The sequence below is a fragment of the Vipera ursinii genome, assembly GCF_947247035.1.
Source record: "Vipera ursinii genome assembly, chromosome: 2".
Taxonomy (NCBI): Eukaryota; Metazoa; Chordata; class Lepidosauria; order Squamata; family Viperidae; genus Vipera; species Vipera ursinii.
Window position 1 is genome coordinate 271,047,852 of NC_139513.1, and position 106,859 is coordinate 271,154,710.

Genomic DNA, 106,859 nt, shown 5'->3' on the forward strand with positions numbered 1-106,859 from the left:
CGCCTCTGGCGTCTAGTCATGCCGGCCACATGACCATGGAGACGTCCTCGGACAAGCGCTGGTTCTTCAGCTTTGAAACGGAGATGAGCGCCAGCCCCTAGAGTTGGAAACGACTAGCACGCATGTGCGGGGGAACCTTTACCTTAACTTTCAGAGATCACATGCCAGTAATAGATCGGTCAAGCCATATACTTCCATCACCCAAATGTTGTTCTGGATGTACAGTATCTCTCCAGAGGTGCCCATGGGGCATGGTAGAAGAAGACAAGATGGTAACCATGACAGTGTGGTTGAAGCTCTATCTATTTACGTGTATCATCTTTTTTGACCATTCCTACTTATTTTGCCTTTTTTCTTTGGCTTCCACCTCCTTTCCTCTGACCTGTTCAAGACATTCATTTACACCAACATATCTGAAATAGTTGTGAAAAGAGTGAGGACAGAACCATCAGGAAATAAGGCCTATGGATACTAGTGGGATTTTTAAATCCATAATCTTTGTTGCAGTAATTTGTGTGCTACAATAGGGGTAACAGACTTAGTTAGTGGAACTAATTTGTTTGCTTTGTCTTGAATTTTTAGATTCAGCAGAGATCTAACAAAAAGATTCTCAACTCAGAGTTACACTTAGAATTAAAGAACGTGCATTTGATCCTGTTCTGAATTTATGATTCCTTCCCCCACCCACCCCCAGGTACTAGAATTGAGTAAAAATCCTTTCACACTATAGTGTTTTCCTGGACTTTCCAAGGAGAATTATTCCAAGGAGTATTCATTACTCCAAGTAGTAGTCTTCATTTCAGCAGTCCAAGGGGTGCTTATGAAAGAACATGCAGGTGTTGTTTCACAGAAGGGCTTACCTGTCTAAATTTTACTTTGAGCAACATTAATCTTGCATAGTTTAGTTTTGTGTGCCAGTTGTGCCTTTTCCTGGATCAAGGGGACACTGCTCACTGTCACTCATGCCCTAATCATCTCCCAAGCAGATTACTGTAATGCTCTCTATATGGAGCTGCCCTTGAATAGTATCCAGAAGCTTCACTTGGGGCCAAATGCAGCGGTACTGTTATGTTATGTGCTCCCCTAGAATGACACACGTTACACCTTTGCTCCACAAATTGCATTACTTGCTAGTTTGCTTCTGCATCCAATTCAAGGTGCTGGTTTTAATCTTCAAAGCATTTCATGGTATGGGAGACTGGCTCTCTCCTATTGTCTACCCCATCAGATTTGGCAGAGAAGACGTGTTCTGGGTCCCATCTGTTAGGGAACTAACAGTCCTTCGGGAAAAGGGCGGTATATAAATCGAATAAAATAAATAAATAAATAAATAAATAAATAAATAAATAAATAAATAAATAAATAAATAAACTAGGTGGGTTCCAGAAGGACTTCTTCACTGTAGCGCCTGCCTTATGGAATCTTTTCCTTCCCAGATATGAGGTTAGTTCCATTCCTGATAATGTTCCTGAAATTTCTCAAGACTTGGCTAGGTCATTAGGTATGGGGATCACAGGGGACCAGTGAGGCTTTGAGGTGGCTCCTTTACTGTGGCTAATATTTATCTTCTCTTGTGCTCTTTAGTTCTTCTTCACTTTCTGCCATTAGAGTAGTATCATCTGCATATCTTAGGTTGTTGATATTTCTCCCGGCAATCTTAAATCCAACTTTTGATTCATCTAGCCCTGCCTTTCTCATGATGTGCTCTGCATATAAGTTAAATAGGCAGGGCAACAGTATACAGCCTTGCCGGACTCCTTTCCCAATTTTGAACCAATCAGTGGTTCCGTGTCCAGTTCTCACTGTTGCTTCTTGACCCACCTTGGTGTACATGTTTATAAATTACTTAACATGTGTTTTATATGTTTTGATACAAGTTTTTCACGGAGTAGGTGTATTCTCTTTACTAATAGTTTAAGATTTGTATTTTAGTTTCAGAAGAGCTCTTTGTTGCAGAAAAGTTGCAAAGCTAAAAAAAATGTTGTTCAAGATAAAGAAACTTTTCTTAGTACTGAGGATAAAAATCCCCTTGAGTTGAACTGTCCTCCTGGATAATATATGGCAATATTCACACAAGTTTTCTTTTTGGCATAAGTACAGAAGAGGTGTGCCATTGTCTTCATCAAAAACTTTTTTTTTTAAATTTCACCATCTAGCTATAGCCTCCTCTGAGCTCTGTTGACTAGACTAGATGCTGCCTAGTTTTGGAGCTAGAAAAAGTCAGGGAGATGCTGCCACAAGTTTTGACTTTTCGAGCCTCTCTTACCATGAAGGAAGGAAACCAAACGCAGCTGCTGGGCTAACTAGCCGACTTTCACATATGTTCCCTCCCCGTTCACTCTTTCTTTGGCTTAAGCCAATGTTTCTCAACCTTGGCCACTTTAACCAGTGTGGACTTCAACTCCCAGAATTCCCCAGCCATGATGGATTTTTCTACACACTGATTTAAGGTGTGTAGAAAAGTCAGAGGAACCAGGAGAATCAGGAGCAATGTAGTTTCTCCGAAGGCTGCTGTAATTGAGCAATTTTAGGACGAAACTCCGCCCTTTTTGCAATTCCGAATTGGGTCTGGTCTTATCTTTCTTTCCGTGTAGTGGGCTGTCATATCAGCTGTTTAAGGTCTTGTGATTCCTCTGCAGAGAGAAATATGAACGGAGTTACTTTTTTCTTTTGCGTTTTAGTGAATGCGTCATTTAATTAGTCCCTATCCCTAGGCATGCCTGGCTCAGCTTTCTCATCAATTTGGTGTGACTGTTGGAGGCGATGGGGACGGTAGCTGAAGGCACCCCGCGGAAACTACATCCACCTTCCGATGCTAGCGCCCTCTAGACGCGCTGGAACTACAATTCCCAGGCTTCCTTGCAAACATGCGGCCTGCGTCCGCGAAGGATTCTAGGAATTAATAGTCGCGTGGACTGCGTTGACTCGCAGGTCTAGGCCAAAGTAGCGTTAACGAATCGCTTTATGCTCGTGAATCAATCGATCCATTTTACGGGAACCGATTCTGCCGGATTATTTTACGGTGCAATTACGAGAGGGGAAAAAATTCAGAAGTCCTGAGTTCAATACAATTCCACGTACCGCGAAGATGCATTTTAAAGGTGTTAAGTTTTGCAAACTCGCAAAAAAAAAAAGGTACTCGACTTATTTTCAAATCAGAACCGACTCTTGTTTCTAAAGTGTGCACACCCACTCTGGAGAGCCAACCCACGAAAGGTGGAGCTGTTGGGGGTGGTGCAAAGCGATCGGGTTAGAAAGCGAGTGGCGGCCGTGAGTGCTGTGCTTTCCGAAGCTATAACTGCTCCTGGGCCCGTTGCAATCGCAAAATAAACGCTAGCGGAGAAAGGCGATCTTTTTAGGGGCCTGCCCCGGTCGGCACATCGATGAGCTGCGAGGTATGCCAACTTCGCTGTCGGCCCGGCCCGGTGGTCGTAGCCGGAGTGCGCGACTCTTTTTTCCTGCCAGGTACCCTGCAGGGCTAAGCACCGAGAAAGGCGCCGACCAGCAGAAGCTTCCGGAGCCCCAGTTTGGCCCCTGTGGGGAACGAGAGAGACATAACTGGGTCCCTATTGAGGGTCGGGCCCTCTGTGCGCGATTCCTTGCTCAAACACGATCATGTGTGCAACGTGTGTCCCGGCTTTTCCCTGAAATGACTTTGGATCGAGCCTATGAAGCTAAGCAAACTCTTATTTCGCAACTACCCCAGCTCCCATAACCCCGGCCACTTGAGGATGATGGGCGCTTGCAGTTCAATATGCAGTGATCTCCAAACGATCGTGTATCTTGTACTGTTTTAATTTGCCCTGTAAACCGCCCTGAGTCCCTCGGGAAAAGGGCGGTATATAAATCGAAATAAATACCTTATTAGTAAAAATGCTGAGCATGCATTTTTATGCATGATTTCTTATAAATTATATACCTGTACCACTGTACTAATATGTACCTTTTTACACATATGCGTATAGAGAGTATAGTCTGTGGATTGAGTAGCTTCTCGAATTAGGTAAATAACAGGCATTGGGTAAATAACAGGCATGCTAATATTTCATGTACACCCCGTTTGGAGGCCACTGACCATTGCCTGCCTGCATTTTGAAATGTTGAAGTACCCATGGATTTATTTCATAAGCGTTTGTAATTCTGAACAGTTTTCTTTTGACTCATTTTTCTAGTTTTTAATGCTGATAATTACACTCCTTAGTGTCTCTGATTCTAATAGAACTGTGAAGTTTTTAAAAGTAATTTTATCTCTACTGGGGTTCAATGAATTTGGTGGTGCTAGAAGTCCAATAAATTTTGTTAGTTTTTCTTTTAAGGTTAATATTACATTTTCTGAAGTTGCCTACCTGTCATTTGATAATTCTGTGGAACCTGGAGCCTTTGATGAATAAACCGACTTGAGCCTTTAAAACTTGTTTGACAACCCTCTTGTGTATCCATCCAGGATGAACTGCATTTTTTTTCTGGAGTAATTTTAGTTCTTGCCAGGGTTGTAATATTTCTACAGCAAAGAGGAGACTTCAGGTGTACTTCAGCTTCTTTGCCTTTGGTTAGTTGGGCTGATGCAGGAGGTTTTGAAAGTTTCCATTACTTTAACTTGCATGCTGTTCCAAATCTAAAGCTTTAATGTGTTGATTGAATTTTAGTTACAGTGGAATGCCAATTAAAACCTCACGGGCTTAAATCAGAGGTTCTTAAAATGGGGCTAAATTTTACATGTTTTTACTTGCTTGAAAACAGGTCACTGTGCTGTATTTTGCCAGAAGTTCTGACTTAGCAGGGCTGCGTACAGAGACCATTTCTGTGCCCCAACAGATAACCTCACTGCAGCTGTGGAGAGAAATTGTCAAGAAACATTCCAGGTATGGTGACTTGTACCAGTAAACAATGCTTTTCTCTTACTCTGTAGGGCTGTGCATTTGTGCTCCAGATTATACACTTAATTGCAACCATAATGTCATGACACCCCAGTGTCATCTTCTATGGCAGACATGTCAAACTCGTGTCATCATGTGATGTCATGCAACGTATTGGGACAGTTTTGCCATTGCCAGCAATGGGGTGGGCACGGCTTCCATGTGACACGTCCTGCCCACGGGCTGGCAGTTTGACACCCCTGTTCTGTGGGTGACCAAAAAGCAGAGCAAACTGAAATCTTGCCATCAAGTAAAAAAGAAAGAACAAAAATGACATGTTTAACCAACCACATCAAAAAAATACACAGACACACCCCACATGCAGCTCCAGCCAACCAAGTGCAAGATCTGAAAGAATAGTCAGCCATCGGGATCAGAACCTCATTCCTGATGGTTGAGGTGGATGCCGTAACACAAAAGTCACACTTCTGGCTCACAGACCTCAAGGATGACACTGTCTTTGTCAGCTTAGACTGACCAGGCAAACCCGATGGGAGATAGACCAGCGTTTCCCAACCTTAGGAACTTGAAGATGCGTGGACTTCAACTCCCAGAATTCCCCAGCCAGCTATGCTATGCTGGCTGGGGAATTCTGGGAGTTGAAGTCCACGCATCTTCAAGTTCCTAAGGTTGGGAAACACTGAGATAGACAGACCCTCAAATAGCAGGTCCTGTGTCCTGTAGAGTTTCATAGATAATAACAGAGCCTCGAATGCAGAAGAGGCAATGGCAGACAATGCGGCCTCACTGAGCAAAGCTGTAGTATGAGCTACAAAGTTGCAGTATGTTATTCCTTGCACCACTGCATTCTGGACCAATTGAAGCTTAAGAGGTCTTCCAGGGCACCCCTATCTAGAGTGCATTTCAGAAATAGAGCTGTGAGGTGACGAGGGCATGAGTAACAACTAACTGTCTCAAGTTCCTCCTGATCCAGGAAATGGCACAGTTGGTACACTGGATAAAGTTAAGGCACAAAACCCCGAGTGGCCAGTGACATACCCCTCCCTCATAACTTTCTACATACGTAGAATTGGTTCAAATAATAAAAAAAGAAATTTAAAAAAGTAATTTGGAATATTGCCAATCACCAAGCGGTACTTTTGTCTGGACTCTAAATGGGCTCCGTAAGTTTTCTGACAAAAGTGAGGGAAAGAAAGTCCTGTCTCTGAATTAGAAAACTGGTCAAGGAGAGGAGAGGAAGGTGAGCTGGGATTGTCTGGAACACTGCAAAAGAGGGAGCTAGAAGAGAGAGCAAGTAATAGTTTTTTACGAATGAACCTGGATATACGTATCCCAGGATAATGTTGCAGGATCCAATCTGGATGGGTCACCAGCACCGGAGGCTTTGTCTTCTAAGCTATCGGACCCATGCTGCAGCCCATCCTCAGGGAACGTCCCTCTAGCAGAGTGTGTGCCTTGGACTGTTCTGAGTGTGGTGTTTATATGGTGCTTCTGTTGTATGTGGCTTTTTAGATGTTGATTGAGGTGTTGATGGCTGGCTATTAAGTCGTTGGCTGTTGTTTGCTTGTGCCGCCCTCGTTTCCTAAGCACTTGATAAGCTGGTGGTAAATCAGCACTCCTGTTGACTGATGAGGGCCCATTTCTCAGACTTCAGTCACTTCCCTGGCACCGTATAAACACCACACACTGAACAGCCCAAAGCAAACACTCTGCTAGAGAGATGTTCCCCTGAGGATGGGCTTCAGCACGAGTCTGAAAGCTGTGAAGACAAAGTCTCTGGTCCCAATGACCGACTCAGATTGGACCCTGCAAGAGTATTTTAAATCAGAGCTTTGTGCCTGTTTTTACTTAACCTGGTAGCCATTTGGGGGATGGATGTGCATTTTGTGAGAATCCTCACAATATATTGGGCAGAATCCAATCCAAAGAGGTCAGGGATCTATTGCAGAAGCAGATGAATGATCAGTTTTTACCATTACATATTTCCTTCAGTCTTGCTGATATCGAAGATCAAGTTATCCTTGCCATTTGTCAGGAGTACGTACCCCTTGGGGATCAGCAGTTCATCCTTCACACAGGGGACGAAGTTGCCATCATCCCACCTCTTAGTGGAGGTTAGCTCTAAGAAGATACAGGTAGGTGTTGGTGTTTTGCTAAAATATAGAATCTTGAAATATGGTGATGAGGACAATGACAATGGAGAAAGAGAAGTACCAAGCTGATATTTCTCTAGAGTGCTGTGAGATTGGCCTCTAAAACATGCTTCAAAGCAAGGAGAATCTTCTAGCATTCTTTTCAAGCAGCCATATCTTTTCCTTCATGGTCTGATATACCTTTTGGACATCAGTTCTGAGGTGCTGCATAGATGAACCAGTAATGAAAAGTATATATTAATGGAGAGTAGCTTAAATCAGCATTTCTCAGTCCCCCCAACTGATCATGGCTATGGCTCCCAGAATTTCCAGACATCATCATTGGCTGGATGGTCTAGAGAGGATGAAAGGGAAAGCACAACCAAAGGGCTCCAGAATGGACAATGGACAGAAATATTTAAAAAATAATTTGCTATTCATGAAAGCAATCTATAGCTTTTCAGGTTTCTACATGTGTGAATATGGTGGACCCAGGAGACCTAGGCCCTTTTTAAAGGGGAATGTAACTTCTTCTGAAATATATCTCCTAAAAATTAAAATCCAGCTCTGGAATCAGACGAAACTGCCCATCTTGTCTGACTTTAGCCATCAAGCTCACTCATTAAACTAATGAGCTTCATTTTTACTTATGGTCCCTTCTCAGTTCAAAATTATCTTGAAATTCTGGGGGAGATGAAATATATAATTGAGTATCAACATTGCTCCAAATTGGCAAGTGATACTTCCCTGCAGTTTTGTATGCATGATAAATACCATCAGTGATGAACCAGAATTTTACTGAGATCTCCAAGAGCTCAAGCAGAAATCTCCCAATATTACTTCTACTTCTGAAGACGCACTTATTCGAACAAGCCGGCCTGGCCTGATGGGGGATGGGTTGGGATTTTACTGTTGTTTTTAATATATGTATTTACTGTTTTAGCTTGGGCATTGTATTTAATTCTTTTTTAACTTTTGTATTTTTGTATTTTTATATGTTTGCCCTGTTCACCACCCTGAGTCCTTCAGGAGAAGGGCGGTATATAAATAAGATTATTATTATTATTATTATTATTATTATTATTATTATTATTATTATTATTGTTGTTGTTGTTGTTGTTGTTGTTGTTGTTGTTGTTGTTGTTGTTGTTGTTGTTACTGGAGCATCGAAAAATAGGAAGGGAAATAAGCAGGTCCTCCAGTTTCCTGCTCCCCCTGCAGTTACATCACAAAGCTGCTGAGAGATCCAAAGCCATCAATAGAGTCGTGCTGTCTCTGCATTCTTCTCAGCACAAAACATCCATCAGGACAAACAAGGCAATGATGGATCCTGGTCTGAGGGGTTCTTGATGTTCTCTGAGCTTGGTTTTTTTTCTTGCAGATCATTCATTACCCAAACTAGGTAACATCATCAGTGCTCGTGACTGCAAGAAAACAACCAAGTTCAGAGACCACCAAGGACCACCTCATTTCAATCCTGCGCTGCGAATATTCTCCTTTGTTGGGATCCTGGTCTGAAGCCAAACCGGAAAGGATCCATAGAATTCATTTGTTAAGAGGCTATGATATTCCTTTGAAGAAAGAATAGGAATTAATTAATTTAATTAAGTTAAATAATTAAAGTACTGGCTAAGACACCAGACTAGAAACCAGGAGACTGAGTTCTAGTCCCGCCTTAGGCATGAAATTAGTATTATTGATGTTTGCTGTCGATGAATTATTCATAAAAATAATAAAGGTGGGATGAAAATGGAGGAATTAATAAATAAGGGAATTAAACCTAGTAATCTGGCTCGTGACCTGCGCTGTAATTTAATCTCCACAGCCAGGCAAGGATCAACTTGCAAATTAATCATTGTTTCACCGTTTACTTCTAGAGAAATAATGAGTGAAATTGAGGATGAACCGAAGGATGTGATTCAGCTGAAGTGTGAAAAGCTCTCCTTAGACGAAGTAGCAGCACTGGTCATTTCTCCCTGTTGCGGAGCTGCGTCTTTCTTTGTAGGTAGGTCTGACGCATAAAACTCTTAATCAGGGCTGAACGCACAGATTTATTTTTTTAAAAAAACATCACTAGTATTTGGAGACTGAATATTAGATGAACAGTTACTGTATAGGAGCCAATGGAACAAGGCCAACGTAGAGCAAGCTTAGAACAAGGAAAAAGCATCCAAGCATCCAAAAAAAATTGTTCTAAAACTTCAGGATTGGAATCATTTGCAGAGAAATAAAATGGAACCTCTATTTTTGCATGCTCTGAGGATTGTCCCTGTTAGGAAAGCCTGTAGCCTTTAGGGCATCCATATACACAAAACAAGTCTTGATGCTGCACATGGATTATGTGCTTTTGACGGCTTCACCTTCTGGCTCTGAACCCATGCAGATGGCTGGTTTGAAAGATTTCAGATGACACATAGAGCATCTTATTTGTCTCCTTGAAAAGAATGGAGGTTTCAACCTGCACAGTTGTATTAGTACAGTTTGCATGCCTGAACTAACTTCAATGTCCTGAGTTGTTTTTTTAAGGGGGGAGGATTGCTACATTTACAGCAGCGTGCTGCATCCCTAAAATAAAGATATGGAAGACTTGTTTGAGAAGGGCTCGTACTAATTTCAGTTTTCTGATAAGTCCTTGAGAATTCACACAACACACGAAAACATTGAAGTGGACCACATGTAGCCTCATATTGCCCCATCCAGCCTTTTTAATAAATATATATTTATTATTATATAACTCATTCATTAATAAATATTGGAAAGTAAGCTGAAACCTTTTTGTATATATAAGGCAAGTGTGCCATTGCTGAGCTTGGCCCCTATTAATAACTGGCCTTATTGCAGGATGCGTGCACCATTAGGGAATCGGGCTAAACCATCATGTGGTTGAGAGATGCATGAACTCATTGTAGGTCTGTAGCCCATGGCTAAGTGTTATGCAGAAACCAGCTTATTCAAAGCATGGGCAAAACCATGCTTAGCATAAAGAGAAATTGTTAAATTCCCATTGATAAAGCTTTTAAACTTAGCTTTCTGTCAAGCTAAATTCTCACCCCCTCAGAATGTTGCTTAAGTGTTGTTCTTTTGTTTCAGGCACTACAAGGAATAACTTTGAAGGGAGAAAAGTCATACAATTAGAATATGAAGCCTACACAGGTATGGCAGAAGGTGAAGCAAAGAAAATATGCAAAGATATTAGATTAAAATGGCCTTCTGTGAAGCATATAGCAATACATCATCGACTTGGGTAAATACAGTCAAAGAATGTGTTCTCCCTCTTTTATTTAATTAAGATTTTGTGCTTATGAATTTGATAGAGACAGGTTTACAGGCAAGCATCTGAGCCTGCTTTCTGGATGAGGCCATATAGAGAAAAGTTGCCTCATAGCAAGTTAAATTTTGTCTTACTCCAGCTCTCAGAGAGACATTATGTCCACATTTCATGCTTGATTCTTTGTACAAATTAAGGGTTAAATCTGAGGGTTTAGTCTAGTCTCTGGACTCTGATCCTTGTTGCTCTGAACATTGCCAATGATGCAGCTTGTCGTCAGATTTAGACTTTCTTACGTTGTGGTTCAAGGGAGAAAAAAATCGACATGAAAAATACTCTGACTGGAACGAATGTACAATGTATAGAATAGATGAATTGTAAGCTAAAATTGAGAACTGTTTTATGCTCACTTTTTAAATGGCATCTCTTCTGTCCTTTCAAGTCATCACTTGATAAAAAAAAAACGGTTTGTTACTCAGATGATGCAAACATTTTTTAGTAGTGATGGCTAAGAGATATATTTTTTCTCCCTATTTACATGCAGTGTTAAATATTTATGTACGCGTCACCTCTTTGGGTCATGTGCCGTTCACTTCCCTGACTTACAGTTTAGTTTTTCTGACCCGCCTGTTTTCTAAATGCTACGCTCAGCTTCACAGAACTAACTGTTGCCCTCAATCCAGGAAAGATTGACTTCGTTTTGATGTTAATGATGCTCAGATCTGCTTTCAAAGGGTATGTTTTTGATGGGTGAAGAATAGATTGAACACAATTACAGCACTTCAGCAACCCCCTCTCACTTATCTCCTACCATTTGGAAAAAATCTTTTGAAAAAACCTGGTGAAGCACAGAACAGATTTTACTTGGCGTTATCAAGTCTACTGTGGAATGTCTCTAGATACATTAAATAAGCCACAGTATATTATAATACACTATAAAAATAGAGAACCCTTTCCCCACTTATTGGGGTGGGGGATATTGCTCAGTAAAATCCTATCTATCCCTTTCAAGCATCCACGTCTTTTCCTGCATGGTCTATTATATCTTCAGGACATCTGGTATGACGGGCTGCATAGATGAACCACTAACATTATACAGGCAGTCCTTTACTTACAACAGTTTGCTTAGTGATGGTTTGAAGTTACAACGGCACTGGAAAAAAGTGACATGAACATTTTTTACATTTACAACTGTTGCAGCATCTCTGTGTTCACATGATCAAAATTCACATGCTTGGCAACATATTTATGACAGTTGTAGTGTCCCTGTGATCCCCTTTTGCGGCCTTCTGACAAGCAAAGTCAGTGGGGAAGCCAAATTCGTTTACCAACCATGTGACTGAATAACTGCAGTGATTCACTTAACAACTATGGCCAAAAGATTCATGTTAGTTGCAGTGTCGTGTCCGACCCATCGCAACCCCATGGACAATGTTCCTCCAGGCCTTCCTGTCCTGTACCATCTTTTGGAGTCCATTTAAGCTCACACCTACTGCTTCAGTGACTCCATCCAGCCACCTCATTCTCTGTCGTCCCCTTCTTCTCTTGCCCTCAATCTTTCCCAGCATTAGGCTCTTCTCCAGTGAGTCCTTCCTTCTCATTAGGTGGCCAAAGTATTTGAGTTTCAACTTCAGGATCTGGCCTTCTAAGATGTCGATGTTCAGTCTTATCATCTCTTGTTTGACCACGTCCAGCTTTCCTTGATTCATGGATCTTACATTCCAGGTTCCTATGGAGAAAAAATCTTTACAGCATCGGACTTTCCTTTCACCACCAGACACATCCACAGTTGAGCGTCCTTTCAGCTTTGGCCCAGTCGCTTCATTCTTTCTGGCGCTACTAGTACTAGCCCTCTGCTCTTCCCCAGTAGCATATTGGACGCCTTCCGACTTGAGGGGCTCATCTTCCAGAGTCATATCTTTTTGCCTTTTGGTACTGTCCATGGGGTTTTCATGGTAAAGATACTGGAGTGGGTTGCCATTTCCTTCTCCAGTGGATCACGTTTTGTCGGAACTCTCTGCTATGACCTGTCTGTCTTGGGTGGCCCTGCACGGCATAGCTCATAGCTTCATTGAATTACGCAAGCCCCTTCGCCACGACAAGGCAGTAATCCATGAAGGGGAGAAAGGTCATTAAATGGGGCAAAATTCACTTTACAACTGTCTCCCTTAGCAACATAAATTTTGCACTCAATTGTGGTTGTAGGTCGAGGACTATCTAATAATATTTATTGAAAATATATTAATGGCGAATAACTTAAAACAGCATTCCTCAACCACCAACTGATCATGGCTGTGACAGCCAGAATTCCCAGACAGCATGTCATAAGGTAATATCTATACTGATCTGAGAACTTAAGGGAGAGTTGACTGTCTACAGTTAGACCTTGCTTACTGACTCCCTCATTTAGTAACTGTTTAAAATTATAATGGTATTGAAAAAGTAACTTTCCAACCAGTCCCCACATATGCAACTGTTGCAGTTTGCTGCAGTTACTTGATTCCTATTTGTGTACTTTGCAAGTAATGTGTGACAAGTAAAGTCAGTGGAAAAGGTAGTAGTAAAATTCCAAGTCACAGTCATTTGATGTTTTGCTTAATGACCACACTGATTTCTTTAATAACTGCAACAGAAGTGAGGTTGTAAGTCCAGTGCAATCGTGATATTTTACTTAGCAACTGTAGCACTTGGCAACAAAGTTGTTGGTTTCAACTGTGGTTGCTAAGCTAGGACAACCGGTAACAATCAATCTGATAACTATTTTGGAAAGTATTTAGATTTCAGCCTGACTGGCAGACACTAGTTGAAACACAGTCATGACATGTATTTCATGTAGAAAGCTTATGTGAACATTTAGTTATCGTATTTTGAGGCTGTACAAAAGAAAAGCACGTTTTTGTTTGCTTTCCAGATGTTTTGAACTACGATTGGGAATTGCTTGCAGTGTTTAGAACATATGAAAGTCATAGTCTAAAATCTGAGGGACATTGGGTTCCCTGTTTTTCATAATCAAGACTATTTAAGTATTGCATTTATTTTTGCTCAGATGCAAAGACGGAGTAAAGATAATAATGGAGCTTTAGAAGAGCTGACTGCTACATGTCTCTTTTTAAATTTTAATTATACATCAATTGATTACATGTCTAATATTATTTGTGCAATTTAATTCCTGTAATACCCATATATATTTTTGCCATTTTAATTCCTTGTCAGTGTGTTACTATTCTCGTTGTTGTTGTTGTTAGCTGCGAAGTCGTGTCCGACCCATCGCAACCCCATGGACAATGTTCCTCCAGGCCTTCCTGTCCTCTACCATCTTCTGGAGTCCATTTAAGCTCACGCCTACTGCTTCAGTGACTCCATCCAGCCACGTCATTCTCTGTTGTCTCCTTCTCTTGTCCTCAATCTTTCCCAGCATTAGGCTCTTCTCCAGTGAGTCCTTCCTTCTCATTAGGTGGCCAAAGTATTTGAGTTTTAGCTTCAGGATCTGGCCTTCTAAAGAGCAGTCAGGGTTGATCTCCTCTAGGACTGATGGGTTTGATCACCTTGCAGTCCAAGGGACTCGCAGGAGTCTTCTCCAGCACCATAGTTCAAAGGCCTCAATTCTTTGGCGCTCAGCCTTTCTTATGGTCCAACTTTCACTGCCATACATTGCAACTGGGAAGACCATAGCCTTGACTATACACACTTTTGTTGACAGGGTGATGTCTCTGCTTTTTAGTCATGGCTTTCCTCCCCAGGAGCAAGCGTCTTTTAATTTCTTGGCTACAGTCCCCATCTGCAGTGATCTTGGTGCCCAGGAAAATAATACTATTCTTACTTTTCATTTTCTCAAGTTTGTATGTTATAGTGGATGGAATAATGACTGACAGGAGCTTCAGAGTATCCCTAAAACGTTATTTGGGGTACTGGATTATTTCTGCCTTGAAGCTCTTAGAAAAAGGAGCTCTGCTTTTCTGTCCCTGATCTAAATGATTGCATCAGGCTGTTGTTGCAAGTGATGTCTTCTCTAGATTTCCTTAATTTGTTTTCCTGTTGAATCTTTCCTTGGAACACATAATCATGAGACATGCAGCATCTCTAATTTGCTGTTCCTAGAACATGGCCCCTCTTGTTTATCTGTGTCTGTGTAGTAGTTGACAACAAGACTTTTATTTTGTCCTTGAAGGACTACGCTAATGTGGCTAAAAGCCATAGCTAATGTTACTTTTCACGTTCTCTTTAGTTTGGTTCCCATTAGTGAAGCCAGTGTGATTGTGGCCATCTCTTCCCCTCACCGAGCAGAGTCTCTCAATGCCTTGCAATATTGCATCAATACTTTAAAAGCTACTGTCCCCATATGGAAAAAGGTATGTGCGTTTCAGGATTTTTGTTTTGAAAAAAAAGTATAATGCTGAACATCACATTGTCCACAGGACAATTTCCCAGAACCTATTTATTTGTTATCGAATTTGTTTGCCACCCATCTCGCCTATGCCATGGTATGGCTTCCCCGGCAGAGTTGAGGACAGATAGCCACTATGGTGGATGATTCTTTTTCCCCTGCTGTTTTCTGAGATTGGAAAATTCCAGTTTCCTAAGTGAAGATGCAAAATGGACCAGCTCTCTCTCTTCAGTCCTTTGGGGAACTTACCTCTATCCCAGGGGTCTTCAAACTCGGCCCTTTTATGACTCATGGACTTCAACTCCCAGAATTCCTCAGCCAGTGTACCTGGCTGAGGAATGCTGGGAGTTGAAGTCCATGAGTCATAAAAGGGCCGAGTTTGAAGACCCCTGCTCTAACCAGTATCTGGTCTAAATCAGTGTTTCTTAACCATTATCAACTGTGGATTTTATCTTCTAGAATTCCACAGCCAGCTTGGTGGCTGAGAAGTTCTAGAAATTGAAGTCCACACATCTTATGAGGTTGAGAATCATTGGTCTAAGTAAGCTTCATTGCTTTAAGAGGACAGCAGGTGCAAAATTGACAGCAAAAGCCACTATTTTGAATTTTATTCCCCTACAATGTATATACTTCCTACTGATCATTTGGAGATAACTCCCTGGATTGATGTTTAGCAGTCTATATGTTTAGCAGTCTATAGATGGTTATATTGCATAGATTTGATCCAGAGAGTTGATACACTTAAAAACAAACAAACAACATACTGCTTGGGCCCCAGGAAAGAAAGTCTTCACAGGAAACAAATGCCAACTTTTTCATATTTCATCAGACTGATCCTCAAGTTATTTTTACAACGGGGGCAAAATGCAAAGAGAACATATGTGCATCTAGCATGTTGAAATGTCAGGGTCCTTTTGGAAAATATCTAGGGTGATTCTGCTTATTCCTGAATTGTATCTGAGACTTTTTTTCATATTTTAATTCAGCCCTGACAGTAAGCTAGGGGGAAAAATGTAGCTGCTGGATTCAGTGTAGCAGATACGTTAGCTTCATTACAACAATTCTTATCCATTATGTTCTTTGCTTACAGGAGGTGTATGAAGAGGACTCTTCCTGGAAAGAAAATAAAGAGTGCTTTTGGATCAAGGGAGAAAAATAAAATATTGATGTGCCAAAAAAAGAAGGCAGAAGAAAAGCTGCTTCAGGGTGTTACAATGAACTGGGAAATGCAGTTTAGTTTTTGGTTGATCATTTCTAGAGATGCAGGAAGTATTTGCAACAGGGCCAACTGTTTAAAATATACAATGTTTAGATCTCCTATGTGTTAATAAGCCTTAATCTTTAAAGCCAGAACATTTCAAGAATAATTGTATTCCAAAATTGAACTTGTAGAAATTATGATTCTCCAATTTTGAAATGGAATGAGAATAATGAAATCACCCATCCCATTTATTTAGGAAAATTACTGCTTTCACAGATTACTTTGTATCCTAAAATATTGTCTGTTCTTTCAGATCAAATGATCTTTTGATGTTTTGACTATCTCTAAATTCTGTGGAAGAGCTTAAGCATTGTGAGAACCACATAACACAAAATAATGTAACTCTTACTTTTGCTCCCTGTCATAAATTTAGGTGATATGCCCAGTCATTATAAAATTGAGGCAATGGCCACAGAGTTCTCACTAATTCTATTAAAAATATGGAACAAAATTATGGGAAACAGTTCAAAGTTTACAATCATTTGGTTTAGAACCATTCATTTAGCAACTATTACATGGCACTGAAGAAATTGACTTGCGAAGAGTCATCACACAATTGTCACATGATTGTCTTGTGACCAAACTCCAGGTGCTTGGCAACTACCATGTATTTATGATGGTTGCAGTATCCTGGGGTCATATGATCACCATTTGTGACATTCCTGGCCAGCTACCGACAAAGTCAGTGGGGAAATCTGGATTCAGTTAATGACTGATTGGGTTCATTTAACTGCAGTGATTTGCTTAACGACCATGGTAAAAAAAATCATAAAATTGGGCACAACAACTGTAGGCATGTTTTCTGAGTTCATCTTGAAATACACGCTCTGCATGTCTCTGTTTTGGATGGCAAAAGCTATTGTTTCAGACACACATATATGAGTGAATGTGAACCAATTAAGAACACAGCTGCTCAAGATTCGTGTATCTCCTTTCATACTACAAACAACTTTAACAACTACACTGCATAGCAGTGGAAATTTAGATCCCTGTTGTGATTATGTCAAGGACTTGTACATCCATGTGCTCTCATGAACCAAAGCTAGGCAAGAGAACTGGCATTGTGTATTCTACATTAACTTAAGCTTTGTTGCTGTTTTGGTGTCTTTGAGTTAATGTTGACTCCTGGTGACTGCCTGAATAGGTCTATGCAGTTTTCTTGGCAGGATTTCAGAAGTGATTTACCATTGTCACCTTCCTAGGGGTAAGAGAGAGTGACTGGCCCAAGGTCACCCTGCTAGCTATGTGTAGTCTCCCAGTTCCTAACTTATTGCCTTAAAGATAGATCAATCTGGCTTTCTTAGCAGGAAACTTTGCACTAGAAGGATATAAAAGACCAGCAACAGCAAACCTATGAAGGTGTATTTTTGCAAATGCTGCTTGTTTCCATACAAACAAATATAATTCAAATTTTTGAACCAAACAATTTGAGGGGAAAAGTGTAATAGATGCCCTGAAGTTCCCTGACCTTTCTGCATCTGCTAAAATGCATGCCCAACAAAACAAAGAGAAATAAAGTACATACAACATACTTGTATTAGATAGGTTTCCAGACTATAATTCAGCATTAAAAGTCTACAGTGGGATGGTTTCAAAATTTATTCAACAGGATTCATCTTTCTTTAGAACACCTGCTCCAGTATACTCATTTGTTTTGGTACAAAGCGCAAAATACACGTAAAGGCTTTGTACAATACCCCTGTGGACTGAATTATTTTTTAACAAAAATAAAAAAATACAGAAAAGTACAAAATTGTAGCATACATTCTACAATATTATAAAAGAGCACAAACTATGATTTATTGAACCAATGTGCCTGAACTTTAAATTAACCACAGCAGTTAAGTTCACATAAGCTGGCTACATTTTTGCCAGCCTTGTTCTATGAAACATGATTCTAGGAGTGCAAATGTGTAACATTTTTGTGCCGGATATGAATACTCATATTACAGAAAGCAATATTTTCTATATCGTATCTAACAGCAGTGAAAAGGCTTGACTCAAGTAGAATGGTAATTAAAATTCATCATGAACATCTGTATTAATGCTGTTGGGATATGTACAGACATGCTGAACCGGTCTTAAACTTAGTTATCTTAGGCTGGAGGGGAACTCAAGTGATTTTCTTCCCCATGCAAACAAACTGAAATTTAAAAAGAGCTGCCTGGTCTTTCAGCCAGTGTTAAACAAAAGTAACCATAATAATTTATTAGATATTTTCAACAGAGGTAATATATTACAGGTAAGAGTACGTACCTTCCAGTGTTTACAGACTTGAGACATTCAGAAGTTATGCCTTACCACAGTCAATAAGAGTTTATTGCTGTGTAAGTGTATAAGTGATAGGAGCATACTGTATATGCTTCTGATATTAGTCAAGAGTGCAGAAACTGGCAGAAATGGCTGCAGCTAGGCAGAATTACATGATTCCCCATCAAAACATCTCAGTTCCAAAATTAAATGTTCCCCTTAAAAAATAATGTAATGGGTTCTGAAGGATGGGTTTGAAGATTTATTTTTTATTTTTTTATTTTAATTCCATTTATATCCCGCCCTTTTCCGAAGACTCAGGGCGGCTTACAAGCTTAGCAGTAGCCTTCATTCTATGTATATGCCTGCTTATTAGGGCTTTCATACACCCCCCCCAAGCGGCATTATTACAAAGTCAGCTTAATTGCCCCCAACAATCTGGGTCCTCATTTTACCTACCTCGGAAGGATGGAAGGCTGAGTCAACCTTGAGCCTGGTGGGATGCGAACCTGCACTAATTGCAGGCAGCTGGTGTTACTTAAGGAGGCATTAGCCCACTGCTCCACCTACTACATGTAATGATACTACATGTAATGATAGTCAAGAACAAACTTAATGGATAAATAATATTGTAAATGAGTGAAAGAATTTGCATGACACCAAAGATATGCAGGAGGAAATTAAGCATACAATTTGCTCCTTTTCTCAGAATATTATTAATTAATATTAATATTAATTTAAAAAATCCAGCTATTCCTTGTGCTTCAAATCCCACTAAAGCAGTGCTCTTTGGAATCTTTATTATAAAACCACATTTAAAAAAAAAACACACCTTAGAAAACTGCATGTTTCTACCAGATTTGCCAGCTTAAAAAGTGCAGTGAAAAGAACAGTTGGTGCAAAGGGTTAAATACTGAATTATTTAAAATGTTTTTTTTAAAAAATGATTTTTAAAAAAAATCTGAAAAGATCTAGCAAACTACTAGTAGCTCTTGCTTAGCAACTTTCTCAAGTAGCTACAGCTTGCAGTTATACAACTTTGTTGGAAAAGTAACTTCGCACCAAACATCACATCTGTGACTGCAACATCTCTCTAAATCACATGTTTGGTGTTACAGTCAATCAGTATGCACAGTCCTGTGTAAAGTCATAAGCACAGTCATGGTCATGTGATTTTTAACTCGGTAACCACTCTGCTTAACAACCAAGCTGCCAGTCTCAAATATAGTTGCTACGGGAAGAGGTCAACTAGTGTTAGTTGTGGAATAGTTCAGGGGTCTTCAAACTTGGTCCTTTTATGACTTGTGGACTTCAACTCCCAGAATTCCTCAGCCAGGCTGAGGAATTCTGGGAGCTGAAGTCCACAAGTCATAAAAGGACCAAGTTTGAACTCCTGGAATAATTAATCCATGACTCCTGAATTGAAACATGAATTACTGAAAGACAGAATGTTTAGAAATTAATACCTTAATCCTTTACAATACTGTTTTACACCCAGAACTGTAAATAAGGCCAGCCATTCTGCTCTCAACTTTGATGTTGGTAAATGTTCATAAATGCTGTGATGGAGAAATAAATTCTGATTTTTTGGCTGGTATACATGTGAGAATTCTGGAAGCTGGTGACTAGATTATAACATTTACTGCTTCAGAAACCTGACTGCTCCTTAAAACCCTGAAAAGAAACTGAGTTTCTTTTTATTGTTTATTTACGTATTTCTAGAGCTATTTGAAAGCACCACCTGGAAAAAGAGCTAAAAAGCACAAGAGGTTTACATGTTGTATAAAACTGAATTAAAAATTTCAAAGTGGCATTTGATTAGTCACGTATAGCACTTAAAATCAAATCAGTATTCAATAATTAACAATGATAACCAATATAATCAAACCAATCAGAATGACTGATTCATGAATGTTGCTACATGATTTCTGAAGGTCTATTCTTAATGCAATGATCAGACAAGGCAATATTTTTACAATATTCAGTATTGAAACGGGTGATTAGACTGGGTTTCTATTTTTACTGTTTTTCCCATAGTTCTGGTAGGCTGTTGGAATATTTTATAGATTGTACATTTCTGTCTATATCCAACCAAAGATAATTATGGAAAACTTCACTTGGAATATATCTTTCTGGTGTTAAGACCATTTACCATTATCAGTTTCCATTCTTCATGTATGCTTTGTATCCAGGTGAGAAAATCTGCAGTTTAAACTTGCAGTTTACCGTAGAGTCATAATAATGAAGGGATATTCCATTTTATTAAAAAGAATAACCTCCATAAAAAGGAAAATCGGAGCTGCTTTCTTGTTTTTCTGATTAAAAGAATTTTGGCCAGACTGAGTGAAAGGTGATCTTGACAGAGATCTACAGGAATTGTTACCTAGGCAAAAGAAACTGAAGCATTTTTTTAGTGTTCCAAACAGCCAGATGACATTGCAAGTGCTTCAGATGCCTCCTTAATTCACAGAACTATAAGGAGAGCGAGGTACAACCCAATTAGGCTTGTAAGATGCTCTTATAAATACTCTTACAATCTCAGTAAAAGTAGTTTTAGCCTTCTTACAGAGTTGATTTCCTGGACTGCTCTAAGTACTGGAGCTGATACCAATCTTCATCATAACCAGACTTGTCTGTAATAGTACGTCCAGATGAATGTACAGTTTACTGTTACATCTTGGGTATGGAACCAGTACTAAGCCAAGTCATGCTCTTATTGTAAGACATGTTTCCATGTCCATACAATATTGCTCTAACACATTTAGTAATCTTTGCAATCATATCTAGAGCTTTTCTAGACAATGCCTAAATTAAATTAATAAGTGCTATCCTTTCTTTGGTGCTACAATGACCTACAAATAATTGTGTACTGTTGAGCAATTCTGTGCTAAGCTACAATGGTCATGTTCACATGTCACATTTAGTCACAAGAAAGTAAACAGACCAATTTATGGTTTAATGTAATATCTGAATCCAGATATTAATTGTGAGGAGCTAACACTGCTCAGTGTGTGTAAAGTTTCGAGTAACTCAAGGACAGATTTTGACTGCAGAATGAAAATAACAGGTCCTGCTACTGGTAAATAAAGATAAACTATTCCACATGTACATCAAGGATACAAAACAGTATTCCTGACAAATTTCAGCATTATTTCTGGCCCTGCCAATTCAGAGGATCCATCATTAACAGTACAAAATATACAAAACCAAAATCTTTATACAACTGTAAACAAAAGCCCAAACCGACCAGCAGTTATATGTATAATATTTTCACTTATAAAAAATGTAAAACCTTTTCATAAGGCACTCGTAGAAATTAAACAGTGTGATTGCACGCACTGCTTGTGGCTCAAGATTCGTACACTCAGGAATATTTCTGCTATGTTTACTCTCTGTCCTTAGTAAGTCCCGTAATCTCATCCATGTCTTCCAAATCTGTTCCCATTTTCTTGTATTTTCTCTTGAAGAAACCAAGCTGCAAGAAAGTTTTGAGAAAATTTACATTTGTTATTATTTAATGCTAGAATGTAGCATCAAGGATACAATCCACACTGTTGCTATTGTTCTTCAACTTTGATTTTTAATAATGGATTGTCTCTGCTCAATTCTAAGTTCGAGAAACTACAGTTAATCTTAACTGCAGATGGCCAACCTCTGAGGGTTGCTAAATTAAGATGTGTTAAAAGTCTAGGCTATGGCAATGTTTCTTAACTTTGGCAGTTTTAAGATCTGTGTATTTCAATTCCCAGAAATCCCCTGCCAGTGTTGTGTGCGGAATTCTGGGATTTGAAGTCCATACATCTTCAGTTGTGAAGGTCGAGAAGCAACATTCTAGGGCAGGGATGTCAAACTCCGCAACGTCATGTGACGTCTTGCGACTTTTTCCCCATTGCCAGCAGTAGGTGCAGTTTTAGCATGAGGCATCCGGCCCACGGGCCGGCAGTTTGACACCCCTGTTCTAGGGTCTCACAGTGTACAAGCAGGTAAACCCACCCCCTTGTTTGCTGATCTTATTTTCTTTTCCTAAATGAGTATGAAGACTGAGCACAATTCTAGGACTGAATATAATTACAACTGCATTAATTGAAAAGTAGCAGGTGCTTCACAGGATTGACTATATCAAATAAGCAGTATATATGCACATAATCCTAAATTCAGATAAAATGTAAAACTTAAATATATCTGAAATGAGCATTAAACATTATAGCACAGTATGTGCATTTAGGTAAAGGTAAAGGTTCCCCCGCACATGCGTGCTAGTCGTTTCCAACTCTAGGGGCCGGTGCTCATCTCCGTTTTAAAGCCGAAGAGCCAGCGCTTGTCTGAGGACATCTCCGTGGTCATGTGGCCGGCATGACTAGACGCCAAAGGCGCACGGAACGCTGTTACCTTCCCACCGTAGTGGTCCCTATTTTTCTACTTGCATTTTTTATGTACTTTCGAACTGCTAGGTTGGCAGAAGCTGGGACGAGTAACAGGCGCTTACTCTATTACGCGGCACTCGGGATTCGACCCGCCAAACTGCCGACCTTCAGACCTTCAGATGTGCATTTAATAGATGAAAAATCAGCAGACCTTCAAAACATTTTTTTAGTGAGAGGAGTTCTAAATTCAAATCGACTCACTTCTGAGCATGAGCTACAAAATGATGTGCCTTGTGGCAATGATTTTACATACCATGGAAGAATGTGACTTCATTAATTGGGTATATGTCAGAATTGCTTAAGAGATTTGTATCTCGAATTCAAACATTCTCTGACATTTTTAATTCTCACCACTTAAAGGTAGTTTTGAAAACTCAAAATACTTATTTCAGTAGGACACTTTACTCAAAGCTTTTACATGGTTGTTAGTAAAGTTGGACAAGGTAATATTACTCAGTGTGGGAGGCCACATGGATGGGATGGGATGGGATGGAAAGCGTGTGTGTGTGTGTCTTTGTATCACACTCACTGTAGAACTTCCCTTTATCAGATTTTTTTCCTTAAAGGCAGCATTTGGAAGGGGAGTTCATTCATTTTCTTCTTTTCTTAAACTTATTGTTATACTTACATTCAAAAGTGCCATCAATTTGTGCTACCAACATTGAAAATTGTAATATGTGAGAATGCTATGGACAGCTCTGGGGGACTCAGATTGCTCGATCTTTAAGTAATTCTTTCAATTATACAGGAAGAAATATTTCATTTAATTAACTTTTACACTTCTAAGCTTTTACTTACTTTCCATAAAACAGCAATAAGAATTATTAGCAAGAGAAGACCTATAAGGACACTTGCTATCACAATTCCAATGGGTACTTCTTCTTTCTCATCAGGTTTGATTATTGTAATTGGAATCTAAAAAGAAATAAATGTAGTTATTTCGAAGATGAAAGTGGTCCTTTTCATAAAAAATGATAACGTCCATTTTGCACATACTCTTTAAATATTAGCTAACAGCGCAATGTTAATTATTGTGGTCATATTAAACTGCAGAGGAATGAACAAATCCACTAATTTCTTATTTCAATATTCAGATACATTTTCATTCTAGAGTTAGGAATTCCAGAATTGTATTACATTTTGCACATGCAAAATTCCGTTTAAAGGATATGTTAAAGGCTCATTCTGTTTCTTTTTTTAAGAAATGAAATAGCATATTTTCAAGATCATTACCTAAAACGAACATGAAACATCTTATTTGGTGGAATTAATATTACAACATTCTTGTAAGTAGCTCTGAGCAATTGAGAGGAATACCACATTTACTTCTAAATACATTTTTTTTTAAAATGAAATGAAAGGTCTGTCTTTCTCTTGCACAGCCAGGAGAAACTTCTGCAGCACCTGTGTGAGTGTGGAAAAAGACACAGCTCCTGTAACTATTTGAACACATGCCTTTGTCTGTGTCTCTATATTCTGAAGCATCTCTCAAACAATTTCCTCATTCTAATTTTTAAACATTTCTTTGAAATTTCTTGGAAAATGTTGCAAAAATACGCCAATAGATTTTGATAATTTAGATTCCACTTTTAACAAACATACTCACTCAAATCCTCCAAATGTCAAGTGGAATTTAGGCAAAGGCAGATTATGTAAACATTCCTAGGGTGTGCATTGCTTAGAGTTAAATTTGTGAATCAATATATGTCTGTCCTTATTTGTAGAAACACAGAGAAAAGAAATTGAACAGAATTCTGCAGCACTCCCTCTATTTCAGTTCAATTTTTCAGATAGTTATTCTTCCCAAAAGACAAAATATCTGAACTAAGCATGGCATGGGGAACATAGAATTTGTCCTCTTTCATTTCCTTCCTTCTCCAAAAGCTGATTTTTTTTCCATAAATGAAGCTGATTATAACTACAAGTTTAAAAATGATATGTTGGCTCAGAAATGCTCTCTAGAGTAGGTATGTATTCCTATGACTTGCTTATGTAGTACTGTGTCATGGGATCAGCCCAGGTGCCACAGTCTTCTGAGCAGAGCCAACTGCAGCTTTTTATTTTGTTTTTATTATACAGGCTTTTTATTTTGTTTTTATTATACAGGCTTTTTATTTTGAAAAGACTGATATAGAAAGTCAAAAAAGTTTGGAAGAAATAATATAATCAAAGCTGGGCCCCAAGCACAACCAGAATACAACAAGAGTGGGACTTCTCTATAAAAACACATGTCTGTTATCTGTCAGACCTGCCAGCAAGCTGCCAACTGCAAAAGGCGAAGCTAAGCACATTGATTTGTGCTTCTTAGATTGTAAGCCACCCTGAGTCTTCGGAGAAGGGCGGGATATAAATGGGATTTAAAAAAAAAAGCTTTTATAACTCCCCAGCTCATCAAAACATTTCCAGAAGAACACAGAACACAGGAATAAGGAAAACTACAAAAAAAATAAAAGGCCACAACTGTTATGTATGCAGGCACCTGCATAGCAACAGCCACAAGGGGGCGTTGGCCTGGACAGTTTCGGCGGGAAACCTAGGGCCAACCCCATTGGCTGTTAGCTTACCTGGCCAGGTATATAAGGAGGCCAGGTAGCCCTCATTCCCCAGTTCACTTCCCCCTTCCAATAAAGAGCTGAACTCACACACCGGCTGGCGTCTCTCCCTTGCATCGGACCCACTACACAATAACAACCTTCGACAGGAGAGCAAATGGTAGAGAACAAGAAACAACTCTCCACATGGGAAGAAAGGACTAGAATAATTTAACAGAAATTAATTTCATCTGAAAATAGGGATCAATGACAAAGCAAGTTCATGAGCTGCAGGAACAAGAATTGCAAGTAGGTCACCAGGAGCCTGGGTATAAATATAGCCATTCTTGTTAGAAATTGGGTTGTAAACCAAGCTATTTAGGCCATTAATTACATTTTTTCCCCTTAAGCATTGCTGCTACTGCTGCTGCACAAGAACACAAAGCTGAAAATTGATCACTAAATGATGCAGCAGCAAATGACAGCAGAAGAATTCCAGCTAGCCAACTTCTAGATTTCCCTGCTTTAAATTACTGTCCCCAGAGAAACTGAGTACAAATCCCACTGGTGATGGGAACAGTTTCATTAATTGGTGGAATTTTTAATCCTGTTTTATTAGGCGACCTCTTAAAAAGAATCGTCCCCCAAAACAAGTAAGAAAACTGTAGATAGTTTAAGGGAAAGAACAAGCCTTAAAGAAAAGTCCAAAAGAAGGTCTCACTCTGAAGCAGACCATTAAAGTAACTACAATGCCGAGTCCAAAGTAAAATCAATTAGATACTTCCCATGAGTATTTTGTGAATATCTACCATCAGGAAATCTGAATTATTGTACCAATTAATCTAGCTATTTCTCACTGGATACATTCCAGTGTTATGTGAAAGAGGACTTCCTGCCCATTATCTGCAACAATCAATAATAATCATAATAGAAAAATATGAAGGAAATACACTGTAGCACAAATCTAGCATATTGGATATTTTATACGATCTGCTACATGTAACATCACTAATCTCCACAGGAGGGCGCCGGTTTATATATTTTATGGAAAGATATAGGCTCAGATTCCAAATAAGATACAGGAGTAAATTTAATTAAATAAAGTGAATTTTTGTTTGTCAGCAAAGGTATTCAGAACAGTAAAACAGGTTTGTTTTTAAAACAAGATTATATGCAGTTATTTTCTTCTGATCTTCTATACAATTACTTTTAATGCTAAACAGGAAGTTGAAAATGACTTTCCCCCCCTTTTTTCTACAATCTCCTATATATCTTTGGCCAGATCTGCTCCAAAAGCAAGGGTGCTTTTTTCCTGACCTAGAGGGTGTGAGGTGTAGTAATCTCTTATTTTAGAATTTTTCTGTTATTATGCAATATTATTAATGCTCTCTACATGGGGCTGCCCTTGAGGACCACTCGGAGGCTTCAGCTGGTGCAGAATGCAGCCGCGCGAGTTGTGATGGGGGTTTCCCGATACTCCCATGTAACACCTCTACTCCGCGAGCTGCATTGGCTCCCGGTTGCCCTCCGGGTGAGATTCAAGGTGCTGGTGATGACCTATAAAGCCCTAAATGGCTTGGGTCCGGGTTATCTGAGGGAACACCTGCTGCCGGCATCAAGCTCCCTTCGTCCAGTGCACTCCCACAGGGAGGGTCTTCTCAGGGTACCGCCGGTAAGAGACTGCTGGCGGACAACACCCAGGGATAGGGCCTTCTCAGTGGGTGTGCCTGCCCTTTGGAACCAGCTGCCAGTGGAGCTTAGGACTGCCCCCGACCTCCGTTCGTTCCGCTGGGACCTGAAGACCTGGCTCTTCAAGCTCTCTGGCCCAGGCTGAGAATTTTAATTTTAATTTTAACTGGGGTTTTATTTGTTCACGGACGGATATAATTTTTTTAAATCTGTTTTTAACTTTTGTATTTTTTGTTTTAACCACCCTGTAAACCGCCCTGAGTCCTTCGGGAAAGGGCGGTATATAAATATAATAAAACAAATAAATATAATAAATAAGTAAATTATTCTTCCAGGTGCTTTAATGTAATATCCATCCAATATTAATGCTCAACTGGGTATTTTTAATTTATTTTCTGCTTATTGTTGGTTATGCTTCTATATCACTGCCTATTGTTTTTACTTTAATTTAAATGTCACATTTTGATTTCATTACAAGTGACCATAGGACTTTTAGGTAAACTTGACTTAAAAGAGACGGTAAATAGTTTATATAAGCTAGCCAAAATGAAAAGTTTCTAGCTTTTTGTTGAATCTTATGAGAGAATGATGGACAAATCAGATAGCAAATTAGATAAATGTTTTTACTGTTATAAATGAACTCACCAGGTGTCCTTTTCTTTAATATCAAACAGCAAGCAGAAAAAAGTTTAGGTGATGCCTCCCTTCAGTTCATGTGATTTCATGGGCACAGCCACACACAGTACTTGCTTAGTGACCGTTTTTCAGTGAACATTTGAAGTTTCAACTGTGCTGAACAAAGACTTAGACAGTCCTTAAAATTGGGGCTGTTGCAGCTTTTCTGTGGTCATCTGACCACAATTCAGGCACTTGGCAACCAGCATGCAATTACAGTGGTTGCAGCATCTTGCTAGCAAGTCATTTGTGATCTTCACCACTAGCTTCCATCAAGCAAAGTCAGTGGGGAAATTGGCGCAGGAATGACATCATACTTCATGACCATTCTGATTTGCTTAATGACTGCAACTGGAACTGATACTGGAAGTTCGCACTATCTCGTAATTTTTCATTTAGCGCCAGAGTTTATGTTTATGTTTGTTTATGTTTATTGGCCTCGGCGGTTCACAAGGAATTTAAAATAACAATACACATTACAAAAGATTAAGAACAATTAAAATAATTAAATTTAGTCCTTGAATAAAAATAAAAGCCATATTAAACTCCAATTAAAACCCAATTATGTAAAGTTACAATTAAAATTCTCAGTCCTGGCCGGAAAGCTCAAAGAGCCAGGTCTTCAGGTCCCGGCAGAATGAACGAAGATCAAGGGCAGTCTTAAGCTCTATGGGCAGCTGGTTCCAAAGGGCAGGCGCACCCACAGAGAAGGCCCTCCCCCTGGGTGTTACCCGCCGGCAATCTATTGCCGGTGGTACCCTGAGAAGGCCCTCCCTGTGGGAGCGCACAGGACGAAGCGAGCTTGATGCCGGCAGCAGGTGTTCCCTCAAATATCCCGGACCCAAGCCATTTAGGGCTTTATAGGTCATCACCAGCACCTTGAATCTCACCCGGAGGGCAACCGGAAGCCAATGCAGCTCGCGGAGCAGAGGTGCTACATGGAAGTATTGGGAAACCCCCATCACAACTCGCGCGGCTGCATTCTGCACCAGCTGAAGCCTCCGGGTGGTCCTCAAGGGCAGCCCCATGTAGAGAGCGTTGCAGTAGTCCAACCGGGAGGTCATGAGCGCATGAGTGACTGTGCGTAGGGCATCTTGGTCCAGATAGGGCCGCAACTGGCGCACCAGGCGAACCTGGGCAAAGCCGCCCTTGGTCACGGCTCCTATATGATCTTCAAAACTGAGCTGCGAATCCAGGAGGACACCCAAGTTGCGAGCCCTATCGATGGGGGGTAACACCTCACCCCCCATCCTTAAAGGTGGAATAGACTGGTTAACCCGAGATGCCGGTACGCACAGCCACTCAGTCTTGGCAGGATTGAGACGAAGCCTGTTTCTCCCTATCCAGACCCGGACCGCCTCCAGGCAACGCGACATCACGGTGAGGGCATCACTGGGTTGGTTCGGGGTGGAGAAAAAAAGTTGGGTATCATCAGCGTACTGATGATACCCCACCCCGAAACCACGAATGATCTCGCCCAGTGGCTTCATATAGATGTTGAACAGGAGGGGAGAGAGAACCGACCCCTGAGGAACTCCACAAACGAGAGACCTCGGGGCGGATCTCTGCCCTCCCGTCAACACCGACTGCGAGCGGCCCAGGAGATAGGAGGAGAACCACTGCAAAACAGTGCCTCCCACTCCCAACACCCTGAGACGTCGCAGTAGGATACCATGGTCGATGGTATCAAAAGCCGCTGAGAGATCTAATAGGAATAGGACAGAGGAACAACCCCTGTCCCGAGCCCGCCAGAGATCATTCACCAGCGCGACCAATGCCGTCTCCATGCTGTACCAGGGCCTGAAACCCGATTGGTATGGGTCAAGGTAATCAGTTTCCTCCAGGAACAGAGGAAGCTGATGCGCCACCACACTCTCAACAACCTTCGCCAAAAAGCGAAGGTTGGAGACCGGATGATAATTATTTAAAATCGCTGGGTCTAGGGCAGGCTTCTTGAGAAGGGGCCTCACCACTGCCTCCTTCAAAGCGGCGGAGAAAACACCCTCACTCAAAGAGGCAGATATTACTGCCTGGAACCAGCTTCGTGTCTCCTCCCGAGCTGCATAAATCAGCCAGGAGGGACACGGGTCCAATAAACAGGTGGTGGAGCTCAGCCTCCCCATAATCCTGTCCACATCATCAGGGGAAACAGGATCGAACTCAGCCCAGATAACATGCTCAAGACTGTCTGATTCCTCCACGTCAGACTCTGCCCAGTCAGAGTCCAAACCGGCCCGGATTTGAGCGATTTTGTCCGTCAGATGATGACTAAACTCCTCGGCCCGACCCTGCAAGGGCTCCTCCCTCACCTCCTGATTAAGAAGGGAGCAAGTCACCCTAAACAGGGCAGCCGGGCGATTATCTGCGGACGCGATGAGGGCAGCGAAGTAGTTAGCCCTCGCTGTCCTCATCGCTGCAAGATAAGACCTTACAAAGGTCCTTAACTGCAATCGGTCAAATTCAGAACGGCTGGATTTCCAACCGCTCTCTAGACCCCGTCTCCGATGCTTCATCTCCCGGAGCTCCGCAGAGAATCATGGAGCCCAGCAGGATCTGTGCTGGGTCAGGGGTCGCAAGGGTACAACACAGTCGAGTGCCTCGGCAGCCGCCCTTTGCCAGGCATCCACCAAGGCATCAACTGGGCTGTGAGCAAGGGCGATGGGTATAGACCCAAGTGCCATCTGGAACCGTTCTGGGTCCATTAGGCACCTGGGGTGGAACCACCTGGTCGGTTCCGCAGCCCAGCGGCGGGAGGTGGCATAACGGAAGACCAGCCGCAGGAGGTGATGATCGGACCATGACAGGGGAACAATAGTTGGTGAACCCCCTCCCAAATCATCCAGCCACTGTCCAGACAGGAACACCAGGTCAAGAGTGTGACCCCCCCATATGAGTCGGGCCCTGAATTACTTGGGTCAGGTCCATGGCCGTCATGGAAGCCATGAACTCAGGAGGTGAGAGAGGAGCCCTTGCAGGGGCGGGCCGAGGAGTTTAGTCATCATCTGACGGACAAAATCGCTCAGATCCGAGCCGGTTTGGACTCTAACTGGGCAGAGTCTGACATGGAGGAATCGGATGGTCTTGAGCATGTTATCTGGACTGAGTTCGATCCTGTTTCCCCTGATGATGTGGACAGGATTATGGGGAGGCTGAGTTCCACCACCTGTTTATTGGACCCGTGCCCTTCTTGACTAATTTATGCGGCTCGAGAGGAGACACGAAGCTGGTTCCAGGCAGTAATATCTGTCTCTTTGAGTGAGGGTGTCTTCCCCGCCGCTTTGAAGGAGGTGGTGGTGAGGCCCCTTCTCAAGAAGCCTGCCCTGGACCCAGCGATTTTAAACAACTATCGTCCTGTCTCCAACCTTCGCTTCCTGGCGAAGGTTGTTGAGAGCGTGGTGGCGCATCAGCTTCCTCTGTTCCTGGAGAAAACTGATTATCTGGACCAGTACCAATCGGGTTTCAGGCCCTGGTACAGCATGGAAATGCATTGGTCGTGCTGGTGAATGATCTCTGGCGGGCTCAGGACAGGGGTTGTTCCTCTGTCCTAGTCCTATTAGATCTCTTAGTGGCTTTTGATACCATCGACCGTGGTATCCTATTGCGGCGTCTCAGGGGGTTGGGAGTGGGAGGCACTGTATTGCAGTGGTTCTCCTCTATTCTCCTGGGCCGCTCGCAATCAGTGTTGATGGGAGGGCAGAGTTCTGCCCCGAGGCCTCTTGTTTGTGGAGTTCCTCAGGGGTCAGTTCTCTCTCCCTCCTGTTCAACATCTACATGAAGCCGCTGGGTGAGATCATTCATGGTTTCGGGGTGGGGTATCATCAGTACGCTGCAGTACGCTGATGATACCCAACTTTTTTTCTCCACCCCGAACCAACCCAGTGATGCCCTCACCGTGATGTCCCGTTGCCTGGAGGCGGTCCGGGTCTGGATGGGGAGAAACAGGCTTTGTCTCAATCCTGCCAAGACTGAGTGGCTGTGCATACCGGCATCTCGGACTAACCAGTCCATTCCACCTTTAATGATGGGGGGGTGAGGTGTTACCCCCTGTCGATAGGGTTCGCAACTTGGGCGTCCTCCTGGAGTCACGGCTGTTTTGAAGACCATATAGGAGCCGTGACCAGGGGGGCCTTTGGCCAGGTTCGCCTGGTGCGCCAGTTGCGGCCCTACCTGGACCGAGATGCCCTATGCACAGTCACTTATGCGCTCGTGACCTCCCGATTGGACTACTGCAACGCTCTCTAGATGGGGCTTCCCTTGAGGACTACTCGGAGGCTTCAGCTGGTGCAGAATGCAGCTGCGCGGGTTGTGATGGGGGTTTCCCGATACTCCCATGTAACACCTCTACTCTGCGAGCTGCATTGGCTTCCGGTTGCCCTCCGGGTGAGATTCAATGTGCTGGTGATGACCTATAAAGTCCTAAATGGCTTGGCTCCGGGATATTTGAGGGAACACCTGCTTCTGGCATCAAGCTCCCTTCGTCCTGTGCGCTCCCACAGGGAGGGTCTCTTCAGGGTACCGCCGGTAAAAGATTGCCGGCGGACAATACCCAGGGGGAGGGCCTTCTCTGTGGGTGCGCCGGCCCTTTGGAACCAGCTGCCTGCAGAGCTTAGGACTGCCCCCTGACCTTCGTTCATTCCGCCGGGACCTGAAGACCTGGCTCTTCGAGCTTTCTGGCCTAGACTGAGAGTATTAACTGGGGTTTTAATTGTATTTTTAATTGTAACTGGGTTATATTTCAACGTTAGTGTAATTATTTTAATTGTTTTTAATTTTTGTAAGTTGTTGCATTGTTTTAAAAAACATTGTGAACCGCTCTGAGTCCTACGGGAGAAGGGCGATATATAAGTTTAATAAATAAATAAATAAATAAACTCCTGAGCTAACTCAGAGTTCCCAGTCCCTATTACAGTTGTTAACTGAGGACAGCTTGTTAAATAGTATGTCAATGCTTGCTTTCAGGATGTCTTTAGGTGCCCGGTTTAGTAATAGCTTTAGCTTCCTATTACTCTTATCCAAGTATTAACCAGGACTAATAACCCTGTTTAGCTTGATCTTGTTCGTCACTCACTAAATATTACATGGCCAGATACTTTACCAAACAGAGGTTCTCCTGCAATGAACAGGGCAAGGAGACATCTACAGGAAGAAATAATCCTAAATATGTTTCCAGAAATATATATTAGATTAGAATTGAATTCAGTTTCTTGCTATAGCTCTGTCTTTTTAATTGCTAGATTATTGAAAAGAGATGACTTTCTTCCTTTCCTAAATTTCATAACCCCAATTTGATTAGTCTAGGGGCAGTTATAGGAGTGTAATCAACATTTATCAGAAATATGCAACAATTTCAGCATATAAAACCTTTTAAACCTTTTGTCAGCCAGATTTGTCCTCATTAAAATTGCTTAAATCTTGAGTACCTTTAAAACTCTCAAAATAACTTTGAACTTCTGGAGAGGAAATTTTCAGAGAAGGCGCTAAGTTTCTAAAATTATATTTTAGAATTATATTTGTGGTGGTGGAGGGAAAAGCACTTAAACATTTACTTTATTTTTCTTTATATAATTTTTATTTTCTAATTTTTTTTATTTAAGTACTTTTTAAGTACTTCCTTTTTTAGTCTTTTAGTTCATACAGGGTTTTGTCTTTTTAATTGTAACTTTTAATAAAATTACTATAAAAAGAAAGAAAACGTCTGAACAATTTCGAAACCATGGATGCAAAGTATAGGGCTAAAAGGACAGATTCATACAAACACAGAAAAGCATTTCAGTGAAACCCTCCCTGTACCAGCAGGAAGTAGTTTCACCTAAGGAGAGCCTGGGATTAAGATGTCTAGATGATTCTTTGCTGCAGTCTTTTAGCATTAAAGCTTCAAAAAGAAATTTAACAGAGTAACTCTAGAAACATAAAGTCACACTCACAGATAAAGTGCTTTCTCCTGTTATGAACAACTCAGAATCTTGGGCGTCAATTTCGGCACTTGCAGATAATTCTATTTTCTGGAAGGCTGACTGCAACAGAAAAATACATCTTTATATACAGTACTTTAAGGTAAAAGTAAAGGTTCCCCCGAACATGCGTGCTAGTCGTTTCCGACTCTAGGGGCCGGTGTTCATCTCTGTTTCAAAGCCAAAGAGCCAGCGCTTGTCCGAGGATGTCTCCGTGGTCATGTGGCTGGCATGACTAGATGCCAAAGGCGCACGGAACTCTGTTACCTTCCCACCGTAGTGGTCCCTATTTTTTTACTTGCATTTTTACATGCTTTCGAACTGCTAGGTTGGCAGAAGCTGGGATGAGTAACAGGCGCTCAACTCTGTTACGCGGCACTCGGGATTTGACCCGCCAAACTGCTGACCTTCTGATCGACAAACTCAGCGTCCTAACCCACTGAGCCACCGCGTCCCTTTTTATACAGTACTTTACATCTTACATTTTTAAAAAATTACATTTCATCAAATATATAAATTATTTAAGGTAGGGGTGTCCAACCTTGTCAACTTTAAGACTTGTGGACCTCAACTCCCAGAATTCCCGAGGCTCGGAAAATTTAAGTCCACAAGTCTTAATATTGTCAAGGTTGGACACCCCTGATTTAAGGTTTCAAGTCCATTTAAAACTGTTTGTCATTTTTAGAGCACCTTCTTGCTCACAACTATCTTCTGTCGTTTTAATGGAAGATTGTTGGCTTTACATTTTGTGTTATTTTCTTAAATATCCAAAGGCTGGTAACAGAATAAAATCCATATATTACTTACAGTTGCAAATGTCCCATTCCAGATTCTAGTAGAAATATTAACATAATTTTCAGGTTTCAGGGATATATCGTTTAGCATGCACGTGATTGTATCACATCTGACATTCTTGCAGTTCTTTTAGACAAGAAAACATGAGCATTTGTTGATTAGTTCTTTACTATTTTAAAATATAATATAAAAAATCATGTACTTCACATTTCTCTTCACCCAACCTCAGATTTTATTTAGGGCCTTCTTTTTCTTATTTCATTTCATTTCATTTATTGGATTTTTATACCGCCCTTCTCCCGGAGGACTCAGGGCGGTAAACAGGGCATATAAATAGGATTACAAAAGTTAAAAAAAGATTAAATAAATTGCCCAGTTAAAACAATCAATGTAAAAACGCATAAAAACCCTGACATTCCCCCATCAGGCCAGGCCAGCTTGTTCAAACAGATGGGTCTTTAACCCGCGACGGAAGGAGCGGAGATCCGGTGCCATCCGGAGCTCCACCGGCAGTTGGTTCCATAAAGCCGGGGCGCCCACAGAGAAGGCCCTCCCCCTGGGGGCCACCAGCCAACATTCTCTGACCGGAGGCACCCTGAGGAGGCCCTCTCTGTGGGAACGCACAGGGCGGAGGGGAGTCGACGCCGGCAGCAGGTGGTCTCCGAGGTATTCCGGACCCATGCCATGTAAGGACTTGAAAACCATCACTATGTGTATAGCTGTGTTTAGACTGCTGCCATCAGATTTTTCCCATTTTTTGGCTTAAATCCCAAAATCTTGAAATTCAGGTAATCCACCTTCCTGTTGAGGTGCACATGAGACAATTTTAGCAAGCCCCATTAGAGCCTTCTCGCAGAGAAAAAGTGTTAGCTGGGAGCCATAACAAAAGAGGAACCTCTACTTTGTTGGTTATGATTTCCCATCGCTACTCTAGAGCAGTTCATAAGAACTTATTCCTTGATATTGCAGCTATGCATTTAACTCACCAATTCTTTCAAATCTTTGAAGTTTTCTTTCTGAAATGATGCAGCATAGCCTTGTGATCCAATTTTATGTGGATTGATGAGTCCATGACAGTTGATGTCACTGCCCTATAAAGAGAATGTAATAATATAAAATGCACATGAAATATTCAGTTTAATATTCAGTTTAATGTCCCCTGCTATTGTTCAGTGGAATAGCCTTAGTATATGTAATAAATATAGAAACAGCTAGACAAACACTGGGGATATATTAAATTTTGGTATTCTGTAGAAAGATGAGAAGAACAAGCAATCCAGAGAAGATTTCTACAATTTCAAGAAACAGGACTAGGGTTTATTATAGCCAAAATTTCCTATAGATTCTGCTTTTGTTCCTTTTAAATGAAGGTCTATTCTGCATTACTGTTCCTTTGTTCCCCTTTTTAAATGTTATTGGCTCTACAAGTATACTTTTGCATTTGATTTCAGATTACAGTATGTGCACAACTGCAAAATCAATGTAATTTTATATATAAAGTCAACATGGTCTAGTTAAGCATCAAACTAAGAATCTGAGATCTGAAGATAAAAGATTAGTAAATTTATTCCATTTATTTGAAAAAGAATTGAACTGCCCACCATAGTGTACAAGAGCTACTTTTGTCACAAATGCTGGTATACATGGCCCAGGATAATGTTGCAGAATCCAATCTGGGTCAGTCACTAGTAGAAGAGTTTTAGTCTTCTAAGTTGTTGGATGAGAAGAAGTCCATTCAAAAGCTCATAAGACTAAACCTATGTTCCCAGTGACCGACTGAGATAGTAATATTGATTCATCTCTAGATGTTCACAAAAGCTGGAGAGGAGTAACAATCCATTGAAGGAACTCTTACACAGTGCAGTCTTATGCATTTTATGCCATACTGAGTATATACAAAATTGCACCATTAATCAGGTATATAGATCAGCTCTTGACAGGTTTAAATTTGTCTCACCATTATCAGTGCAGTTTCTGTATAAGTTAGCTTTGTATTATCTTTGTTATTGTCTTATACTTAAAACAGAACATTGTTTCACCTGACTGGTGTGCACTGCAGTCACATACATCAAAGGGTTATTTTCTTTAGTTTGATTAGGAATATGAATTTTTAACGTTGCCATATTGATTGGAGTGCTTCCTCTTGTGACCTGAAAAGCAAGAGGGATTAATACAGGGTTTAATTTTAATAGTAAATGGCCTATGTTATAAGAATAATTTTCTCTTAATTAATGTTAGAAAGGAAGACAGGCTGGAACTTTTACAACAATGAAATGGACGTATACTTTGAAATTTTCAGATTGTGGGCCACTCTATTAGCTGTGGTAGCTAATTTCATGTGATTTTTATCTCCAAATCAAAAGAGGTAGGTTTTATCACTATGCTAAACCAAAAGCAAGACGTATTTTAGTTTACCATGATTTATGAACAGATTACTGTCTATATATTTAAAAGATACTTGAAAATGTTTACAGACCTTAACTGTAAAATTAAATACAGGTCCAATTTCATCAAAATTATTCACCATGGTGTAAACGTTATGATTTGAATATACTTCATAGTAGTCCATACTGGTAAACCTGGGGAGAAATAAATCAATAGCTATTTCTATTATTGTGAATGTCTGGACATTTGTAAAGAAGGTTTGGAATGACCTGTGTCTCTGTGAGAATGTCAACAACTGACAGACACTGTCTGTTCCAGCAGCTTATCTGAAATTCTTCTCCCACTTCTCTACATCCCTTTTTTCCTGGATCCTTTGAACGCTAGAAATACACCTCTGTCTTTACATATGCAGGTATTTTTTTGCTTTGGAGGATGAGCCACAAGGTTATGGCCCCAAAATTCATCCTGGGTTAGAATCTATTTTTTCCCCTTGATCCTAGGGCACTGCCTGGACAAGTCCTTCCAGTTTTCTTGGCAAGAAGTGGTTGGCTATTGCCTCCTTCTTGGGGTTGAAAGAGACTGGCTTTTTGCCTAAGATGGGACTAGAACTCTTGATCTGGTTTCTATCTTGATGCCTTAACCACTATACCAAAATATCTAGGACAATATATCTCAACCTTGGCAATTTTAAGCTGTGTGGACTTCAACTCCCAGCATTCCCCAGCCAGCACAGAATATAATACATCACAGAATAGCTAGGGTATATTACGCCAATAGAATTAGCAGAAGGCCAATTTGGAATTACCTCATTAAGTGAAATTCTGCATCATAACGAAGTGGAAGTGTTAGGTTCACCTGATTGTTTGTATAATCTTCTTCATTACTTGCACTGTTCAATAAAGGATGAAATATATTTGAAAATATTTACAAAGTTATAATCTCCAAATGTATAAATTCTATCAGGAGGCTCAAAGGAAATTTGACTAAGAACAGTTCAGAGATGGAAGGAAGTCACAAATTGAACATCAGAGTGGGTGCAATGTATGTCCATCTGGATGGTTTTTATACTATTCACCCTAAATTTTTCCAGTCTAAGGAACTGACAATAAGCAGCTTTGTTTTTCTCCAGCTCTAGTGGATATGCTCTACAGTGTATCTTCAGACAGCAAGTTATGATAAAGCAAGTTCTTTTTAGAATAAGCAAAATCTCCATACTGAAATGTACATGAGCTCTTAAAGGTGGCCAGACAACTAAAGTTTTTTTGAAAACTTCAAGATTATGTTTATGTTTATTGGACATTATACCGCCCTTCTCGCGTAGGACTCAGGGCGGTTCACAAGGTATTTAAAATAACAATACAAATTACAAAAGTTAAGAACAATTAAAATAATTAAATTTTGTCCTTGAATAAAATAAAACCCCTGTTAAACTCCAATTAAAACCCAATTAAAATAAAATTACAATTAAAATTCTCAGTCCTGGCCAGAAAGCTCAAAGAGCCAGGTCTTCAGGTCCCAGCGGAATGAACGAAGGTCAGGGGCAGTCCTTAGTTCTATGGGCAGCTGGTTCCAAATGGCAGGCACATCCACAGAGAAGGCCCTCCCCCTGGGTGTTACCCGCTGGCAATCTTTTGCTGGCGGCACCCTGAGAAGGCCCTCCCTGTGGGAGCGCACAAGACGAAGGGAACTTGATGCCAGCAGCAGGTGTTCCCTCAAATATCCCGGACCCAAGCCATTTAGGGCTTTATAGGTCATCACCAGCACCTTAAATCTCACCCGGAGGGCAACCGGAAGCCAATGCAGCTCGCGGAGCAGAGGTGTTACATGGGAGTATCGGGAAACCCCCACAACTCGTGCATTCTGCACCAGCTGAAGCCTCCGAGTGGTCCTCAAGGGCAGTCCCATGTAGAGAGCGTTGAGTGACTGTGCGTAGGGCATCTCGGTCCAGATAGGCGCACCAGGCGAACCTGGGCAAAGGCCCCCCTGGTCACGGCTCCTATATGGTCTTCAAAACTGAGCCGCGAATCCAGGAGGACACCCAAGTTGCGAGCCCTATCAACGGGGGGTAACACCTCTGGACTGGTTAACCCGAGATGCCGGTATGCACAGCCACTCAGTCTTGGCAGGATTGAGACGAAGCCTGTTTCTCCCCATCCAGACCCGGACCGCCTCCAGGCAACAGGATATCATGGCGAGGGCATCGCTGGGTTGGTTCATGGTGGAGAAAAAAAGTTGGGTATCATCACCATACTGATGATACCCCACCCCAAAACCACGAATGATCTCACCCAGCGGCTTCATATAGATGTTGAACAGGAGGGGAGAGAGAACTGACCCCTGAGGAACTCCACAAACGAGAGGCCTTATTATGAAGTTACAATTATTTGTTTAATGACTTCTTTGTTTGTGAAAAGAAATATCTTGAAAAAGACAGCATTTCAAACTAAGGAAGGATGGGTTTGGCTGCAAATATTGATTTGAAATGTAACAGGAAATTTACAGTGTACCTCAAGGCTTGAAAATTTAATACTGCCACTTTCTGAAGGTTTTTCAAACTGAAGTCAAAATTAATATCAAAGGATACCTATGAAGAAAACAAAGATGGAAAATAACACTAAAATTGGGAAAGTCATTATCACTAGTAAGCAAATTTGCTTTAAAGAATAAGATCAGATATTCCATAAAGGGGCTCTACTGTATATACTTCCAATTTTATTTTAAACAAATATTTGATAAGCATAAAAAAGGCAAAGACAAAGGTGTTCCCATCCAGTAATGTCCAACTCTAGGCTGGATAACCTAATCTTTGTTTCCTAGCTGAGGAAGCCAGTATTGTCTGAAGACGCATCTATGGTCATATGGCCAGTATTACACTGTAATAATAATAATAATAATAATAATAATAATAATAATAATAATAATAATAATAATAATAATAAGAAGAAGAAGAAGAAGAAGAAGAAGAAGAAGAAGTAGTTGGAAGGGACCTTGGAGGTCATCTAGTCCAACCCCCTGCTCAGGCAGGACACCCTATACCATTTCAGGCAAATGGCTGTCCAGTCTCCTCTTAAAAACTTCCAGTGTTGGAGCATTCACCACTTCTGGAGGCAGGTTGTTCACTGTCAGGAAGTTTCTCCTTAGTTCTAGGTTGCTTCTCTCCTTGACTATTTTCCATCCATTGCTTCTTGTCCTGCCCTCAGGTGCTTTGGAAAATAGCTTGACTCCCTCTTCTTTGTGGCAGCCCGAGATATTGGATCACTGCTATCATGTCACCCCTCACCCTTCTCTTCGTTAAACTGCACATACCCAATTCCAGCAATCGTTCCCTATATGTTTTAGCCTCCAGTCCCCCAATCATCTTTGTTGCCCTTCTCTGTACCCTTTCTAGAGTCTCAACATCTTTTTTACATCATGGTGACCAAAACTGGATTCAGTATTCCAGGTGTGGCCTTACCAAGGCATTGTAAAGTGGTATTAGTACTTCATGTGATCTTGATTTTCTCCCTCTGTTATTGCAGTCTAGCACTGTGTTGGCTTTTCTGGCAGCTGCAGCACACTGCTGGCTCATATTGAAGTGATTGTCAACTAGGACTCTGAGATCCCTCTCACAGTTACTACTATTGAGCAAGGTACCACCTATACTATAGCTGTGCATTTGATTTTTCCTGCCTAAATGTAGAACCTTACTTTTTTCACCATTGAATTTCATTTTGTTAGATAGCGCCCAGTGTTCAAGTCTGTCCAGATCCTCCTGTATTTTAAGCCTATCTTCTGGAGTATTGTCTATTCCTGCCAGCTTGGTGTCATCTGCAAATTTGATGAGTTCCCCATGTATCCCCTCATCCAAATCGTTGATGAAGATGTTGAAGAGCACTGGGCCCAGAACAGAACCCTGGGGCACCCCACTAAAAACTTCCTTCCATGTAGATGCAGTTCCATTGAGGACCACACACTGAGTATGGCCTGTCAGCCAGCTACGAATCCATATGGTGGTGATGCTATCTAATCCACATTTTTCTATCTTATCAAGTAGTAGGTTGTGATCTACTTTATCAAATGCCTTACTGAAGTCCAAGTAAATTATATCTACAGCATTCCTCTGTTCCACTAATTTTTTCACTTGGACAAAGAATGTAATAAGATTTGTCTGGCATGATCTGTTTTTGACAAACCCATGTTGGCTTTTAGTGATAACTTTGTTCACATCAAGGTGTTCGCTGATTTGTTGTTTCATTATCTTTTTATCTTCCCACTGAAGCAGTACCTATTTATCTACTCACATTTCCATGCTTTCAAACTATTAGGTTGGCATGACCTGGGGCAAGAGTGGGAGCTCAACCCATCATGTGGTACTTGGGCCTTGAACCGCCAACTTATTGGTCAACAAGCTCAGCCTCTTAACTGCTAGTGACATGAATATAGCATGTTTGGAACTAATTAAAGCAACTGCATGTATTTCCAGGATTATACAGCTGCTCTGGATACTCCAAAGCACTAACTCAGAATTCAACTGCAAATACAATACATCTCTATTCTACATTAACATTATGCCTAGATTAACCTCTGATTGCTAAGGATTCATCCTTATGTTCTGCTTACAGCAGCACAAAAATACCCTTGATAACCATTTTTAAGAGATATAGCCATGCATTGTTGCCTCTGTCTCATCCTTAACCCACTGAAAAGGCAGCCTAAAATCATCTTCCTGCTAAAGTGGTGCTTTCCTTGCCTTCAGACAAATCTAACTATATGAACAATGAATGATAAAGCTGGTGATGTTGTGGTCAAGATTAAGTATCTTTCCCTTCACAGTCCTATTGTGGGGCACTGCCCACTATGACCAGTTTTACCTGAGCTTTGAGAGAAGGGACACCCGCCTAGGCTAGGCCTTTCTGTTGTTGATGCTTTTAACATGGGAATATCAATCTTCTGAAAGACCATGTCTTTGCAAATGAATGATTGTCTTCCAGGAGACCAATGTACCTAATGTACATCTCCAAATGTTACTCCGAATACCAATTAAAGCTATAACATGGTATAACATGGGTTACAATTTAACCTACAATTGCATATTCACCACTTTTCCTTCCCTGCCTGATGAAAAGTTCTTGAGAATTCAATTTTTTTAGCTTACATATTTTGCATTGCTGAACATAATGCTTTTGCTTTTTCATTTTGCTTTTGCATATTTAAAATATTTCAATCTGATGTTGAATCTGTAGCATTTCTTATTTAGATACCTCTTGCCCGCCTTTAAAAACAGGATAGCTGATTTGGCAGACAACAAGATGATGGACAACTGCCATCTGACATAAAACTTCGGTTTCATCCACCTAACAATAAAAAGCAGATATTTTATTAGAATTAAATTCATGATTATTGTGTAATGAAGCTTCCACATGAAGCTTTGAGGGATAATGATGCAGATAATAGATGAGATTAAGAAATTGGTCTTCTGCCAATAGGAGATTTTTTTTGTTTTGTTTCTGGAAGAACTGAGAAACCACAGAGGTTTCTCATTAGAGGAACAGGGCAAGAGAGTAGAGTTAATTCTCAAATGTGCAACTGCGTCATATAATAAGCAGCATTTTATTAGCATTCAACAACGATGTTCCAAATATGAACTAGGAAGTTAAGATTTTCATATGTTGAGCATGCCAGACTCCCAAAAACTACATGAGTCAGTTTATTTTCCTATTTCCATGTACGGAAAGCAGATTTAGTTTTGACTTTATCTCGCTTCTGAATTACAACTCTCAATTGTATGAATAGCTAATTCAATAGTGCTTATTTTAGAATAAACATGCCAAGATTTAAATCTGATAGGATTGCTTTTTTCTTCTATAGACATACTAAGCAGTCTTCCTACACTTTTAGAAAGTGTAGAATAAGAATAATGACCTGGATTGGGGCATTCAAACTTTGTTGCCAAGGCAAATAGGGGTAAAAATATTTTAAGTTCAGAATAACATTCAGGAATAGCTCAAATGAAGACTTTTCTAATTCACTGAATTATAAGAAACAAGAGGAAATATAATTTTGAAATTCTTGGTGGTCCCTGAGATTAGTCATTTCCTTGCAGATGTTTCCATTCTCAATTAGGTAGCATCATGTATCTAATGTGAAGTGTGGAATTTGTTCCCTCTTTATACACAGTAGGCCAGTTTTGGAGAGAGTGTTCTTTTCTCTTTGGTAATTCTTTGATTGGGGCATTGTTTTCTGCTTGATTGTTTGTCTGGGGTTAATTCCTGTTTATCTCGGTACTGGTTGCTGGAGAGGCTGTGTTCTGTTTTTTTTTATTTCCTTCTTAGCCTTTTTAAAGTTCCTCTTTGAATGCAAATGTAGTTTATCTCTACTGATAGCTAATTTGTTTAAATCCCAACTTTCCAAGAATTCTCTAGCATTTTTGGATTCAGCTTGTTCTAGGATGCTTACAGCTTCCCTTACTTCTCTCCACATTCCCATTCCCTCCATATAAAGAAGGAACAAGCTCCACACTCTCTAGTACTGATGATGTTACCTAGTCAAGTAATGAAACGTTTTGCAAGCAAACAACCAAGCTCAGATTGCATGAAGTTCAACCCTGAGCTGTACATAATCTCTTCTACTGGAATAATATCGATTAGACTTGAAAGATTTTTATTATAATAGATATTCTTAATAAAAATAGTTTTAGCTTCCCTATGGAGTTGATTTCTTGGTATGGTCTATCTAGTGTGGCTGAAAAGTATCTTTACAAGGGTGAAGAGATGGGATGGGATTTACTCTCAATAACTATGAGCACACATCTAAAAGAAGATACTGTTATCTAATAAAATAATTGGTATTAATAGCATTGAGCACAACAGTAAGAATAGAGCTTATAGATACCACTGAAAATGTTGAAGCAAAGAACAAGTTTTCAGAAAAAGCCACTTGAATTCTGGTGTTGTATGAATTTTCATTCATGTTCTTCAACGTCACACCAAATGTCAGTCTTTTGTTTTTACTGGTGACAAGAAAATACTGTTTGTTGTTTCTGGAGAAGGGAAAAAAAATGAAAATGAGTCCTGGGTTCCCTAGAGGTCTGTTTCTTCAGACAGTTTCCCTGCTGCTCATTACTTCCTTCATTCTATTTTAATTGCTAAAGTTTATTTTAAATTTCAACTTAATTTTAAAAAGCTGCCATATTGTAAAGTGGGTGTCCTCCATGTATCCATTTCCTTTAGCATCCAGAAATGTTAAAGATATTCACTGATCCCCCCCCCAAAAGTGCAGACTTATTCTCATCTAGGAAACACTATGAATTATAGTTATTTCATACTTCTTAAAAAACAACAACAGTGATATCTTCCTTCCTTCTTTCCTTCTTTCTTTCCTTCCTCCCTCCCTCCCTCCCTGCCCACTCATTCACAAAGGGCTGGCTATGCGTTCAAGAGTGATATGAGCAAACATTCAATAATTCATGTGTGATAATTATTACTCCCATTTATTTTTCCCCAATGATAGAATCAGTGTAAACTTCTTCAATCCTAAATTCTGGATTTTAAAGCTTTATTCTTCTCCTTTCTAAACATCTACATTTATTTTCAAACCAGACAGCTCATTTTCTATTATGGAACAGAATGATGAGATAGCAATACAAGCATTTCTTACCCAGTACTTTTCTGTTCAACTTCCAGAATGAGATCTGTCTTGCAAACTTCATCTTCACCGCAATCTTTGACAAATGGTATCTAGAAAATATAAAAGCAACCCAAAGCTTTTCATCTTCTTTGTTCAAAGTAAAGGATCTATGTCTATGTCTCTCTTATTACAGCATTTCTTAACACCCAAGTATTCTCTGGATTAATATTATGTTACAAATATTCTTCCCATACCTTCTTATTTTAAATGTCACATTTTAAAAGGCACTATTACCTTTATTACATATGCCATTTCAAAATGTTCTGACATCAATTAAAGGAAAATTTTTTTTTTCATTTTTTTGTAACACCAAGATCACTTATTGACCACAAGAAACAAAGTCATAAATCAGCAAGACTCAGTTAACAACTGCATCACTTAATGACACAGGTTCTGGTCCAAATTGGGACCATAAGTTTGAGAACTACCTGTAGAACTATCATGTACAAACCATTTCTATTGCAATACACCTATCTGGTTAACAAAAGCAAAGTTTTCATTTCCTTTTTTATTGCAAGCACAAAATCTGGAAGCAATTTCAAGATAGAAGCTAGCTTAAACGTAGTAGGAGAGAGCAAGTGCAGTCTTCAGTAACTGGTGACTATGTGCCCCCTAACAGGATTTATTTATTTATTTATTTATTTATTATTTATTATTTAAATTTATATACCGCCCTATTCCCGTAGGACTCAGGGTGGTTTACAGGGAAAATTAAAAGTTAAAATATATCACATACAATTAAAATCGATTAAAACTAAGATTAAATTAATCTCTGAACTTAAACTAAACCCCCATTAATTAAATAATTAAAACCCCTCAGTCTGGGCCAGACAGCTCAAAAAACCAAGATTTCAAGTCCCTACGAAATGAGCGAAGGTCGGGGGCGGTCCTAAGCTCCGTGGGAAGCTGGTTCCAAAGGGCAGGCGTGCCCACAGAGAACGCCCTTCCCCTGGGAATAACCCGCCGACATTCCTTAACCGGCGGTACCCTAAGAAGGCCCTCCCTGTGGGAGCGCACAGGACGATGGGAAGTTGATGCTGGCAGCAGGTGTTCCCTTAGATAATCCGGACCCAAGCCATTTAGGGCTTTATAGGTGACTACCAGCATCTTGAATCTCACCCGGAGGGCAACCGGAAGCCAATGCAGCTCACGGAGAAGAGGTGTTACACTGGAGTATCGGGAAACTCCCATAACAACTCACGCAGCTGCATTCTGCACCAGCTGAAGCCTCCTAGTGGTCCTCAAGGGCAGCCCCATGTAGAGAGCGTTGCAGTAGTCTAGCCGGGAGGTCACAAGCGCATGGGTGACTGTGCGTAGGGCATCTTGGTCCAGATAGGACCGCAATTTAGAGGCTAGCTGTCTGGATATTGGTAACAATAGTGTTTTTTTTAGCTCAGCATCTTTATGTGGGTATAGAAGAATCTCAAATTTGTAATTTTCACCCCTCTCTGGAGGCAAATATTTGCTATAAGGTTTACAGGAAGATGCATTGGTAACTTCTGTATAAAAGATGCAATATATAAACCAACTAAATAATTGACATTATTTGTACCACCACTATCACCACATTTTATTTTTGTTTGTTCTAATTATGGAGCTGATACTCAGGTGGGCAACATCGTTAAACCAGTAACATTGTAATATTGCAATCACACCTAGTTTTCAGAAACCACGAACATATTCATCCTCTCCATGCAGCAACTTATTAAAAACACATAAAAAGAAAGCATATTAATTTACTTACACTGTAAACAAGAGTGGTAGGAGACGTTTTATCAAGAACAGGGCTTGAGTTGGGGTTCTTCAACGCAATATCAATGCGCACTTTAAGGGAGTCAATAGCATCAGAAGGAACCTATAAACATATAAATGCACACAAAGCATAAATATCCACACAAACCTTAATTTGCTTGGTTGTTTCTTATTTTAAATTTATATAACTAATGGCTGATAACATTGAAATATTGCTTGATAAGGCACTTCTGAACATTTCAATAGGACATGTTTACAAATAAAGTTATTTTTAAAGATGCAACTCTTTCTGGCTTGCATTTATTCAATTGATATCCAATACCTTGGGAAGAAAAACTGTCAAGCTAGCCAGTCAGATGAAATTGCTCCCCTAGCAGATTAGCTCAGTGCCAGAGTACAAGAGGGAGGCTCAAAGCAATATTTGCTCTCATATGAACTTGGCCTAGATGAGCTTGTGATTGTGCTCTTATACAAGTAATATCATTTTCAGATTTGAGATTGTTGGCAACTGGAGACCCTTTGTTTGTTGGGGCGGGGTCACATCCCAGTGATAACATAGTTTCCCCAAATGCTTCTGACCACTTTTAATTTTAAACACCAGGTGAGAACACATTTACTCTGGTGAGCATTTCAGGGATAGCTGAGTTTATTCTTGATGTTACTGTATTCTTGTTCCATCTACCTCTGATTTTATTATTAATACTAATTACAAGGTTTTATAAACCAGAGGTCCCCAACCTTTTGCGCACCAGGGACCAGTTACATGGAGAGAGGTTTTTCCACGGACTGGAGGGGCCGTGGTTTTGTGTACTGCCTGCATCCTGTTTGTGTGGCCTTTCCTTGTTTCTGCAGCCTGGTTGCTGGCATGCTGCAGCCCGGTACTGGTCCAAGGACCAGGGGTTGGGGAGCCCTGTTATAAATAACTAAACATATATCATATAATATTAATACATTATATGAAAGCTATTTTGTAATTTTCAAGACAAAAATGTCCATTATACATATCTGTAGATTTTATTCCACTTTTCCAGAAATACAACCTGATCAAACATTTAATACTATGTCTTTAATTTGAAATCACCTAAATTCATTTTTTTACACATGTCAAATATTGGTGAACAAAATTATTGCCAATGGGCTTCATATGCTTCTCAGCACCTAATTTGTAATCCATAGAATACCCCAAGTTCATTGCGCTGCAATTTAGTGGCAAAACAGCCCATTTTTTATAGCGCTGGGGAGAATTTAAGGATAGGACTGAAGGGCAAGACCTCCATGAGGCAAAATGCTCTCACTGCCATCTTTACGTTGCTTCCCAAATTGAAACCCAACTGAAAAATAGGCTAAAATGTCAGACCTGCATCTTCTAATGACATCACATCATAGGAAAGGCTGCTTTTGGCAGCCTGCTGTTCAAGTCAGGAAGGTGAGAGTTAAGGACAAGGGTCTAAAAGAAGCAGTCAAGTTCTGATACATGACTTGGGTAATTCTGGGCTATTTTTTTACCTGTACGTTAAAAGTATGATTCACACATGTCTTCAGAGGGTGGACTACGATACTACTCTGCAGAGACCTTTCATTGTTTTCTTGAAATAATCCTCTAGAGATAATGCGTGAAGATAAGAGATCTGCATCCAATGTTAGGTTGTATTTAATATCTAAAGGTGAAAACAATGATATAAATGTCAAGATACAGCCTCAAGTTGCAAACCAACCTATTTTTTAAACTGAGAGTAAGGCCTTCTATACATTTTCAGATATATGTCTAGGCAAACAACAAATGAACTTTAAAAAAAGAAGAGTTCTCAGTCATGATAGTACCAAGAATAAACATGGTATTTTATAAAAAAAAGCCCTCTAACCTGGATTCTCCAGGTTGCACTAAATGTATTAGATTACAAATTCTATATGTCACAACACCCTGTACATAGTAGGACAGCACTGCATTGGGAATATTGCCATAAACTAACAAAATAGTCACAAAATAATGAAACTGTTATTGGGAGAAAGACTATGAAATACTTGAAATGTTTCAAATTTATTTTCAAATTTGAAAAAAATAAGATAAGATAATGGAGAAATATTCATCATTCCATAATGGCATTATTATTGGATTTGACAACTAAAATGTTCAAAAACTACTATTTAATTGCTATTATTTCTGAATACACAGTACTAAGTGCTACATATTTGGAAATAATAGCAATTAAAATAATATGATTGTTATAGTAGCAGTTAAAGTAGTATGATTATTATATTTTGGTAGATTTCGCAGCAATAAGGCCATTTACATTAAAACAAATTTATACATTTTTAAGAGTTTTGTATTGCATCCAGATTAGTTTGTGTGTATGATAGAGAGAGAATTTTATTTCTCTGACAATTGCAAATGTCTCCAATGAAAGGATGTGTGCAAATTAACTTCGGGAAATACTCACCCACTTTGTCACTGCTATGGATAGGTCTAATAGTTACACCAAAACATATATTTAAATCTACTTCTGTGTACTTGTTCTGCAGACTGATCTTCGTAGGAGTAGATAAAACATGTAAAGTCACATTGGCTATACTCTGTGACCTAAAACAAAGACAGGCAGAATTCTCTGTGATCTCAGTCATTAAAAGGAAAAAAAGTGCTCCAGCTTTATATCTAGAATTTACAGAATTAATCTAAAACTGAAATAGCTGCAATCCTATCATTAGGGATTACATTTCTCTGAGTATCTGATTGCAAAATGCCTGATTAATTATGTATACAGGAAACACAACAATTCTTTTAAAAGTATCTTGAAAAGATGGAGACATTCTAAAGAATGGTAAAAAATTAAAAGGTTTTCATGCATGTGCTATTCATATGGTTGGGGAACAGCAAAAACTAAATACTTCACCAACTGTAAATCTACTTCCTGTCTATATGTCTATGGATGTATGTCTATATGTCCATATGTATCAGGGACATATGTACATACTGTCCATATGTGTCAAGGACATGCAACACTTCAAACTGAAAAGTCATATGGTGAGTTGACGTCCTGACAACCATATTTTTTCCTGGTGTAGCATGTTTGTCCTCTATAGTTTGCATATGATCCCAGGAGAGTATGTTTTCAGTTTAATGATTTAGCATATAGAAAGAGAGTGTGTTCCTATCTCCTCTGAAAACTCTTTTGCCTCTGAAACTGAAACATAACCACAATTAAGTAACACCAGCTGCCTGCAATTAGTGCAGATTCGCATCCCACCAGGCTCAAGGTTGACTCAGCCTTCCATCCTTCCGAGGTAGGTAAAATGAGGACCCAGATTGTTGGGGGCAATTAAGCTGACTTTGTAATAATGCCGCTTGGGGTGTGTGTGAAAGCCCTAATAAGCAGGCATATACATAGAATGAAGGCTACTGCTAAGCTTGTAAGCCGCCCTGAGTCTTCGGAGAAGGGCGGGATATAAATGGAATTAAAATAAAAAAATATATATCTAATCTTTCTTGAGAAGGTATGTTTTTTTTCTTCCATTCAATCACGTTCAAGTCTCAAGAGTTTACGCAGACAATCCCTGCAGAAATAGTTTGCCATTGCCTCCTTCCTATGGCTGAGAAAGGTCACCCAGGCGGCTTCATTTCCAAGGTAGGACTTGAATTTATAGTTTCCTGATATCTAGCTTCATGCTTTAACCACTATACCAGGGGTAGGAAACCTTGGCTCTTTTATGACTCGTGGATTTCAACTCCCAGAATTCCTGAGCCAGCCTTGCTCAGGAATTCTGGGAGTTGAAGTCGAGTCATAAAAGAGCCAAGGTTGCCTACCCCTGCACTATACCAAACTGGGTCTCTAAATTAAATCGATCAAATTAGTCTTGAGTAAATTAGACATTGCCTTAACTTATCCTTTTTGCTCCTTACACCCCCATGTTTTTCTTTCAATGATTTAGGCCTGGTTTTAAGAGCAACTTATGATCATACTGCTCTCACTGGCTTCGAAGACATATTTCTTTGCATTTTATATTTGCTTAAGGCCAGACACTGTACTGTCCTAGTCAAAGTGGCCATCCCAGCTGTTGGATATAAGATTCAGATCTGTAACGTGATCTATAACTAATGGCTGCATCTTTTTATGAGAACCAAAAGCAAGAAATTCAAGCTTTATTTTTAAATGTTCAAAATGCTATTGATTACATTATAACTATGCTAATAATCTTTTCTGGATCTTTTTCTAAATCCCAATTAGATTGGAATGCAATGCATATTTAGAGGATCAGGTCTGATCACGTGGTGGACCAAATCTTCTCATGTATTTTTTATATACATAGATATGTATATCAATAGCACTTAGACCTATACAGAGCGGTTTACAGAGTCAGCCTATTGCCCCCAACAATCTGGGACCTTATTTTATAGATCTAGGAAAGATGGAAAGCTGAGCCAGCATTGAGCCAGTGAAAATTGAACTGCTGAACTGGTGGGAGCAGAATTAGCTTTCAGTACAGCATTCTAAGGGACACGGTGGCTCAGTGGGTTAGGACACAGCTTGTCGATCAGATGGTCGGCAGTTTGGCGGGTCGAATCCCGAGTGCCGCGTAACAGAGTGAGTGCCTGTTACTCATCCCAGCTTCTGCCAACCTAGCAGTTCGAAAGCATGTAAAAATGCAAGTAGAAAAATAGGGACCACTATGGTGGGAAGGTAACAGCGTTCCGTGAGCCTTTGGCATCTAGTCATGCTGGCCACATGACCACGGAGACGTCCTTGGACAAACGCTGGCTCTTTGGCTTTGAAACGGAGATGAGCACCGGCCCCTAGAGTCGGAAATGACTAGCACGCATGTGAGGGGGAACCTTTACCTTTTACTGCATTCTAACCATTGTGCCACCACTATGTACTTAAACCATGGTTGTAGATTACACTGGCACAGCATAAGTCATCATATGTGATAATCACGCTGACCCAGTCTGAGTCTGGCGTATGTATGGATAAATTCATTTTATATGCAGTGTGTCAATTGGAGTACAGTCTGGAGGAAAGCTAATTAAAGTGGGGGGTTTTTTCCTTTAAGGTATTTTCTTTATTTCCTTAAAAATCTTCTACTTACCAAAGTTGAATCACATTTCCACTGGCACCCACAGATACATCAGTAATTCCATCATCATTTAAATCAATATGGCCATCTACTGATCTTCCAAAATACTGGAGTTGCTGAGCAAATGCGGGGTTTGATCCAGAAATTTTCTGTAAGGTTAAAAACAAAACAGGAATGTTAAAAAACTGAACAAATAATTAGCAATTAATGTCAAAATCAAAGCAACAATATCAGATGGGATTAAAAAAGGTATACCAACAAACATAGTTTTTTTAAAAAGCCCAGTGCAACTGATCTGGTTTTTAACCACAATATAAATTTAATAATTGATTTTCAATTGATCTTAGACTATAAGGTCATCCATATGAGAAATTTCATGATTGGCAATTCATCAGTGAATACACTGCAATGATAAAAATGAAGCCAGCTGAAACATTAGCTACTTTTTGTGCCAATGAAAATATATAGCAAAATAAAATTTCTGCAAGTCTGGAAAAATATTGTTTACTCACAGAACAAAAAATAACATATCCTAAATCAAAACTGTTCAGCACAATATCATACCCCTTACCTGGGAATACTTAGTGTGTAATGTCTTTTGTTTACCATTATAAATGTATATAGCACCAATATTCTCATTTTCTAATGGTGCTCCAACTATCACATCATTAAAACCATCCAGATCAATATCAGAAACAGCAGTGATAGCAGATCCATACTGAGCATTTTCCAGTCCCTCAGGACCTTCAAGGATTTCTCGTTTGTCCAAAATTCCCTTTGATAAAAGATCAAAAGGAATGGAAGTGAAACACAAGGTAATTTATGTTAGTGTTCTATTAATATATTAAGTTAAGATTCTGATACTGAAACACAATTTTTAAAAATAAATATAGGGAGCATTGGAAAAAATTGTGGGGAAAACCTAGGGGTATGGAAGTTAGCCATTTTACAGAGTCCTTTGTGTGTTGTTGTTGTTTTTGCTTTTAAAAGGGTAACAGAAAAAGAAACAAAACACAAAGATAATTATAATACAAATACATACAATATTGAATAGAAATGCATAAAATTGCTTTTAAAAATGAAATAACTGCATCAGAAAACAGAAAAAAAATATCCCCAAAACCCCCCAAATGTTCATTAGATAAATATATTGTAACTGTTAATTGTTATAATGACATCTTATACATTTTATCAGTACCTTTGTGACTGTGAACATGTAGACTCTTCCTTCCTCTTTTTTAAAATTATTCATAAACATTGGTGCACCAACCAACAGCACATCTGTTATAGAGTCTCCATTGATATCAACAGAGCACACCACACTGCCAAAATAAGAACCAATCTGAAACGATACAATCATTGCTATCAAACGGGGCATGGAAGCCATACTTCATCGGAAATTTATGTGAATAGTGCACAGCATTGTAAACATGTAAAATTATCGTTAGGAAAATACAAATAAAGATTTGTTATTATGTCTACTTTAGATGCAGATTTTTTCCCTACAAAGAGAATAAATATAAACTGTGAAAGCTTAGCATTAAATGCAACACTTGCCTGCTCTCCTCTTTGAGAGTCAATGATGATTATGTTGGCATAGTCATCAACCTCATACACCACAACTCTGCCAGTGTAATTGGCACGGGGAGCACCAGCAACGAAATAGACTGAATTTTCCATGGAAAGAACAGCGACAGAATAACCTGAAAGTCCAAAATATAGTTATAAGAAATATTTGCAAGTGGGAAAAATCCAGATGTTATAAACCGATTAGTTTAAATTTGCAAATTTATTTTAAATTTTTTATTTAACTACCTACTGCTTAAATGCTGCTTAGACATTTCAGTACTTAACACTTAGGAAATTTTCCCGAACCTAATCCTTCTAGACTTACCGTAGTTACCGTAGTTTCCGGCGTATAAGACTACTTTTTAACCCATGAAAATCTTCTCAAAAGTCAGGGGTTATCTTATACGCCAGGTGCTGAAAATTTAGGGACAGGGCTGGCTGGAAAACCTGGAGTGGATCTCCCATTTAGTCTGCGCAGGGAAAGCGGGACCAATTGGAGAAGAAGCTGCAGTCTGTGATTTTTTACAGGCTGGGGTCTGGGCGTCTTTCCTTCTAAAGTTGAAGAGCAGCTGTAGTATATCCCAACTTGAAAGGCAGGTGGGGAAGGCAGCAGCCAGAGCAGCGGCTTAGCTCTAAAGACACATTTGACTCAGGAACTGGGCGAGCTGGCTGGAAAACCTGGAGCGGATCTCCCATTTGGTCTTTTTTTTTAAATCCCATTTGTATCCTGCCCTTCTCCGAAGACTCAGGGTGGCTTACAATTTAAAGCACAAATCAATGTGCTTAGCAATAGCCTTCATTCTGTGTATATGCCTGTTTATTAGGGCTTTCACCCCCCCCCCAAGCAGCATTATTACAAAGTCAGCTTATTGCCCCCAACAATCTGGGTCCTCATTTTACCTACCTTGGAAGGATGGAAAGCTGAGTCAACCTTGAGCCTGGTGGGATGCGAACCTGCACTAATTGCAGGCAGCTGGTGTTATTTAAGGCTCTGCGCAGGGAAAGCTTTAGAGTGAATTAGGAAAAGTGAAAAAGTGAATTAGGAAAATAGGGAATGGTTGCTGGAATTGGGTATGTGTAGCTTAACGAAGAGAAGGGTGAGGGGTGACATGATAGCAGTGATCCAATATCTCAGGGGCTGCCACAAAACAGAGGGAGCCAAGCTATTCTCCAAAGCACCTGAAAGCAGGACAAGAAGCAATGGATGGAAACTAGTCAAGGAGAGAAGCAACCTAGAACTAAGGAGAAACTTCCTGACAGTTAGAACAATTAACCAGTGGAACAACCTGCCTCCAGAAGTGGTGAATGCTCCAACACTGGAAGTTTTTAAGAAGAGACTGGACAGCCATTTGTCTGAAATGGTATAGGGTTTCCTGCCTTAGCAGGGGGTTGGACTATATGACCTCCAAGGTCCCCTCCAACAACTTCTTCTTCTTCTTCTTCTTCTTCTTCTTCTTCTTCTTCTTCTTCTTCTTCTTCTTCTTCTTCTTCTTCTTCTTCTTCTTCTTCTTCTTCTTCTTATTATTATTATTATTATTATTATTATTATTATTATTTTTAATCCACTTGCACTGTTTTATGTTTACATGTTTGATGACAAACAGCCTTATGTTTATAAGTGACAGTTTTCCTACTAAGCACCTGCATGTCATAAGCATTTGAATTAAAATTACCATATTAAAATCAAATCTGATGTTTTTTAATTTTTATTTGGTGTGCGTTGGAAGAGGGGTAGTCTTATACGGCGAGTATAGCCCAAACCCTATAATTTAACAGGAAATGTAGGGGGTCGTCTTATACGCCCATTTGTCTTATACGCCGGAAAATACGGTACCTTCTAAAACTGATGCCAACATCCAGATATTTCTGGACTATAACTCCCAGAATTCCCTGGGAAATTGGGATGGGGAAATATTATCTGAGACAGTGATTTTTAACTTCAGTCATTAATTTGTTGCCTTTTAAACGAACTAAACAGGGCTTACAAATGTCCACTGAACAAATATTCTACTGAGGCTTTTTGAATTAGTGCTCTCACCTAAGTAGGAGTTCTGACTGTTTTGCAAAACATTTTGAAATGTTGTATTGGGAAATATAATGTCTTTTTCTCCTCTCTTGTGGACCACTGTTCCATTCCATTCATAGGCTCCAACAGCACCCAACATGAGTACTTCCTTAAGAGAAAACCAAATCAAGGCAAATATTTAAATTAATAGCTTCTAGTGATGCAGTTAAAATATTGTGAGTAGCGCTCACTTTTGTCTAAGTCAGAGATTTTTAATAATATCCTGTGAAGTTCACTCCATTCTTTATTCTAAGTAGTAATACTTTCCACTGTCATAACTGATATTCTTGAAATGGGAAACTAACACATTTTTCTCACAGCACCGTGGCAATTTAATCTCATGTAATATTGAAAAGGCTAAATCACATGGGCAGACTGAATTACATGGCTTACATAACTATTTTTACAGGTATATTACTAAATCATATTATTTGTACATGCCTGTAAATCCCACGGACATATTACCATCCATGATGTAATAAGGGGAGACTTCAGGCTCCATTATGTCTTAATCATATCTTTGGTCCATCTAAGGCAGGGGTACGCAACCTTGGCTCTTTTATGACTTGTGGACTTCAACTCCCAGAATTCCTGAGCCAGCATAGCCAAGGTTGAGCCAAGGTTGCCTACCCCTGATCTAAGGGAAGCTGTGATAACACGAAGTCATGGCTTCTAATTGTCTAGATAATTACTAGCTAGTTTTATATCTATTTTGAGTAAGATTCTGGAAAGGCGGTAGTGCCACAACTTCAGATTTTCTGAATAAAGAAAAATGTCTTGGAGATTTGCTGTTCTTTATTCTTTGCACTGGTTTTAATCTTGTTATTATAAGCAGATTAAAAGCTATTCAGAGTCTTCTCTGAAATGGAATATAAAACTGAGTCAAACAAGCAAACTGATCCAGTCTTAATCTAAGTTCAGCACGCTTGTGTGTGAAAAATTTCCAATTTAAGTTGGCATTCCCAAGACAGTGTTGGTGTTCAGTGTTGCTCCCATTCCAATACATTTTGTTATAGTATCTCCATTACCTTTTGATGTGAATAAGAAGCACTAAAACCCACTTGTGACATTTCCATCTGGAATAAATCACCTTGATCAGTGCCTAGTGAGAAGAAAAAATATATAATTCATATACTTAACTATTCCACTATTCCAAACAACAAACAAGGATATTACACAGAAATAAGCCACAGTTTTCAAGAACCAATAAAGAATGGCATGGTGGCCTAGTGATGAAGACGCTCACCTTCCATTCGGAAGGTTAAGAGTTCAATCCTAGGTAGCAGCCTAGGAGATGTTTTATTCTCAGGACAGAAAGAAAAAAAAATATCTGCTGCAAATTCTGCATAGGCATCAGGAAGGGCATCTGGTCAGCAAACGCTCAGTTCCATGCAATCACCCTGACTGTAACCCGAATAGGGACTACAGGGTTGTAAAAAGAGAGTTTTAATTGAGATACAATAAGGACTGCAGGCTTAGATAAAGGCTTTCATCCATAGCGTGAATATTTTAAATATCTAAATACCCAGTCATAATAACAGAGCTGGAAGGGGACATTTAAGCTAGTGAGTCCAACGTTATGCTCAAAGTAGGAATCCAGATTAAAGTATCCCAAATATACGCTTGTCTATCTACTGCCAAATCTAGCAATCTAGCCTACTTTATTCCCCAACATTTCTGATCTTATGTCTTTTCCCTCACACTCACAAGTAATGGATTGTTTGCTGGCTTGGGTTATGAATCCCATCTGGTTTTGCTTCAGTCCTTCATAGTTTCAGCCTCACAGGGTTTGCATGTGTGTGTGTGTGTGTGTATATATATATGCAAAAGAGAAAGACTTTTCTTGTATATGAAAAATGAGTTAAGGATCAACTGCATTTAGAAATGAGGTATTTTATTTGAAAGATAATTAATTTTAACCAGTAGTTTTATTTATTTTTTTTGCTGTTAATACTCTTTTTTAAATGCATCCTTGGGTCTGCCCATATGCGCCCAGATATACAAATGTGTTATGTCTGCAGGCAGAAAACCATCCCCAAAATTAGAAAAAACTGTAAACTCAGACAAGATAGAGAGGCTGGACAATGTATAGGAGTTTTGGGGGCCTTGTAAGCTATTTGATTTTTTTGGGGGGGTGGGGGGGTGGGGAGGCATTATCAGGCCTTGTTATTTCAGGTAAACATGATAATATGCCCTGCAACAGAAAATTTGTGATACTTTTTTGAAAAAGTATGAGTTGGAAGATTCTTCTGATATTGATAAATATCTTTAGGAATGTTTATTTTTAATACTAAATCCTGTTTTTGCTCTATTTACTGTAAATTGTCTATCTTTCCCCCTATACATAGGATTTGCCTTTAATAAATTAACAACTCATCACAGAAATTCCAGAAACTGATCATCACATATTTTGCATTTTTAAATGCAGTTTTAAAAAGATTATATTTGTTACCTTCCAAGCTGAAAATTCGTTCCCCAAGTGTTCCTGCTTGTTCTAAAAGTGCTTCCTCAGAGGACACATTAAAAAAATATTTTGATGTAGGGTGGCTAGCAATTTGTTTGATTTCTTGGATAAGTTTTTCAGTAGCCATAAAATTTCTAATTAAATACCCTAATACCTAGAAAAATATAAGAATGAGAAAAACATATGTAATAAGAAATGGAAAGAAGCACTATACAAGGAATCTGAAATTTATTTCTCTTTTATTCCTTTACCCAATTACATTAGCAGTGAGAGATCAATGAAACAAATCTTCGAGTTTTTTTAAAAAAATAAATTTTCTCCCCTCACTAAGAACACAGTAATGAGAGCTAAAGATGTGTAAAGATAACTTTTTAAATTCAACCAAATGCCTCTTTTCTCAGGATCATGTTACACTTATGAAGAGCAACCAGGCAATCCTGAGAAAAGATGTATCAATTTAAAGAGTTGCAGATGGTGTTTTGTAAGAAGCTTTTTTGCTTTCTGAAGCCCCTTTTTTGCATTTGATTTCAAACTGCTGCATGACAATTTTTTTATTGCCATCTAAAGCAATGTTTCTCAACCTCAGGAACTTTAAGTATGTGAACCTCAACTCTCAGAATCCCACGCATCTTAAAATTCTTGAAGTTGAGAAACAATGATCTACGGTATCAGAGCAACATAGTTTTTATTCAATTTTCCCACAAGGCATATGTCAATAGACCCATTCAAGGAGCTTTATGCAGAGGAGAAGTGGTGCAACCGAACTCTCAAATGCAAGATTAAGACGCAGGCCTGATCCTGGGTGGGATGGCTATATTCACCAAAAGAAGAACTGACTTGAGGATATGGCTCTGGCTGTTGTTTTATCAAGAGGTGAGTAGATCTTTAGACAAGGTCTTAGAAGACAGAAGATAATTAAAGACAATTATATTTGTCTGAACCTTGATTCTTAGAAAGGTTTATTGATATATGTCTTGGGGGAAGATTGATTTCTACTAGTTAATTTAGTACTATTGTGGTTTCATACGTATCAAAACTCACCCAGAATCTTTTGATTTGAGTGTGCTATAAATATTTTAAAACAATTTTTTTAAAAAAAAAATATTTACACAAGGCCAACAGAAACTAGAGCAGCAAAAATGAAAATTTTACTTACGGCTATCCCAAACCTTGTGATATTATCTGCATTGCATTTAGCTATTACTTCTGCCAACTTTGAGCCATCATGCGATTCACCATCTGTGACAACCACCATGACTTTTGAGGCTGTTGATCTCCCACCTGCTTCTTTTGAGAAAGCATGTTGTCTGTAATAAGCCACAGATGAAATTCACATGACATGAATCTTGCTTTTTATACATGATTTCATTACCAGTTTTCCCTAGCAACAAAATAAAGTAGTGGGGACAGTAACCTTTTGGTACAAAAATAATTATTCCAACTTCATTTTAATCTGCAGCCACATGTGGCCACAGGACTTCATTTTTCATCTTCCCAAGTCCCTAAGATCAGGCTGTTGCAATTCAACAGCAAACCATCCAATTGCAAAGATGTTTGTTCGTCATGTTTATCAGAAGAAAATGAAAGTCAGAAGATCTGTATGCTGTTGGATTGGCTTAATGCACCTAAAAAAAATTACATAGATCCCACTCCATCCAAGCAAATAGAAACACTAAAAGTCCTATCCATATCTAATAGGTTATCAGAAACACGCAACATTGTTGATTTTTAAAAAAGGCTTTTTCACGTCAAATTGAAGTCAGCATATTTTATATCATTCAGCACTCAGATTCCTTTAGTATTAAAAAAAACCATTTACCAGAATTGGACATTGCTTTAAGCTTTACCTGGCATATTCAATGGCTTGGAATGTATTAGTTTCTTCCCCTCCATTTTGAATGGTTACTGACACTGCTTGTTCAACAGCTTTTTTGTCAGTGTAGGTATTCAGGTTGAAAACAGTTCTCGGGTAAATGCCATACTGAATTAAGCCTACCTAAAATAATTGTTAAAAGAAATAAAAAGTAAAGCAACATAAACTAGCTTCATTAATCTGTTTCCCTTCATTCTACAAACTGTAGGCTTATTTTTCAATTTGTGCATAGACCAAAACAGTCTTAGTATGGTTGCATCCTATGGATGCAAAACTTTAACATTTATTTCTTTCCATACACTGCAGGCCAACTCCTGCTTCCAAGAACAGTTCCTGAGGACTGTGGAATTGAGTAATAACCCAGGTAAACTGAACTTGTAGAATAAAAACTATTTGGTAGAAAGAGCTTTAGAAGGTTTTCCATAACAATCAATTTTCTGCTCTGATCTGGCAACATCTGGAATATGATATCAAAGGACATTGTAGGTGAGTTGCACCATCCAAAGTCCAGTGTTACATTTCATGCAGCAAAAGTGTTTTCTATTAGTACAAAGCCTGCCAATATACACAAAACAATGTCTGAGAAGGGAATACTTGCTTTTATAACCAATAAGGTACGTTGTTCTATACAAAACTGGATTAAAATTGTTTTTGAATATTGATTCCAAGAAAACATGGTACCACTATGGACATCAAGTTGAAGCCTTAGATATTTCTTGCAAATGCTTTTTATCACCATACATCATGCTAGCCTACCATTTAATTATACTACCCTGAATTAGGTATAATTGGTTGGATTCACACAATATCATGTCAAAACCAGATCAACCACAGTATAGTTTAGTGGGTGCTATGAGCCAGAGCGTAATCTATTAATAATTTTTTTAAAAAAATGAATTCAAAGTCTCTATAAAAATTGGATTTCTTCATAGCAATGATAATATTGGCCCATTTCTTCTCTACAGAGTCATTTCATTAGGCAAGGTCAATGATTTGCTGGCCAATTTGATACCAGTAACAATGAAATGACGCATCACAGCAGTAGTAAAAATGTGTTAATTCACTTGTTCCTTATTTTCTAAAATACCATCAAAATAACAAATATCTATTTGTCTCAGGTATGGAACAAAAATACATAAAAATAATGAAAGGGAAAAGTAGCACTAATATTATGGAGGCCCCCTCAATTTATCTTGGGAGAAATTGAAGACCTAGTAGTAATTTGATGATAGCAATAGCACTTGGACTTATATAGTGCTCCATAGCCCTTTATAACACTCTCTGAGCAGTTTGCAAACATCAGCAAATCACTCCCAACAATTGGGGTCCTCATTTTACCAACGTAAAAGGATGGAAAGCTAAGTCAACCTTGAGCCCTGTCAGTATCGAACTCCTGGCTGTGGACAGAGTTTGTCTGCAATACTGCTTTCTAACCACTGCGCCACCAGGGCTCTTCAGTTTTAATTCTTATATTTTATCATTTTGTTCTTTCTGCTTCTCATGCTAAAACTGCAGAAAAAAATGTCTTCATGGCTACGAAAAATAAATATTTGTCAAGGAGCCAAAATCTACATTTGCATTGATATTGTTTTAAGTTGCTTACCTGTGTTTTTGTTGGCCCTATATCTAAACCTTGAACAAATTTTTTCAAAAAGTTTTTCACAGCTTCCCATGGATAAATACTGTAAGACGCATCACATACGATCACCAAATCAATGGCTGAAGAACAGTCTGAAAAGAAGAGGATAGAAATCACGTTTCTGTAAGAATTCTCTCCTTTGAAACCTGTGTCATTTTGTGTTAAACATTAACAGAGTTAAAGTTTTTTGCAACTTGCAATTAAATTCCATTCCTCCTAACAACGTAGTGTCAGTAGTGCAAGAAGACTATCCTTAATATATTGAAAGGAAAGCTGCCTTATTCAAGTGAGGAGAAATCACCATAACCATTTTTAAGAGGAAAAAAAAGATAGAGGTAGTCCTTGTTTAGTGGCCACAACTGGGAGCAGCAACTCAGTCACTGAGTGAAGCAGATGCTGAGTGAAACTGCAACTATGCTAATGATTTTCCTTCAGTTTTCCTTTGCTTTACAGATCTGCAAAGGTACGAAATGCGAGGATTTGTCAGAATCACTATCCTAACTGCAAATGGTCACTAAATAAGACAGTCATTAAAAGAGGACTACCTGTTATTCTTTTCAGGATTATAGGACACTGTGAAGTGGGAAGTACAGAGATTTAACTCTCTCCGTGCTAAATGGAATGAGGCAGCTATAGCTTCTACTTCAATCCTATTCCTGCTATCACTACCCTCCAGAAGCTATTTGATCTTCTAAGGAGCTGGAGAGAAAAGATAACGAAAAAGATTAGGAAGAAAAAGGAGGCATTCATATCTAGACAGAGCAGAAAATGAGATACTTACATTTGTATGGATGTTTGCTACAATCATTCAACATATAAATAGTAAAGACTAAAATGTAATATGGAGCCTTGCTTTCTTCTACATTATTTTGTTAGTTACCACTTAAAGTGGTCCGGTATACTTGCTCATCTAAACTGAAAATATAAAAGCTTTTTAAAATTCCCCAAATAATACAGGCAAGGGGCCAAATGTACTATTAAACATTTCTATAATCACAGCATTTAGGCCATAATCACAATGGTCTAAACATATACAAAAAATCTAGCAAAAATAATTATTGCTAAATAGCTCTCTCATGCAAATCCAGAAGAGTAACGTTTCTAGTTCAAAAGGCACATGAAAATTCATTAAAGGCTGCACCAATTACCTTATATTAAGTTTCCAAATATGGGCTGCAGAAATCTTGGTGATCATTAGGTGGCAACAACGAGAATCAAAAAGTTCCGAAAGCTTCTGCCACCTAGTAACCACCTGGATTTTTGCAATCCAAATCTGGCAATCCTATATTTCATGCATTTATTGTGTCCCATTTTTCATACAACTCTTATTAAAGTGTGTTGACACTCATTGCCTTACTTTGCACTGCAGGTGAAAAACTTCTCAGGATCTGAAAACTGGGACCAAATTCAGAACAGATTCCTGTTGCATAGTACTGGCTTCCACACTGTTGAGCCCACAAAGGACCACAAGCCTTAAAAACAAAATGTGAATTAATATTCTAAAACAAAACCAAAAATACAGCATCAGACAGTAAAGCAAGCATAGCTTTGATCTCTTTCCCCCCACAGATGACAGATTTATGGCATATTTTTCATAAATGTGCCAGAGCTTTTTAAACACATGCTTTGTTGAACAATCCAAAGGGACTAGCATAATGTTCAGCCTGAACAGGTGAGGCTCACACTAAACCAAAACCAAGCAAACTACACAGGTCTTTTGCCTGATGGTGCAATGAAGTGTATTTCTCTTATTATAAGTTTGTACCGTTCAGTGTGTCCTAAAAACACCAGCCGTTTGCCTAGCACACTCAGCACTCTGGCACTAGCACATTACCTTTGATAAGTATTCCCATTGTATGCTAGTTTATTCTCTTGTAATCCCTTCTTCTCCAATTTCCCCACTCTGCAAGGGAAATGTCTAAAGAGAGATTGTCTAAAGGGGATTTTTTCCCCTCTCTCTTTTTCTTCCCTTGCATTCTCCTCTGCCTGACACTTTATTTTCTCCCACTCCCCCACCTCACAGAGCAGAGAGATTGAAGTGGAAAGGATTACAAGAAAGTGATCAGGCATACAATGGGGAATATACCAGTTCTTCACCTGGTGTGCTTGGGGCTTTGAACTATTTGTGCAGAATCTTAGTTTAAACATGCAAAGTTCATAGTTTTTCTTATAAAAAAAAAAGGAAGACAATGACAAATTCCAAGAAAAAAGCAGAATTCCAGGCAGTTTTACATTATTATTAAAATTATTTATTTATTAATGACAGCACACAACATTTATCACCTATGTGTACAGGTGAGCTACTTTTGCTTAATAAACAGTTGGATCAGCCAGATCTTGGTGATTGGCTCAGAGGAGAATTGGGGAACCCTGAGCATTTCTAGTAGGCCTACAAATTGAATTACACCATAGACCAGGAATGTCAAAGTGCCAGCCCACGGGCCGGATGCATCACGCCAAAACTGTGCACACCCCATTGCTGGCAATGGGAAAAAAGTTATGATACATTGTGAGATGTCACGTGATGTTGTGAGTCTGACATGCCTGCCATAGACCAAGGATAGCCAACATTAGGTAAACTCCAGTAAAGTTGTTGAACTTCTGAAAATATCTATATTGCAGTATGCATAACTTTTCAATGCATCTGCTTTTAGTAATTCCCATAAATGCTGCACTATGTTGGAATGATCTCTGTAGTATAGGAAACATTATCCACAATGCAAGGAAGTCATAAGGGACTTAATTTTGTGTGTATGCAATATATAAAACTAAACCTACCGAACTGCACTTTTCAAGACTACGTAAATAATGTACTCTAAAAGGTTTCTCCAAACGTAATTTCAAATCTAATTATCAGTAAGCACAAAAAAATGTTGCTGAACTGCAAAAGTGAACTCTACTTTTAAGTTTACTTCCTCACACTTCTTGCATTAGAATTAAATACATATGTAAAATGGAATTTAATTCTCAGGATTAGATTAAAAAAGATTTTAAAGAAATAATTCCAAGTACAGCACAGTTCTTCAAATTATGGCCACATGTGGACATGGAATTGGATCTTCAGAAAGTACGTCTGAGGACAGGGGCCATCATAATTTTGAATGGTCGCTAAGCAACTGATCATAAATTGACAACTATCTGTAAATTACATTTAACAATGTATAATACATAAATTACTTATTTGTTAAGACAGAGTATAGTGTAGTTGTTAAGATCATGGATGTTGATCAAGAATTTGCATGTTCAAATCCCCATCCACTCATGAAATTCATTAGGTAACAAGAAATTAAAAGTTTTTATAAAAAAAACTCAAAACCTGTATCAGATTTTTAGATTACTGAGTTCCAATCCAATATGTTATTTTTAAGTGTTTGTGGTGTTTGTGACAGGAAAACAAGAATTACAATAGGACAAATTAAAGGCATTTGTTACATTGTCCTTGTTTAGAGCTTATCTAATGGAGTTCTCTTTAAATATAGCAGAAAGACAGAAGCTTCCTAATGTGAAAAATTCCTGTTCTTTTTCAGATTTCTTAGAACTAATTCTGAATGTTGTAATAGTTAATAATAAATCTAATTTTATCATACAGGAATTTGGAAAAAAATCCCCGAAAATAAGCCCTCTCCCAAAAATAAGCCCTAGCGGGATTTTTATGCATGCACCTAATGTAAGTCCTGCCCCCAAAATAAGCCCTAGTTTTGGAGCAAGGTGCATGTGTAAAAATCAAGCTAGGGCGGGCGTAGAGCTGCCCCATGCGTCCCGCACCTGCTTACTTAAGGACCGCTGCAGCCAGGCCTTCCATGCCCCGACACCTGTTACGCCATTGTCCAAGTTCTTCTGGTGCCGCCCCTCATGGTGCGAGGCTCATTGCACTGATCGCGCAGTTGGCCTTGTGGCATGAGTTGCTCAACAAGCCTTGTGGTGCGAATGGCAGCAATGGTATGATAGGTGCAATGAGCTGCACGGTGCGTTTGCGGCAGTGGAGCAATACGCTATGTGGTGTGCAGCTGCAAGTGGCCGCAGAAGAACTCAAGCAGCAGTGCAATAGGTGTCGGGGCATGGAAGGCCTGGCTGCGGCGGTCCTAAGGTAAGACATCTCCTGAAAATAAGACCTGGTGCCCCTTTTGGAGGCAAAAAATAATAATATAAGACTGGGTCTTATTTTCAGGGAAACACGGTACATATAAAAAAAAGAAATGAAATATTATATTGTAGGTAGAAGGCAAAAGTGTACTAAGTAAGATTCATAAATTTCATCATGAAAGATTCCTGAATGTGATATGCAAATTAAATAAAAAGCAAAACTGACATTTGGTTTCTTCATTGTTTTCCAATCCAATTATGGAGGGTTACTGCTTTAACATTCAACTCAGTCTCTATAATAGTACTGATTATAATTTTGTCAACAACCCAGGAAAGCATCACAACTGTAGCATATCTTAGAACTTTATAAAGTTGCAACAAAAAATAATATAGGACACTGGTCCTTATATATCAATTTACCCGTCCTTTCTCCCTCTTTTCCTTTTAAATATACACAGATCACTTTTATTTTGCTATTTTGGTGTTATAATTGGCTTGAATATAATGTCTTTAATTCCAACAAACCCTAGCATAGCTTCAGTAATTATTAGACTTAAGTTAGCATAACTTTACATTCTCATAGTGTTTTATAAATTCTAGTATTCCTTATGTCCTTTTGTAGCTATAGGTTTTAGTTTATAGCATTTAGATTATTCATTGTAAAATATAATTGTAATTTTATAGAATTGTTTTGTTTTAATACCTGTATCTTGTAACAGATATCTGTACCTTGCAATTTTACCTTAATTTTATCTTTATCTTTTGTTCTATCAACATGACTTTTTATTTCTATTTTACTGTAATTCTTAGTTATATGCTGGTGTATGATGAAAATAAAAATTGATTATTTGAGTGAAATTTATGTTTAGATGAAGGATAATTGTAGGTAGTTTCTAGGTGAAGTTGGCAATTCCCTACTATTTATGATATGTATAAAACAACTTTAAATATAAAATCAAATTGACATTTGCAGTTATTTGTTTCATTTAGAAAATAAATTTACTGCTAGAAATGTTATCTACTCGATACCTGTACAGAGAAAAGTAAAAACTACTATAATTTATCACTAACAGAAAGAATTTATATTTGTAGTCCCCACATCTTTATACTTACCAAAAAGCCTCCAGTTCTTTGATTTCTTACTAGAGTTAACCCTAGATTCATGTCCTTCTTTATCTCATTAACATTTGGAATGCTTGTAACAGCTAAAAAGAATAAATGAAAGTAAATCTGAGCAATACATTAAAAAGTATAACATGAAACTTGGACTATGAGTTGAATTGTAGAGCAAAAGTAGTACAATGTTTCTCAACTCTGGCAACTTTAGGATGTCTGGACTTCAACTCCAAGAACTCCCAGGTCAGCTATGACATCTTAACTATATTTTGTATTCCATAACTTACTGTTATCTGGCCAAAAGGGAAGAGAGAATTAATTTATAATTTTCCAGTCTTTGGACACAGTGTCCTTTCCTAAAGGAGAAGCCGCACAAGAGTACTCCAGCAATTGCATAGATTGTGGGGAGGAAGGAAGTGCAGGCTTTCCCAGACCAATGCACAATGGTTTTATTCCCAAATTTACCAGAGGTTGTCTAGCAATCTATTGCTGACTGTGGTTTGGTGCAGCACCAGTGAGAATATGACCAACAGCTGGGCTTCTCAGACTCTGGTCACCCATTGGACAGTAAGATGTGGACGCTGAAAGTAAATGGTTGTTACTTTATGAAGTAGCCACCAGAGAATACCAATCACAATAAACTGATAACACAACTTACTCTGTAGGTCCATCTTTGAACATTTGGATCCCTGTTGATGAACAGCACATTTATAGATATCTCCCATTCTATTTTCACTCCAGGGTGAAGAAACAAGCAACCTGAAAAATTGATAAACTCTTATTAAATGTGCTTGACATAATTGATTAAAGATTCAGTTTACCGTAAACGAAAATCTGAAAAGAACTCTTTTGTTAATGTGATACTAGACTTAAAAATCACATTTTTGGCTCTGCCAGAAGCCTTTCCCTACATGCTGCTCTCCAATTGCATCTCTATCATTTGTTACCAATAGCCACTTTGAGTAGTGATGACAATTATATTTGTCTGACTTATTTTAAGAGTCTGAAAGGCAGCGTGTCAGGCAGGGATACCTGTAACTGACGTTCAAATAACTTGAGAGGTTCAAAGCTCGAATAGGTGATTAAAGCTCCACCTATTTTTTATTTGCCTCACACATACAGATATCCGCCCTACAGACACCCATGCTAGAAGAACATTTCTATAAAGTCTGCTTTGAAGTAAATTGCAATTAGCATATAATGTGCTACAAGTAAATTATCAAATTCTATCAAACTTCTCTTTAAAAAAAATCATTTATCATTGATACATTTTTAAGAGCAAATTCTGAGACATTTCCAATATTATAGAGGGAGTGTTGGGGGAAGGTTGTCACATAAATTTGCCAAAGAGATATTTAACGATAAGAGTGAAGTTCTCCCTATTTGTAACTTGTTCCTAGAAAGCGTACCTTCTCCATCATGGTGTCTCTCTTCTGGAACAGCCTCTCCCCAACATAAGGGCAACCTTGACTACTGATTTTCCAGAGGGAAATTCTTTTTAATAGATTTCTATAGATTGATTGATGTTTTTATATCTTCTCACTGCCCCAAATTTCTGGGGAGAAGTTAGAAACCCAATTACTCTTCCCCCATCCTCTTTTCCACTCTTTTTTAAAAAAATATTTTTTGGCATTTTAATTCTTGTTAAATGTGTATTGCTTATCTTTTCCCCCTCTTTTATTAACACGTGAGATATAGACATACATACAACACGTGCGCGCACACACACACACACACACACACACACACACATATCTCTGGAAGGGACCTTGCGCGTCTTCTAGTCCAACCCTCTGTCCAAGGTGTGTATCACGTCTCCCCTGAGCTTTCTGTTCATTAGGCTCAACATACTTAGTCTTCTTAGCCATTCATCGTGTGATTTAGCCTTCAAACATCCTTACTTTATTCATCAACTTGCTTTTTTATGAATTGTTTCTCTCCTTTACACAATACTGTGACTAAGCTATTGTGGCGAACAATTAGTCAGCCTTCTGAAAGTCCTCCTCATGAACATTCTTGATATAGGTTGAAATTCTATGACATCAAGAACTGTTGTAACCATAAAACAGACTTTGGGAGGAAACAGAAGTAAGTACAAAATGAGCCTATGAGAGTAAGTAAATGCCTAGTAGTGCATATCAAGTCCCACATAACAGAAGATATATGGATTTCAGAAAAGTATATTTCAGGCTTTGTTGACACAAATACAGAACCTGGAAAACTGCAATGGAAATGTCTTAAGCTCATTGCTAATGAGTTAATTCCTACTTAAGTACTTTGAAGCTCTTTTCCCAGATTTGTCCCTACCTGGGTTCATGCACAGCTATCTTTTTTCTTCCCAGCCTGCCCACATTCCTCACAATGAAACAAATTGTTTTGAAGCCAGCCAATGTTTTAGTGTTCTTTCAATATATCAATATGTGCAACCACATGAACATACTTCTTTTATATTTAGTCGATCACATTTTAATCCAACCCTTTAATTTTTCTTCTTTCTGCCTCATTCAGTTTATTTTGTGTTTCTCCTGTCATACTTAACTCTTATTTCCACATATAATATTGGACAGAAAAGTGGTCTTTTGCATTGCCCCATTTAATTTTTCAAACACTCTTTTACTTCTTGCTAAAGATTGAAGCCTGCCCTACTGGTTTCTCTGTCCATTTTCCTATTTTCAGTGAAGAACTTACTAAGGTAAATGAATTTATTTGCTTGCTGTAGTTTTTTTACCATGTGTTCCTAATCCTTTTACAGATGAAACCATCAAGGGTACATCATATATCTTTATCTTATTTGTTGCTCAATGTTAAATTATTCACTAAATATTCTATTTATTCTCATGCATACTTTTATTTGCTTCATATACTGTTCTGCAAAATTTTCTCAAGTCTATATTTGCACAAAAATTCCATATTTTAGGCCTATCAGCCATCATGTTTCCTGTTAATCAATAAAGGTACACTAATCTTTATTTCTTTCATTCACATATGACCTGTTGAAAAGGACAAATCTGATTGGCACATGTGCCTGGCATAAAGCCACATTGCCCTTCCCAAATTTGACTTAATGTCACCTTTTGTTAAGTATCTTAGGCAAACTTTAACATTTATAGACTTACACACTATCTACAGTTGCAAAGTTACCATTTTATGACAGCAAATAAAGGTAGTGCTCAACTTACAACCATTCATTTAGTCACCATTCGTTACAATGGCACTGAAAAAGTGACCTATGACCATTTTTCACACTTAGAATCTCCATGGTCACATAATCAAAATTCATATGCTTGGCAACTAGCTCATATTTATCACATTTTACGACCTGACAAGCAAAGTCAATGGGAAACGAGATTCGCTTAACAACCGTGTTACTGATTTAACAACCGCAGTGAGACTTTTGAAGAAAAAATAATATATGTATCTTTAAATGGATGTTGTAAAAACAAGAATGTATTGTAAAGACATAAAAATAGGAAGATGTATATTGAGGAGTAGCCTTGTAAACTAAAGGAATGGCTTTTTTCCCCTTATTTTTAACTTTCTGTCTTAAATTGTTTGGATTACTTAATTCTTTTCAAAATTTTCATAAGGCATAGTAAGATGTAAATGTATATATACAAATTTTATCTACAGCTTTTTGAAAAACAAGGAGAAAAATAAAAAAGAAAGGAAATTATAATTCCCTTAAGAAATAAAAAAATCCTGCACAGTATAACAGATTTGATCCTTTCATTCTCTTCTTTATTGTGCAGAAAGTACAGTAATGCTTACCATTTGCCTTCTTGGTTTGTGATCTGTTGAACTAAATATCCAAATTGTTCATTTCGGGAACCAGAAAACACTTTAGCTCCTTCAAGGCCAATATTATATGCTTCACAGCAATTTTCAAATATGTCTATTAAGAAGAACAGAAATATTATCATAAAAAAATCAAGACGGTGGTGCTTTTCTTACCTTAACATTAGTTATACTCATTCATGATAATTTTATCATAATATCTAGGTCAGACATGTCAAACACAAGGCCTGGGGGCCGGATCCGGCCCGCGAAGTGGTTTCATGTGGCCCGCGAAGCCATCCTGGAAACAGTGAGGGAACGGCCCCTACTGCCTTGGCCCTGGCCCAGAGACCCTCCTTCTGCCAGAGACCCTCAGATCTGTCCCACTCCTGCCCAGGCCCCCATAGGCACCCTTGATGCGAACGATGTAGAGCTGGCCATGCCCACCCAGTAGGCCATACGCACTCTGGCCACGCCCACCCAGTAGGCCATGCCCACCCTGGCTATACCCACCTGGCCCCCTGAGGGCAACTGCAATGCTGATGCGGCCCTCAATGAAATTGAGTTTGACACCCCTGATCTAGGTATATTCTATGTTTCCATGAATATATATTTCACTCGGCACAGGATTTGTGGACTTTGTAGAAAGAATTCCACATCCATATAAACCAAAGTTTGTTCATGCATAGTTAAATTTATGTAGCAGCTGATTACCTGCAAACAACTAAAACCCAAAGAAGCCACTCTGTAACTTAGGATGTTCTGTGAACCAGCCAAGATCTCAGCTTCTACTGGTTAGGTACCAACAGAATAAAACTCTGCCCTGCCCCAAGGGAGCAGACACATTTACAACTTCAGACCATTCAAATGCAAATTTGAAGAAGGGATCTCAGAATAACAAATGACTCAACAGTAAAAAAAGTAATGAAATAACGTCACCTTTGAACTGAACTGTGGCAACCCACATGGTCATAGCCACGCAATTTTCTTGGAAATGATAGCCAACTGTTTTATACTGCCTTCTTTTTCTAGTATGTTTCCCCCCCCCCCTAATTTCGCAGTCTAGCTACAGTCCTGGATTTTCCCAGGTGGCATGTCTTTTAAGGACAATGATGTTTCCTATTGTTTTTTGTTTTGAAGTTCAAGAAAAACTACGCATTAGCAATTAACCCAACAAAATATCACTGTTTATACAATTTGCTATCATTTTAGAGTTCATAGGAATAAAATAAAATATATCTAAAATCTTCTCTTGCTGATATCTAATGAAGTGGTTTAGAATTCTGTACAAAGATAAACAGTGAAGAAAAAAATTACATCCTTCACTGTTGGGCTGAAAATATGTGGGAGTAAATTCAAGTAGACACAACAATTTATCCCTTTTTCCCAGCAGCCTTCCTTGTGACCATCATAACTATTTATCAATAGTTTTGTTAACTTTTCAAATCCAAGAACTCTATATAAACCTCTTTCTTATTTGCAGCGTCATAAGACCAGCTGTTCAAAAATAGACATTTAAGTTTTTTTAAATCTGTGTCTCTATAATTACCATGGAAGGCATGCACATTACCAACTAGTTTATATTTTAAAAACAAACAAATGTCCAACCATCAAGAATGACCTCATTAAAATCAGGAAACCTAATGCATGAGTGAGCATTTCTGAGCATGAAAGGCCACTATCTGTTGTAGAAAACAGAAACCTTTTCACCAGTCCCCAGACTGTTTATAGAAAACAGTTACTGGAACTACACAATTGTGTGTCACATTCCCAGGCAAATCAAGGTTATGGCATCTGTATGGCAGTCTAAACAGAAAATGCAAGTTCTTTGTGATTGGGTAAGGATGGATATCGTCTGAGGTCCAAATGCTTGTTTGCTACTACAAATGAGAGTAGTCCAGAATGGTATTATTTTATTACATTGTGAAAGTTTTCTTTTGCCATTATTGTACAAGCAACATTTAAGAACCACAGCTTACCATTCACTTGTAAATTACAGACCAATTCTTGATAGTACATAGTTGAAATAATACTGAAGTTTCTTATAGTGTATGCATTAGTTTTCACCATAAAGTAATTACATTAGAAGACGTTCTGCTGACACTAGAGGGTATTATTATTACTTTAATAGAGGACTAAAGTCTCTGTTTCAGCTGTAACTGTGCTGTCCTGCAGCAGTCGCTTCTTCACTGACAATGTCACTTTATTCTTCACCGGCATTTCAACAACTGAAGCTGTAAGAAGCAACATCAGTCCAAACCACTTATGTGTTATGCTAGACTTCTGCCTGACCACTTCCTATGTTAAATACAATGAAGGCTTCTCCAGACAAAATCACGGCTGTGCCACAGGTTTACCCTATTGTGGCCAATCTCTACATGGAAGAAGTAGAAACAAAAGCCCTAACCTCCACCCACTCAGTGGTATAAGTATGTGGATGATACTTGGGTCAAGATTAAAATACAGGAAGCAGAAGTCTTTACCACATAAAACTCTGTCGACAGATACATTAAGTTCACACGGGAAGATGTTAAAGAAAACAGTCTGGCGTTCCTGGACTGTGCAGTGAATATTAAAGAAGACAGGAGCCTTAACACTGAAGTTTACAGCAGCACCTCCCCCCCCCACACACACACTCCTAGAGATCAGTGTTTACATTTTGATTCTCACCATCCAATGGTGCACAAAATGGGTGTGACCAGAACTCTACAACCCCGGGCTGAAAGTTTGCCTACCAATAAAGAGGGGGAAAAAGAAGAAATAAAACAAATCAAGAACTTCTGGCTATCCTAACTTCATCAAATTCACCCCTCCAAGCAAAGTCCCAGCAGAAGCTCCTCCATAACAGACAAAGAGAACAACAAACGAAGCAATGTTGTCATTCCATATGTTGCAAAAATATCTGAAAAGCTCAGGAAGATTTTCAACCAACACAACATACATACACACTTTAAACCCAAGAATACATTAAGGCAGAAGCTTGTCCGTCCCAGGGACAAACATCAGGACACAAACTGAGCAATACATATATGCGGTGCAATGCAGTGAGACATGTGCAGATCTGTGCATTGGAGAAGCAAAACAACTACTTCACCAACACATGGCCCCACACAGGAGAGCAAACACATCAGAATAAGATTCAGCAGTCCATCTGCATCTGAAAGAAAAAGGTCATCTTTTGAAGACAAAAAACTCTATATTCTGGGCAGAGAGGACCACTAGCTTTTAAAGGGAAGTCAAAGAGGCCAACTATATTAAAACTGAACAGCCTCACTCAACAGAGGAAAAGGGATACAACACTAGCTATCTCCTGTCTGCCATACAGTCCAGCAGTACCAAGAAGGTTCCACACCCATCTCACTCTGATTCAGACGAACCTGAGGATACAGATAAACCCCCAAGTGGTCTCAATGACTCTCACTGCAAAAAATATAAATCCTTCCATTTCCTACCATTCAGCCAGAACTGAAGAAAGTGGATGAGAAGTAAAACAGTTTCAAGGAAAAAAACAAAAGAGTCCAGTTGCCAAAAAAGTCCAGTTGGGATAGCATTGTGTGGGACAGATTGAGCAAAGTGATGGAGACAGGCCCCAAATTACCCAGTGTGCTGTGCGGTTAACAAAAGTTTTGAACTCCAGTTCCAATCCAAGATTGCTGCTACTGTAGATGCATAAATTATAAGTCAGTTTCATCACTATATTATGAAAATAAACACATGAACAAGAATCCCTTCTATACTTCTTGAAGTTATTTAAAATTAGGATCTGGTGACAGCATATCCATCAAATAAAGGATAGGTGAAAATGATCTAAACTGCAATATGTAAAGTAATCCTTTTAAACCAATTGAAGCTTGAGGCCTGCTCTCTTTCTCACTCATATTGGCATAATTTTCTATAAGAAGTAATCCCCAAAATGTCTACTTTGTACAAGTCCCTTGTAAATTCTCAAATGTGCTTAATGGAAATGGCAATTAGAATACGTACATCATTTCTTTTGTCATTTATGGACAGGCTAGGATTCAGGGCTGGGTAAAACTTTGAAGACTGGTTCACTACCATATGATGAGGTTTTGAGTGGAGTGACCTTCAAAGCTATTTTTTTAATCAATATAGACCTTTTTCCCTAAACAGCAATTCCATGTTCATTCTATATCATTTCTGGGGCCTCCTTTGCCACTACTGAGAGAGCTGGAGTAGGCCCCAGAAGTGACCTAAAAGGTCTTGTCAAGGTCCTTTATTGTCAGTTGCTGCATCTTGATGCTGCAAAGAGACTTTTCTCTGAAGTCTGTCTGCTGTGCATGGGCCCAAAAGAATATTCCACTTTATACTTTTAAATTAAACTGCAGTATGCAGGAAAATTTATTCAAATATGCAATGAATTACATATGTCTGTCTGTGAATCTATAAGGGTTTCTCTTTGTTAACTGTGCATTTACATAGCACTGTTAGGAGAAATTTGTGAATTTCAAGGTAATTCAGAAATAAAAATAGAAATCCAAATAGAAATCCAATAGTAGAAATCTGTGTGAAAAAAATTCCATAGATTTATTTAACAAAGGGTTCTCCAGGGAACCAAAAAGTTCCCGACATTCTTCTTCAAAGTCCAGCAAGACGTCTAGGAAAACAATCACTCAAAAAATCGAGGTCATGACATGTCTGATCACAATTTGTATATATTTGTGAATGTCATTTTGGATAGGTAATGAGATGGCAGAGTTCTGTGTGGAAAAGAAAAATTATGATGTATCTCCTTGCAGCTTTTCAAACTTTTTCCAGATGGTACAATGCCTACTGCAGCCCAGTGTGGAAATGATTTTTTTTAAAGAAAACTCAATGGCTTATTTTGCAAACACTTAAACTTGACAGTTGTAATACTGTAGTGCAAGTGTCAAGTATTCTAATGTAAATAAACAAAAAAGCCCAAAATCTCTGTCAGTTTCTTTAGAACCTGTAATTAAGAACTTGAGCTTGAATATGGAAAATGAACATTTTTGGCAGGATGCCTTATTTTCTGGAGAGATCAAGTCTCCAGAGAGAAAATTATGTGACAATAATGTTCCCATTGAGAATATAAACCTACCGCAATAAAAAACCCCTATTATCTTAAAGTATACAACTTATAATGACCTTTGAATTTATTTCTTTGTTTTATGCTGTATGTTTCTATTCTCTTACTCATTTGGATAAACAGCAGAATAAAACTGAATCAATATTAATAAAGTAATAGGGACGAATAAGAAGTAACAGGAGAAGTAGGACATTTAAATTTGAGACAAGTTGCTATATAACATGATTTATTGAAAGAAAATGTTTTCTTAAGTTTTTGGGATGGTAGAAAAGTTGAGACTGAATGCTATAAAAATTAACTCTTTTTAAGATTTAAAAGCTCATGCGATTTATATATTTTTTTTATTGAAAAGTTTTAACATACAATTTTTCTTTAAAAATCCCCCCTCTCCCTCCCTTCTCCCTCCCCCCTACCTCTCCCCCCTCCCCCCCTCCCCCCCGACTTCCCAGAGCTAAATACAAGGTATATATAAAAAAAACAATCATAAACAACCATATACTAACAACTATAAACTCTAAAATCCATCACTCTCTAGCTTATATAGGATAAAACAAACCTTAGTAATATTAAATATATATAAAGAAACTAAAATAAAAAAAGAAAAAAAGAAAGAAGACTTATTCAAATGCTACATGAAACTTCTTAACCCTATACTTGTTCTGGATAAACTCAATCCATTTTCTCCATTCCATAATATAGCGTTCTTGCGAGTGATCTTTCAAATAGGCCGAAATCTTCGCCATCTCTGCCAGGTCGGAAACCTTTAAAGTCCACTCTTCTATGGTCGGCAGTTCCTCTTTCTTCCAATACTGACCTATCAAAAGTCTTGCTGCCGTAATTAAATTCAACATCAACTTGGTGTCCACAACTGTGGCATCTGTAATTATTCCCAACAAAAAAAATTGCGGACAAAACTTTATCCTCTGTTTAAAAATCTTCTGCATGTTCCACCAGACTTTTATCCAAAAAGCCTTAACCTTTTTACAAGTCCACCATATGTGAAAATATGTTGCGTCTTCATCACCGCACCTCCAACATTTAGGCTGATAATTCGGATACATACTTGCAAGCTTTTTAGGATCTAAATGCCATCTATAAAACATTTTGTAAAAATTCTCTCTTAGATTTTGAGCTTGTGTAAATTTTACGTTCCTCACCCAAATCTTTTCCCACGTGTCCATTGTGATGACTTCCTGGATGTTTTGGGCCCATTTTATCATACAATCCTTAACAAGTTCTGTTTCTGAATCAATCTCTATCAACGCAAGATATATCCGTTTAATATGTGCTGGTCCCTGATTTCTAATTTGCTTTATCAAATTTTCATCAGTCATTGTAAAACCATTTTTCTGATCTTCTTTCCACCTGGCCCGTAACTGAGTATATTGAAACCAATTTTGAACAACCTTCTCTTCTCGCAAGAGGCTATATGATTTCAAACACCAGACATTTCTTTCCAAGCTTAGGATCTCCTTGTACGTAGTCACATCATGTTTGAAACCAGCATGTATATTTTCTATTGCGTGTTTTGGAATTGCCCACAGTGGTATCTTGCAATCTAGCTTATGTCTATACTTCTTCCAAACTCTCAACAATGCCTGTCTTAAAATATGCACTCTAAACACATTGTCTACCTTCTTGTCATACAACAAATATGCATGCCAGCCAAACAACAAATCGTGGCCCTCAAGATTTAATAATCTCTCTTGTGTCAAATTAATCCAATCACTTATTCCTACTAATGCAGCAGCTTCATAATATAGTTTAAAATTGGGCATTTTAAGGCCACCTCTCTCACGAGTATCCTGCATAATCTTAAGTTTAACTCGTGGCTTTTTCCCTGCCCAAACAAATTTATTGATACCTCGCTGCCATTCCTCCAAATTAGAATCTTTCTTAAGAATCGGTATCATTTGAAATAAAAATAAAAATTTAGGCAGGACATTCATTTTCACTGCTGCAATCCGTCCCAACAAAGACAATTGCAATTTTTCCCAACTCTCCAATTCTTTTTGAATTTTCCCCCATAGTTTTTCATAATTATTTTTATATAACTTTGTATTAGAGGGCGACAAAAGCACCCCCAAATATTTAACCCTTTTAACAATCTCAAATCCAGTTAATCCTTCTAAGAGAGCCTTTTGCGAAACTGTCATATTTTTGGCCAGAATTTTGGTTTTCTGTATATTAACTTTAAATCCAGAAACCTTCCCATATTGTGTTATTATCTCCATCAGGTCCACAACAGAGTTCTCTGGCTGGGTCACTGTAACAACCAGATCATCTGCAAATGCTCTCAATCTATAATCCTGATCTCTAATTTGTATCCCCTTAATTTTTTCCGAATTCCGTATTTTAACCAATAATATCTCTAATGTTAACACAAATAACAAGGGTGATAACGGACACCCTTGCCTTGTGCCCTTCTCAATATTACATACTTCTGTCAGACTATTATTAACTATAATTCGGGCAGTTTGTTTTTGATATAATGCCCTAATTGGTTGTAGAAAATTTTCCCCAAAATCCATTTTATCTAAAACTTTCATCAAAAATTGCCAATTCAATTGATCAAAAGCTTTTTCAGCATCTAGAAAAATTAGCGCCGCAGGGATCTGGTTGTTCCTTTCCAAAAACTCTAACACATCAACTATATGCCTCACATTATTTTTCATTTGCCTACCACTAATAAACCCCGTTTGGTCCCCATGAATCACCTGTTGCAGAACCCTCATCAGTCTATTAGCCAAAACCTTAGCAAAGATCTTGTAATCTGTATTTAAAAGCGATATCGGTCTATAATTTTTAACTTGAGTAGCATCTTGGTCTTCCTTCAGAATCAAGGAAATAAAAGCTGTTCTCCAAGACGGTGGCACCTTTCCCCCCCTCTGGATTGTCTGGAACAGTTCCTTTAACGGTTTTATCATCTCTAATTGTAGGTTTTTGTAGTAAGCCGCAGTCAAACCATCCGTACCTGGTGCTTTATCCACCTTCAAATCCTTAATTGCTGTAAAAATTTCTTCTTCTGTAATCAACTGATTAATCCCCTCTTTTTGTACTTGCGTAAGAACCGGGATGCTAGCATTCTCCAAATATATATCAATGTCTTTTTCATTAATCTTCTCCTTAGCATATAATTTAGAATAAAAATCCACAAAAGCATTCTTGATAAGGTCCTGTTGAAACACAACCCTTCCTTTATGCTCTATTTTGTCTATATTAGAAGCCCTTTGTTTTTTCCTCAATCTATAAGCTAACCATCTACCTGGTTTGTTAGCGTTGCAAAAGGTATTATGCCTGGCAAACCGCAAATTGGTTGCCACTTGGTCAGCCATTAATTTATCAAATTGTCCTCTTAACAGTTTAGTAGCCTCCTTAGTCTTCACATCCTCTGAATTCAAAATCAAAGCCTTTTCTTTTTCCTTTATTTCATTCTCCAGTTCTTTCCTCCTAGCTTCCACAGCACGTCTATGTTTATTATTCATATATATCAACACCCCTCTCATGTAGGCCTTGCTAGCATCCCAAACCATATCCATAGAGGTGCCCTTATTCATATTAATTTCAAAAAAATCCTTCATCCGCTGTTTGCATTCTTCCACATTTCTCTGATTTCTAAACAAATTCTCATTTACGCACCACGAGCGCCTGTCTCTATTCTCCTTATCAATCTCTAACCAAACTGGACTATGATCTGAGATAGTTCTTGCACAAATCTTCACCTTTTTAGTCCTCAAAAAAAATCATTAGTCAACAAAATAAAATCAATCCTAGAAAAAGATTGATGTCTGTCAGAATAAAAAGTATAATCCTTTTCCTGCAGATGTCTCTCACGCCAAATATCTTGCAATTCCAAGTCATCCTTCATTTCAAAAAAAGATTTAGGCAGTCTAGCATGACTTGGGATGCGCTTAAAAGCTCCAGCCTTGTCCATCTGTACATCCAAAACACCATTCCAGTCCCCCATAAAAATAAAAGATTTATAATCCAACTGGGTAAGCTTTGTGTGAAGTAAACTAAAAAAATCTGCTTGTTGTTGATTAGGAGCATATAATCCAACTAAGAGCGTCTTTTTACCTTCTAGCAGCAGCTCTATCATAACGTATCTTCCATGCTTATCTGCCTCAATTAAGTCTGCTGTTAAGGCACTTTTAACATAAACAACCACTCCATTTTTCTTATTCATTGCAGAAGCAACAAATTGCGTACCCAACCTTGAGTTCGATAAATACTTTTGATCCACAACTCTAATATGCGTTTCTTGCAAACATATAACATCTATCTTAAATTGCTTTAAATATTGAAAAACTTTCTTCCTCTTCTGTGGTGAATTTAGTCCATTAACGTTCCAAGTTAAAAATTTAGTTGCCATGCATATCCTCCCAAAGCTCTTGGAGCACTGCTTTGATAGGGCTATCTTCTTTAGGCCGTGCTCCTCCCACTGCTTGGCTGTAAGTACGTTGTGGAAGTTCCGAAGACTTTTGCTGGTCTTGTTCTTTTATTTTTTTTTGATCGTTTTAAAGCAGCACGTGTTACCCTTTGCTCTCTAGGATCATCCAAAGAAGTTATAGCTTGATCTCCTCCAGCACCATTTTCCTCTACTTCAACCTCTTGATGTTCTCCTTCTCCAGATCCCTTTGCAGCTTCCAGAAGTGTTAATGGGGTTGCTTTTAAAACATTATTGTAGAAATCACGCGCTTGCTTCACAGTAATCAGCCGGTACCTTTTACCTTCATGCATCACCATCAGCCCATCTGGAATCTCCCATCTGAACCTTATATCCCGTTGCTTGAGCTCTTGCACAAGAAATGTAAAATCCTTCCTTCTCCTTAAAATCTTTGGAGGAATTTCTTTTAGAACCAAGACTTCTTGATCAGCAATCACAACTTTAGCATCATAGGCAGCTTGTATAACTTCATCTCTAATTTCCCTTTTTGCAAAGTAAACCACCACATCTCTAGGCAACTTTCTCTGTCTAGCAATCCATGAATTCACACGGAACACTTTATCCATACCTGCTCTTATTTCAGATGCTGGCTGATTCAATACCACTTCGAGAGCCTCAGAGACCAGCTGCTTTAAATCTTCCTTAATATTCTCTTTTAAGCCTCTGATTCTAACAGCAAACTGCATCTGGTAATATTGAGCAAGGCTTAATTCTCTTTCCATTTTGTCTCTTAAATCTTCATTCTCCAGTACTTTTGCTTCTAATATGGCATTCTTTTGAGTCAAATCATCCACTTTTTCATCCAGATCTTCCACACATTCCGCCACTTTATGCACTGAAGACAAAATGTCTACCTTCATCACGCTGAACTTCTGTTCCATCCTCTCTTCCATTCTCTCCTCCAATTTCTCCAATTTCTCCTCCATCTGTGCAAATTTATCACCCATTGATTCCAAAATTACCTGGGCATGTTTTTCAAGAGCATCTCGTAAGTCCTTCGGTGTCAATACATCAGGAGGATGCAACGCCTGCAAAGATGATTGTTGCACCGGAGAAGTTCCACCACTCCGAAGAGTTTTAGGGGGAGGTTTAGCCGCCATCTTTTACTTTCAATTGTGACGCACTTTCACTTTAAGTTTAAAAAGTCCATCAAGCTCGAGAGTAAAATAAAATAATCCTCTTCACCTTTTCCTCTTGTACCGCTCTGCCTGCTCTTATTACTCCATAGTCCTTCCTTCAGGCAGGGGTGGTTGCAGACGCCTGGCTCTGCTCCAAGAAATCCGGAGCAGAGATGCTGGCCAGCTGGGAGCGACCCAGGCTTCGGGGGAGTTCAATCCTTCAGCCGCCCAAGCACCAAGCTCAGGCGGCCCCGGAGAACTCGACCCCTACCTGGGGCCTCACCCCCTCCTCTTCTCCCGAGGAGGGGGCTTCAAATTCACCCGAACAGCTGATCGGCGCTGTTTCGGGCGAAAATCACTCAGCTGAGCCGCGGGCAGCCCGGGAAGGCTGTCTCCGGCGCCGCGCAGCCACCGGAAGTCCCTCATGCGATTTATATTGTTTCCATAGCTACTACATGAATACAACACTGAAATCTCACACAAACAACTCTTTATTCAGGTGGAAGTCACAGAGTCTTCAATTCGTGTCTTCTAAATTGAAGGTTATATTTTTGATCTGTGATTAAGGTCCCTTTGAAGACCAAACAAATGCTGGTGATTGGACAGGAATTAAAATTTCACTCAGACAATGCATTAGGCCTAAATACTCAAAGATATGTCCATATTTTGAGTTGAGAGTGCACGTACTATATTTTAAACATGTACCATCCATGAAATATAGAATCTCTATTTTTTATGAAGGAAACGGACAAATAAGAACAAATCGTATTCAGATGCATCCATCATATGGGGATCATGGGGAGGCTGGACCCGTGCCCCTCCTGGCTGGTTTATGCAGCGCGGGAGGGGACACGAGGCTGGCTCCAGGCAGTAATAACTGCTTCTTTGAGAGAGGGTAGCTTCCCCTCTGCTTTGAAGGAGGCGGTGGTGAGGCCCCTCCTCAAGAAGCCTGCCCTGGACCCAGCTATTTTGAATAACTATCGTCCGGTCTCCAACCTTGGCTTTTTAGCGAAGGTTGTTGAGAGTGTGGTGGCTCATCAGCTTCCTCTGTTCCTGGAGGAAGTGGATTATCTGGACCCCTACCAATTGGGCTTTAGGCCTGGGTACAGCACGGACACGGCATTGGTCGCACTGGTGAACGATCTCTGGCGGGCTCGGGACAGGGGTTGCTCCTCTGTCCTAGTCCTATTAGACCTCTCAGCGGCTTTTGATACCATCGACCATGGTATCTTACTGTGGCGCCTCAGGGGGTTGGGAGTGGGTGGCACTGTCTTACAGTGGTTCTCCTCCTACCTTCTGGGTCGTTCGCAGTCGGTGTTGACAGGGGGACAGAGGTCGGCCTTGAAGCCTCTCATTTGTGGAGTCCCTCAGGGGTAGGTCCTCTCGCCTCTCCTGTTCAACATCTATATGAAGCCGCTGGGCGAGATCATTCGTGGTTTTGGGGTGGAATATCATCAGTACGCTAATGATACCCAGCTTTTTATTCCCACCCCAAATCAACTCAGTGATGCCCTCTCCGTGATGTCCCGTTGCCTGGAGGCGGTGAGGGTCTAGATGGGGAGGAACAGGCTTCGTCTAAATCCCGACAAGACCGAGTGGCTGTGCGTATCGGCATCTCGGGTTGTCCATTTTATTCCATCTTTATCTATAGGGGGTGAGGTGTTACCCCCTGTAGATAGGGCTCGCAACTTGGCTGTCCTCCTTGATTCACAGCTCAATTTTGAAGATCATATAGGAGCTGTGACTAGGGGGGCTTTTGCCCAGGTTCGCCTGGTACGCCAGTTGCGGCCCTATTTGGACCGGGACGCCCTACGCACAGTCACTCATGCGCTCGTGACCTCTCGGATAGACTACTGCAACGCTCTCTACATGGGGCTGCCCTTGAATACCACTCGGAGGCTCCAGCTGGTGCAGAATGCAGCCGCGCGAGTTGTGATGGGGGTCTCCCGATACTCCCATGTAACACTTCTGCTCCGCAAGCTGCATTGTCTTCCAGTTGTCTTCCGAGTGAGATTCAAGGTGCTGGTGATGACCTATAAAGCCCTAAATGGCATGGGTCCGGGTTATTTACGGGAGCACCTCTTGCCGGCGTTAACCTCCCATCGCCCTGTGCGCTCCCACAGAGAGGGCCTCCTCAGGGTGCCATCGGTCAGGGAATGTTGACTGGTGGCTCCCAGGGGGACAGCATTCTCTGTGGGCGCGCCTGCCCTCTGGAATCAGCTTCCAGTTGAGCTCCGGATGGCTCCCGACCTTCGCTCATTTTGCCGCAACCTGAAGACTTAGTTGTTTGAACAGGCTGGCCTGGACTGAGGGATTGGATTTTAGAGTTTAAATTTTAAAAAAAAATAAATTTTAGAATGTATTTATTACTTAGGGCCATTGATTTAATCTTATTTTAATTTTTATACCTTGTGTGTTGTTAGCGTTTTAATTGCCCTGTACACCGCCCTGAGTCCTTGGAGAGGGGCGGTATATAAATCTAATAAAATAAATAAATAAAATAAAAATATGCACAAAGGAGGCAATGTTCAAAAATGGCAGAGCCTGTATTATGATGCCACAATGTTGTTTTTATCATTTTGACAAAATGTCTCCAATTCTGTGAATGTCTCAGGAAAATACTAGCAGAATATCACATATAGAAGAGTTGTAGAAGTAGAAGGTGGACTTCTTTCTTCTAACTATTTGGGAGCAGGCTGAAGAGAAAAAGCATCTATAGCAGACATGTCAAACTCTCGACATCACGTGACATCATGCAACGTATCGGGACGGTTTTGCCATTGCCAGCAATGGGGTGGGCACAGCTTCCAGATGACACCTTGATCTATAGAAATACTTAGTAAGACAAGATAGGAAAGACTTCATTTTCCATCTTCCATATGACCAAGATGAATACCTACCTCTCTTGAGAAATCTATAATGCCAGGAAAGGTGGAAAGAAAGAGAAAAAGATGAACAATAGCAAAGTTGATGCATTCAATTACATTAGTGTTGGATGCATCACTGGAAGACCAGAAAATTCAGGACAGCGATGTTAAATGAAGTCTGTCTATCTTGTCACTAGGAGCCATCATCAGCTTGATGAAACATAATTCAATCAAAACTGTAAACATTTTTACCATCAAACAAGATTACCTATTACTTTTGATCGGCTCTAAAATCAGCTTATTACAAACCAGCAAGTACCTAAGCAATCATGCTTTTATCAATTTATTTAAAACATTTACATAGCCATCCCTCTTATAATCAACTTCGGACACGTCTCTTGAACATAGTCAGTGAGGGGAGACATTCAATAGGACTTGCAAGATTCTGTTACTGTAACCTTATAATAAAAGTAGTGTTAGCATTCATAATTTTGATTTCCTGGTCTGGATTACCTCGAATAGCTGACACTTAATGGTGATTTTTGAAAAGTCTTTCTGTATTTTCTGCTTTTAATCCAATGATCAATATCAAGTCCTTTATAGAAATACAGAGCAGGGCTAGGAAGCCTGTAGCCCTGTAGATGTTGAACCACCAGTCCTCCACATTCTGCACCACTGGTCATGATGATTGAGAACTGCAATTCAATCATGCTTCAAAGGCCACAAGTTTCCATCTCTAACACAGAAATAAATCTTAATAAAACAGAAATGAATATTCTGGGAAAGTTGTATTTATTGCTAAATAGATAAATACATACATACATACATATATGCATGCATTCATACATACATACATAAATACATAAATAAAAACAAGCTTTCTCCCCAAGTGTTTTTTATAGATAAAAGGAAAACAAAAGTTCCTCCGGGGCTTGTTCTTTGGTATAATCTCTTCCCTTTGTTTTTGACATAGGAAATGTAAGTAAACCTGCTTCATCTCTGCACAGGGTTGATATAACATGGGGTGGGGTTTTTTGCATTTGTATTTCAGGAGACAGGGATTATTAACAACAACATCCCATATATGTTTACCCCAGAAGTAAACTCTATTCAACAATAACTATGCACAGAACAAAGGATAAAAGAGATTGAGAACTGGGGGGAAATAGGAGCTTTTCATGTTTTTCTGCCACAAAGAAGAGGGAGTCAAGCTATTCTCCAAAGCACCTGAAAGCAGGACAAGAAGCAATGGATGGAAACTAGTCAAGGAGAGAAGCAACCTAGAACTAAGGAGAAACTTCCTGACAGTTAGAACAATTAACCAGTGGAACAACCTGCCTCCAGAGGTGGTGAATGCTCCAACACTGGAGGTTTTTAAGAAGAGACTGGCCAGCCACTTGTCTGAAATGGTATAAGGTTTCCTGCCTGAGCAGGGGGGTTGGACTAGATGACCTCCAAGGTCCCTTCCAACAACTTCTTCTTCTTCTTCTTCTTCTTCTTCTTCTTCTTCTTCTTCTTCTTCTTCTTCTTCTTCTTCTTCTTCTTATTATTATTATTATTATTATTATTATTATTATTATTATTGTCAAGGTTCTAGTCCACCCTCAGCCATGGAAGCTCACTTTGGGTCAGCTACTTTTTCTCAGCTGAACAACCACAGGGATGTTGTTGTGGAGGGCAAAAGTACTGTGCGTGCAACCCTGAGCTCCTGAAGGAAAGCAGGATAGAAATCTAATGAATAAAAGAGCCAAAGGACATAGAAATCTTTAATGGACTAATAATAATAATAATATACTAATAATAATATAAAGTTGGAAGGGACCTTGGAGGTCATCTAGTCCAACCCCCTGCTCAGGCAGGAAACCCTATACCATTTCAGGCAAATGGCTGTCCAGTCTCTTCTTAAAAACCTCCAGTGTTGGAGCATTCACCACCTCTGGAGGCAGGTTGTTCCACTGGTTAATTGTTCTAACTGTCAGGAAGTTTCTCCTTAGTTCTAGGTTGCTTCTCTCCTTGACTAGTTTCCATCCATTGCTTCTTGTCCTGCTTTCAGGTGCTTTGGAGAATAGCTTGGCTCCCTCTTCTTTGTGGCAGCCCCTGAGATATTGGAACACTGCTATCATGTCACCCCTCACCCTTCTCTTCATTAAACTACACATACCCAATTCCAGCAACCGTTCCCTATTTTGCTAAAGATTCCTTTATTATTAATTTGCAATGATGGGGAAGGGAAGAGTTTTTTTTTAACATTTGCTGGTGTCACCCAATACAGGAAGCATCTATTTATAAGTCTGCTTCTATTGCTCTCCACATCCCTATTTGTATCTGCAACAGTAAAAAGAATCAAGCGAATTGATCAACGAAGAATAATCCTTATTCCATTCTTTCCACAAATATATTATTTTTCTTTCAAATTGGATTTCTTCTTCCTAATTTGACCTGATTGCTATAATAATTAAGAAGTTTATTTCCCAAAATGTCACAGGTGATCAGACAACATTCTGGGGCCATGAAATTAAAATTCCACTAAATACTACCATGGGAATCAGTGGGTACTAAAATTGGGTACTAAAAATGAATGTTTTTTTAAATGTGCACTTTCTGATAGTGCTTGCCAAACCCAAGAGTATTTTGAACTTTATCTGTATTTATTCAGTTCACAAAGAAGGCTACTACACTGGTAATTCAGGAAGAGAGCTGAAACAAGGGTTCTTGCTGCATTTTTAGAAAGAAAACTTTGTGAATGGTGCAGAACACTGTCCTAAAGTAAGCAAAAATTAAGCCAAAGCTTCAATCCTAATTATGATTTCTAGGAAGTGTGACCCTTAGGTCACATTTCCTCAGGGTACAGGCTGTTGGGACTGCATAATGGCAGAGGATGGGATCGTAGCCAAAATGGTAGTATGCAGAACTGTACAATTTCCTCTCTGTGTTGGTCCTACTATTTCCTCTCTATTTTCCATTCTATGCCTGCCTCTCTGTGCCCCTTCTACAGAACAATTAGACTCGGGGTTGATTTAAATTAAACCTAAAACTACTTGCAACCTCCTTTTACCCTGGACCAATGAGTATAACATGCATTATTTATTCATATTATCAGTCTGAATCCATCTACTGCAGGATGAAGACCTATTCACTGTAATCTACCAAACCCAAAGTAGGTAGTAGACAGATGTTTTTCAATTTCCCCACATAGGAATCAGGCTAGAAAGCCGGAGACCATGAGTTCAAGTCCCATGAAAACCTGCTGGGTGACTTTGGGCCAGTCATTCTCTCTCAGCCCAACTCACCTCACAGGCTTGTTCTTGTGGGGAAAGTAGGATAAAAGTGTGTTGGATATGTTTGCTATCTTAAATGTGGGGTATAAATAAGGAAACAAATGAATAGGCCAAACAAGAGTGATTTACTCAAAGTCAACTGGTTTGCTGGTCTCCCTACTCCCAATTCAACAACTTAGCTGCTATACCACACTGGATCTCATCTCTCTCTCTCTCTCTCTCTCTCTCTCTCTCTCTCTCTCTCTCTCTCTCTCTCTCTCTCCCTCCCTCCCTCCCTCCCTCCCTCCCCCTCTGAGCAGAATCACAGGTATCTCTTCAGATTGCCTATGAAAGACTGCAAAACACTAAAGAAGGTCATTATCTGCCTTTGCATTCATTTTTTCCAACAGTGGATGTTGCTTTGATCAACTCTGATGCAGAAACCATGATTTCTTCAATAGTATTATTATGATTAATATTTCCCCACAAGGAAAAGACCCAATTTAAACATATTAAAAAGTAAAGTTAAAGGTTCCCCCGCACATGCGTGCTAGTCATTTCCAACTCTAGGAGCCGGTGCTCATCTCCGTTTCAAAGTCTAAGAGCCAGCGCTTATCCGAGGACATCTCCGTGGTCATGTGGCCGGCATGACTAGACACCAAAGGCGCACAGAACACTGTTACCTTCCCACTGTAGTGGTCCCTATTTATCTACTTGCATTTTTTATGTGCTTTTGAACTGCTAGGTTGGCAGAAGCTGGGATGAGTAACAGGCACTCACTCTGTTACGCGGCACTCGGGATTCAACCCGCCAAACTGCCGACCTTCTGATCGACAAGCTCAGCATCCTAACCCACTGAGCCACCATGTCCAATTTAAACATATTACTAAAACTTAATTGGTATGGATATAAAGAATAAAATAAGCTTATTAAAAGATCCACTAATAGCATTGTTTAAGAATTACTGGAACTTTCAGACTTCTGCTTTGGTTATAAAAAATCCCAGACTATTCTGATTGGCATGCAGTTTGTGTCTCATATGCCTTTCAATATTGTAACCATGGAAATAGTGGCAAGTCTGCACAATGCTGCCCAAAAAACACCTGGAATGAGTAAATGAAAATAACTGCCCTTTATGAGGAATGCCCCAGTCTTTTAGCATACTTCATGGCTTAGCCAAGTCTTTCTGAAAAAGGATGTAGACTCACAAACATATCCATTGACTTCACTGTCTTTAATCTGAATTATATTCACAGTGTTCCTAAACATTTTGTTAATCTAGCAGAAGCTGGAGTTCTGTTTGAATTATTTTAGGGCTGTGTGGTAAATATACATTATAATAATAGCTGTTCTTCTTTTCCTTTCTACACTATTTCATTACCTCTGTAAAATAAGTCTCCTTTATAAATACAACTTCTAATAATAATTGTACCATTTTCATCATAATCCAATACACATTGGGATCTCAAAGGAAGTAATTCAACTTCAGATCCCCTTGCCCAATCACCAGAGAACCTATCAAGCATAAAGATGGGCCTTCATGGGAAGACAAAAACAAAGCAAAAAACCCCACCCAGCTTGTGATCCTTGCAGTACCCTAACCCAGAGGGTGGCAAGAGAAAATCAGGAAGAGTTTAGTAGCATCTTTTTTAACATGTTTTATTAAAAAGCATGAGTGAGCTCACTTCTTCAAATACTTGGAGTAATTAAACTAGTGGATTGGAAGACAAATAGAAAGTGGGGAGAGAAAGGGTCCTTATGCAGATGCAACTTAAATATGAAACAGATGACAAGTATTTCATTAATCAGCAATTATGTCCTAAAAACCTGTTACATTTGTTAATGGTTTTTGAAATAGCCCAAAACTTGATGTATGTGACTTTAGCTGACTTTTTTTGGATAATGCTGGCAAAGGTTTGTTATTCTAATACAGTTCATTAACAACTTCTACAATTGAATTTCTTGGGAGGTAAAATACTCTGACATTGAGTATTGTTTTGAGCCCTGATGTCAAATTTATGAGAAATACGAGCTCTCTAGGTGATAACACATTTATTTTCCTCCCAATTAATAGGTGAGGGAAAGCTTCCAAACAAAAGGGAAGAACAAGACAAGAAAGTTTCTTGAATGAGAAGTTCTATTGGTCTTCAAATCTTTCTACAGTGGCTGGTTGGGTTATTTGCTAGTTGCATGTTGGATATCTTCGGACTCTGAGAGCTAAAAATACTGTTGGTACAGTCTTTATACACTATTTGTTTCTCATGAACAGATTTAAATGTTCCTTTTTATCTACTCTTAGTCAATGCAAGGTCTCTGCGAGTATGTTATGGATGGCAGGAGTCAGTTAAGAGACAAACAGTCTTAGTATTTTCAAAGCTGATAGAAGCAACCATTTCTTTTATCCTTGAAGACAGTGTATATCTAACATCAACAACAATTAATACAAGGTCTGCCTTCAATCTATCATCTTCAAACTGATTTTAAACTGCAGAGTTCATTGCAACTGGCCTAATTTTGGGATTTGTTTTCCTTTTTCCTCATTTCCATAGTATTATACTATAAGGTAAAGGTAAAGGTTCCCCCGCACATGTGTGCTAGTCGTTTCCAACTCTAGGGGCCGGTGCTCCTCTCCGTTTCAAAGCTGAAGAGCCAGCGCTTCTCCGAGGACGTCTCCGTGGTCATGTGGCCAGCATGACTAGACACCAAAGGCGCACGGAACGCTGTTACCTTCCCACCGTAGTGGTCCCTATTTTTCTACTTGCATTTTTACGTGCTTTCGAACTGCTAGGTTGGCAGAAGCTGGGACGAGTAACAGGCGCTCACTCTGTTACGTGGCACTCGGGATTCAACCCGCCAAACTGCCAATCTTCTGATCAACAAGCTCAGCGTCCTAACCCACTGAGCCACCGAGAAGATACAAAAAATGGTTCCCTAACTCATTCTTAACTATGACGACATAAAGCAGAGGTCCCCAACCTTTTGGACACCAGGGACTGGTTTCGTAGACAGAGGTTCTTCCATGGACCAGAAAGTGCATGGTTTTGTGGCTCCCTGTATCCTGCAGATGGAGTTTGCTTGTTTGTGTGTACCGGTTGCTGGAATGCCGTGGACTGGTACTGGTTCACGGACCAGGGCTTGGGGACCCCTGGCATAAAGAACTAAACTGAGTCATGAAAACTTTAGCAGGTTTTACATGTCATGCAAATGTTTCTAATGTCTGATGCTTTTAAATTTCAAGAAGTAGGAATTAGGAAGTGGGAGACCCCTTGAAATAACATGCATTTAAAAGTAGTTAATGCCTCTGCATTTAGCTATTAGGGCCATTAATTTGACTAACTTTTCCTATTCAACTTTTAGAAAGTTGAAATTTAACATAATCAGTAATTTAAGTCATTAATAGTCATTTACAATTTATCAGAAGACCCGCTCTATAGATGATGCACTTGTGTGCTTAATTTGTTTGGCGCACCTGGACGAGAAAAATACTCAAGTGCAAATGCTGTTTGTTGATTTTAGTTCAGTGTTCAATGTAATCATTCCTCAGCAATTGGTGAACAAACTGGGCCTATTAAGTTTTAATACTTCCTAACATAACTGGATACTTGATTTCCTTATTGATAGGTCCCAGTTTGTGCGACTTGGAAGAAAACTTTCCGGTTCACCTTTTTGAGTACGGGTTCCCCATAGGGCTGTGTTTTGAGTCTGTTACTGTTCACCTTGATGACCCATGACTTTTGTGCTGAATCTGCTACGAATCATATTGTGAAGTATGCAGATGACAAGGCTGTGGTGGGTCTTATCCAGGATGATAATGAAGATTCTTATAGAGAGGAGGTGAAGGTTTTGGTGGACTGGTGCAGTAAAAGTAAGTTTGTTTTGAATGATAATGAAACAAGGGGGAATCATTGTGGATTTTAGAAAGAGGCAGCATAATCATACTCTACCTTGTATCAAGGCTGCAGCTGTGGAGGTCAATAGCATTAAGTACCTGGCGATGCAGATAACTGACAATCTGACTTGGTCTCTTTGTATGTTACCTTTAGCGTAGTGTGCAAACCAGCATTTGCACACATTTGTTGCATCAAATGAGGAGAGCACATCTTTCTCCTTCAGTCCTGGCCACTTTTTATAGAGGCACGATTGAAGCATTTTAACAAACTCACTTCCTGTTATTCAGAATACTGATTATAAGCACGATGTGCTTAAAGCTTGAACTATTGTTAGAAACCCCACACACCCACTTCACAGTCTGTTTCTGTTGCTGCCCTCTGGGAGTGGGTTTCAAAGTATTTATAGCAGAACTACTAGAATCTGTAACAGCTTTGTTCCTTATGCCATCTGTTTTGTAAATTCACAGGATTCTTCTTCTTTTTTTGCCATGTATATGTCTACATTTGAACCAGACTGTGATGTTTCTGTGTCATATATGTGTGTATATGTGAGAATATGCATAATGGTATTTTTTTGAGAGCTGAATGCAGCGAAATCTCATTTTGATATATGCTGATTAGTGAACATTTAAAGTAACTCTTCTGTTCTGTTCTGTTCTGTCCTGTTCTGTTCTGGCATTCTCCTCCCCAGAAACTAGTGCATCTTTTTTGACGCCACTGAAAATTCAATAGACAGATTTGCTCTTAAAATGATTTAATAGTCTTGTTTTTCCCCGCATCATTTTTATATGTTTAATACGTTGGCATTATTTCAGAGAGAAGAGAATTTATGCAGTCCCACCCATTCTTCTGGGTTAGCCTACACATGCTTTGATATAATTGCTGACTCACACCAGGTGCAGGTGGGGCAAATGGAGGAAAATAAATTGTGTACTCCTTTTTTTGCTATTGGAACAGGAGAAAACTCCTAGCAGGGCCTGCAACTAATGGATAAAACTTTAAACTACATCCCTCAAGGTAAATTACAGCAGCATCTCTTTTGCAGCCCTGAGACCATTCAGAATAATTGCAAATAAATCTTTAGTCCACTGTGCTTAGCTTTTGAAGGAGAGTCTAAGTAGCAAAATTCGTTTCTTAAATCTTGCAAAGAGCTAAAGTAGGATTTTCATCCTTTAAGAAATCCAACCATTTCAATACTAGGCATTTTTTTCCTGTTTGGTGTTTAAGAGACAAAAATGGATGCCTTTAACACTTTGCAAGATCCCCACCCCCACCTCTAAATTTCAGCAATAGACTGACAATGTACTACTGGTCCTATGGACCAAAATAGTGGCACCTCCCTATCCCCCAAACTATAGTAAGTGTAGCAAACCATAACATGATTAAACTGAATATTGTGTGAATGATCCACTTATAGATATCCCACAAACCGTGGTATAAGCAAATATAGCTTAACATTAAGGCTAAGCCATTCTTTAAGCATTTCTCCCTATTCAACTTTTGGAAAGTTTAAACTCAGCATAATCAGTAATTTAAGTCATTAAATCATGAGTACAAGCTTTTCTTTTGCTGTAGCTCTCACCAATGAGGCACTCAGTTTCACGTTCCAATAGAACCCAGTGCCTTTGTTTAAGCCCCAGTCACTTTCACCAGCAGAATAAAGGACAGATTAAATAAAAATGCAGAGAGAATGTTCCATGCTCTGAAAATTCGTTCTTTCAGAAAAGAGCACAAAATACAGGCCATTCTGCATGCACCATTCTTGCAAAAAGTTAATGTCTCTGTATCTGGTTTGGTCCCTCAAGCGCTGTTACATTCTTAAATGTCTCCCTTAGTTAGGAACAAGTTGGAACTTCTCACAGGTAAATGTTTTTGTATGCCATCCAGCTTAATAACAAGCTCGGATGAAGTAGCAGTCTGATTTTTTTACACTCTGGAATGTTAAGGTGAAAATATTATGACAAAAAAATAGCTCTAAGGAGTCTTAACTCATCCAAGTATTCAACCGAGTTCATATATCCACAGTTCACATTCACTTAATCTAAACAAGAAAGTGTACTTTATCTCTTCTGGCTCCTGTTAATAAAAGGGCACCATCAATGTCTCCAAAATCATGTAACCAGCTCTGGTGAAGAAAAGATGCTCTAGTGCACAGGTCTGCAACCCGCGGCTGCGGAGCCACATGCGGCTCTTTCAGCCGTCTCCTGCGGCTCCCAGTCCTCTGCCATGTGCAGTCCAAAAAAAATAAAAATAAAGTGGGACTAAAAAAGTTCAACCAATCAATTCAAATATGCAGGGTAAGTGCATATCTCGCCTTGGCTCCACTCTTCAGTCAAACCCTGTTCTGCACATGCGCACATGTACGCACATGCGCACACATTTTTTTGCGGCTCCCAGTTTTTCCTTTTGTGAGGGAACCGGTTCCGAGTGGCTCTTTCACTGTTTCAGGTTGCTGACCCCTACTCTAATGAGTCTAGTCCATAGATTTTGGCATGAATTTAATGAATAAACTGTAAATATAAATTAGACTAAACAGAATGATGCCTGCAATCTGGAAATGAGTCAACCACACCCTGAAGTCTTCAGATAACATCTCATCTAAGTTCTGAACTGCAGTCCTCTATTTAGGTATGACTCTGACTAAATTCAGCAGAGTTACAATCCTTTATCTATTTATTTGGAAGCTAATGGCACTGAAGAAGCTTCTTGGATGAGAAGCAAAACGTCTTCAAAGAAAAACAAGAAAGTCCAGTTGCCTCTTGAAAAAGCACCTTTGGGACAACCATGACCTGGATGACCGAGAATCTCCATAGACATTTAGTGCCACTGAATTCAAACAATCTTACTTCTCAAAATCACACTGTGTCTGAGTTCATCCAACACAATAAGCCATAATGTGGTTTATTATGTTACATGAACTCGGCATTGCATTGGTAAAAAAAATGGCTAAAATCAACCATGATATGTGAAATAACTCATATAAATCGGTGATATCAGGAGGATACCAGGGGTATAAGAATTACTGAAATAAAGTATCCTAAGTCTGGTTTATACAGGCACAATTTGGAGTAATGGCACCAAGCGAGAAACTGGGAGGCAATGAGTTCTAGTCCTGCCATAGGCACAGAGTCAGTGGAATGACCTCAAGCCAATCACTCTGTTTCAGTCCCAGAAAAATGGCAATGGCAAATCCCTTCTGAATTCTTGACAAGAAAACTGCAAGGACTAGTACAGCCAGTGTCCAGAAATGAACACTGACTTGAAACCACATATCAAAAAGGTTTATAGCTAAAGTGATCTGAAAAGAGAAATATCAGTCTTAAAGTTATATTTATTCACATATATAGCTTCCTAAATGCTTAAGGAGACCTGCAGGGCTTCAAGTTTATTTATTTATTTTATCATATTTAAGACTGCCCACCCCAGGGACAATAATAATAATAATAATAATAATAATAAGAAGAAGAAGAAGAAGAAGAATAAGAATAAGAATAAGAATAAGAATAAGAATAATAAGAAGAAGAATGAGGAGGAGGAGGAGGAGGAGGAGGAGGAGAAGGAGAAGAAGAAGGAGAAGGAGAAGAAGAAGAAGAAGAAGAAGAAGTTGGAAGGGACCTTAGAGGTCATCTAGTCCAACCCCCTGCTCAGGCAGGAAACCCTATACCATTACAGACAAGTGGCATAAAAAGCATAAAAACAGCATATAAATTGTACAAGTTATCTTCACAACAACCCTGTGGAGTAAACTTAAGATCTCTGTGATCAACCTGCGCTCAGCCACTAAGTTTCACTCGTTTTCCGCAGCTTGAGTGCCTTACTGTAATCCAATACAGGACCAGGTAATCGAGAGGTTCCCTTTCTGTGTGACTGCTCATCCCGTTGCTTTTATGGGACAAACAGTACAGAGAACGTTTCTCCCAACAGCAGTTTTTGGAAATGCGGCCAATAACAAGCAAAAATAAAGAGAGTCACCCAGCCTGGAGGTTCATCAAAACCTCCCTTCCATTGACCTCAACGCGGGACCTACACACTGCCTTCAGAAAGTACAGTACAGGTACACTGGTGTTCAACCACGCTCATAGCTCCCGGGAAGCCACGCAGGATCGCCAAGCTTCCATCGGGCTAGACGGCACCTGTTCCACCCTGCTCGAAGGCGAGAGGGGAACGTATTACAATTAAAAGCGTATTCGGAAAGGCCTCTTCTCCGGGTTGGGGGAACTTTTCCGAAGAAGGGCGTCCCTCGAGTATGCGTGCTACTGGATGGAGAAGACTCCAATTCTGGAGTCGCTCAGAGCTGAAACAACACATACACACACACACACACTACACACCGTCGCCCGAATGAAAGAACGCCACAACTTACTTAAGCCGAGGAGGCTGAGGAGAGCCAGGCAGCCCAGAACTCGCCTTGGATCACCCATTGTTTCCAGAAGGAGCGGAGACTGCAGCAGCGCCGGCGGGCACAGAGTAACAGCGCTAAGTACCGGAGCAGCCCCGCCCACCTGGCGCGCTCTGCAGCGCCCCGAGGGTCCCTTCTGAACCGGCGAGCTGCTCCGGCCCTCCCCGCTCACCACGTTTTTAAGCCCCTCCTCTTACTCCCTCGCCCACCACAAATACAAACTCTTCCGCCCCGGTGTTTGAAGCCGTACGCGCAGCAAAACGAGCTTTCTGGCCTCGTGCCCGCTTCCTGCTAGTCGGGGAGGGCCAAAGTTAAGACGAGAGAAGTAAAGAAGATGCGGGAACGAGCATAACCTCGACAGAATTGTGTGAAAGGAGTTCAGAGAGATGTTCAGTCTCTTCCAGGGCTTTTTTTTTTCCTCATAAAACGCTCAGAACGGAGTTCCGGCACCTTTTTTGGGATGGAACCTTGTAGGGTAGGCAAGGCGGGTTGTATGACGTGTGAGTTCCGGCACCTTTTTCTTTTACAAAAAAAGCACTGGTCTCTTCTCATCCTTCGTGGCTCCATCAGGGCTCGTTTAGGAGGGGAGGGATGTGATGTATAGATTGTGCGGAAAAACCCACTGCGAAGGGGGAGAGAAAGCTTTGGTGATTTTTGTTGGTGTGGGTGCACTACAGTATGTGCTCTTTTTTTGTGGTCTTAGGCACTGGCACCTAAAGCAAGCTATATGTTGTGTACAATATTTTAGTGTTTTAATTCGTAGGAGTAACCATTCATCCTGACAGAATGACTCAAAGATGTATGAGCATGTATGAAGGCACTGATTGATCTTTTCTGGATTGGAAAAGCAAGCCACTGTTGATTCCCCTTAGTACTGGGATAGAAGACCACCATGAAATCCTTCCTAGAGTGGGAAGTCAAAAACACCCTGAAAAACAGCCAGTATCAAATCATTTCTGAGCTGTGGTCAAAACAATAGTGTGGATGTGTCCTACTGACAATTGAGCTAAAAATTGTTATTTCCCCTCCCTCCCCCCAAAAAAAGAGACAATTTCTGGATGTTTGGCATCTATACTATATAACAAATGTTTTTTTTTCCTCAGCTGGTGACAACCTAACTGATGTTATCTGACTCAAAAACTAAGCCAGGCTAGATTTTTTTTTTTTAGTATTTGAGATCACTAGAAGAATCCAAAGGCTACAGCCTAGACTGAGAAGTGGGAACAAAAAGTAGAGACTTTATATTTCAGTAGAGTTTGGGGTGCATTTCTCTTACAGTATTTGGAACACAAGGGTAGTAGTTTCTTCTTAACTACAGCAGATGCCAAACTTTTATTTGTTGATCATTGGAGACACAAGAAAGTTGGTTTTGTAGTAATATTAATTTTTCCCACCTTCTCCCTAATAATGCGAGTTACTAAGAAAACACTGTTAAATGTCATAAACAACGTAAGTGGAGACTTGCCTTTTCATAACTTATTGACTGCTCTGACATGTATATGTGTTCCTGCAACCAGATACCTAGCATTACTCAAGTACTCCACAGAAGTAAGTCATTAATTTCTGTTTTCTTTCATATCTACCATATACTAGTAATTTATACAGTTTGACCTCTGACCAAGTCTGACTAGCCTTGGTTGTTTCACAGTTCTTGAGAAGACAAGGAAGGATCTATTATGCCCTTTTGATCTCAGAGTAAGAAAAGGAAATAAAGACAATAAATGAATTAATAAAAAGGAAATGTCCCCTTCTTACATTTTAAAATCTCTAAGGTATGAACTCATACATAGACTTCTCATTACACTGTGATTACATCCTGCCTAGAGCTGGAAGACAAACAAAACACACCCAACTGCAAAAAAAAAAAAAAGAAACACCCCCCCCCCCCAGTGTTGCATCACTGCTTCTTCCTTTCCTAGAATTGGCGGTGTCATCCTCCTCACATCAGTTATGTATACAAAGCATTCATATAACTCTAGAGTTGTAGAGAACAATTTTGGCCAATGAATTGTTCAGAGGAATAATCCAAATCAAAGCACCCCCTGCTAGATGGCTATTCCACCTCTGCTTCAAGATATAACGGGCTTTGAAACGAAGCTCATTAATTAGGGAGCTGCAAAGGAGATAAGTTGTTCCCTTTCAGACAGTTCATACTCTTAGGGGCCTCCCTTCTTATACCTGAGATTCTTGTTCTGTTCCTTCATTTTGAAACTATAGAGAACATACATTGATACTATTCTGTGTGTCATCTATTCAGTAGAACTATTTTACGGTGTCTGGGGTAAAAAATACAGTATCTTGTAAAAAGGTCTCTTTGCTGCCGTTTAATGGTCATATGGAATTCTGCAACCTGGATTCAGCAGTTCTAATTCCAAGCTTGAAGACTAAATCTTTCTTTCTCAAGGCAAAATTCCGAGTTCTCTTAGACCCAGTTCTCTTATATGCAAGAAAATAGTCTGAGTCTCTTTTTAATACTTTCACACTTCCTTAGATTAAGTGCATGGTCTGTACATTTTGGTTTTGCAATGTTTCTGAATAGTTTCTGTAAGGTCATCTCCATAGAATGTTATGCCTACATAGTCTCTATTATATAAATTTCTTTCGGGTATTATTTTTGTTTATTTCTATTGGGCTCTTGGCTCATTTCTACTTATTTCTATTGAGATTTTTAAAAATCTTATTTATGTCTTTGTAAAATGCTTTACTGAAGTCAAGCTTTATAATTCCCTGTATATTTCCAAATTCACCTTAGTTTCCTGATTATTGCATGCTTCCAGGTCATATTACTGCATTTTATTACATTTTTATCGGCTCTCAGTTTTTTAGCATAACACACATACAAAACTCCAGGCATGCTTGCTATATATACCAGAGCCATACAGTTTTTCAAGACTGAGAGTGGATGTGGCTTTTTAATAATACACTGGAATGACATTCTAAAAAAATATATAGGCAAAATCAGTGTTATGTATTGAGGTTTGGGAAACATCTATTCACATGTATAACTGGGAACTAACAGTTCCCCTGCACTTGTATTGAACTCTAACAGTTCTGGCGGGAGCCAAAGTGGCGGGATTGTTGGGTTCAATCTGATTGGTTGTATGAAGGTATATAAGAATGCATGTACACCCTAACCCCTCAGTACAGATATGATTGCCAATAAAGCAACTGTTCATTTGTACTCATCTGCCTGGCATGCTTCAGAACCCGATACACAATAGTGGCAACGAAGGTGGGATCCTGCTTCGCCATAGAGCTGAAGTCACGAGGGGACGGCTTTACGTGCTGGAGGAAAGAGGCATCTTTCCCCCCTTCTCTATCAGCCGGCTAGATCAACACACTAGCGGCCACGTGCTCAGAATCACCCGTCTGAGCCTGTGGAGCAGGATCCAAGCTCAGAAGAAAGAAGATGCCAAAAGTTGGCCAGCCCCGTGAATTTGACATCCGCCACCTCGAGCAGTGGCCGTTGCACCTTGGACAAATAGAAAATTACGGGTGAACCAGATCGCAGAAGATGGCCTAAAAGCGGCAACTCTACTCTGCATAAACGGGCCTGCAACCTGCAACTTTCGACCTGGGCGAAAGTCTATTCACCCCGACACCAATTGAATCCATTTAGTTCGCCGATCTCAAACAGAAGCTGAACGCACACTTCAAACCCAGGATGTCGGAGATGGCCTGGTGGTTCAGATTCCATCAAAGAGTGCAACGCCCTGGGGAAACTGCATCAGAGTTTATCGCGGCCTTACGCCAGGCCGTTAGCCCCTGCAGGTTTTCCAACCTAGACGAGCATCTTCGAGACTGGCTCATGTGTGGCCTTAGAGACAAGGCGTTGCAACAAAGACTATTCGCTAGGCCCAATCTAACCCTTCAGGACACGCATGATGAAATTATGGCTGACGAAGCAGCCAGAGGCACGGTCCAGGTGGTACAGACATCCAAACCCAGTAAGTCTGAAGAAACAATTCACCACGAAGCCGCTACTTACAGTGAGAATGCAGTCGAAGAGGAAACAGAAGTGGACAAGATTCAAAAGAGAACAGAGCCACGAGAATGAGAACTCGAGCACAGAGAGAACAACCATAAGGCCGTTTTTTTCTCTAGATGCGGGGGTTGCGGCAGCAACCATGCACGTGTGAACTGCAAGTTTCAGTCGGCCACGTGTCGGGCCAGCAGATGAACGGGGCACATTGCAACAGTCTGCCAAAGCCATTTCAGAGACAGCCAACACAAGCAACAACCGGGAAATTTGCCAAGGAGAGGTACCGGGGCTCAGAGCCCAATCAGTGGGGGGGGTTTGTGAAAGCTGAAGGGCTATTTGCCGAACCGGGGCCCGCCACCCCTTAAAACCTAAGTTAAGACTTGAAATTCATCTTCAAGGTATTCCTTGTAAGATGGAGCTAGACTCTGACTCTGCGGTTTCGATTATATCATACGAGACTTTTAAATTTGTTTGTGGCCACAGTAAACAGTGGGTAAAATTGAGACCCTCTAGTATCTTTCTGACTGATTTTCAGAATGCCCATGTTAAAACTAAGGGGGAGGCCACCCTATCTGTAAAATTCAAAAAGTTTCATGGGCACCTGGATGTCGTTGTAGTCGAAGGCCAAAGAGCTAGCTTAGTAGATTTAGACTGGTTTGAAGCATTAGAGATCGCAATTACTGGCATAAATCGAACTCATGGGGTTAACATCAAATCTGTTTATGAAGAATTTACAGACGTATTCGATTCCAAGCTAGGAATGTACACTGGGCCCCCCATTTCATTTAAATTGGACAAGAACGTCTTGCTAATTAGGATTAAACCCAGAAGAGTCGCATTCGCGCTAAAACATAAGATTGAAGTGGAATTGGACAAATTAGTAGAACGGGGTGCTGCAGCCCATTGAAGGGAGACCCCTATAGTCACCCCACTTAAATCTAATGGGGAAATCCACATCTGTGCAGATTATAAGTGTACCCCGAATAAGGCCCTTAATCAGTATGCTTACCCGGTTCCCATGGTCAGCCATGTGCTTGCTTCTCTGCAGGGCGGCACCATTTTCGCAAAACTTGATCTGGTGCAGGCATACCAGCAGCTGCCTGTTAGCAAGGCTACAGCAGCAGCTCAGACCATAGTAACACACAAGGGAGCATTCAGAGTCAACCGTCTACAATTTGGCGTAAGTGTGGCACCTGGGATTTTTCAGGAGATAATGGAACATACCTTAAAGGGCATTCCAGGCGTCTGCCCGTATTTTGATGATGTTCTAATTGTGGGTGAGACAGAGGAAGTTTTAGCAAATAGACTCAGAGCTGTATTAAATAGGTTTCGCTCTGCAGGTCTCAAGCTAAAAAGAGACAAATGTAGCATTGGGGTTACTTCTACAGAGTTTCTGGGATTCCAAAGTGATGCCAGTGGAATCCACCCTGCAGAATCCAAGGTTAAGGCAATTAAAATGACCCCCAGCCCTAAAAATAAGGCAGAGCTTCAGGCATTTTTAGGGTTATAAAATTTCTACCACACATTCTTACCTAACAAGGCTGCCATTGCTGAGCCACTTCATAGGCTGCTAGATAAAAAAGTTGCATGGAAGTGGACCAGTTTGCATGAGAAAAGTTTCCAAGACCTTAAGGGCCTGTTATCTGACAAATCAACTGTCACCCACTATATTGAATCCAAGCCTGTCTGCATTACTTGTGATGCTTCTCCCTATGGAGTGGGAGCTGTATTAAGCCATTTGGGAAAAAATGGGGAACAAGTCCCCATCGCTTATTACTCAAGAACCCTATCAAAGGCTAAGAGGAATTACGCACAGATAGACAAGGAAACCTTGGCTATAGTAGCTGGGGTCAAAAAATTCCACGATTATCTTTATGGTAGGAATTTCACTGTGTTTACTGATCTTAAGCCTCTCTTAGGCTTATTCACAACAGACAGGCAAACCCCTCATATACTTTCACCAAGGATGCTTGGGTGGTCCATATTTTTATCTGCCTATAGTTTTAAAATGATTCACAAACCTGGAAAAGAAGTGGGCCATGCTGATGGCCTAAGTAGGGTACCCTTACCGTCTATCGATCCTGATACAGCCCCTGCTGCACAAATACTACCCATACAGGAGATACCTGAATTTCCCCTCCATGCAGGGGACATAGCTGCTGAAACTGCTTCAGATAAGATTCTGAGCAGAGTTCTATCAGGGGTATTCACAGGATGGCAAGACAGAAGTCAGGCCCTGAATTCCAAGCTTATTTTCTAAGAAGGCATGAGTTATCAACTCACAAATGGTGTTTATTATGGGGAAATAGGGTCATCATACCCTTAGTCTTGAGAGATAGGGACACCTGGCATAGTGCGCATGAAAGCGCTAGCCAGAAGCTACCTGTGCTGGCCTGGGTTAGACAAGGCTGTTGATGAGCAGGTACATGGATGTTATATTTGCCAAAGTCTAGACCCAAAATGCCTCAGGCACCTGTCCACAGATGGGAGCCAACTCACACGCCCTGGTCCAGGGTCCATATCGATTACGCTGGTCCATTTCAAGGACAGCTCTTCTTAATTGTAGTAGATAGCCACTCAAAATGGCTGGAAGTTGTTCCAGTCTCTAGTATGACTTCAGCCAGGACGATCCAGATGCTGAGGAAACTTTTTGCCACACATGGACTTCCTGATGTCATAGTTTCTGATAATGGGGCTCAATTTACCGCTGCTGAGTTTCAGGCCTTCCTCAGAGCAAACATGATCAGACATGCCAAATCCATGCCCTTCCGCCCATCGTCGAATGGACAAGCAGAACGAATGGTGAGAACAACCAAAGACGCACTCAAGCGCATCATCACAGGTGACTGGCACCACAGACTTGCAGATTTCTTACTTTGTCAGCACTCCACACCTTGTACAGCCACAGGGAAAAGCCCTGCGGAACTGCGCTGGGCAAATGCCTCATCACCAAACTGGACAGACTTCACCCTGAGAGAGTAGCATCTGATGCTGCTCAACCCAAACCCCCAAGGGGGCTACAACTTGGTGACATGGTCTGGGCCAGGAACTATGGACCAGGACATTTGTGGGTTCCTGGGAAGGTGGTTGACAAATCAGGGCCCCTATCTTACACAGTAGGGGTGGAGGGAGGGCGTCTAGTAAGACGGCATGTGGATCAACTATGAAAAAGATTTCCAGAATGGTCACTAAGTGAGAGTGAGGATAATAATTCCTCCCATTGTTCTCAAGCTGGCACACAGGCTAGCTCTTATTCACCCTACCAGCATTTTCAGCACTCAGTTGAGTTCAAGTCTGAGGAGGACCAAGAGGGCACAGAGATGCAACAGGAAACCCCTGATCAATCGGATCAGCCAATCTTCAGTGACTACTGTGCTAATCCTGCTTCAAGACCTGACTCTGGGGTGGGCCTACAGGACAGCGCCAGCCAGGGCAATTCTTCGGAGTCTCCAGCTGAGGAGAACACAGATTCTCAGGGCATGCCTAATAGGTTGGTAGACTACAAAGTGAGGGAACCGCAGAGATGTTACTCACAGCCTCATAGGCCACCTGCACACCTTGCTGATTATGTGGTCAATTAAGAGAAAGAAGTATATAATGAATCACCAAGTGGGGTGGCATGCCTCTTGTTTTTTGGATTTTGTTAATTTATATGTGCATAGCATATTGTAAGGGGACTTACAGGAGAAGTCTATTCATAGACACATGCTAGGTCATTATGTACTACTTGGTAGTACAGGTTTACTGGCAGAACAGCAAAATGGGTCTGTCTTTAATCTTACTGGCAGCAACCCTTTCATTGCACGTCCGAGAACGTCGCATTGGAAACTACTACCTTGAGTGAGGTCAATCACTGTAACTAAATATTGGAGGGTTGGAGCAAGAACATAATCCCTGAAAATGGGTTATAAGGATATTTACCTTGAGTGGGGTCAATCACTCAGAATCAAATGTTGGTGGTTGGGAGTGAGTTTTATAATCCTTGAATAAGGGTTATAGGAGTATATAACCTTGAATGGGGTCAATCATTCAACTATGTATTGGAAGTTAGGAGTGAAAAAATGTAAGCTGTAATGTTATAAGAGTATACTGTGTGTTCCTTAAAAGGGGAAGGGGTGTTATGTATTGAGGTTTGGGAAACATCTATTCACATGTATACTGGGAACTAACAGTTCCCCTGCACTTGTATTGAACTCTAACAGTTCTGGCGGGAGCCAAAGTGGCGGGATTGTTGGGTTCAATCTGATTGGTTATATGAAGGTATATAAGAATGCATGTACACCCTAACCCCTCAGTACAGATATGATTGCCAATAAAGCAACTGTTCATTTGTACTCATCTGCCTGGCGTCTTCACTACGCTTCAGAACCCGATACACAGTAATCAGGACAAAGAACTCAATAGAACTTAGAACAAAAATTAAAGTAATATTTTTAATTATTTGATCTTAAATAGGATTTAGATTGGTTATTTTTAAAGGACCAGCTGAGATTGGCTAGATGCTTCCCCAAGCCTTCCTAATATAAATTATATTTAATTTAGTCTAATTTTTAGGCAGCACAAAAAATAAGGCATGCCAAGTTAAAGTGATATGTGACATTTCCTTAAATAAACATTGAAAGTGCTTGTTCATATGATGACTGAGAGCATTTCATGCTAGCTATTCACAAACTGTGTGATGGAGTGCTGGGTGGAAAGGAAGTCTAAAATATAATAAAAGCAATTTCTTTATACGGCAGTTCTTGTTTGAGAATTCTGCAATATTTATGTTACCACATTGGAATAAGTGGATTCTACTTTTTGAGGGCATAAATTTATTTTCTCACTGACATCATGAGGTTTCCAAATAAGTTTTGAGTCCTTGTATTTGTTATTATGAACACTCAATGGTTTGTATAAATGTTGAAGAATGTTCCTGCCTGCTAATTAATAAAAAAACTGTGTGTCCTGAAGGGACAGGATGTTTCTGTCATAATTTCTCATCTGATAAAGCCAACCCCTGTTTGTATGTCAGATTGCTAATCTATTTGTGCATTTACACAAAATGTCGTATTTCCTGCATTCCTCAGGATGGTTGTTAGCTGCGTGGGAGAAACCTCTGAGTCATTTAGAAAAGCTACAGGGGAGGGAGAAGTTGGAGTGGTGAAAATTAGAAATAACTTAGCCAAATTCATTCTACAGTTCTTAGGCTGCACCGGAGAGGTGGTGACATTTTAACAATGTGGTTGTTGTTGGAAGATTTCCTCCTACTTCAGGAGCAGGGTAAGGCTGTAGTATGTAAACACTTGCCAAGTTTAACATTATGCCTAAGGCATCATATCATTTGTCTGATTTTAGCTAGTGCAATATAAACCCATTGTGTGGGTACAATTGTGGTTTACAGATTAGTGTTGTGTGCAAGCTAGACCTCCATGGCTTTTTCAAAAAGCCAAAATTTTAAAACCCCAACCCTTACCACAATGTGTGAAATCTGCTACAAACCTTTTTAAAGAGATGCACACATACAGTGTGTTTAATAGTAAAATGTTAAGAACTGTGTATGTGCAAATCAAAGCAGACAACTATACAAAAATATGTTCTTTTCCTTACTAGTCTGTTTTTTTTAAAAAGAGACATCTTATATGAATACCAATGTTATACCTTAGTATTTATTTCTCTTTATTTTTACGGGTAGTGGATAACAGGTTTTATACTTACCAAATTAGAAATAAAGAGAAATTTCTGTCAGTTAGAACAATTAATCAGTGAAATGCCTTGCCTTAGGAGGTTGTGGGTGCTCCATCACTGGAGGTTTTTAAGAAAAGATTGGACAACCATTTGTTTGAAATAGTATCGGGTCTCTTGCTTTAGCTGTGGGTTGGCTTTAGATGATCTCCAAGATCCCTTCCAAATCTGTTATTCTGTTACTTTGTGTTTCCTAATCATGGATATAACTAAATATTTGTTTTACTTCCATTAAACCAAGTGTGGATTCTTTTCCCCCATCTGTCTATGTGCAGCAAGTTTACTTTGTGTAAGTGAAGCAAAATTCCCTTTGACTTGGCTGCTCCAAGCAAACATCCCAGAAGACAAACTCAGGATCCAAAAGATCTTGACAAACTTGAACAATAGGCCCTATCTAACAAAATGAGTTTTTATGTGGAGAAAAGCAAAGTTTTACATTTAGGCAGGAAAAATCAAAGTTACAAGTACAGATTGGGTGAAACCTGGCTTAAAAAGAGTAACTGTGAGAGTGACCTCGGAGTCCTGTGGATGATGACTTGACTATGAGCCAGCAGTGTACAACAGCAGCCAAAAAAGCTAATACAATCCTGGGTTGTATAAACAGAGGCATAGAATCAAGATCATGTGATGTATTAGTACCACTTTATAACACTTCAGTAAGACCACACCTGGAATACTGCAGCCAGTTTTGGTCACCATATCACAAAAAAATGTTGAGAGTTTGGAAAAAAATTCAGAGAAGAGCAACTAGGAAGATTAAAGGCCTGGAGACTAAACCATATGAAGAAGAGCTGCAGGACTTGGGTTTGGCTAGTTTAAAGAAAAGAAGAAATAGGGAAGACATGATAGCAATATTCCAGTATTTGAAGGGCTGCCACCAAGAAGAGGAGATCACATTATTCACCAAAGCTCCAGAAGGCAAGACAAACAATAGTTGGAAACTGATCAAAGAGAGAAGCAACCTGGAATTAAGGAGAAATTCCTGACAGTAAGAACAATTAAGCAGTGGAACAGCTTGCCTCCAAAAATCGTAGGCGCTCCAACCCTGGAGATGGTATATAGGTCCTCCTGCTTGAGCAGGGGGCTGGAGTAGAAGACCTCCAATATCCCTTCCAGCTCTATTCATATTCAGTTTGATGTAGTGGTGCCAGGCACCAGACTTGTAGCAGGAAACCATTGAGTTGTAGTTGTGCTTTAGATATGAAACCAGATGGATGACTTTGAGTCAGTTAATTTCTGTCAGCCCTAGGAAGAAAACCAAGAACAAACCACTTCTGAAAATGTTGCCCAAAAAATTGTATTGACAAATCTCACAAGACATTATTAGTCACAGTTGAATTAATTGGAAGATTTAGGGATCTGAGATTTTGCTGGCTGCAAAGGTTGCACGTGGTGACCATGAGACCAGGATGCTGCAAATATAATAAATGCAAGCCTGTTGCCAAGCAGCTGGATCACAATTACATGAATGTGGGGACACTGAGACACTCATAAGCGTGAGCATCTGTCATTACTTTTTAGTGGCATTGTAACTTTAAAGGGTCGCTAAAAAATGGCCATAAGTTGAGGACTAACTGTAGTAGCTGTGGTTATATAGGGCCATGTAGCTGTCCAAAGGTAATAGAAAGATCAAGCAGCCTACTCTTGCTATAGCAGAGCTATAGCAGCAGCTAAAAAAACTGATTTAAGAGTATTGATTGAAAACATATTTTATGTTTTTTTTCTATTGAGTTTGAGATTGTTTACATGGTCATCAGAGTGTATGCCATAACCTTCTAAATAATTTTATCCTTCTAAATAACAGGTGAAGTAAGCTGGGCTGAAAAAGGAAATGGCCCAAATCATCCAGTGAGAATCATAATCAAGTGGGGTTATGAACAAGGACTTCTAATGGTATCAGTTCAAGTTCCTAACCTTACACCAGACTACACCAAATTAAAATGCCCCTAATGCAAATCTTACTTTTATCACATCTAAGGCCATTTAACACCAACCTTGTGCTTTAGTTATCCATCTGCAATATGGGGTTTGTTAGTGATTTACCTTCTAGAATTGTTAGAAAGAATATTGTAATAAGATTTAGTTTATACACTGCACTAAGCCATAATGTGGTTTGTTGCCATAATAGTTATAACTGTGGCTTAATGTGGTATATAAATGGAAATATATAGTTAATTTTTGATTCCCCAGTTTGTTTGTTTTCTCCTTTTTAATCCTCTAGCCAATTATGTTTATGTAAGGAAGAAGCAGGTAATAAAGGAGGGAAAGGAAACTAACCAAGAATTAGCTAACAAACTATGATTACTTTTCCTGCAAAACTTAGTTTGGCTTGTTATAGTCCCTTTTAAGAAATTGAGGTACCATGGCATAGAGTGATGTCTGTTAGTGGGCTCACCAGCCAAAAATAAACCACATTAC

General features: G+C 39.6%; 2 protein-coding genes across 2 annotated transcripts; one reads left to right on the forward strand and one right to left on the reverse strand.

Moving 5' to 3' along the window:
* Positions 1–4,766: 4,766 nt before the first annotated feature.
* MOCS2 (molybdenum cofactor synthesis 2) lies at positions 4,767–19,985 on the forward strand. The gene is made up of 6 exons (XM_083356547.1): positions 4,767–4,862; positions 6,870–7,012; positions 8,887–9,014; positions 10,100–10,253; positions 14,503–14,626; positions 15,752–19,985. The coding sequence occupies exons 3-6, from the start codon at positions 8,894–8,896 to the stop codon at positions 15,818–15,820; spliced, it is 468 nt and encodes a 155-aa protein (XP_083212673.1). The 5' UTR covers positions 4,767–4,862; positions 6,870–7,012; positions 8,887–8,893; the 3' UTR covers positions 15,821–19,985.
* Positions 19,986–21,295: 1,310 nt separating this feature from the next.
* On the reverse strand, positions 21,296–94,826 carry ITGA2 (integrin subunit alpha 2). The gene is made up of 30 exons (XM_083356548.1): positions 94,700–94,826; positions 69,684–69,807; positions 66,574–66,674; positions 65,913–66,004; positions 62,074–62,188; positions 60,681–60,808; positions 59,052–59,200; positions 58,361–58,511; positions 57,193–57,358; positions 55,769–55,842; positions 54,714–54,849; positions 52,664–52,809; positions 52,305–52,448; positions 51,678–51,881; positions 51,119–51,255; positions 48,478–48,617; positions 47,546–47,697; positions 46,032–46,142; positions 44,258–44,337; positions 43,493–43,640; positions 41,863–41,955; positions 39,130–39,206; positions 37,428–37,511; positions 36,714–36,816; positions 36,277–36,387; positions 35,224–35,328; positions 34,250–34,363; positions 33,416–33,505; positions 23,395–23,511; positions 21,296–21,647 (listed from the first exon to the last, which is right to left on the reverse strand). Exons 1-30 carry the CDS (start codon positions 94,755–94,757, stop codon positions 21,558–21,560), a joined length of 3,540 nt encoding a protein of 1,179 aa, XP_083212674.1. The 5' UTR covers positions 94,758–94,826; the 3' UTR covers positions 21,296–21,557.
* Positions 94,827–106,859: the final 12,033 nt, after the last annotated feature.

Coding starts and splice junctions, on each gene's coding strand:
- MOCS2 (XM_083356547.1), top strand. CDS start 8,894: ATGAGTGAAATTGAGGATGAACCGAAGGATGTGATTCAGCTGAAGTGT. Junction 9,015..10,099: donor AGCTGCGTCTTTCTTTGTAG/GTAGGTCTGACG, acceptor CTTTTGTTTCAG/GCACTACAAGGAATAACTTT. Junction 14,627..15,751: donor CTGTCCCCATATGGAAAAAG/GTATGTGCGTTT, acceptor CTTTGCTTACAG/GAGGTGTATGAAGAGGACTC.
- ITGA2 (XM_083356548.1), bottom strand. CDS start 94,757: ATGGGTGATCCAAGGCGAGTTCTGGGCTGCCTGGCTCTCCTCAGCCTC. Junction 36,817..37,427: donor GCAGAATTTCACTTAATGAG/GTAATTCCAAAT, acceptor ATTTCTCCCCAG/GTTTACCAGTATGGACTACT. Junction 35,329..36,276: donor CTGCAGTGCACACCAGTCAG/GTGAAACAATGT, acceptor TTCTCTTTATAG/GGCAGTGACATCAACTGTCA.